Genomic DNA, 113924 nt, shown 5'->3' with positions numbered 1-113924 from the left:
CTGTCAGTTCAATGGATTGGATCCAGATTAGTCAATTTTAGATGAAGCCCAGTGAAATCCCTGGGACTTCTATTCACTACAATTTTAGCTGAGGTCCGACTGATGTCAGTATACCTAGACCTGTTTGTACAGTCAGCCCTCTGTATCCACGGATTCTTTACCTACGGATGCAACCATCCACAACTTGAAAATATTTTACAAAATATATAAATTTAAATCAATGTATATAAATATAAATCAAACCTTGATTTTGCCATTTTATGTAAGGGACACCATTTCATTATACCATTGTATTTAATGGGACTTGAGCATACACAGATTTTGGTATCCACAGGGGGCCCTGGAACCAAACCCCAGCGGATACCAAGGGCCCACAGTATGAATAAATCCAGGTCTGACATAGTATTCTGTTCTAGAACTGGTTGTAATTCTAATCCCTTCCAAGAGTTCTCTTGGTGACAAACACTGGCTGCATCCACACCTCAGAAACAATCCAGTTTGACATTACCTCACCTACATGGCTATGGAATGCTAGGGTTTGTAGTTTTTGTGAGACATTTAGCCTTCTCTCTCAGAGAGTTCTGGTGCCACAAAAACTACAAATCCCAGAATTCCATAGCATCGAGTCATGGCAGTTAAAGTACAGACACAGCCACTGACATTATATGTTTTATGGTGGTAAATGATACACCAGAGGAACATCCCAGCCCTTTTATTGGTGGAGTCTGACACCCACTGACAGCCAATGGTAGAATTGGGTCGCCAAACTAATTCTACTTATTGTACCAGATGATCAAATTCTCCGCTGCTGGCTATATGGGGCCTTTGGACTGGGTTGTATCCCTAAAGAGTGAGGCTGATGGAAGGTGGGCTCCTAAGGGTTGTATAGTGGAGAAGCAAAGAAAATCAAAACACACAAGTATGACCGATCTCCCTTCCCCTTTAGTAACAAACAAGGTCACCAATACAAATGGATTCTTTCTCTACAATGGACAACTGGTAACATTTGGCCACGATGCGAACAAGGACTCTGAAACTCATCTGCCTGTGAACAGAGGCCCAACTCAGAACAGTATGATACATCATACTTTATGTTAGGATATAGTGGAACTCGCATTTCCCCTTTACAGTACTAGCTATAGGGCCACTTAAAAAGTTAAACACCAGTTCATCCTTCTGTTTCTTCCCGATTAAACCTGCACTGCTTAGTTTCTGACAGATGTAAGAGCAAAGACTGAATATTTGAAGATTTATAGAATTTTAAGAATACAGCTGTTCTAGTTTATAAACCATTATTGATCTTTTTGAACACAGTACACTGGTAGAGCTTAACAGACTTCACTGGCAGCCAGTCTGTTTTTATGTATGATTCAAAGCGCTGGTGTTTTCTTTTAAAACATATTTAGCTTGGAGCCCAGGTATCTGAAGGAACATTTTGTTCATGTATCGATGATGTGTTGAGGCTCTCTTTGAAGGGTTTCTTGGCATTTGAGATAAGAAGGGTGGAAACCAAAGAGAGGGGCTGTTCCACTTTGTGGTTCCCTTCCCATTTATGGAATTTCTTCCCCAGATAAGGTTCTTGGTGTCTGCACTTTTGGTGGCAGGGAAAGGCATTGCTATTTTAAAATGCTAGGATTTATCACATGTAATCTTCATTTATTTTATTGTATTTCTGCAAACCCCCATGTAAGCATTACTGAAGGGTGGCATACAGATGTTCTTAAAATAAGCAACTACTACAGGGTGGGGCACAGGGTGCTTTACCATCTTTTATGACAGTAAGTTCATCCAGTTCTATGCCCATTATGAACTAATTCCTTACTCAAGTGTTGAGTTTATATCTTCTGTTTACCTTGGGTGGACTATTACTTTTTAAAGAATTAGATTTCTTCTTGTACTTTAGCTCAGCTCCTCTTCATACTCTAGAGGGTGAGAAACCTAGATGTTGATAGATTTCCAAACCCATGTTTCAGTCAGCATAGCTAATGGTCGGGGATGATGGGACTTGTAGTTTTAGTCTATTAACATCTGGAGCACTGTATGTTCCCCACTACTGTCTCTATTAACTGGATATGATTTGTTCCAACTGCTGTGTTTCTCTCCCAGCAACTGCTATGAGAAGCTGCAGAACATGTCCAGAGCAAGTTAATCACGGGATCTTTGTGAGAACACCTTGAGTTCCAATTTTGGGGGGAAAGTGGGATCGGGATCATCATCATCATCATCATCATCATCATCATCATCATCATCTCAAATTAAAAATCCGGGAGAGGACTGAGGTATAAACACTCCAAAATAAATAAATAAAACTCTCTAACCCAAGTCCATTTATGCCTCAGGTGTCCTAACTGCAAAGGGCACAGTGCCACAAAATGGAGGATGTTCAAGAAAAATGGATGAGGGGGCCAAAGAAAAGCTTAAAAACCCCACAAACCATACTAATGTAAATTCATGCTTTTTGGTTGTTCTTAAAAATGGAACATTTAGAAATTCCTCAATAGAAGGCAGCAATGTAGGATTTGTTCTGAAACAGGAGGACGTCTGATCACTCTGGTCAGTTAGAAATGCCAATAAGGCTGAGTCCACACTGCAGAAATAATCTGGTTTTACATCCCTTTAACGCCTAGGGCTCCAGGCTATGGAATTCTGGGATTTGTAGATCTGTGAGACATTTAGCCTTCTCTGTCAGAGCTCTGCTTTTTTTCCCCATACTGAAGTGGATGTTCCCCTCCCCTCAGAAAATAACAGTAATAATAATAATAATAATAATAATAATGGGAAGATTTGAGGAAGGAAAAATAAGGTAAGATTTTTTTCCCTTTTCCAACCTAAAAATTATAGGAATGGAAGAAAGGAGAGGCTTTGGTTTGGTTTTTTCTTTCTGGATTTCTTTCTCTATTTTTACTCAGTCCCCCCTTCCCTCCCCCTCTCTCTAGTTGTCCTGTTTTCTTTTTAGTGCCTTTGCTCCCTTTCTTTTCTTCCATTTAAACAAGTGAAGGTTTTTATATATATAAATAAATGGTTAAAACAGAATAAATAAATGGTTAGACACAGTAGAAGAAGAAACACAAAGAAGAGAAGAGTGGAAAAATAGAAATGAAGATGGATGAAATGAGATTATAAAGATGAAGAAAATTCTACTAGAAAACATTGTATAGACAAGAAGAAATAGAATGAAATGAATTTACTTGTGATTCAAGTGACAAGTCAGTTTAATCCATCTCTATCATTTCCAATAGTTTAAATAGCTAGCCATCTTATCACTGGCGTTTCGTGACTTTTCCAGTTGCAAAATTGGAAGCAAGTGTTTGTTTTTTAATTTTTATATTTTATTCCATTTCCTCATTACATAAAACATACACTTGTACAGCAGCATACAGGAAAGGTGGCTATTATACATGATAAATATAATAAATATAATATATATATTTCCTCATACATTTAACAGTTTTCCTAGAGCATTTTACCAAAAACATATTCTATTATTAATACATATATATATATATATATATATATATTTCCCCAAACATTTAATCTTTCCCTGCACCTTACGACCATCTTAATTTAACCAAATCCCTTCAACTGGGAAACGTTCTTCTCCTATAGCATATACGTCTTTTGCAGTTCAATTTATCCATCTCTATCACTGCCAATGATTTAAATCATCTTATCACTGGCGTTGCCAATCTCGCAAAATCGGAAGTGGGTGTTTATGTTTTGTTTTGTTAAAAAAGAATTCATATTTCATGCTATTTCATCACTACATAAAACCGTAAAACATATGCTTTTACAGTTATATACAGGAAAGTTGGTTTTATATATACATACATATATATATATATATATATATAACCAATTTTCTTGTTTATATAATATATATTTCCCTATACATTTAATCTTTGTCCGTCTTTAGTCTCTGTCACTAATCGTTAATCTCTATCCCTGCCAATAATATAAACAGCCAATCATCTTATACAAGAAAGTTGGTTTTATATATATATATATATATCAACTTTCTTGTGTATATATGTATATATAAATATAATATGTGTGTGTGTAGATACACACACACTCATCCCTCCATATTTGTGGATTTGATTATTCACGGATTCGATTAACACGTCCTCTCTAGGAACATCTAGGTCCTCCAGTGCAACTCTATGGTCAACTTTAACTAAAAGCTGCACCGAAAGACCTAGAGATTATTCCTAGAGAACACTCCACTAGGCATTTGCAGCTCCTCTAGTGCAACTCTATGATCAATGTCTCACAGACATTGACCACAGAGATGTACTGGAGGACCTAGAGATTCCTAGAGAGGCGTAAAAACAAACATGGCGGTGTTGTTATTTGGGCTTTTCCCACATCCAGGGGGGGGTCTTGTGCCCTTACACCTCGCGAACATGGAGAGACAAGTGTATCTATTTCCCTATACACTTAATCTTTCTCTTTAATCCTTAATGGCCGGCAATGGCTTAAACAGGCAATGGTGCTGTCAATCAATGTCAAAAGTGGAAGCGCAGCGGGCGTTATTGTTGTCGCCGCTGCTGCTGTGTTTTCCCTTTTCCAAGATGGCGGCGCCGGCTTCGCTGCCAGGCGAGGGCTGCTGCTGCGCTGCCGCGGGGCTTCCTATTGGCCTTCAGCCAGGCTTTCCTATACAATAATAACAATAGAACATGTCCGCCGCCGCCGCCGTGGTCGTCGGTGCCTCTTGGCGGCGGGCTTCTCCTCCTCCTCCTCCTCCTTAGCGCCTCCTCTCTATGCAAAGGCCTGTCCCCTCCTTCCTTGCCATTCTCCCTCCCTCCTGAGGGAGGAGGGTCCTCCGTCCTCAGAGCGCGCTGGAGGAGCCTGGCGGCGACCGCCGACACCGCCCTCCTCCTCCGCCCTCTGCGCCTCGGCTTCCTCGGCATGGCTGAGGTGGGCGCGGCGGGGACCGGGAACAACGCCGCCTCAGCCGCCTCCGGAGGGAGCAACGGGGCCACTGCGCCTCCTCCTCAACCTCAGCCTCCTCTTCCTCCTCCTCCTCCTCCTCCTCAGCAAGGCTCCCCGGCGGTCGCCGCTGCCGAGAGCCCTGCAGCCTCAGGAGGAGGAGGAGGAGGAAGCGCCTCGACTCGCTCGGCGGGGAAGAAGGCGCAGCTCCGCTCCGCTCCCCGCGCCCACAAGCTGGAGAAGTTGGGCGTCTACTCCGCCTGCAAGGTAAAGGGCAAAAGGGAAAGGCAGGGAGACGCCGCCGCGTCCGGCCACTAGGGGCGCTCTTGTCCCGGGGCGTCTATAGGGGGCGCCGTGAGGAAGCGCTGCTTTCGTTGGCTCGTTTGAAAACTCCTGGGGGAATGGGCGGGGCTTGAGGGCAGAGTGGAGCAGTGGTTTCAGTGCTGGACTGAGGCTCAGCTCGGCCACTAGGGACCCTTGGGCCAGTCACACTCTCTCAGCCTCCTCGGGGAAGGCAGGGCTTACATACACCTCCCCCAAAATTGAGCCTATGGGATATCCAAATGCATTTAGGTATAAAGAACATTTATCACTTGGATAATAGACTTACTGTTTTTATATTATTATTATTATTATTATTATTGGCTATTTATTATTGTTCTTAAAATAATAATAATAATATTAATAGTTATTATTTAGTAATAATAAGTATCTAAATGCATTTAGGTATAAAGAACATTTATCACTTGGATTTAGACTTACCATTTTTCTGTTATTATTATTATTTTCTATTATTATTTTTATTTTGAGAGCTGGACTACAACTCTATAGACCAGGGTTCGAGGCCCAGTTTGGCCGCTGGAAGCCCACTGGGTGACTTTGGGGAAGTCACACTCTCTCAGCCTCCTCAGGGGAAGGCAATGCTTAACAGACACCTCCCCAAAAAATGAATGTATGAAATATGAATGTATGAAGGACCTGATCCCCTTCTCCTTTTGTGTCGTGTCTTTTTAGATTGTAAGCCTGAGGGCAAGGAACAGACTAATTAAAAACAATAATAATTGTAAGCTGCTCTGAGAGCCTTTAGGGCTGAAGGGCAGGGTATAAATACCGTAAATAAATAAAGAGCATTTATCACTTGGTTTTAAATTTACTATTTTTATATTATAATTATTATTTATTATTATTATTCCCTAATATTATTATTAGGTTTGAGAGCTGGACTACAGCTCTGGAGACCAGGGTTCGAGTCCCAGCTCGGCCATTGGGTGGCCTTGGACAAGTCGCACTTTCTCAGCCGCCTCAGGGGAAGGCAATGCTTAACATACACCTTTGAAAAAAGTAATGTATGAAGTATCCTAATGCTTCGGGTGTGAAGAGCTTTTATCACTTCAATGATTTTAAGATTATTATTATTATTATTATTATTATTATTTTAAACTTGTATACATTTCAGGTTTGAGAGCTGGACTACGATTCTGGAAACTAGAGTTCGATTCCCTGCTTGGCCATGGAAACCCACTGGGTGACCTTGGATAGATCACACTCTCTCAGCCTCCTCTGAAGAAATTTGGCAAGAAGACCCTATGATAGGGTTGCCATAAGGCAAACAATAATACACATGCACACATACACACACACAAACATATTGGATCGAAGGCAGGCAGGCCAGCAGCATAAAACAAGGTATTCTTGTTTGCTCTCCCTCTTTGTATGAGGCTGGCAACAGGTTTCTCACTGATAAAACATTGCATAGTTTATCTTGCTCTGACTTGCTGTTTGCAATTGTTATTTATTTCAGATTAGTTACCCACTTAACTCATTTAAATTTATTCAGAAGGCTATGATGTAGACATCTCCTATTGTGGCATAGTGGTTTGAATGTTGGACTACGACTGAAGACCAGGGTTCGAATCCCCGCTCAGCCATGAAACCCACTGGGAGATCTTGGGCATGTCACACTCTCTTAGCCTCAGGGCAAGGAGTGGCAAACCTCTTAACAAATATTGCCAAGAAAACCCCATGATAGGTTCGCCTTAGGGTCGACATAAGTTGGAAACAACTTCAAGACACACAGCAACAACGTCTTACCATGTGACACAAACACAGGGATTTTCAAATGAAGGTCCACAGAATAAGGTGGATTCTATTTTTTTCCCTCTTATCAAACTAGAGATGGGTGATTAAAATTGGTAATGCTGTGTTCTGAAGTGGTTTATCATATGTGTTAAAAGCATGTTTCGGGAGCCTAAATACCTTGGAAGTGAAACTGTCCTGGAAGCTTTTATCCTTAGGTGCTATCTATGGGGAGAGCCAGTGTGGCGTAGTGGTTTGAGTGTTGGACTAAGACTCTGGAGATCAGGGTTCAATTTCCCACTTGGTCATGAAACCCCATGGATGATCTTTGGCAAGACCTACTCTCTCAGCCTGTGATAGGTTTGCCTTAGGGTCTCTATAGGCATGGTGTCACTAGGGGGGTGCGGACTGCACCAGGTGATTCCCTAAGGATCCCACTTCTTCTCCAGCACCTACCTTTTGGCAGAAATGGGCTATGGCATTCATCTGATTCCATTTAAAATGCTTTAAGAGATGGCAGGAGTGGGGTGAAGCTCAGTGGGAGGAGAAAAGACAGACCCCAGAATTTTTTAAAATTAAAATGTCAAATTTCAAAATTTTATTTTTTTAAAAAAATATTCTTTTTAATATTTTCTTTACAAACATCACATTTTAACCAAATCTTCACTATGTATATGTAAATCCATTTAGATAGTGCGTATGATACTGTAATTTGAAGGTATAATTTTAATTTTGGTAGTTGTTTATGTCACAATTATTAGCATGACATTCAGCAGTATATGGGAATTACGATTTGTGAATAACATTAGTGCAAATAATAATAAAAATAATAATAATAGGTTTTATTTATATCCCGCCTCACCAGAAGGGTCTGTGCGGGTTACAATAAATTGCATAAATAAAATAAACAGTACAGACATAACTAAAAATTTCGTAGTCCCCTAACCTCCACCTTAAAAAAGCATTTGTAGGTCCTCCAACATGATTCTGTGATCAACTTCTGGCGGATGTTGACCATGGAGTTGCACTGGAGGACCTGGAGATTACTAGAGAGGTGTTTTTTTAAGTAGAAACGGTATTATTTTATTTGTGGCTTTTCCACATTCACGGGGGTCCTTCACCCCTAACCCCAGCGAATGTGGTGGGACCACTGTACCTCTTCCTCCTGTGATTGTGGACCTCAAGAATATCCCAGTTTATTCTGTTCTTCCCTTTTGATCCCAAATCCAAGACTTGGATTAAATCCTTCCATTTTCCACCAGTCCGTATGACCTATTTCTGCATGACCTATTTTTTACCATCATGCCCTACCCAGTGACCTTCCAGGGATCCATAATGCCTTCCCACCCAGTTTTGTCTCCTTAATCCTCTGCTCTCTGTAAATTCCCCACAAGGTTCCTTTTCTGAGGCATCACTATCCACTATCTCTACCAGCATCCCAGGGGCCCCAGGCCCACCTTAAGACACGTGTATTCCTCGCCAGTGTTATTTCTAAATGAAGTTCTCAGTGCCAAGGTTGGCACAGAGGTGGAGCAGTTCTGCTTTGTCTTTCTACACAAATAGGAGTGGGAATCATTTTCCAGGCAGTGGCTGCAAAGAGGCCTGAGGCTGAGGCTGTTTGTTACAGAACTGGAACATCAGAGCATCCTTTGGAGAAAAGCGACAGGGAGAAAGAGAACAGGGAGAATATTGCATTTCCCAAAGACAAGAAAAGCCAGGCCCAGCAGGAGATGCCAGCCGCTGTTTTCATTGTGTTATTTGCTTGGTAAAGTGTTGCCACAGCTGCTTGTCATGTAAACACAGGATTGGGGCACCAAGCTCTCCTTCAAGTGCCTGCTGTGTGTGTTAAAAAATAAACAACCCAACCCACCCTCCCCTTTTTTGTTCTTTTTGCAAGAAAGCCATTCCAGCACTCTGTATCCAGTTTTGTGCACTGCCAGCATACTGGGGGAGGGAGGAGAAGGAGAAACTTGGACTGGGGATTCGCAGTGGTAGCTCCTCCTGTTCTCTCTTTCTCCCCCCCCCCCCCTCTCTTGGCAGCCAAGCCTTTGTTTTGACAGGATGACAGCTGAAGGAGGTGGGGATTGTGGCTTGTTCCTTCTGCAGCCTGTGGCTTAAAAAGAAAAAAAGAAAAAAGGATTATCAATCATGTGAGGTCAGATTGCTCAGTAGCCAGGAAATGCATCCCAGATCTCTCTCTTTCTCCCCCTCCCTTCCTCCCCCTTCTGCTAATAAAAAGGAACCAGGTTGCATCAATGAAGCCAGACACAAGTGATTGTATTTTCACCCAACCCCTTCTTCCAAGAACCTCTGCGTGTGGTTCATCCATCTCCTATTTTATCCTTGCAACATTCCTGCGAAGCTGGCTAGCCTGAGAGCTGGTTACTGGTGCAAAATCACCTAGGAAGCTTTTGTGGTTGAGTAGAAATTTCATCTCACGTTTCCTTGTTCTTACTCTGACACTCAGAGGCAGGCAACTTCTTGGAGGTCTGCTTTGTTGCCCCCCATCCCACCTACCCCCCCTTTAGCATTGGCTACCATTTGTTAAAGTTGCCTGTCCAGCAGAGTGCTGTCTTTTCTTCCCGAAGGAATTTTATTTATTTATTTATTTATTTTATAGCTCTCGTTTCTCCCAGCATGGGATTCATCATGAGGAATGGAAGCTAAGAAAAACCTGGGTGCTGTTAACACAATTATATTGCTTTCCCCCCACTTAAAGTCCCATGGTTTGTAGGGTTTGCAGTTTAGGGAGGGCTATATAGAATTCTCAGCCTGAGCTTTCCAGTGTCTTCCAAAACCAGAAACCTCAGGATTCCATCAGTTGGAGCCATGGCAGTTAAAGTGGAATAATAGTGCTATAATTGTGCAGTGTGAATGGTCCCCAGGGCTTTACACTGATGGCACTTTTAATGGTGTGGCTCTTCTGGTAGCAGAGGGAGATCCTGGGCATTTCAGAAATGGCCTTGGGAAACACATTTTGCTGTGAGCCATATATCTTCCCAACAAACACACCTTACTGACATGTAATATGTTTAGTGCTTTGTTGTTGTTGTGTGCCTTCAAGGTGGTTCCAGCAGATGGCAATCCTAAATTTTTCTTGGCAAGATTTGTTAAGAAGAGGTTTGGTATTGTCTTCCCCTGAGGCTCACAGAGTGTGACTTGCCCTAGGTCATCAAATGGGTTTCATGGCTGGGAACTGAACCATGGTCCCCAGAGACATAGTCCAGCTCTCAAACCTGAGTTTTTTATAGGTTTAAAACAACAACAAGTTTAAAAACATTCAAGTGATGAATAGTCTTCACACCTAAAAGTATTAGGCTACTTCATACATTACTTTTTGGGGAGGTGTATGTTACTCAGGAGCAGCTGGAAGTTTCCATGTCGAAGGTATGGTGAATCTGCTTTTCTTGCACTCTATAACAAAATAGGATCATGACTGTGAATAGCTTTTTAACAACTGGAATAAAACCCAGAGAAGATCCACCACACCCTGATATGAATTCACCACCCTCCATTGGTAAGACTGCTTAGGTGTATACTTGATATATAATTTGTGAATGAAACAGACATATCTGGAACTGTGTACGTTCTTATAGGTGTATATATTTAGTGTCTAAGCCTAGTTTACTGCTACACTGTGACTCCAAATTTTAAATCTATGCAATGTGTGCTGTGGAACTGTAAATAAATGTTTGGCCAGAATTGTAAATTTTGCATTGATACATGCATTGTCACCTGCTCGAAGCAGATAGTCTCATCCACATGGGATTTGGCAGCACTGATAATGTCATATACCTCAAATAAGTAACATTATAGAAGACATCTTTAGAAGAAGCAGCTAGCTGCTTGGTTGCTGTCCTCTCTGAAGGACAAAACAAAAATAACTAAACCAGACTGTTTTGGGCAAAGCAGTAATTGCTGGATATACAGTCCGTCCTCGCCTTACGCGGGGGATCCGTTCCGGATCCCTCCGTGTAAGGCGAATTCCGCCTATGCTTGAGCCCCATTGGAAACAATGGGGCTCGTGCGCGGCGGCGCGGGCGCGCACTGGGCACAACGAGCACGCGCGCCCATTTAATTGAATGGGACGTGCCGCCCTTTTGCCCCGTGCACGCGCCGCGGCTTGAGCGCATACGCTCAAGTCAGCATATGGCATGCCCGCGTATGGCGCGGCCGCACTGTATAATGTTGATATCAGGAACTTGTGAAATTTGTAGAACACCACAAATATGACCTTAGTCACTTTTTTTTATGGCATACAAAATTATAGGTTTCTGGCCATATAACTTAAAATTCAACCCAGGAGAATTGAGGGAGGCAGGCAGATGGTGTTCATGTGATCAAATGACATGTTTAGAAAATTGTAATAGTACTAGTGTTCTGGTGAAGCTATACTTTCAGCCTTGGAAGACTAGGAAAACTTACCTTGTTTCCTTCTTAGATAAAGATACAGGCTGCAGCCTACTTCTGTTCATTGTATGCAGGGCAGGGGAGTAATAGTAAGGAATAAGGAGTAAGAGGTTTGTACAGGAGTAGGAATAAGGAGTAACAAAATATATTTGTTACTCCTTATTTGTGTTATATTTTATACATGCAAACACCATTTTTTTTATTGAGGAGTATAGTAGGAGTAACATTAAGAAAAAAATCTTACTCTGGAGTAGGACAAGGAGTAACCCCAAAATCACCACATTCCCCAGCCCTGATTGTATGGAAACTGTTCTAGGAGGATCAAATGCAAATAGGTCACTTTGATGCCCAGCTGCATACACCATTTCTTTTTCCTTTGGAAAGCTCTTTCTTGTAGTTCTCAGACTGCTTTCTAAACTTTGAAGCAAAGCTTGGATGGAAACAGACAGCCCTTGGGCAGACCAATCTGAAATTCCCTATTCAGACCTGCTCTGCCCGTCTCACAGACAAAGATGAAATATTGCAGCAAATGTTGGAGAGTTTTTTCCAAGCTCAATTGCAGGAGGAAAGAGACTTGGGAAAGGAAGCATTAATTAATCTTCACCTCTATACCTCCAGTTTCATTTCTGATTGTTTGTCTGTGAAAGGAGTGTAGATATAGCTTTGTCTGCTTTTGGATTTGGCCTCACCCACATTTGGCTTTGTGTGACCCTGCCTACTGCTGGCATTAGGGATGGAAAAGTGATATTTGGTACTTGTGATGAAAGTTGCCTTTTTGCACTCCTCAAGATCTGTTGGAAGAAGGAATGTCTCAGGAATTTGCCCCTATAAGAAGCTTGCAGGACATTTCTGCAAAGTAAGGTATGCACACAACAGTGACATCTTAAAAAGTGAACAGCTGAAAAATGAATTAAATACTCACATTAACATGTGAATGTTAATGGCATCTTGTCATTGTTGGCATCCTCCTGGTCTCCAGGGTGGACTAATGCAGCTTCCTAGCTTCCCACAGTTGCTTACTCTTATTTTAGGGCAAAGGTGTGGCTCATCTTTCAACCAAGGGGCTAAATTCAATTTCATAGTTGTTGTTTTTTTTTGGTGGGGGAGGTACATATTCATCTGGTACCCAAACTAAGAGAAAGGAAAGGTAAAGGATACTGTTTCTGTTTCTTAAAAACTGGCATGCATTGGTGATATCTGCCAGAGATTCTAAAATGTCAAAACTAACTGAAAATTCCCTTAGTTTGGCTTGCTTTCCTTTTCTGATTGATCTCAAAAGTTCTCAGAATATGATAGTTAGGAGTGAATTATCCATTAAGCATAAATTCTGCTTGAAATAAATTTGTTTATATTTGCTTGTCTTTTCATATATCTGTTGGCCTGCTGTCTATATCTTTCTATTTGTATCTTACAACTTCTGTTATCACAGTCTCTGTCATGTGGCAGGCCTTGGCTGAGTTTGCTTCCGTCTTTATGTTTTCTTCATCTGACAAAAGTCATGGGTTAGAAATTAATCTTTCCAACCATGTTACTTGCCTACACTATTTTGGGACATTAACAAAATGAAAGTCTTAGTGAGGACTGAAAGAGCAGGAAAGCATTGGAAGATCAGGTTGGATTTTCCAGAGTTGGTCAGATGTGTTGGCCTGTTTGGTTTGCTTTAACAAGCCTGCTTCTGCAGGTAAGGTTATGATTTCGGTTTGGTTGTTAACCTCAGTTTTTCAATCCAGTATGGCAAAGCATGTTTAATATAATTGAATGTGAAAGCATTCTATCATCTCCCGATCACGCAGGAGGAGAAAGGGGAGTGAAAGCATAGATCAAAGAATTCCCGCAATTCATTTCTGCTCATTGACATAATCCTACATTATTGTTTAGCACAGCACTCTCCATCTTTATGTCTTCCAGATGTGTTGGACTGCATCTCCATCACTCCAACCATGTATTTTCAGTACTCGGGTATGGAGCTCCCATATATCTGAAAGAAAGTGCAGAAAGAAATGACACTGTTGATCAATAGGAATAGAATAAAGCCAGCAATACTGCTATGGTTCATGGAGTGCTCTACGTGCCTTTCTGTTTACACACACATATAACCTTGCTTGACTTGATGGATCAAAAAATAAATCAAGTTTGGAAAACTTGCATGGAAAAAATTAGTATTCCTCACTCAACATCCATCAGGTTTTTAATACAGATATAGCAGAAATGTTCCTGTACCCACCTTTTGTCCATGTGTTACTGAACAAAGAACTACAAGTACTCTCAGCATCAAATATTTGAATATTTTATACTGACATAGAAATACCCAGATGCTCAGAACTCTTCACATAGACTATTCCAGGACCATCCTCTCACACATTTCATGTCAGCAGACCCACTGAGGCCCCAGTCCAGTCACTCATGGGTTTTCTCAGAACCTTTTACAGGTAATCCATGTGTAGTACTACCAATGAGCTATGTTTTCCCCCTTATTTTGGATTATTAACAGACCATACTTCACCTAATCTAAGTTTCTCAAGTTCAGATGTAACAACAAACTTCAATTAGCTTTAAAACATGAATGTGGAGAACTATGGCTTATCCTAACTCTTAGTTAAAGTTAACCAGGATAAAACCATGGTTTGATTTCCTTGGTTGTTTCCTTTTACCTTTAGCTTTTTTTCCTTATTAAGGTTAAAGTAAATAATAGCTTTCTGTCTTCATTCATAGTAGGTAACCTTCATTTACTCCAATGCTTTTCAAGATATCTGATGTTAGGGACCAACAATTACAGCCTCCACTCCCCAATGAGACAGGGACTTGCACCCAGTAGTTCAGGGACTAACATCAATCCAGAAATCACTGCTTTGAATAGCAATGTTTCGGTCAAAGGTAAAAACAGAAACGTTTACTTTGTTCTTGCATACTTTGGGTGTATCTGCACAATGAAATTAAAGCAACTTGACACCATTTTAACTGCCATTACTCTATCCTACAGAATCCTAGGATTTGTAGTTTGGTGAGGCACCAGAAATCTCTGACAGACTGGGCTGAATACCTCAACAAACTACAAATCCCAGGACCCCACAGGATGGCACCATGACAGTTAAAATTCTGCCGTACTGCTTTAATTCTGCAGTGTGGATACATCCTTAGGAATAGTGAAGAGAAAGCATGTGTGAAAACAAAGTCATTATGGCTTGTTTGTGATCCTTTAACTCCTCTCAGATATGAACCATAGTTATTTATTATTACTGCCTTGTTATTTATGTTTGCATTCCCGTGGAAACTAAAATGTACATAACAACATCTTCAGTACCTGGCAGTTATTCAGGGATAATGATATCCTTTGAGCAAAACTTCTTTGGGCACAATTAACCTTTTAAGGTCATGCCCCCCTCACCTAACAACTGCATTTCATCATCCATTTGTAAACTCCCTGAACTCCCTTATCAAGTAATATATTATTATTTCTGTTTTTAGAACTAGATTCACAGCTCTCTAGGCCATAGCTTTCCTAATTATTAGCCTTTCATTGCTCACCATATTTGACTTTATCTACAGCCCTTTTTTCATATAACTATAAAGTAAGAGGTGGTAAATATTAATCTCAGTGGCTTTACAGAATGACATACGCGTTCTACAATCCATATCTTGTACTAAAGAATAGTATTAGAATAATGTTAATCATAAAACAAATCCATAGCAATTTATTTTCCAGTGCGAGTTAGTCATGAAAGTCTCAACTCTGCATTGATTAGAGTTTCAGTTCAGTGAATGTAATAATACAAAGTGACATAATGATACTGAAGTTAATAGCTTACTATAGAAAACAACATCCACAGTATTGGCTTTTGTTCTGGTTTAGCAAGAAGAATGCTCCTACTTTTACCAAAATGTAATACCCACTAGTCTAGTAAGAACTGATGTGGTATAATGGCTTGTCATAGGACCGTGAAGACGTAGGTTCAAATCTCCTAGTGCCCATCAACTTGCTTAGGAAACTTTTAGCCAATCATTTTTTTCTCACTTACAGATCTGATGTAAGGAATAAAGGGGAGAAAACTCTGGCGGGATACAAACCGCCGCTTTGCAGCGCTTCCCCGCCGGCGCCATTTGCTCCATGCGGGAGCCGCAGCAGCCAAACTGCGCGGCTCCCGTGCGGAGCAAAAAAGAAGCTCCATTTCGGAGCTTCTTCTTGCGGCGCACTGATGACGTCGCGAAGCGCCGCTGGCGCATTCGCGACGTCATAGGCGCCGCAACACGTCTGGACGCTATGCGTCCAGTACGTATAGATGGCGGCGCCCATGTGGAAGGGGCGCCGCCATCTTGTACGTATTGTATACGTACTAGGGTTAGGGGGGTGCGGAAGCACCGCCCCTTCCTAACCCTAGTACGTATACAATATGTACTATATGGCGGTGTGTATCCCGCCAATGCATCTTTCCTTGAGATCCTTGAAAGAAAGACAGGCTATACAGTACATTGAAGAAATGTGATGTCTTTTGTACAGGTTGCTGTTCTTCTAGTGATGCAAATTGCAGTTATTCCACTGCCTTTGTTTTCATAGTTGCTGTGGTCAGTTCATCAGCTGGTGGCCAACTTTCTGATGATCAGCTTCTCTGCACTTAGCTAGACTGGTCCTTGGACAGCAGACACACAGCCTGTCCTAGAGGCCATACTTGAACCCTTGCCAGTGTGTTAGAACCTGCCACAACTTGTAATCCATTGACACAACTGCAAAAGTCCAGGATCACCTCTATGCCACAATGAGATGACAGACAGGACTTTGTGAACCACCTTGGGACCCTTTCCAGGAGAAAGGTGGCATATACAGTAAATAAATTTTGTAGAAGGAGAGCTATATATACACATGCACACACACTACATCACTCTTTCTCAATATTTTTACCCTGGAGGAACCCTTGAAATAAATTTCAGGTCTTGGGGAATCCCTGCATAAAAATGATTTATACCAGTAGCTCAAATAAAAATGTATCTTTTTTTCCAGTCACAATCTCTTGTGGGACCCCTAGCAACCTTTCACAGAACCCCAGGGAATCATGGTTAAGAAACCATACATTAGAGTGAACATAAGCATTCAGTTAATAAGGCTTCTACCTTCCTAAACAGCTTAAAATAAAAGTCAACTTGTAGCCAAAGTAGCTGTTTGGTACATTCTATTGTGTTCTTGCTAGAGCCATCAGCATGTCTCCTATTATAGCTTTCTACCAGCCTCCAAACCTGCGATTGCTGATAAAAGCTGTCAGTCAGCAATCGGAGATCATACGCATGTGATTCCAAGCGTTGCATCACCTGTATGTATCTTAAGAAGACAGTCACTTTTAGGAGCACAATAACTGGCAGGACCTACTGTATTAAACAGAACATCCCCTACCAGTCCTATAATCTTATCTATGTGACTGAATGCAAGTCTACAGCATGCAGCTTGCAGTACATGGGGAAAACAACCACTGCCCTGTGTACACATTTCAGGAACCAAAGGTCTGCAATCCTGACCAGGAAAGTTTGAGCAATCAGTAGCCAGATGTTTAAACTAAGAACATCACAGCCTCTCTGGTTTGTCCATTTGGAATTGAAGTCAAGCCATATCATTCCAGAATTTTAGACGAAGGGGGAAAATTCTGAATTCATAGACTCAAGACTAACACTACATAATGTATCATTCGTTTAAAGAGTATTAACAGTGGAGTGTTCTAAAGTGCCAGTATGTCTACAAGCTTGCATTTATTTTAAGCAACTGTAGAAGGCAGAAAACAAAATGTCTTGCTTATTAATGAAACTAGTAAGCACTGTTTGTTAATCACTCTAACTAATATATGTTTTTAATGACTATCTACTGGATCCTTCTGTGATCCAGAACAAACGTGTGAGAAGTACTGTTTGTTTGCTTTTAAACCGCCTACACACAGATGCAGACACAGACACACACGTAATGACATAAATAACAGAGCCACTCCCCAGTGATATCTATCTGGAAAATTTTGCGGAAATAAAATAGGACATATTGCAAGCCTAATAACTTTAAAATAAATTTCTAATGTCCCTCCAATTGCCGTATGACATTGACAGCAATAATGCATGTGTATCTATGGAAAAAATACTTTTCTGTTGTGCGTTTGTGGGTGCCTTTATGCAGCTAGCTCATTCAGGTTGCAATCCTATACTTATTTACTGAGATGAGACTTTCTTTTAAGAATATTCATGTAGGATTTTAATATTAAGAGATCTTATAGAAGTGGGGTGGGTGTTATGTAGGCCTCCAGATATTGCTGAACTACAATTCCCAGCAGTTTTAGACAATTATAGCCAATGATAAGATATGCTTAATATGAAAGCTAAGGTTATTTTACTGCATCAGCAACATAAAATACTTAATTTACTGTTTAGCACATAAAATTGTATTATTGAACATATTTGTGAAATTAAGAATTTAAAACTAAGTGGCCATAGCTTGTACAGAAGGAAAACTGCAAATACTGTACATATAATATAGAGAGCTGCAGACCATTGTACCCTGTGCTACCTAAGCATGTGCATCTTAACTTTTGCCAACTGAAAAGCTGGGAGAAAAATGAAATCAAAACTCACAAGTTTTAAATAAACAAAATAAAGTGCATTATTAGGACAGATGCAGTCTCATGCATTTATATTCTTAAGACCTCAGCTAGCAGCATATTTGGGTATAAATTTCAATTCAATAAGGGCAACACTGAATTCTTCAATAATGTGTAATCATCATAAACAATGAAAGTCCCTCACTATCCTTCGTTGAAGAAGATTGAAGTGCTCACTAAGTGCAGGAATGCATCTTGAATTTGAAAGTGCAGTAACACCCAAAAGCCACAAAACAGTGATACCTTTATTGGGACAACCAAAATCCAGTAAATACAATTTGCAAGCTTTCAAAGCTTTAATGGCTTCATCATCAGGCAAAGGTGTTAAAAATCATACAGGAGGGGGAAAAATCACAATGTTAATAACAGGCCTGTCAAGATCATCATCATTTTCTTCTTTAAAGTTATCACTGTTTTGTGGGTTTTGAATTTGAGGGTCTGCAGAGTTTGATATGTGTACAGTGTGCAGAAGGAATAATTATTCTCAAATTTTGTAGACTATCTTGCATATACATTGTTATGTTAGGCAATTCCATGTCATTTTGAGTGAGTAAAAGCTCACTCCCCTCCCCCCAAATCATCAGAGTTTTTATTTCAATTCCTCCAAGTTTCCAGTTTTTCCAGTTTGTTATTCCCTCCCCCCTCCACCCCCTTTTCCCCTGTCACCATGCCTTTGCATCTCTAAATGAGAATACAATATTAGAGAATGAATGATAATAGGAGGAGGGAAAAGAGACTTCACCAAGATCATCTGGTAATTAGAGCATGCTTCTGAACTGAGATTTCCTATCTTCACCCCAGTGTTGAATTTATTCTAGGGGTGAGCATAAGAGAAATAAAGCTCTGGATTGTTTTTCAGTATGTTGGCAAGAATTCCTTGACGCCTACTTGTTTAAAAATAGGAGTGAGCACCAAAATTAATGAATAGCTCTTGGGAAGAAACCAGGAATCAGTATGTGTTATATCAGTAAAAGCAGTGAAAATTTAGTTCTGATACTAGAAGAATCTCTGGACTTAACAATATGCCAGAAACACTATTTCTCAAAACTAAGAGCAAGGATATGCTTAGAGAACTGAGCCACTATTTTGTATCTGGCTCTGGTTGGTGGACCTTGGGTTTCTGATTAAAGAATCTGCTTGTCTGAGGTCTGCCCCACCCATGATCTACATTAGAGATAACATTAAACTGTGGTTTCCACTGAGCTGCAGTTTACAAACTAAATTCATAACAGTGTGGGACCACATAAAGGCTTGCAGAAGTGTATGTGTGTTGTGTACCTTCAGGTTGTTTCTTACTTATGGTGGGAAAACCTACATTGGTTTTTCTTGGCAAGATTTATTCAGAGGAGGTGTTGCCTTCCCTGAGGCTGAGAGTATGTGACTTGCCCACACAGTGGGTTTCATGGGTGATCTGGGAATCAAACCCTGGTCTCCTGAGTCATTGTCCAACACTCCAACCACTATGCCATACTGGCTGTCACACACACCTCTTTGATACAGGACTGCAACTGAAAAATGGCATCATTATTATAAGTTTCTTGATCTGCCCTATAACATTTAGGATAATTTAACTTGCATCCTTCTGTTGTCATGTTCTACATTTTATTTCCAGAAGGTGATAAAGTTCATATGCTCAATAACAGCAGAACATCAGTCCACAGTTTGAGGAAGTCGAAGGAATTTGATCCTGGGATACCATTTTCAGCAGCGCTTGTGTATCAATTATTCCAGGCAATCACCCTTAATTTTATCATAGTTGATATCTTGGCTTGTGAAAAAAAAGTATTTCCCATTTCTTTCTAGGCTGTAGGAGCTAACTTGATATGAGCCAATCTTGGATCCCATCCCAGGAGGAAAGGAGGGATATTAAATGAATGAATGAATAAAAACAAAAACTTGGTCTTGAGTAGGGTAGACCCATTGAAGTGAAGGAGATTTCTTAGTCACCACGTATGTAAGACCACTGGTTTCATGGTTCTACTCTAGTTGAGTGTAAAATTGGATTTAGCCCATGTTGTATGATCTATCTTCTTTAAATCATGTTGTATAATGTTTCCTTTTTGAAGAAACTAAATATTGTAGCTTCTCCCGCCACAACCCTCTCTTAAATTCTGAAGTAGACAATTGCATATATGCTTTTCTAATGAGAAAAGCAAAAGTGACAATTTGTTAAGCATGAGAGAGTCTGAGAAAACAGTGCAAAAGCCTCAAAGCAGCTCAACAGGGATGTGATTTAAGCTTCTCAAGAATGTACTCTCACTGTTGAGTGTAAAATGCATTCACTGCTGGGGTCAAGAATGGAAGGCATACACTTCAGCAAGATTGTTGGTTTTGAGCGTTCTTTGCTGCCTTTGAAGATAGTTCGGAAATTCTGATGGGTTCAAAATGTGACTGCTTTCCACTTACTGATGGGGGCACACAGCCAGCTTTGCTGAAAGAGCTCTGCAGGCTTCCAACTTGTTTCCTGGCACAATTCAAAGTGCTTCATTTTAAACCTTAAAATAGGCTGGGCCCAGGAAACATCAAAAATATATGCACCTCCCTGTGCCCTGAGGCTGGGAACATAGTCCTTTTTTATTTTTTAAAGCACAGCTTCCTGAATCCCCAGTGGCCACAATGTCTGCAGATTTTTGGAAATTATTGTTTTAAAATATGCTTCTAACAGGCCCTAAATTGATAAAGAATAAGGAGTCTTTTCGTTTTTTGAACCCAAGATTTATCGCTTAAGAACAATGAACAGCTTAGAAATAATGACAAGAGCAACAACAAATGCCTGCTGTTGTTGTTGTTTTAATCCCTTATTTTTTTCCTGTAGGAGGTTTGGTATTCATTCTTGGCATTTTAGCTCTGCTGACTACAGTACTGGTACAATCTGTTGGTTTGTGTTGCTGAGGCTGATTATTGTACAACACTATATTTTTGTGTTGATATTTAAGGATAATTTGCAAGCCCCAAATAGGGCAGGCCCCTTGAATCAGATGCTGAATAGTAAATTCAACACTTACGCAAATCCTATTGTTTCAGTGGGTCTACTCTGGCTGGGATTAGCAGTGGGATTTAGACTCCAATCTTTATGGAATTTAGGCTCTGAGATAATTAGGATATTATGTGTTTGCTCACATCAGACTGAATCATTATGTTTGTCTTTGGCAGTGGCCTTTTGATACATCTTACTTATAAGAGTGATTGATAGATCTATAAGAGTGAGCCTAATATTTACAGACCTTGACAGCGATTCTCCCCCAAGACCCAGTGTTTTTCTTGCAAACTGGCATACTTTGGAAAAACAAACATTCATGCTGACACATAGCTCACATTGAGGGCGGAGAAATATGTGAACACATTGTGACGTTCCACAAATTTGTCATGGTGTATATGCAAGTGGGGGGAAATATTGAAACCATTATAGGAAGAGCTGCTCTAACACTACATCCTTGGTTCTGTTCTATTCTGGCATATGAAAATTTACAGATTCAAGTTCTCTGGCTGCTAGAATATTCAAATTCCTAGCAGTGGGAGAAAAAAACCCATGGGACTCCCCCAAAACATGAAAGTTTGTTTTCTATGCCTACTGCATAATAGTAGGAAAGCCTTAGTATTCTCTGCTATTTAGGGGTTGTTGGCATACAGCTAATATGTACAACAGTTTATTTCAGTTTGTTCAGTACAGTCTATTTCTATATTAATATCGAACAATATTTTGCAATAGTGTGTTATCAAGACTCTGGTATTGCATGTTATTATATGGGGCCAAACAGAGGCCAAAATAAAGCTGCTTAGAGTCACTTTGGAGGTTTGCTCTTTTAATGACACACACATTTTAAGAGGCCAGAAGCTGTGCCAAAGCTGCGCTCCAGTCCTTAGGATGCATGCACCATTTAAAGAGCATACCTCCAAAGTGACCTGAAGCAGCTTTATTTTGGCCTGTCTGTTTGGGCCCATCTAATATAACATGCAATACCAGAGTCTTAATAACACACTATTGCCAGAGAGAGAGAGAGAGAGAGGTCTAAACTGTTGCCATGTAACATTTAAACCTACAGTTTGGTCTGTGGTGTAATGTTTATTTTATTTGGCAAAGTATCCTTTGATAAACTAGTGTATTTTTTTCAGCTAACATATTTTTGCAGTTAATGTTTATCATGGAAATTGCCTGCTTTATAAATAACTGTTGTTAACTGCTGTCAAGTCAATTTCAGTTTCTGGCAGTCCCGTGAATGAGAGACCTATAAGCTACTTGGTAATCAACTGCCCTGTTCACATCTTGCAGACTCAGGGCTGTGGCTTCCTTGATTGAGTCAATCCACCTTTAATGCAGTCCACCTTTTGCCTTGTCAAGAGTTATTGTCTTTCTTATGAGTCATGAATACAGTATAAGTAGTAACACTCTTTTTTGTGTATACTGTAATCTCTGTACATATCAGTATAAACAATGTATATTTGTGATGATCGGGAGCTTAGAATACTACTGAACTGAAACTGTTGCCTTGACCAGCATAGCCAGTGATGAGGAATGCAAGGAGTTGCAGTTCAACAACAGCTGGAAAGCTGCATGATTCCCATCCAAACTTAGGTCCAAAATACACTGCAGAAATAATCCACTTTGAGACTGCTTTAACTGCCCAGGCTCAATGCCAGGGAATTCTGGGAATTGTAGATTTGAGAGCTCTGATGCCACAATAAACTACAATGCCCAGGATTCCTTAGCACTGAGCCAAGACAGTTAAAGCAGTCTCAAACTGGATTCTTTCTGCAGTGTGTTTTGGACTTTACATGATTCAGAGTGGCCATTCTGCAATCTGGCAGAAGCTCTTGTACATGAACAGTGTCAGGTGGGTGATTTTCATTGATTCTTTCCCCAGTTTCTCATGCCACTTCCCAGAAAGTCTGCTCCCTTTGGAACACATTTTTGTAGGCACGAGACAGCTATAGTGAATACTGGAAAAAATCATTATGCTTTCTTCAGTAAATAAAGACATTCCATAAACAGAATTCCATTCACTGGATTCAGTTTATATGTATATTGTATATCTCATCAGAAAATACTACTTTGTTACTATGGACAGGCCACTTCATTAATATTTGTAATTATTTGCAAAACATGTACAGTATCCAAAACCAAACAGTTTCTGTCTTTGTTTTTCTCCCCCGCTTCCTTTTTAAATTGTAGGCTGAAGAATCCTGTAAGTGTAATGGCTGGAAAAACCCTAACCCACCTCCTACTCCACCCAGGGTAGATCTGCAGCAGGCGGTTGTGGGTCTCACGGAGCCATGTCGTAGCTGTAATCATGCTCTAGGTAGGCTTTGCAGCCTTTACTTTTGAAATTTCTGTATGTTCATTTGAAATTTATAGTCTTCTCAGTTCCAAAGTTTCAGGGAAGGTTAAAAAATCCAACAAACATATCTGTGTTATTAATATTCAAAACATTCATGTGCCTTTTCTTACAATTATTGTATGAAGTGATATATTAGAAAATATTTTACGTCTGAGACCACTGTGAAAACAGAAGACTGAATATTCATTAATTCTTCACAGGCCGAAGACTAATTGGATACAGTTTGTTTATATCAGAACATTTCTGTTCAATTTTTTATTTTATAATATCCCAAATGAGCTCACAATAATTTGATGATTTACAATTTAATTATTAGAAGGCTCTTTCTGATACTTGTGTCTCATCAAAAGGGGTGATTATCTGTATGTTGAAAGTATAAGGTTTTGTTCTCAGAGAAAATTATAACTAAATTCATATTTCTCCTTCCTTTCTATTTTTATTTATTGCTACTATCTAGTGACTACTGTTTGTAAATTTCTGATTAAAAAACTAAGTAACAAAGCAACTAAAAAAAAAACCCTAATAAGTAGCAATTGAGATTAAATTAAAGTATTACAAAATAGGCAAGTACAAATTGCAGGTACAGGAGTATTCCAAGATAGATGCACACAGTAATATAACTGCCTTCAATGAGATATGTGTTATAGCCTACTAGTACTAATATGACAACTAAGAAGGCTTGACTAGCTGGTTCTTTATACTGCTTTCTAAAACACAGATATTTGCTATCTCAGGGGCATTTTCATTGAAGGAATCAGAAGGCTCAAATAATAATTATCAGATCTACATCTGCCATAACAAGAATATTTTAATTGTTCAACAGTATTATTAAAAATGTGGAGATACCTCTATTTTTAGGGATCTAAATACCCTAAAAGTATCAGATCCTGTCTGATCTTAGAAACTAAGCAGGGTCATCCTTGGTTAGTACTTTGATGGGAAATCACCAGTGAATATCAGTTGCTCTAAGCTATACTTCAGAGGAAGGAACTGCCAAACCATCTCTGAGTATTCCTTGCTTTAAAAAACCCTACGAAATTCATGGAGCTGCCATAGGTCAACTTGTGACTTGAAGGCACACACATACACATACACTAGCTCTATTTTATGCAGTTTTTCTGATGAGACCCTCATTATTTTTTAACACTATTGATAAAAGTTCTTTTTATTGAATGTGAGTTTCTGTATCGTGCTGGTGTCAGTTCAGAATCACTGGTTTTATCTCATGATGTTGATATAAGAATGGCTAAACAGTGAACTGTTTCTAACAAACAGAAAGGTTAATTTACACCTGCTCAGATAAATTTTCCTAACTCATTGGGATCATATTTTGTGGAAGAACAAGCAACTGTGTCTTCTACAGCAGAATTCAATTTATTTATTTTAAAAAATGCAAGGTAATGGTGTAACAATAGAAATCCATAGTTTACAGTGGAGATTTCCCAGATGCTATGTATTTTGGAGGGCAGGATGGGGGTTAGAGTAATCATATAATCAAAAAAATTGTTCTCTTCCTTTGATATGGTAGCCTCAGGTTGTGATCTACAAGTGTGATTGTACAGAAGGTCTGAACTGGGATGGTGGAGGTCTAGGAGGCAAAGGGTGATAAGTGTTGAGGGAGATTTTCTAGCATTCCCCAAAACTGATCAGTAGCAGTTTGGAAATGGAGGGTTGGAACTGTACCTCTCAGCCATTCAGCTGATAGGAAGAAACCATTCTGGAGCTAGAAAGAAAACCATTGCAGAAGAATACACTGTATTGTACATATCCTCAAGCAATAGCCTAAAAGAGACTAACCCTTGTATAACCTGTGGTTATGCAAGCATGAATCACACAGAGATTTTGGGCTCAATTTCAGCATTCAGAGGTGCTGTACTGGTTACAGAATTCATATATGAAGAGATCACTCATATATAATCCCCCAAATAGGAATTATTATAAAACCTACCTGTCAGTACAACCTTATTTTTTTTCTTCCTGTGCATGTGTGAACCCTTATTGAGAATCTGTGGTTACATTTATACATTATGGCAAGCCATAAATCCCTGCTTAATAAAACCATGGGCCTAAATGAAATTACAGTACCCTTCTGAAATAGATTAATTAAATGAGTTGGATGTCGTCTTATCCTTCAGCAGAAGATTCAGTGGGTCTGATCTAGTTGGGACTAGAAGGTGGAATTTAGCCATAAAGTGTGTGTACTGCTACAAGCACTCCATTTGCTCCTCCTTTGAACCTCTCTGTGCTGTCAAGGAAACAATCCAGAAGCTAAAATTAAAAGAAATAATAAATTTGTTAAATGTAGCTACTTATAATGTCTGAACAAAGGACTGTACAAATCAGGATTTGGAGGCTAGTTTTAAGGGAAGGATTGTATAATGAAGGTTCATAAGGCAACTTCAGACTCTGATTTAAAGCTGGTTTCTGGTCTGGGGGGTGGGTGGGTGGGTGGGTTGAGGTGGGAGATCAGAAACCATAATCCTAGGTTTGGATTTAGATATCAGTGTAATTGTGCATTGCTAATTTGTTTTCCCAGTTATAGAAAGGGAGGGCAAATCTGGACCAAACAGCATGCTGCTTTTGCATATCATGATTTAATCAGCCAGAATTCATGGCTTGCTAGGATGTACTAATACGGCCAGTGGCACATATGAGACTACTGAAACCATGGATTTGGATATATTTAGTGAAATCTACAGGGACAAAAAGACCTTGAATCTGAACAGGCACGGAAATTGCTTTCTTTTCCCCTTCTCAAAGAAAAGATACATGGTTTTGAATGGGAGCTATGGACAGTTCAAACGATGATGTCATTAAAATGGCAGTGTGGCTAATTTTCCAATTAGCCTCCTGCTGTTAGATGATTATAAACGCCATTTATTAAGCTTTTAAAATACTGAAGCATTTACTTTCCAGAAGTACTCAGGAGCATACTTGTAGGCTAGAAAAGAATTTTGTGGAAAGACGTCCGTATGAGTTATTAATATACTGCACCTGTTCATTTTCAGGTATCCTAAGAAAATGTATTAGTTCTAGGAAGGGACCTTATTAACACCTTACTTAATATGGTTGACAGTTTGGCATTAAAAATAGGTTTTAGGTTACTACAACAAGAGAAAAATCTGAAGTAACTGTTTGTGATGGATGATTTTGTTGCATAGCCTCCAATTTAGAAGAGAATAGTGATTTCCAGACCCTTAGGATTTCTATCCAATTACTTAAAATGTCACCGGGAAAGTAATGAAAAATTATTCTTCATGGGTAGCTTATACAGTGGAACCTTATTATACTCAGGGGATCCGTTCCGGATCCCTCTGCGTATAAAAAAATCCGCCTATGCTCAAGCCCCATTGTTTCCAATGGGGCTCGTGCGCGGCGGCGTGGCGGCGCGCGAGGCGCAACGGGTGCACGCACCCATTCAATTGAATGGGACGCGCCGCCCCTTCCGCCCCACGCGCGCCAGCGGCTTTGAGCGCCTATGCTCAAAGCCGCCTATAAAAAGACCGCGTATGTGGAGGCTCCACTGTATATGCAATACAAATGTAGGAGTAGCTACCTTGACCATAAGAGAAATTCCAAGCTGTGTAGTATGGTGATAGCTTTATTAGGCCAACCTGAAAGACAAAACTTTGAAAGCTTACACAATAAATTTTGTGCCTTTTTGGTTGGCACAATTAAGTTATGGGAGCAAGCTGGCCATTCCTTAGATGAGCCTTTCTGTTAGCTGCTTTGTTTTGCTTGGTTCTTCACTTTAAAGCTTTAGATTTATGTGTTTGTTTTAGCTGCTCACGTTTCGCATTTGGAGAATGTCTCTGAAGAAGAAATGAACCGGCTGTTGGGGATTGTATTGGATATAGAATATCTCTTCACCTGTGTTCACAAAGAAGAAGATGCTGATACCAAGCAAGTCTATTTCTACTTGTTTAAGGCAAGTTGCCCTTTTTTGTTTCCCAAAGTAAATTCCTTGCTGCTTTCCAGCAACAACAATAAGACTCATAATTTAAAACTGCATAGTATTTTACCTAAAATGTGTTCTATTTTGCAATGACTTTTTGCATTTCTATGCCATTAGCTTTCTCAGGCATGGCATAGAGATGTTTTGGATTACAATTGCCAGATCTCCCAATAGCTTGTTTAATGGTAATAGCATATGTGAGACTCTAGTCCAGAAAATTTGGAGGCCCACAGATCCTTAGCCCCTAGAATAGAAATTCTTTTTTCCTTTAATAAGTGTATGTAGGGGAAGAGAGGTAAATGTTTTAGCCCCATAGTGCTTTTATTCCACTAGAAAAAGGATGGTTGAACTGACCATTATTTAGTTGCCTTTGTTTTTCCTATCTGCCAGTAAGCTATATAATAAACAGCGTTCTGGTTAGACTAATGGATAGATTGGGATTCTAATGGCCCTCAACCCTGAAGCTCAATTGGTCAAGTCACTGCCTCTCAGTCTAATTTACTTTAGACACCATACTACTAGCAAAAAACATCACAGACTTGGAATACTTACTGAGGAAGGTCAAAGAAGAAAGTGAAAAGGCAGGCTTAATGCTGAACATAAAGAAAACAAAAATAATAACCATGGAGGAACTACATAAATTCAACCTAGAAAATGAGGAAATCGAAATAATTAAAGAGTTTGCATACATAGGATCAAACATTGAACAGAATGGTGGCTGCAGTCAAGAAATAAGGAGAAGAGTAGGAATGGGAGAGGCAGCTATGAAAGAACTAGACAACATCCTAAAGAGCAAAGAATTACAACCAAGCTCTAAAGTTACACTTATACAAGCCGTCATATTCCCTATCACCATGTATGTATGTGAGAGCTGGATAGCGAAAACAGTGAATAAGAAGAAAATCAACGCATTTGAGATGTGGTGCTGGAGAAGGGTGCTGAGAATACAGTACTGTGGATAGCCAAAAGGACAAACAAATGGGTCCTTGAACAGGTCAGGCCTGAAATCTCCTTGGAAGCCAGGATGATCAAATTGAGGCTTTCATGCTTCCACATCATGAGAAGGCATGACTTATTGGAAAATACAATAATACTAGGAAAGGTGGAGGGTAGCAGAAAGAGAGGAAGACTGCATGCCAGGTCGATAGACTCAGTCAGGGAGATCAGAAGCCTGAATCTGCAGGACTTGACCAGAGCAGTGAAGGATGAGGAGGGGGGGGGGGCTTGGAGGTCGCCATGACTTGAGGCCAACTTGAGGCAGTTAACAACAACAATAGTGAAGATAAAAGAGGAGTGTATGAGTTTTCGGCCCCGCCTTCTTGAAGAAAGATTGAGATAAAAATGACATAAACATATTGATTTATTTGTTTATCACTCTTTACAATTAAAATAATTTATCTTTTTAAAAAAACTCTTTTCAACAGCTTTTGAGGAAGTGTATATTACAGATGGGGAAGCCTGTTGTAGAAGGATCTTTGGAAAGTCCTCCATTTGAGAAGCCTAGCATTGAACAGGTAAAATATCTTCTCAAATGTCTTCTAATAGCATGTTTCTCCTTTTATCTAGGGGGAAAAAAGATTTTGAGACCTCTGACTAATGTTGACCAAATGGAAAACTGAATATTCACATTAGGATAGTTTTATTCTTTTTAAAAATGCTGCCAGCCATTTAAAATCAATTGCATGTATTTCAAAATGCAGTTTGCACTTTCATCTGAATGTGTAATGATTATATTTAGTTTAAGGAGCACTCTTTTTTAATGTATTCTTTTGTACATATCTGCAGAGAGGCCTTTGTTCTTTAGTTCAGTGCCCCTGGAAATTGGATGGAAAAAGCACCTTGTAAATTGGAAAATCCACCATTAGCAATACAAAAGAGGAAGTTTAAAAGGAAGCCGGTAGATGATAGCAATTTGTATCACTACAAGATCCTAGGTAGGTAGCTGATATCTTTAGCAAACAAGATCCTGATTGAGGAAGGTAACTATAATAATTAGCTATCTGGATATATGTTAGCAATTGTTGAAGTATATGAATTGTCTTCTTGGCTTGGGACTACAACAATGCCTATTTTTTTAAAGGAACAATGTCTGTTGTGAAATACAAAGCTATTTAATTTTGAGTAGGTTCTTCATGACTTTTAGAGTGAAACCAAGACCCAATTGATAGATATGGAAGTGGAAAAGTTGGACTTCCAGATGCTGGAATACAAATTCCATCATCCTCAGCCATCATGGCCAATAGTGGGGCTGATGAGAGTTGCAGTTCAGTAACATATCGAAAGCCACACATTTCCCACCCTAGTGATAGACTAGACTGGTGTCAAGTAATTTTGATTGACGTTAGTCAAGCAATAATAATGCTTTCTTGGTATTGATTATGATGGATGAGCATTCATTAAGATGTGTCTGGCAGTGGTTGCCTGGTGGATATATGAGCCTCAAGACAGTGGTCACTGCCTGGGACCCAACCCCCCCCCCCCCCAACCTTCACATATTTATGCAGGGTAACAAGGGGTCAGATATGCTGCTTTGACTGTGCCCTCATCTCTTGGTGAGTTATTTTTAATGTGTGGGATTTGGGTGATGTTTGGAAGGAGGAAGCTTAAAATTTTGTGCACAAGAGAAGCAGCTGCATATGTCTTCTGAACCCCAATATGAGATGAAGAGTGTGGCTTCAGCCTATAATTTTTAGAAATAATTTTAAGAATATTTGAAACACACAACTGAGCACCACTATCTACAAATCTTGGAAAGGGACCATGTTGACTGGAGGACACTGACAGTTTCAGTCCAGAAAAGTAGTTTTTCCAAGCTCCGGCTGTCTGAAAATCCAACTTGGTATTTGGTTTCTAATTTATTCCCTCCAAGAAAGCCAAAGCTAAATGTCATGAGTCTAAAATTCAAATTTAGATTTAGGGTGTCAATAAAAAGATCTGTGACAGCCAATGTCATGTTTTTTAACCAAACTATGTATGTATGTATGCATGTAGGCACACTATATATGAGGTGTCTTTGGTTTGTCTTGACCCATGCTGACATAATTTCTAAGAAACAGTCATGTAGTTGGATTCTCTAGTAGTGGTCATGTCACAAAGATGATGTGTGAATTAAATCTTACCTAATCACTGGAGAGAAAACAGATTTTTTACAGTTGGCTTTCCACATTTGTAGCTTTGACCTATTGCAACTTTGATTATTCACAGATTTAATTAATATGTTCTGTCTAGGAATCTCTGGTTCCTCCAATGAAGCTCTGCCAGAAATTGACTATAGAGTCACACTGGAGGACCTAAAGATTCCTAGAGACAGCACTTCTCTTGGCATTTGTAGGTCCTCCAGTGCAATTCTGTGGTAAACATCTTTAAATTGTTGGCCATAGAATTGCGATGGAGGACCTAGAGATTCTTAGAAAGGTGTTCTCTCAGATAAAAAAAAGAGTAGTTTTTTTTTAATTTCTGGTTTTTTCATGGGGGTTCTGTGTCCCTAAGCTCAGTAAATGTGGAGGGCCCACTGTAAACAGAAAATATGCATTAAGAGCTTAATTTCTTCACAACCAAGGCATCATATTGGCTTGTTGGTTATCTTAATTAACTAGCCTTATTTTTTTTATTCTTTTAAAAGGGAGTTAATAATTTTGTGCAATACAAATTTAGTCACCTTCCATCAAAAGAGAGACAAACAATAATAGAACTGGCTAAAATGTTTCTAAATCGCATCAACTACTGGCACCTGGAGACACCTTCTCAGCGAAGACAAAGGTCACCTAATGATGACATTGCTGGATATAAAGTGAACTACACAAGGTAATAATAATTGTTTCGGGTTTTCACTTTGATCTTAAAGGATAAGGATCTTCATGGCACATTGTCTGGCTCAAATTGCTGTTAAGCTTTATAGCTGCAGAGGTCCCACTCAGAATCCAATCTGGGAGTCTTTGGCCCTAGTCGAGGTATCGTGTCCAGATGACGCATGCCCTGATTCTGACTCCAGGGCACCATGACACCGAGCGCTGCTTCACACAGCGTGCAGTGTCATGACGCTCCTCCGGCGCTGCATCCATACAGCATTGTTTCTGGGACATTATATTTTATTGTATTTTAATGTTTTAATGTTGTTAGCCACCTTGATCTTAATAGAGAGGTGGGGTATAAATATTATACTACTACTACTACTACTACTACTACTACTATCATTATTATGGTGCCCTTTCGGGGGTGCAAAAAGGAGCCGCTTTTTGTGGCTTCTTTTTGTGCCCTCGAAAGACCAGATCGGGGCCACGGCGTGAGGTTGCTGCGGCCCTGATCCAGCTAGGAAAGGGGTGGCGTCCCGCTGCCCCTTCGGGACAGTCTGCCGAGCCCCTTTGTTAAACAGTCTTTTCAAAATACATGTACAGAATTTATTTGTGCTCCCTATTTGGGTTGTTTGCAAGACATGGATTAAACATTTAGGAGGTTCATTAAACAAACTGATGGTTAGATCGTGCAAAAATTTATTCTGTAAAACGAGGAGCTATTAAGTGAGTAGTTAGAAGATTTTTGAATGAGATACTTAATTTATGGATCAGTTCGCTGGGCTGACGTATTAATCTTTCTCCTGCAGGTGGCTTTGCTACTGTAATGTTCCCCAGTTTTGTGATAGTCTACCTCGATATGAAACCACACAGGTTTTTGGGAGGACACTGCTGCGTTCAGTGTTTACCGTCATGAGACGTCAACTTCTAGAACATGCAAGGCAGGAAAAAGACAAACTTCCTCCTGAGAAACGAACGTTAATTCTCACACATTTCCCAAAGTAATTCTTTTCTTCACTTGTAGACTTTATAATTAACCTGAAATCTGTGTCTTTTTCTTTGATTACAGTCACTGCCAGTTTTACAGATTGCCAAAAAAGGGAGCAAAGTGATTCCCTGTTAACTTCTACCTCTCTAGAGGAGTATATCAGAATTATTCAGCTTTATCTTTCAGAAAAATACATTCCAGCAACATTATTTGCCACTTTGTTTGCATAGGAAGAAACGTGAGATACAAATAAACTGAAATCTTAAGTTTTACTATTGATTTTGAAAGGCATACTATATACCCTAAAGGCACCAGATTCCTGGCTGATCTTAGAAGCTAAGCAGGGACAGTCCTGATGTGTACTTAGATGGAAGACTACCAGTGAACACTACGTGCTGTGGGCTGTGTTTTAGAAGAAGGAACTGGCAAAACTACTTCCTTGCCTAAGAATACCCTATGAAATTCTTGGGGTCACCTAAATTGACAGGAGACTTGAAAGGGACATAGACTCATATTTTTAAGTATGACTGAGGCTGGATTAAGTATGATTAAGGGCCAAAAGACATTGTGGAAATAATCCAGTTTGAGATTGCTTTAACTGCCCTGGCTCAATGCTAGCGAATTCTGGGAACTGTAGTTTTGTGAGACATTTAGCCTTCTCTACCAGAAAGCTCTGGTGCTACACTAAACTACAATTTCCAGGATTCCCTCACACTGAACCAGGGCAGTTAAAGCGGTCTCAAACTGGATTATTTCTGCAGTGTATTTTGGCCCTGTGTTAACAGAAGTTTAATCAAGCCAACATGTTAAGTGTTTCATATCACACTTAATGGTGGTGGACACTGCCATGGATCCCAAAGTTTTGCTCTGTAAATAGATCCAGCTTCCACTTATGGAAGAATTTTACCCTTAGAAAGAAAGTACTGCTCAGAGTAGGGGGCCTTTTACCAATAAAAAGTCTTTCCATTCATGAAACATTTAGGTTTTAAGCCAGAGGATTCTGGAGTTGACTTGATGTTAAAACTGATGAACGCTACAAGTCAAGTTTAATGCCTTATGCCTTGACTTACTTAAAGTGATTCATGTACAAAGACAAACAACGTGATCCCAAATTCACTAGCTGAACACATCTAGTAGCCTAGACTTACTTAAATGATTCATGTACAAAGACCAACAATGTGATCCCAAATTCACTAGCTGAACACATCTCGTAGCCTAGAATAGACCCACTGAAATGAATGGGATATGATTGAGCTAAAATTAGATTTAGCTTTTTAGGAAATGAACTTAGACTTTTAACATCACTTAATAGAATGACACCAAGTATATATTTTCTTATCTATTTTAATATATACCCCCCCCCCCCCAAAGACAATACTTATACTGCCATATTACAATGCTTATGAATATATTTCATATTATATTGGCTTATATGCCTGCATAGTATGTTTAAAGGTAGATTTCTTGTAAACTGGTGATTTAAGTTATTTGCTGTTTCCCTTCTGAAGACAGTTTTGCTAATGGACATAAAGTTACTATCTTCCCCTTTTCATAGCAATTCGTTCATATCTGAGTAGCAGTGTACATTAAGCTGCTTGTAGTTGCATGGCTTTCAGTGTGCCTTGATAGTAGAGCCAAGAAAATGTCATTTTACATAATCATTGTTCTATAATGGTTATAATGTATTCATGGATGGCAATGGCAAATGCCATCGGAACAAACTTCCCAAGAAAATCCCCTGACAGGTTTGCCTTAGGGTTGCCATTAAGTCGGAAGCAAGGTGAAGGCACACAGCAACAAGAGCAACAGCAAACACTTGCATGCAGACACATAAGTCAAATAAAAGGGATATAATTCCCCCACCTGCACAACACACAGACACACACCCTACTAGATTAGCAGAGAACAAATTGGTCAGCAGCCAAACATAAGAGATGTTGGTGAAATGGCGATGTGACTTGCTAAATGTTCAAATGTCACAGGCATCTGCATATTCAAACACAGATCTTCAAATAATAAATAAGATACAGTAGATGTCAGTGGCTATCCACCTCAACTTGCTGCTTTCAGAAGATATGGGAGTGCACTATGGAATCAACCCACCCAGTTACAGTTAGTTATGATTTAATTCCCATTTATTGCACTGAGAGAAGTGAGCACACACTTTCATCTTCCCAGCAACTTCCTGGGGAGAAAGGGTTATTTTAGACCATTGCTGTCACAGTACTGAATTTTGGTGGCAAGTCATCATTTTAGGTAGCACCAAACAAGCCACATTTTTCTTTAATAAGAAGGCATGTGGAGAATGTGTGTCTTGTTTTTAAAGAAATATGTGGCTATTTTGCCCCTGCCACTAATGCACAGTAGCATGAAACCAATGTTGGCTGGGCTAGGGCTGTAAAATGGATGGGGTATATATGGTCTATTCCTGATTTAGATTATTAATTAGTTTACTGAGATATTATTTGAGTTACAGCATTGGCTACACTGCCCTTCTGTCAGGGCTGGTAAGATGGCTGTTAAGTTTTTCCTAATGGAAGCGTGTCTTCCACTTTCAGAATCTGCACGTATTCTGTTTGTTCCTTTTCTTGAGCTGACAGTAATACGTAACAAAAGCTATTTATTTCTGTCACAGTGAGATTGCCAATGTAGACACCCTCAATCCTTCCATCTTTCAGCAAAGGTTGGGGGAAGCAAGTGCATATATAGAGTTTACGTGAACCTGTGCATAGTAAAGAAAATAACAAATATTTAAGCATAAATAATAATAAATAAAATAATTTTTTTATTTCTATCCTGCTTTTTGCCAGGCAATCAAAGCGGCGTACAACAGGTTAAAATACATCCATATATACATAACACCCCCCCTTAAAACAAGATTAAACAATGTAAGATTAAAAACTACATATTAAAACCGACTAAGCTAAATAAAAATCATCATAGGCAGAGTTCGCTGGATGGGAAGTCTTATTTGTGGCCGAGCATTTTTATTCCGGGAAGGCTTGCCGGAAGAGATCCGTCTTAATGGCTTTTTAAAAGCTCTCTAGATTGGTAATTTGATGGATCTCATCCGGCAGGCCATTCCATAAATTGGGAGCGGCCCTTCTTATACACGGATTTTTAATACACGGATTCAAGCATACATGGTTTGAAAATGTTCAAAAAATGTATAAATTTCAAATATCAAACCTTGATTTTCCATTTTTTATAAGGGATACCATTTTGCTATGTCATTATATTTAATGGGACTTGAGCATACACAGATTTTGTTATACATGGGGGATCTTGGAACCAAACCCCAGCATATAACAAGGGCCCACTGTACTACAAATCAATCAGAAGGAAAATGTTGTGGTGGTGTTTTAAGCTAGGTAGGTGTATAGTGGGGCATTGATCTTTAAAGTACTCACTTTGCACCAAGGAAAAGATTCATGAAATCCAATGGTGTCACTGTGTTTGGTGTCACCTAGTGTGTGTGTGTGTGTGTGTAGGGGGAGGGGAGATTGCAAATTCAGCTGCATTGGCGTTTTAATCAGGAAACACGAGTCTAATATGCATTGCAGAATTAATGCAGTTTGGGACCTTTTTAACTGCCATGGTTCAATGCTGTGGAATCCTGGGATTTGTAGTTTGTTGTGACATAAGAGCTATCTGAGAGAGAAGGCTAAATATCTCACAAAAATATAAATCTCAGTTTCATAGCATTGAGCCATGGCAGTTAAAGTCAAACTGCGCTGTTTCTGAAGTGCAGATCAGACCGCAATCTCTTTGCCATCAGCTTTCTCCAAAAAGAAGGCTTATATAAGCCAACAGTATGGGCAAAGTTGGAATGAAATCTCAAATGACTTTAATATTATTTATCACTGTGAGTGACAGTTTTCTTTTTGTAATGATTTCCAGTTTATTAAAACTTCCTGTTTACCAAAGCTGGATGTGATGGTGAAACTGCCATTTAGAATTCTGAGTGGGTTATTATTTTTCAAATCAGAGTTCCCAATAGACCACTAAAGAGAGAATTAAGTAATCATGTCTTCTTTTTTAAAAAAGACTGAGGGTATATTACATTATTGTTCCTTTTATGACTTGTTCAGCTTGGTAAATTTTTCACCATTTCAGAGGAAGCTCCATAATTCTGGTGCTCTAAATGTGATCCATTGCCTGATATGATCTGTAATATGTGTATAAATATGTTTGCAGTGTTTGGGTAGGTTTTTTTAGCGATAAAGAAAATGTTGTGTTGCCAGGTCAATAGTAAAGACTTTCCAGTATCTGTTAACATCAGTGTTGTATGGGGATATTGTTTTGTTTGTTTGTTTGACTCATTCAATTTTAGGTTGCAAATATTATGAGCATTATTTTACTGAAAGAAAGTCTTTGTTATTCATTTTTTACTTACATTAACATCCCTCAGGTCTGTTTCCAGTGATGCTTACATTGACTTCTAGGAATGCCTAAATTTTGAAATAATCTGTTTATTCATATAGTGACATGCTTTTCTGCCAAAAATGACAAGGCAGCTAACCACAGCAAAGTTCAAATAAAAAGAAAGACAGTTCAAGCATAAAATCAAATTTATGTGAATTGTGATTTGAATCAATAATAATAAAAAAATAACTGACCCATTAGGAGCCAGAGGCCTGCAATAATAAAATGCTGTCTTTGCCTTTCAGTAAAACAACAGAGGGGAACCTCCCTTGCATAGAGGTGCATCTACACTGTAGAAATAATGCAGTTTGACACTACTTTAAGTGCTGTAGCTCTGTCCTATGGAATCCTGGGATTTGTAGTTTTAAAAGCTCTTGAGCCTTCTCTGCCAAAGAGTCTTGGTGCCTCACAAAATTACAAATCCCAGGATTCCATAGGACAGAGCTACAGCACTTAAAAAAATGTCAAACTGCATTATTTCTACAGTGTAGATGCATCCTGGAAGTAATCTCCAGAAAAGCCCTCTCTCATGTTCCAAACAAGGCTCAAATAGTTGTGGAAGGGAAGAGCTTTCCCCAGCAATCTTAATACTTGGGAAGAACTTTAAGGAAAAAGATGATCCTGATCTTGTTTGCTTGGAGGCTGACTGAAATTTGTTCTTTTAAGGGGTCAGAGAGGGATTGCAGTGTAAAAGTGCACTGTTGCTCAGAAAGGCTTTGTTACTTGTATATTGTATGTAGTTATTGTCTAATGACCTTGGCCTGCCACTTCTAGTGTAGAATGCTCATTAATTTGGTGTTATTATTATTATTATTATTATTAATTATTTCTGTTGTAACAGAGAACTTGTCTAGATACTAGAAAATGTGCTGGAACTAATGTTTGAGCTTCTAAATTTGTTTCTCTAGAAGGGAGAGAGAGAAAAAAAACAAAGGGCCCATACAGACAGGCCAAAATAAAGCTGCTTCGGTCACTTTGGAGGTATGCTGTTTAAATGATGCATGCGTCCTAAGAGTCCAGAAGCCACGCTCCAGTCCTCATTTAAACAGCATACCTCCAAAGTGACCCGAGGCAGCTTTATTTTAGCCTGTCTGTATGGGGCCAAAGATAGGGTTTGTAAAAGCAAATAATACTTATAAGAAAGACTGATTCTAGAAATGTTGCTATACATTTAAGAAGTGCATTAAAACATCTTACTGAATATGATAATAATAGTATGGACTATGTCATATCAATGCTTTATTTAATCTTAGTGCCAGAGCATATGCTTTAAATGTAGAAAAGCCTAAATTCAATCTCCAGCATTTCCAGGTAGAGCTAAGAATTACAGCTGCTGGAAATAATAATATTGTTCTAATGAAACAGTGCAGAGTTGCTGCCAGTCAGTGCAGGCATTATTGAATTAGATGGAACAATATGATGATGTCCAAGACAGATTCCTGTATCTCAGTTTTTCCCCCTCAATTGTTTTTGGTTAAATGGGTGAATTTGTCTCTGTTTCCGATATCTGACTGAAGAGATCATGTAATGGGACAAGTCATGTTTATCTTGGTAGAATAAATTCTGTAAGTTAATATTCCCTCCTCACTTTGTACGTTCAGGTTTTTATCCATGCTGGAGGAAGAGGTCTATAGTCAAGGTTCTCCCATTTGGGATCCAGATTTCATAGCATCATCTTCTCAAAGTGCCCAACTAGGCATCCAGACAGGTAAATGTACATTTAAGGCATGGCAGGATGAAGACCAGTGTATATTTGATGTTAACTGCATGAGTGCATTCAGAGTGTGTATGTGGTTTGTTATGTGAGTAGCAGAAGGACAGGATTCCAGGAAGTGTTGGACTGTGTGGAAAGTAGATGGAGAGATAGGGACCGAACAGAAAGGCCAAAATAAAGCTGCATCGGGTCACTTTGGAGGTATGCTGTTTAAATGACACATGTATCTTAAGAGGCCACTGGAGCATGGCTTTGGCGTGGCTTCTGGCCTCTTCTATTCTTCTATAGTTTCACAAACGCCAGTTCTCTAAAATCACTGCATTTTAAGGGAAGTCTCTATTGTGTCAGCGAGAACTTATCTTTGAATCTAGACAGGGTGGCCAGATATTATAACCACAAAGGAGGATAAGGCACTTCAAAATGTAGGACATTCAATAAAAATATACGATACATTAGAAAATAAAAGCTAAAAACACTAATATAGGTGTACATTCATTTCATATGGTTTATTTAAAGCTGTTACAGCTAGATATTCATTTCAAGAGGATACCTTTATCTTTATGTTTCATATACTATGTTTTATTATATACTCAACTGAATTTTTCTGATGAACTTATCTTCATTAAAATGTCTCTTTGGCTTGCAATCTAGAACTCTAAACAAAACAAATGCTCAAAATTGTACTTTACTACTAACAAACCCTTGACTGAACCTACATTTAAATTAATCCTTTCATTTGCCCATCATGTTGAAATAAAGGGGAAAAAACACTTTCAACATGTACATTGTGTCCTAAGGCAGCCCGTTTTTTGCTCTCCTTTTCCCTTCTGAGAAACAAACACCTTGAGCTTTGAGGGAAAGTCTGCTGCTGCTCCTAAGGTAAAATACTGTAACTTCAGAAGGATCCAGCCTATTCTATTTGCATCAAGAAGAGGCTGTCAAGTAGTTAAATTTCTTGAAGGGGAACAACAGACATTCAATGGGCTTTTTAGTCATGTTCAAAATAAAGAACATTTTGGAATTCCATCTGGACAGAATGTTGAAATATAGGACATGTCTTAGAAAAGGAGGGCATATGGTCACCCTGATTCCAGAGAATAGCTTCTGAGAAGCAATATTTTTTGGTCAACAACTCGAGTCTCTCTCCATTCCTATATTCTGAAGGCTGAAGTCACCCTTTTTAGGGTTGTCAGGTGAAAAAGAAAGAAAAAAGAAAGGGACCCAGTATCTTTAATGATTACATGGAAGAGGGAATTTCAGCTTGTGTAACAAGCAATACCTGCAAATTCCTCTTCTGCAAAATTATTAAAGGTGCAGGATTTTTGTCCCATTTTTCACCTGGCAGCTCTGTACCCTACAGCTGTGATTCACATACCTCCCCCCCAACCCCTCCCATCTATTCTGCTTACATAAGGATTAACATCATATCAGGTTTGGTCTTACCAGGAAAAACAACAGGACAGTTTTGCACCACAGAGAAATGCAATCTCCTAAGTGTAGCCAAATGTTATATATATCCTGGTCATTCAGCAATTATTTTTCTATGTTGCTGTTTTCTTGTTAAAAATGTTTTAGTTAGTATGTTGGTTCTTGTTCATTAACACTCAAATGGAAGAATGTGTAACTAGATTTATATATACAATGTTTGGGTAGAAGCAAAAGAATAAATTCCAGTGAATTTACAAAGTGCAGCTGTCATCCTGACAGACTATACAGGACTGAATTTAGATAAACTAGCAAGCATCTGGTAACATTATTGCTTAATGAAACTTAAAATTGAATGTAACATTTCTCCCCAAGTGCTTGAAGCACACTATTCTTTCACAGATTATGTGTTTGACTATTATGGTTCACTTGCCTACAGCCTGCTAATTTTTATTCAGTTGACTAATTGGATTATGCTTAGGTTTGATCAAAATGAGATGCTTTTTTTCAATAGGGGTGCTTGGCAAAATATTCTTAATATTGTGAGGGTAGAGAAAGCTATAGTACTGCCCACTAAAAGCTGTAGCTCAAAACAGCTAAATGACACCAGATTGGTGCAGGTTGCACTAAAATGTAATTTTTAAGGGCTAGCTATTTGATCCAAAATTTAAGAACTGTTCCAATAGTCCTCTGAGGCCACAATGCTGTTTAGCTCAATTAGACATTTACAATTTATTTCATTTCATTTTTATGCCACATTTCTCCCAAAAAGGGACCCAAGGTGGCTCACAAGATAAAAAACTATTTTAAAAAACAATTAAAATAACCTAGTTAAAACAATATAAAATTAAGATTAAAAACATACAAAAGTTAAAAAAAACCAAAATATAAACATACCCCACGTAAAATGGTTAGCTAGTGAAGCTGTTTCAACAAAGGGGTTAAGTGCTCCCTATAACATATTGAATTTGGCATGGATCAGCTTTGGCCACAAGGCCACTTGACTACTGTTGCCAATCAGATTAGACAGTCTTGAGTTAAATGGATCATTGGTGTGGCTCTACTTAAATCAGCCCTTTTTTGTGGCAATAACACATGCTTAAAGCAAAAGATTTTCCTGGTCAAAAATTTGTGAATCCTGGAAGAATGTTTTTGTCTAAGATCTTACTTGACATGGGTTGCCCTGTACTGGATTAATCAGGCAAATGGTTAAGATGAAGGCATCTCTCATATATATATATATATATATCTTAAACAGTACTGAAGTGGGAAATTGTGTGTGTGTTTCCCACTTCAGTACTGTTTAAGTTGTAAATTCATGTACTGAATCAGCACTGCAGCTTGCTTTAATTCTTTCCTTTCTGTGTATTTACAGTTATTAGCCGTCCTCCTGTGGTGAGGTCTGTTCCATACAGTGCAAGCCCCTCATCTCTGGAACAATCCACTGGGGGAAATATGAGTCCTGCTTGCAAGGCTGCTTCTGGTCTAGACCCAAACTTAGGTAATGTAAAGAGCAATGGATTTTTACCATTCTTGTGCACTTTTGTCAGCACAATCTCAATCCACAGCCAGTTTTTGCTGAGCAAGCCTTATTGAAGTGCATGGAAGACAGGAGTAGGGCTGCTATGAATATGTTGCTTTGTTATGGTTTGGAAACATGTTATGCTATACAAACATTCGTCAGTGGATTGGATCCTACTGATACCAGTGTGTCTTAGGAATTTATCATACTGCTTCCATTCACACTGCTGTTGCAGTAATGAAGGGAAGTACAGTCACCCCTCTGTTTTCGCAGTCATGGGATCCGCGTCCCTCACTAATGTGCGAGTGGCAAATGGAGAGGGACAAAATGGGGTGTACACCTGCGTGTGACCACCACCATTCAAGCCAATGGGGCTTGAATATTGGCGGTTTTCACGGGGTGGGGGTGGGTCCAGAATGGATCCTCCGTGAAAATGGAGGAACGACTGTACCTACATATCGATTTAGGAGCATTACCTACCACATGTCTCTCCATAGGTGTGACTGGGCTGTTGTGAGCTCCTCATGCTCTCTTTCACATTCATCCTCAAGCCACCTTTCTGCCCTATGCCCTACCCATCATGCCTTGTGTTTGTGTGGTGTTTTTTTTAACCTGATTGAGGAGTTGTGTGAATGTGGTTTAAAAACAAAAAAGGGGGATGGTGGAGGGAAAAAAAAAGCAAATAAGGCTGTTCAGGAATGAGGAAGGGCAAGGAAGAGGAGGAGACACTGACACCACATAATTGCACAATCCCAAAACTGCCATGGGAGTAATTCACCACACCTGAGGACTAGCTAAATCAGTGCTATTGGGATCACACTTCAAGGACAAGGCAGCGACGAGAAGGAGACGGCATTGTGCAATAGGTATGGCCAAAGGCACTATTACCCAACTTGTATGGCAGTTTAAAAGCCCCATGTGATCAAGTCCCTAGTTCAGCTAAAGCTGGATCCTACACACTGTTCCTCAGTTAATGCTCCCCACCCCATTATTGTTCTTGCATGGCTTGTGGCTGCTAAGGTTTCTCTTGAAATATTGAGAAACTCTTTTTAAAAAAAAACCTTGGAAAACTTGGGGGAAAAGCTGTCCAAATTACCTGCTAATATTATGTTCTTTAAAATGGCATCCATTTGATAAATACTTGTATTTAAAAGTTTAGATCAGGTGTGGATATTGTGCAGTCCCAGTGACCAAAGCCATTAGCATTCCTCCCACTACCTTTCACTGAATAAATTTGTTTTCCCACTATGCAAGGTTCCCTTCCTTTCTAGAAAACATACAAATGCTTTGAAATGCAGTTTCAGTGGGCTGCTACCCTGAAACAGCAAGACTTCCTTCCAAATACCATCTCCATATGCCCAAAGTAGTGACCATAATGGCATGGCAGAACTCTGCAGGAGGTTTAAGTGTGCTATAGAGTCCTCTGGGCTCTGAAGTGTGTTCTCATCACCAGTTCAGACTGCCTCAGATGGTTATATTCAATCTCACACCTGTTTCGAATTCTGTGCTACCAAGAAGTCATAAGAACTGCAGTGATGGAAGCAAATCAGTTACTCTGGGCTTTAGTGGCTCATCAGACCTGTAGTGAAAAATTATTTAAAGTGATAATAGAGGCAAAACTGAGGAAAGCAGTTTTCCTTTGTTTGATTGTGGTTTGGCATATGTTCTATGTGTTTCAAGTGAGCATTGAACCAAACTAGACATCTATACTTGATGATACCACAAAATCTATATATTTTCATCCTCAGATGCCAAACCACCTTAAGAGAAAACAGAGGCTGAGACAAGGGTCTCTTCCTCCTTTTTTCATACTCAGACCCATGTTACCTTCTCATCCAATTGCCCAAACTCAAGCTACTTTGTAAACTTTGACAAAGCTTTTTCCCTACTTCCCTTTGGGATATTTGTTTCTCCAGTCATTATCACCCATAGCAATTAATGAGGCAAGTCCAAAGATGGTTATTTTTAGTTATCCTGGGCTTGAAATTCTAAGCTGTCTCCCTGTTGCGTTCAGTGCCATATGTGCAAAATGTTCCACAATGAAAGTTTAACTGCCAGACTAGCTGATTCATGTGTTAGAAGAGAAATCACTCTTCTCTGTTCTTAATACAGCCTTACTGCTATCTCATTTCTCCAGCAGTGAGACACACAGTTGGGGGCAAAAGGGAGAAATGAAGAAGCATTTTCAGTGGAAAAATAGTGTTGTGGGATGGAATTAAGGAGCCTTTTTTTTGCCCACAGAAATCTTCCATCTCAGTAGCTGAGCCATAAGATGCTCCCATTCACCCCACAGTTGAGAATTGCAGACTGTGTTGTTAGTTTTTTTAGATGTCATAGAGGAGAAAGGTTGGCTTTGGAGATCTTGGCCATGATCCAACCCTCCAGTTTGGTATCCAGTGTCAACAGACTTGATTTTCAACTTCTTTCCTCTGGTACAGTTCTCCTGGTGCTAAAAATCTGCTGTAGAAAATTTACCAGTAATTCTGCAGGAGGTAGAAAAGGGGAGGCATGATAGCTGATTTTGATGGAGGCAGTGATATATAGTGGAAACAAATCATTGAATCCTGGCCATTTAAGAGCCACTTCTGATAATTTACAACAAATAGGAAGTGCCCACATTGTTAATATATATTACTAGAGTACTTTTGGAGTCTTTTGATGGTTAGCTATTGTCAGTGCTGCCTTTTATCAACACTGTTTTGTGAATGATCACTGTAATTATTTGAGATATGTAGAATGTGGATAATTATCATTAGCTGCATTTCTTGCATTTACAGTTGTCCCTCCAGATTTGCTGACATCCCGTTCGCAGTTTTGAATTTCTGCAGACGGGAAGCCAGGAGAGACAAAATGGTGTGCGCGCGGAGCTGCCTACAGGAACACACGGCCATTAAAAACAGTGGGGCTCTGATATTTGCGTTTTTCCCGATTCGTTGGGGGGGGGGGGTTCTGGAACGGATCCTCTGCAGATTGGAAGGGACAACTATAATTCTCTTTTGGCCTCACATCAAACATTTCCCCCACTTTTTCCTACATCCATGTGTGAAAATACTTGCTAACAGGATAAAGTTGTACACATGGAATGAAACAGTCACCTGCTCTGTGAATGACTAAATTTGTCAGTTGTCAAGGCACCCCAAGATAATTTGTTGTCATTGTTCACAGACAGCTGCTGCTTAGAGTAGGTGTTATTTTTGCTGTTTAGTTTATGTTATATAAGATATGGAGGAGTTTTTCTATATTATGAAAAAAAAGAAAAGAAAAATTATCGTATACAATACCTTTCCTTCTCATGGGACTCTTTATTTTCATGGTTTGGGCTTTTTTGAAAGCTCTTTAGATAAATATTAAAACATTTATACATGATGGATTACAGAGAAATCTTGGCTTTTTGTATTTTAGGGTGCAACCAGAGCTGATTTCTTTCCCATTTGTTTCATTAGTGGCTTCCTGTTTTTACAGCTGAGTACTGTAGTGTCCCCCTAGATATCTGAGACATAGCAATGAGATACTAGCCTCAATCCTCTTATTAGTCTTGAGTAGAGTAGGCCCACTGAATCAATTTGATTTACCTGTGTATTAGCACACTATTCAACTTATTAAGTGGTTTTACTTTAGTTGAGATGAACTCAACAGAATACTGAACATTGTGAGAAAACCTATGCAGATTTCATGACCAGGGCTTTTTTAAACAGTTAATTAGACTGGTGGGAAAGAAGCATGGGTTAATGTTCTATTGTTATATTTAGGCTGTGATGATCAGAAACCTTTGGATACAGCACACCTAATCTGCTGAGTAATAGCCACATGCACGTACCCTGGCAGTATAGCATGATTTAAACATTAATTTCTGTCTCTGTGTGACCCTCCAAATCTTGTTGGAGTGAAAGGTTCCAGAGCACTAGCCAGCATAATTGTTGTGGAGGATGCTGGGGGATGGAATTCAACAACACCTGGGAAGGGCACATGGTTCCTGCTCCTCCTTTAGTTATTTGCTGCCTTCTATTTTATGGCTTGTTGAATACTATTGTTTTTCTAAGAGTCCATATTTTACATTTTGTTGGTATTGAAATGGTGGTTCCATACCTTAGGGTCATTTGTTTACAACATAAAAACTGATTTAAATAGCTGAGCCACGTCTAAGAGAATGTTCATTCTCCATGGCTTGAATCATTCAGACCCTATATGGCATGGGTCTAGGTTATCGGAAAGACCGTCTCTCCCCGTAAACCTCTAAGATCATCCAGAGAGGACTTTCTCTCTGTTCCACCGCCTTTCCAGGCTCATTTGATGGGAGCAAGAGAGAGGACCTTCTTGGTGGTTGCTCCCAGACTTTGGAACTTCCTCCCTAAGGAGGCCAGGATGGCCCTATCCTTGCTTTTCTTCCATCAGCGTCAAAATATTTTTATTTTGTCAGGCTTTTAAAACTGACTGGTTTTAATGCTATGCGGTGCTGCTTTTAAGGTTTGTATATGTTCTTTTAATGAATTTTAATGTTTAATACTTTAACTTTATAAATTGTTCAATCACTTTTAAAACAAATTTTATATTTATACTTTTATTAAAGGACTTTGTATAGTTGGTATAGTTTTTAAATATGTTGTTAGTTGCCTTGCGTCCCATCACTGGTAGAAAGGTGGGACATAAATGAATAAAAGGGAATGAATGAATGAATGAATGAACCTTTATCAATGATGTGCTTTAGTTTTCTTCATATTGTTACCTACTCCTTGCAAGATTACTTGGTAATGGAGACAAATCATGTGTTCAGGACTGATCTGTGATAAAACAGCCACAACTGCCTCTTTAGGTAGTACAGCTGCCACCCATTTGTACCCATATCATAAAAAGCAGGCATTATTTTAAGCCATGGTGTAAGGGGAGTTTTTCACAGCTACAAGTAGTATAAGTTGACATTTTCCTTTCTGATAATGTTGACTCTCTGCCCTGTGATGCAATTTATATGCAGTGATGAAGTCTTTAATTTTTAAACAATTTCATTTGCTGTGGCTTTATTTCCCAGGAGAAAAGAGAAAAATTAATGAGCCTTATTCTGTGGAGGATGCCAAGAAACCAAGAGTTGTAGGAGATATTCCCATTGAGCTGATCAATGAAGTGATGTCAACCATTACAGATCCAGCTGCAATGCTTGGTCCAGAGGTGAGCCATGTTAACTTTGGCATGAGCCAAATTTGTGTAAAATTTGAACATGGCAATTAACGTTATTATTTTTGTTGTTGTTATGCACCATGAAGTCAGCTTTGGTTTATGAGAAATCTCCATGAGCCATTTCTCATGAGGTCTGCTTTGCTGTTGCGAACTCAGGCTGTGGCTTCAATAAACTGTAATGTTATCTCCCCCCTCCTACTTTAATGAGCATTCATATCTTTTCAAGTGGACTGTATTATTTCATGATACATCCAAAGTGCAATTTGTTGTTGTTCGTTAACTGCTGTCAAGTCAATTTTGACTCATGGCGACCCATTGAATGAGAGACCTCCAAGCCTATCATCAACAGAGCTGATGAGGTCTTGCTTCCTTGACTGAGTCTATACATCTGTAATGTAGTCTTCCTCTTTTCCTACTGTCTTACCAAGCATTATTGTCTTTTCTAGTAAGTCCTGTCTACTCATAGTATGGCCATATACAGCAGTCTCTGTTCAGTCATCTTGGTGTTTAGAGAGAGTGTAGGCTTGAGTTGTTCTAGGACCCATTTATTTATCTTTTTAACAGGCCACACTATACGCAGAAATCTTCTCCAGCATCACATTTCAGATGAGTTGATTTTCTTCCTATCAGCTTTCTTTACTGTCCAGCTTTCACAACCATACTTAAAAATGGGAAATATAATGGCATGGACAATCATAACTTTAGTATTTAATGTCTCTTCATTGCTGTCCTTCCAAGGCCTCATCTTCTTCTGGTTTCTCGTCTGCAGTCTCCATTCTGGTTGAAAACTGAGCCAAAGTATGGAAAATATTGAAATATTCACTGGCTGCTTTAAAGTTATGTAAATCATCTGTTATCATTATTTTTGTTTTCTTAATGTTCAACTGTAAACCTGCCTTTGTATTTTGTTCCTTGACTTTCTTCAGTAACTGTTCCAAGTTTTGCTATTTTCTGTTAGTAGGATGATGCCATCCACATATATTAAGTTGTTGGTGTTTCTTCCTCCAGATTTCACGCCTCCTTCATGTGAGTCTAATCCTGCTTTAAGTATGATGTGTTCAGCATATAAATTAAATGGACATGGTGATAAAATGCAGCCTTGCCTGATCCTAACCAACTGGAAACCATTCAGTTTCCCCATCTTCTCTCCTAACAGTAGACTCTTGTCCTGAGTACAGGCTACAGAAATGTTGTGGCACATCCATTTCTTTAAGAGGGATCCATAGTTTTTCATGATCTACACAATCAAAGGCTTTGTTATAATCTACAAAGCACAGGTTAATTTTATTCTGAAATTCTTTGGTGCACTTCATTAGCCAACTTATGTATGTAATATGATACCTAGTGCCTCTTCCTTCCCTGGCCAGCTGGCATTTCTTACTCAATATATGATAAAAATCTTTGTTGTAAAATGTTGATCATTGCTTTACTTGCATGGAAAATTAATGCTATAGTCCTGTGGTTACTGCAATCCCTTTCTCGGGACTGAAATGTATATGGAGTGTTTCCAGTCCTTGGATCATTGTTTTATTTTCCATATTTGTTTTAGTGATTTTAGTGAGAACTCTGTAACTTGAAGCAGCACTATTGGTATGTCATCTGTTCCTGGTGATTTATTTTGTCCGAAGTGCTCTAAGTGCAGTTTCCACTTCACTTTCTAAAATTGAAGGTTTGTCTTCATATGGTTCCTCTTCAAATGAATGTGTCACCCTTTCATCTCTTTTATATAGTTCTTCCATGTATTGATTTCCATTATGTTTTTGTTTCTACTTGGTCATGTAATGTGTTTCTCTCCTGGTTGTATAGCATCCTCTCTCTTGGTTTAAATTTCTTTTTTATTTCTTGGATCTGATGGAAAAGAGGATCTTTTCTTGTCACTTTCTATTTCTAGCTTCTATTGTGACAATGGGATTGATTTGCTCTTGGACCCATTTATTTGTCTTTTTGGCAGTCCATGGTATCCATAAAACTCGCCTCCAGCACCACATATATAAGATTTATTGGCTACAGATAATCAAATAAGTTTATTTCACACCTGGATTCTTTTCAGCTTCAAATGATTTAAGATATGTGGTGTCAAGTTGTTGGAGGTCATCATTCAGTGCACTATTCAAACAGCCTACTAAACAGAATAAGCTGCCATATACAGAATTAGGTCATTGGTCCATCCTTTTCAGTATTTTAACTAGCAACAGTTCACCAGGATGTCAGGCAGAGATCACAGGCTTCCTGATCTGTGTGTGTGTGTGTGTGTGTGTGTGTGAGAGAGAGAGAGAGAGAGAGAGAGAGAGAGGATGCATGGGATTTAAAAACATTTTTGAAATTAAAGCATGTACTGTACCACTGATATAACCTCAACAGTGATGGACCAGTAAGCATCCTGCTTTTGGAGAACAACTATGGAGAACCGGGTTTAAGTCTCCACTCGAGCATAAAAACCCACTGGCTAACCTTGGGCAAGTCACATTCAGCCTGAGATGATGGCAGTGGCAAGATCCCTCTGAAGAAACTTGCCAAGAAAACCTTATGATAGGGTCACCTTAGGGTCGTCATAAATCAGAAACAATTTGGAGGCACACAACAACAACAAAAAACAACTTTGGTAGGCTATCACACCTAAGAAATGCTTTAAACTAAAATTTCTGTTATGAGATAACTGATGTGAAATTACTATGTCTTTAATGATAAAACTTTTTAAGTGTTAAATAGAAATGTCTACATCAGTATGAATTATTAACAGTGCTGCACGTTTCCCACCTAACCTAAACCTAGTGCTAGTCCAAAATAGAGCAGATTCATGGAATCAATTGCTATATGACCAATCAAGACAAATGTAAATCTTGTTCCCTGGTGCACTTACTGTAGCTGGCTAGCAAATTGACTTAACTTATTATGGGTAGCGCTTGAAAAAGTTGTTTTTCTACTCAAAAGTGATCTGAGAGCAGTAGTAGATCTTGAAGGCACTATGTTTTTGGACTACAGCCCCCAGAATGCTCCAGTCAACATGGTCAGAGACCAAGCTACCTGAGGGATTCTGGGTTCCTTATGTAAAAAGAAAGCTTTTCTAGCCGGAGCAATGCAAGAGAGAGGGAAGAAAAGGGAAAGAAGAATTTCTGGTTTTGGTTCTATAGCCTAACAGTCATTAGTTGGTAGCTATGCTTTCGACAAAACAGAATTTAGATTGCACTTCTAGTTCTTCCCATGCCTCGATATTCTATTTGCATCACGTTGTGGTAATCAGCATGCTGTAATTGATAACAAGCAGCCAAAGATTACCATGGAGGTCAGATGCCTGATTTTGAACTGAGCCCTTTTTTTGCTTTCTGAGTACAGTGGGCCCTTGATATTTGCTGGAGCCCCAGTAGATACCAAAATTGATGGATGATCAAGTCCTATTAAATACAGTGACGTAGTAAAATGTTTTCCTTGAGATTAAATGGCAAAAGCACGTATGCTTTTTTGGAATTTTAACAACTATTTTCAAGCTGTGGATTGTTAAATCCATGGATATGAAGGTTCAACTGTATCTTGATTTTGTTCCAGCTAAATGTGGGTACCTTTCATGCTCCGGCTTTTAAAAAGGAAGATGGGTTTTACTGGACCCATAAATATGTTCCTCCCTACAGCAGCTGTTAATAGTGGCTTTTCCTGGTTTCTCAGAATATTTTCTAAGGCACATAGCTTTACTCAGTATCTATCAGGTTTGCTTCCTTTGGTCTGCTGCTCTAACCTCTAGTTCTTTCTAAAAATAGGAAGAAATTTGTGAATATTCGTAGATTCTTAGAAAAAACCCAAATACAAATTCCATAGTATATCAGTATCTCTAGCTGCTATCCTGTTTACACTTTGGGCCCTTTCACACTACATAATACTAGCACTGTAGCTTTATTTTAGCTGCCACGGTTACATCGTATGGAATCCTGAGGTTTGCAGTTTAGGGAAGAGTACCTTATAATTCCCAGCTACAATGCTCTAGAGCCTCACTAAACAACAATTCCCAGTCTTCTTTTAGATGCAACCATGGCAGTTAAACTGGAATCCTAGTGCTGTAATTGTGTGGTGTTAAAGGGTCCTTTAGGATGAGTTCAGAAGAACAGATGGAATGGAAATTCGAGTATGTGTGCTAAGAGTATGTGAAAAAATATGACTTTGAAATGTATACTGAATTTGTCTTCACTCTTTTCTCTAATAAAGCAGACCAACTTTCTGTCGGCACACTCAGCTCGGGATGAAGCAGCGAGACTGGAAGAACGAAGGGGAGTGATTGAATTTCATGTAGTTGGGAATTCCCTAAATCAAAAGCCAAATAAGAAAATTATGATGTGGTTGGTTGGCTTACAGAATGTATTCTCACATCAGCTACCCAGAATGCCAAAAGAATATATTACTCGTCTGGTCTTTGATCCGTGAGTATCTTTCTCCTGCCCGTGGGAACATAAAATAAGAAAGATGATACCTTTTATTGGTTGAACTAGTTTCAAGAAACTTTGAAGCAGTGTTTCAAACTATGCATGGTCTATGGATTCACTATTCAGAGACAAAAATAAGAGAGAAAAAGGAAGATGATGGAAATGTTCAACTTTCAGAGTGTAGTTTTAAGTCTCTGTAGTTTATTTTGATTTATGATAGACTGGAATGCGTAGGAAATGGACAAAAAAGAATTCATATGTCAGTTGTTTGCTACAAACATCAAAAGGTAGCTTCAATAGGCCTGACAAAGCTATGGTTAATTGAACTTTCAAACTAAGCACTAATATTTGTGTGAATTGATTCACTGGCATCAGTCTGTGATGATCTCTTCTAGATAATGCAGGAGTGGGGAAATAGTGGGCTTCATGCAGCCCCCAGCCATATTTTGGCAGCCTCTCAAACCTCCCTCAAGGTCCCACTCCCCCCAATTTGTTTATTTTTTTTTAAAAAAAAAGCTGTTTTCCTTCCAGAAAATGGTCAAAATGTTCCCAAACTGCTCCAGACTGTTTTGTTTGTTCCAGTCTCTAGGCCTTCAACAATCCCAGGGCCGCAAATGAAAATGGTTTGTTGGCAAATACAGTAATGCAGCCTGCCAGGTGAAGTATTGCCCACTTCTGAAATAACAAAGTCTTGCTGATGTTCCTCCATGGATAGAAGGCACTTATCAGTGAAATATGAATGATTTTGCCTCTCTCCCTTGCAGTCTCCTGCTTTCTCTCAAAATCTGCTTTGGAGGTTTGGTGGGCCCTTCAGAACAGTACTGAAATAGAAACAAAGCAAATGTTTGCTTGTAATGACTCAGAAGATTTCACAACTTGTTCAGTTATGACAGCCTACTATAAATTGTTGTTACTTTTTCTCAGGAAAAAGATTGCTCTTTGTGCATCTTAAATGTTAAACTATAAATTAATGCTGGAAATTAATTCCGTAACTGAGGCCCAAGATAGACTGCCCAAAAATGGTGGTCTGCAGCTGCCCGTTTTAACTCTGGAGGGACGCTGCAGCCGCCAAACCGCACAATGTCCCTCTGGAGTGAAAAGAACCCAGTTCTTCCGGGTTCTTTTTGTGGTGCCCAGGTTACGTTGTGAGTGTGCCACTGGCACACTCATGACGTCAACGACATGTGAACGCTGCACATCCCTTACGTCAAGATGGTGGTGCCCGTGTGGATGGGATGCAGCCGTTACACACTAGGATTCTGGACTGTGTGGTTGCCGCACAGTCCGGAACCCTAGTATCGCCACCGCCACGCCGCTTTTGGCCCATCTGTCTGGGGCCTAAGAGAAGTAGGAGCTTTGCTTGGATTGGAGGCCCCTTTGTCTCAAGGACCTCTAGTGGTCTTTCTTATCTACCCCTCCTCTTTTCTTTTTCAATTTGTGTGTATGCGTGTGTGTGTTAGTCTTCCTCTCTGGTCACTCTTCTCCACCCACTGCTGAGAGGAAATTTTTCTCTCTCTGAACTGTTTGAAGTGGCAAAGTGAGTTGGATGGGAAGCTGGCTGTGTAGCTGCCTTGAGCCTCTGTGGAAAAATGAATCTCCTAACCATGCCACACCTTTTAATCTTGATTATATCTTGAAATACATGTATTTATTTTCTATGCAGAACATAAAGTTAGCATCAGATGTACACATAAAATATATTTATGATTTAATACTGTTGTTATTATGGAGATAGTGCTGATTTATATGATGTACATAGAGTAGTTGTGAAACAGAATTGACACAAGGATGTATTACTGCAGGAAACACAAGACTCTTGCATTAATAAAAGATGGGCGGGTAATTGGTGGCATCTGTTTCCGGATGTTCCTGTCTCAAGGATTTACAGAAATCGTCTTCTGTGCTGTGACATCCAATGAACAAGTCAAGGTAAAGACACTTTCCCTAGCAATAGAAGATATTATTTACTGTAAAATATGAAAGTGCATTTGGATTCTGTAAGTCCAGATAGAATCGCAGTGTAAGAAGAGACCACGAGGGCCATTTAGTTCAATCTCCTACTATTCAGTCAACCCACTCCTGACAGATGGCCATCCTGTCTCTGTTTAAAAACCTCCAAAGAAGGAGATTCCACCACAGTGAGGGAATGTGTTCCACTGTCGAACAGCTCTTACGGCCAGGAAGTTCTGCCTAATGTTTAAGTGGGATCTCTTTTCCTGTAGTTTGAATACGTTGCTCTGTGTCCTAGTTTGTGGAGCAGCAGAAAACAAGCTTGCTCCATCCTCAATATTTATTTTATATATTTATGTATTTCAAAGATTTATATCACCTTTCTCCCACAGTGGGATTCAAGGATGATTACAATAATTTAAAAAGACAGAAGTACAAAAGATAAAAAATGATTAAACATTAATATTAAAACATAAGTTAAAAACCCATAGTGTAACTGTAAAAAGCATTTACAGCACACAGCACAACCCAAGTAAAATTCATCCATCAAATGCCTGCCTAAATAAAAATGTCTTCAGCTGCTGGCAAAAAGAGAACAAGGAGGGGACCGATCTAATTTCCTGTAGAAAGGAGTTCCACAGTCTGGGAGCAGCCACGAAGAAGGCTCTCCCGAGCCCTTAGCGACTGCACCTGCGAAGGTGGTGGAACTGATAGAAAGCCCTCTCCTGCCAATCTTAGTGCTGGGATTGGCTTGTAAGGGGAGATACAGTCCTTCAGATAGTCTGTTCCCAAGCCATTTAAGACTTTAAAGGTCAAAACTAGCACCTTGAATTCTGCCCAAAAATAGACCAGCAGCCAGTGCAGCTGTTTCAGCAGGGGAGTCACATGATCCCTGTACCCTGCCTCAGTCAACAGCCTGGCTGCAGCATTTGGACCTGCTGCAGTTTCCGAAACGTTTCCAAGGGCAGCCCCAAGTAAAGTGCATTACAGTAGTCTAGACAGGATGTAATCAAGGCATGGGTCACCTGATCTGACTTTTCAAGGAATGTGGCACACTTGTTTTAACTGTGCAAATTCACCCCTGGCCACAGCCGAAACCTCGGCATCCTCAGGTTGCACAAACTGAAACATATCCAATAACACTGGGCAAGCAGGGGCCATGGTTACATCTATCAGACTTGTATCAACTACATAATCTAAGTCGGAGCAAATCCAAGCGATTTCATCTGCAAAATACTGTGCAAACTCTTCACAATTTAAACATGGCTATTATGTCATCTCTTAACCTTTTCTTCTCCATGCTAAACATACCCAGTTCCCTAAGCTGTTGCTTGTAGGGCATGATTTTCAAATCACACATTATTAAAACACAGCCTTTCTCCTGCGTTTTGTTCAGTCTGTGTTCTACAAACATGCTCAATACTAAAATTATATGCCCCCTTAGTCCAAGGATGAATTCTCGGCTTTTGAAGCTTTAGAAAGATGGTCAGAGAAAAACTACTGATGGTCAAGAAGAGTATTTATTGTATTTTTATCTCAATCACCATGTCATTCTCTTAAAAGGTCTAGTTTCCCGAAAGAGCCAAAACTCCGCAGACACACATGCCTAAAAGGCATAAAGCAAATCACATGGGGGAAATTGGGTTTTCTTTGTCAGTTGCTGGCTAATAACACAGCAGTGGAAATCTTTATTCTGTATCCAGTTTAGTGTTTCTGCAGATTATAGAGGAGACAAAGGGGAGGGGGGACTGTCAGAACAAAAAGTAATAGTGCACTAGTGGGATTATTTTTTATCTTTGCTCATTTTAAACTGTCGTATACCTGGAGTCTATAAATCCTTTAAATAGGACATCTATTGTGGTGAAATGGGGGGGGGGGGGGACATGGGCAGCTTTATAATAGTGTGAGCTGCAAAGCTAGAACATTCCTGACTGAAATCTCCCTTCAGTCGTGAAATCGCTAAGCAGCCTCAGGCAAATCACTTAGCCTCAGCTTCCTCCTCTAATACAGGGATGCTAATACTGTTTCCTCTACCAAGATGGTGACATGATTACTGAAACAATAGAAGTGATGTACTTTCAACACTCTGGAAGTACACTGTATTAAGTCCAGGATTCAGAGACATACTGTATGCACACAGTGGAACTTTTAAAATCTCCACTTCCTCCTGGTTCTGATGTCTCCCTTCAGCCCTAGTTGCTTTATGGCATAGGCAGTGGAGGAGGATACAGAATGGCATGTGCAATTAAAAGGAGACGTTATTGCTTCAGGATTCTTGGGGTCCAGCCTCGTTTTTTAAATTAACCTTATTTTTTTCCTATTTTTTTTTAAAAAAGCAAGTTTTGAGTTGTTATTGCATTGCATTCCTCAGAAGATAAATTGTCCTAATGATTTTTATACAGGGTTACGGAACTCACCTAATGAATCATCTGAAAGAATATCATATTAAGCATAACATTCTCAACTTCCTTACTTATGCAGATGAATATGCCATTGGCTATTTCAAGAAACAAGTGAGTCGTCTCTTGTTTTTAAATTAAACTGTTTTTAAATCTGTAAGCAAATCAGATTGTAATAATGGGTTGGAGACTGGGGAGCAATTTCAGATGGTTGTTCATCAAATGAGGAGAGGGAAAAGGGCAATTTATCACTTGTCTCAGAAAAAGATTCTTTGTCAATCTGTGCTCTTGCTGCTTTCTTGTGGCATCATTTCATTTCTGTACTATTTTCCAGCACAGTTGTCAGGTGATTCCTCTATACTGCATGACATTTTCTCACCAGCCCCATATTTCCAGTATAACATATAGCATTGTGAATGATGAGAAAGCACTGCATTTAGTAGGGAGCTGTCCATATAACTGTAAATTCTTGTATTTCAAGTATTTTCCAACTTCTGGCTATGCTAATGTGAATTTGTCATGGAATTTTCTTTGCAAGATTTGTTCAAAGGGTGTTTACTATGGCCATCCTCTGAGGCTGAGGGAGCCTGACTTGCTCAGGGCCACCCAGTGGGGTTCCATGGGCTAAGTGGGGACTTCAAACCTAGTGTCCTGGAGTTCTATTCCAATACTCATCGTTATACCATGATAGCTGACTGTCCATGTAGATACTCATACAAAAGATCACAGGGGTGGTAATGAAATTCATTACTGTGCTGAATGGATTGGCATTCAGTATAATGGAACTCGTGCTTGAGGCGGGGCGGCGTGTGTGCACCGCAGGCATGCGTGCCATTCATTTAATCACCACATGGCTTCCACATAAACCGGAAGCCATGTATGGTGCGCCTGCATATGGAGCGGGCACACTGTACTTGTAAGTGGGAATGAGGCCATAATTATCACCTGTTTGGAACAGGACCTTTTATGTGGTGGTCCAAGTCTGAAATTTTTTATATCTATACCACTAAGTTACCTGACAATTTTACAATTTATTTATATATCATTTTAAATTTGTTTTTAATACTTTTCACATTTCTTTCATACTTATATTTCTAATGTTTGTCTGTTGTCTCCTGAACACTTTAGTTCTAGAAAATATTGCTAATAAATACATTTTCTTGGAAAAGACAGAAGCAGAACACCATTAATTTTATGCAGTATTATGAAGAAAGTTTGAAAAAGTATTTTAGGCTTAAATCTGAATCCTTTTCATATCTACTTTAGAGTTCAGTGGGAATTCATTCTAGCCCAGTGTATATAGAATTACAAGCTTAGAAAATATACCTAACAGGTAGAAAACCACTAAAATGGGTTAGCAATTTATTGATTTTTAAAAAAATATGGATTTTGGCGGGATATAGACCTTGTTTTGTTACACGAGGGAGCATATGTAAAACAAAGCGGGTTCTTCTTTCACTACCATTATGACGCCGCAGTGTGCCAATGGCGCACTCGCAGCGTCACAATGTCACCAGGACGTGCAGTCACTAGGTGTCCGTCACGTCAAAATGGCGGCACCCGTATGCACAGGGCGCCACCGTTTTGACGCCCTCGTAAGGGGCGAGGGGCATCTGAAAGTGCCGCCCCTTGCACGCCACAACAGCGCCCCAAAAGGCCCGTCTGTGTAGCGCCTTTGATACTCTTTGTGATGGATAACTTGTGCTTTTCTTACTGAAATGGCACTCTTGAAAAAAAGTATGGTGGTAAAATGCTTCTTTTTCTCTAGAAAGAGTGGGTTATATTCTCTATTTCTTGAAAGCTTGAAATTGTAATTTTATGTATGTGCTGTTTTCAAGGAGATAGTTTCAGTTTTCATGAGAGTAGCCCTGCTGAGTCTGTTTCTGCAAAAGCAACAAAAAACCCTTGTGGCACCTTAAAGGCACAAACAAGTTTTATTTTGCCCAACGTTCATGGATACTGCAGCCCAGTAGCATCTGATGGCGTGGGTTGGAGTCCTAGGACATGTATGCTAGATGGTGCTTGTTGGTCTTATCTAGCATTAGCAGCAGCAGCAGTAAGAGCCACCATACTTTGGCGGGTTGAGAGTATTTCTCTTTTAATTTCAGTGGCCTGTTTAACTGTCACAGGTTATTGTTTTTTCTTTTGCATGCTTTTTGAGGTCTCATTGGATGCATCTGCACTGCAGAAATAATGCAGTTTGACACTGCTTTAACTGCCATGGTTCAATCCTGTCAAATCCTGGGATTTTTACTTTGTTGTGGCACCAGAATTCTCTGACAATGAAAGCTAACTGTCTCACAAAACTACAAATCCCAGAATTCCATAGCATGGAGCCATGGTATGGTGTCAAACTGCCTTATTTATGTAGTGCAGATTCAGCCATAGAGGCTTCTAAATTATTTGCAGAATCCTTTATGGCCATTATGTACTAGGTAGCACCGTAACTGTGGTGCTATGTAGTGGATTCTGGCCAGACCTCCCCAAGCCCAACATATCAATAAACAGCCGCTGGGATTAGCAGGGTTCTGTTCCCTTGTCAATTGATATGTGGCTGCCAGACATTCACATCCCCTCCCATGATCTCCAGTGCAACAGAAAGAGGACGTCTGCTCAAATACCTCTCACACCAAAGGTTGCTTGTGTAAGGGGTGGGAACATCAGGCAACTAATTTTTGATCAGCAGGGGAATGCTGCTTAATGGTAAATGGTGTTTGCGGACTTTCAGTCTCTGTGTAACCACCAAACTAAGGGCCGTGTAGGGACTGTGAATATGCAGCTATTATGTAGCTATTTATGTATTTGTAACTGTCCAGCAGGATTCCTGCCCATATTTTTAGAGAGTCCCTGTGTAAAATGCAGGATGACTTGGAGAAAGATGCAGATGTAAGCTGCTTCTGGAGGAGACATTGCAGTGCCTAATCTCAGTTCAGAAATGCATCAGTTGGCAAATTGGGCATTGAGGTGTGCAAGTCTGGCTGTAGAATTTCCACCTCAAAGCATATGAAGGAAAAGTCATTTATGTGCCACCAAATAATCACAGTGGCTTTAGAAGTCTATTGGAAAGCATGTCACCAAAGTATTCTGACTCTTCTTTCCTCAGGGTTTTTCTAAAGATATTAAAGTACCAAAAGCAAAATATGTTGGCTATATCAAGGATTATGAGGGAGCAACTTTAATGGGATGTGAACTAAACCCAAGGATTCCATACACTGAGTTTTCAGTCATCATTAAGAAGCAGAAAGAGGTAATTTTATATATTAATCCACTGTTTATTTTAAAATACCAGTGTGTTAGTACCTGAAATATTACTGACAGATAAGGTTTCTAATTGCTTAGAAATACCCCCATTTTTTTCTTGCAGGTATGCAACACCAGTGAATAAAAGGATAACTATTATGCAGCTATGGAGGGGGCAGGGGCCATGTACCCTTCAGTGTGTCTGCCCCATGGGCTGGCTGCATGGCCTCACTTGACATGAATCGATATGACATGGTGTCACTTTCAGTTTTGTGTGGTGGCTGAAATACGGCCAATTCCTGCAGTCTGGTAATTTGGTGAGAGGCAAAAGGGCCCAAAGCAGCACATTTTTGCTGCAGTTTCTGTGTTTTAGATAAGTTTTTAGACCATTTATCATATTTCCTTTTTCTTTTTTAAAAACATTCTTGAGGGGGCTGAGGACTTTTGGGCTTTCCAGGGATGGCAAATCAAGTCTCCAGTAGCATGTGGCCTATAGGCCATAGTTTCCCTATCTCTGCTTTTGTTGATATGGAAATCTGATATAGCTTCTGAAGTATAAGTTTGTCTGGCCTGTATCCAATGGTCTTGTTGAATTAGTGGATACATACATTTAGAAAGGGCACAATCTGGATGTTTTCACTTGTGGAACTAATAGCAGAGATCTGATGTCTCCTGTCTCTGGCACTACTGTTTGCACCGTGGATTAACGTCACTAGCACTTCACTTTGGATCTAAGGTGCGTTACAGACTGCCGAGAAGCGGCGGTCTGCCGCTGCCACCGGTTGCAGCATCCGGGAACCGCAGCAGCCAAACGGTGCGGTTCCCAGACGCTGCCAAGAAGGAGTGTGAAAATCGCGCTCCTCCTTGCGGCCCGGAAGAGACGCCGTGAGGCGCTAGTCGCGCACTCGCGGTGTCACTTCTGCCATGCGGCATGCGGACGCACAGCATCCGCTACGTCAAAATGGCGGCAGCCGTGTGGAACGGCTGCCGCCATTTGTTACGGACTCTGTCCGTAATAGGAGTAGGGGCGTCTAGAAGAGACGCCCCTTTTTCATACTGGGACGTCCTGAGGACGTCTGAAATGGCGGTCTGTAACCCGCCTATGTTTCTGTTAGAGAAATTCTTGCAGATTGTATTGGAACCCAGACAGTGAATGTTCCACATGATTTTAAAGATCCAGTTGCTTAATCAACAATTTTGGGCTGTTCAGTAGAATTTTTGACAGAGAGAAAAGTTGAGTGGTTTTACTCTCTGTCAATCCAATTCACTACATATCTGTTCAGAAGTAAGTCCCTTCGAGTTCAGTGGGATTCATTTCCAGATTAGTGTATATAAGATTGCAGCTTTAAAAACCAAATCCAGCAGTATCATGCACAGAAGTGCTGGGAAATGTATAGCTCTAGATTTCTTCTGGACTGCAACACTTGTCTTCCCTTACTATTAGCTGAGTGATGGGAGCTATCATCCAACAGTGTCGGGGGGCGCACATATTCCCCACCCTCAATGTAGAAGTACCCCATGTATAGCAAAGTGTTGCCCTTTATATATTGGATACTTGTGGTTTCCAACCATATATTTGTCATGCTTTACAAGGCCCACTATCTTGTTCTTCAAGTAATTTCCAACTTAGTGCAACCCTAAGGCAAACCTATCATGGAGCTTTCCTAGCAATATTTAAGAGGCAATTTTGTCTGAGGCTGAGAGAATGTGAGTTTCCATGGCCAAGCAAGGATTCAAACCTTATTCTCCGGAGTCATAGTCCAGCGCTGAAACCATTACACTGTGCTGGCTGTCTCACTATCTTACCTTTCTTATTTCTAAACATACGTTTATACTTGACTACTCAGGAAATAGATATAGAAATAAGTTGTACAATTCTAATTTTTGTGCTGCTTTTGTTACAGATAATTAAAAAATTGATTGAAAGGAAGCAAGCTCAGATTCGGAAGGTTTACCCTGGTCTTTCTTGCTTCAAAGATGGAGTACGTCAGATTCCTGTAGAAAGTATTCCTGGAATTAGTATGTATCATTTTATCAATTATCTTTTGAGTTACATTTTTTTTAAATTACCTTTTTTGAAAAAAATCATTTATTGGCTTAGTTTAATTTTGAAATTGGATTCTCTTCTGTTGATGCAAGGTGGTTCTATAATTTTTAAATACTTAATAAAAATGCACAAAGCAGTTTAATTACACTAGAATTGTAGAGACTTTGGCATGCATTCTTTAGTCACAGGTAGCTTTTATAACTTACAGTACGCCTGGGTCATATGTGGGCACAACTTACGCAGCTTTCAGCATATGCTGAAAGCTGCTCTGGGAGCATGCTCAGCACACCCCAGAAGAGGTAATGGTGTGCGCGCTGCGCCACAGGCACGAGCCCCATTCTTTTTAATGGGGCTCGAGCATACGTGGAATTCTGGATCCCCCATGTAAGGGAAGGATCCACTGTACTATGTAATCAGCATTTACTCTGACTCATGTTTTGTGCTCTATTGTTGAATACATGTATTTTTTCAGTGTAATCCACAGCATGTTTACTCTAAAGCAAACTGTGTAATATAGTAAAGGTACATAAGATTGTTTCCATTTAGCATGATCCTATTCATATAAGGTGGCATTTCGAATTGTATAAGACATCTGCCCATGCAACATCTCCTCCTCCTCCTCCTCCTCCTCAAGTCAGTCTCATGCCTACCGTCCTTGCAGCTTCTCTTGAAGATTTGGTCAAGATACCACATGGGAGACATGGCTGCAGTGACTTAGCTACAATCTACCTCTCAATCGAACCTCTTCCCTGATCTCAATCGCCTTAAAATACCAGCCAGTCACAGCAACCAAAGGTGTTCTGTGATGTTGGCGAACAGGGTGCTGAAGGATGATACATCCAGTCCCTTCCCACCCATGAGCTGTACTGCAATCAGCAGCAGCAGCAGGGACCCCTGAGGGTCCCAAAGGCTTTAATAAATGGATATATTTTACTTGGCACCTAAATTAAATCAGGTTTGATGCCAGTTGGGTCTTCAACTCACAGTTGGGCTGCCACAACTGAGAAGGCTATCTCCCATACCTTCATACATTTTATTAACCTCACTAGTAGGACACAGAGGAGGGCCCCTACTCAGTCCTCAAATAGACATATATAGAAAGACGCTTCTTGGGAGAAAAGTTCTGAAAATGTGCATAGGAAAAACAGAAGGGGAGGGGAACAAATATGTTCATTTTTGTTCAAATAGCAGAAGTTCATGCCAGTATAACAAAGTATATTTGGAAGTCTTCTTCACTTTGAAGAGTAGCCATGTTGCAGGTGTTGGAGGGAGATGGGAGTACTCCTCCAAACTTCCCCAGCCCAGTGTCCCTCAATTGTATTGGACTACAGCACCCATAAACTCCCAGCCCTGGAATAAAACTGAGGGTGAGGTTCAGGTTCATACTAACTCAGTTCTTTTTTATCTTACCATGTTTCTTATTAAATGCTTTTGTTTGCTGTATAGGAGAGACTGGATGGAAACCAAGCAGCAAAGAGAAAGGGTGAGCATTGTTTGGATAAGAAAATGAAAAGTTTCTAGAATAGAGAATTCACTTGTACCTTTTAAATATTTAAACCTGCATCTGTTGGACAACTGGGATTAACAGAAGAAAAAGTTTTTGTAATGAACCTTTTAAAAATTTTGGCTGAAAGCATTACAGAAATGAATAAAACATACATTTCAATCTTGTCTTCATTTTATTTCAAGTAAAGAACCCAAAGATCCAGATCAGCTCTACAGCACTCTAAAAAACATTCTACAACAGGTCAAGGTAAATATTGGTTTCCTGTAAATGTTTTGAGACTTTTGATTGTGTGGAGCACTGAATCACAATATCATTTTTCTTTTCCAAAGAGCCATCAAAGCGCTTGGCCTTTCATGGAACCAGTGAAGAGAACAGAAGCCCCTGGATATTATGAAGTTATAAGATTCCCCATGGGTAATGCCATTAACCTTTTAAAACTAAGAGACTGAAAGATCCTTAAAGAGCAATATGCTCTTAAATTCAGTATACAGTGGAACCTCGGGATACGAAATACCCGGGTTACGAATTTTTCGGGACCCGAAAAAATCCAATTGGAAATTATTGATCCGGGTTACGAACGTTTTTTCGGGTCCCGAAAAAACTTTTGGTGCTTTTCGCCGCGATTTTGCACCAAATCGCGGCTTTTCCCCATTAGCGGCTATGGGGATTCGGCTTGCGAAAGCCGTTCGGGTTACGAAAGCGGCCGCGGAACGGATTACTTTCGTAACCCGAGGCTCCACTGTATAGGTTTGAACCACAAACTATGTGTGGAAGGAGGAAATGTACTAGCTCTGTTCTGTGAACTGTGCTGGTAGATAACCTCTTGTAGTGAAACTAAAAGTGACAAGATACACATACAAGAGCATATGAACTCACAAGCCACACAATGGTCTTGAAGAGTTTGTGTTCATTCTTCCCTCATGCAGTGATTTTCTAATAGGTCAGAAATTGACTTTTCACAAATAGGGGGGTTACAGACCGTCCTCAAGCGGCCGTTTTCCTGCCGCCGCCATTCGCTGTGGAGGGAAGCCCCAGCGGCCAGACCGCAAGGCTTCCCGGCGCAGCGAAAAAGGAGTGCCGAAATGGCGCTCCTTTTCAAAACACGGAAGTGGCGCCGCGAGGGGCAAAGCGCACCCTCGTGGCGTCACTTCCGCCGCGACACGTCTGGATGCTATGCGTCCAAGACGTCAAAATGGCAGCACCCATGTGGATGGGCGCTGCCATTAAGGACGTGCTCCGCGCATACTAGGAAGAAGGGCCGTGAGGAAGGTAAGACCCTTCCTAACCCTAATACGGCCCTTCCTAACCCTAGTACGTGCAGAGCGTGTACTTTATGGTGGTCTGTAACCCGCCTAGGAATCAGAGGCATAATTGCCTAGAGTAAACATGGTGCAGTGGTTTAAGTGTTGTGACTGTGATTCCAGATGACCATAGAAAAATCAGTGGGTGACTCTGTACATGTCACACCCTCTCAGCCTTAGAGGAAGGCATTTGCAAACCTCTTTGGAATTTGTTGTGCTTTCAAATTGCTTCCAACTAACGCTATCATGGGTTTTCTGTGATTCACCCAAGGTCACTAAGGCCCTGTGCAGACTAGCCTTAAAGGCCAGCTTGGGGTGGAGTCGGGGCGAAGTGTCCACATGATGTACGCCCCAAATCCGCCCCCAGGGTAGCATGACGCTGTACGCTCTACACAGTTCATGGCGTCATGACACCCATCTGGTGCTGCGTCCACACAACCCAGCATCGAAGGAGCGCCATAAAACCACGGAGCTGCTCTATCGCGCCCTTTGCAGGGCACAAAAAGGAACCATTTTTTGTGGCTGTTCTTTGCACCCTGCAAAGGCCAGATCAGGCAGAAATGGAGACTGCTGCAGGCCGCCCCTTAGGGGCAGTTTGCACAGCCCAAGTGGGTTTTCATGGCTGAGCTTGGAATCAAACCCTGATCTCTGGTTGCAGTCGAACACTCAAGCCAATACACCTTGCTGGCAGTGTCAACCCTTTTCTGAATAAGTCCTGCCAAAACAAAACAATAAAACCCTACATAACATAATACCATACAGACCGGTGTCAGAACTTTGGGGAGTTAAAAATAGAAATATTTTAAATAAGACCTTGATAACACCCACCCCCTCCCCTGAAATTTCAGGTTGAGTCTTATTGATATGGTCATGTTTACTAGTGTCCGGTTGGCGACTTAGTTCCAGCATAAGTTACTTTTGGGGGACAGTATGTATTAGTGGCTGGTAGTGAAAACCAAGCTTATCAGTAGATAAAAATGTCCTGTCAGCTCCCAAGCAGGTGGCGATGACCGTTGCCTGTGGCTCTTCTTAAAACAGGGAGTGCAATTTCAGGACGTGTGAAGGCTGGGAGTTTGGCTGGTTTGGGTGGGGCTGAGTTGAAGACACTCACTGTAATGTTGGTTTCCTCCTTGTATTCTGCTACTTAGTATAGCTCTGTGTTTTACCTGCCACCATTGAAAGTGCAAACAGAAAAAAGGAGAAAAGTGTCTGTCTCATTCAGTACCCATGCCCTCCAAAAGCATCTTAGCAGACTGCCCCAGTGTTTTACTTCTGAATGGGTGACTAATAATAAGACTTGATCTTTGCTCTTCTACAGACCTGAAAACCATGAGCGAACGGCTTAAGAACAGATACTATGTGTCTAAGAAGTTATTCATGGCGGATCTGCAGCGAGTCTTCACTAACTGCAGAGAGTACAACCCACCAGAAAGTGAATACTATAAATGTGCCAATATACTGGAGAAATTCTTCTACACAAAAATTAAGGAAGCTGGGTTAATTGACAAATAATAATTGTCTTTCTCATGCAATCAGGATGTCTAATTTAAGAACAGCATATGCAGTTATCTTTCAGTAGGATTGGGACTTGTGTTTTAAATAATTTTGTTTTCTGAACTAGCACTTTTAAAATATGTAAAATAGAAGAGTTTATTTTATTAAAAGTCTTTTTAAATGTATACCTGCATGCTCTTTTGCAGTGTATTTAACTTTTATTAGATGTATTGCACAGACTGTTTGGAGATTTGAAAAGGAGTTTTCCAAGCAGCGAATGTTTAAGCTTAACGTAATGCAGTATCAAATAGAAAAATAGCTTTTTATTTTTTACAGCAAAGATGCTGATGAAGAGGAAAATGAGTTTTATATATATTTTAATTAAAAACTCAACTTAGAAGGTGCTATGAGGGCAAGAAATCACTGCTTTTAGATGAAAATCCCAAAACAGTTGCAAGCTTCCTTTATGAAATTGGTTCTAAATATTTCTCTTCATAAAGAAAATCTGTTAAAAAATGTAGCATCACACTGATGGCTATGTGGGTCATATTCCCCAAATACTACAAATGATACCTTTCCTACAATTCTGCCTTGGGCTTTTTATGCCATAAAAGTGCATTAAAAACCTTTGTCCTCATTCTCCCTACTGCTACTGTGCATGGATGAAAAGAGATCTAAAATTCTGCTTTTCTTATCTGGAACTATATGCCATAAAATATTGACTCACGCTGAAGCATGCGTGTAGATTCTTGTATGGATATAACCAGCACAATTTGAGCAGCAGATACACATTCCTTTGTACAGCTGGTAATATGTGTCTGTGCCTTCCATTCAGTGACAGGTGCTACTGCTTCTGTCCCATAGCTGTTTGCACACACTTAACCAGGCTTAGATCCTACCCACTGAAATCAATAGGACAAGTCATGACTTCACTTATTGATTTTAGCATCTATGGTCAGGATGACTGCATCTTGATCTGATTCAATACATGCATCTTTCTCTGGCTCAGCACCACCGATGACCTTCTCATGAAGGTTCTTAAGAGCAGTTTTGCATATATTCTTGTTTCTCAGTGTTAACATCTGATACCTTCTGTCCTATATATATTGAAACAGATCTAAGTGGGAATTGCATGGCCCTCCAGGTGTTTCTGAACTACAGCTTCCACTATTCTTCACTATTAGTTATGTTGGCCAGAGCCATACGGTTCCACCTGAACTGGTTTTTAAACCTTTCTGTATCAAAACAAATTATCAGATCATTAACCAATCAGCACATCTGAGTGCATTTAAGAAGTTATTTCTTATATTCTACATAGAAGATATGATTCCATTTATGTAACTGGTTGGGATAGGGGTAGGAAGAGATATGCACTAACCATGTAGTTCTGCTAGCATGTTTTACCACACTGGCAGGAGAGGAAGAAAATATCAACATTGTCTCCATCTCCCTAACTTAATTTCAGCAGTGGCACTGGAGAACTTGAGTTTCATGCAGTTCTTGTATGTGTTGGAAGTATTTCACAAGTCAGCCAATCTGCATTACAAAAGGAGTCTCATTGTCCGCAGTAGTGTTTGTTCTAATTCTATGACTAGATGACCCTTGATAGATGGTACAAAAAATAGTCAAAATGGGTAACATAGAAATGCCTTAGTGCTTTATATAAAAATCAGATTTATTTGGCTTTGTATTTAAGGTACAATGATGCAACTGTGTATTAGAGTATTTAAGTAGTAATCTTCAAGTATTTTGTAAACTGGGCCAACAGAATCACCTCTTAAGCTTGATAACCTGTGAAAGTGTTATTTTCAAAGATTCTTATTGTCTTGAAATTAGAGTCTCTTCTATATTGAGAACACTTGGTTTCTAATTTAAAGATTATTTTCATAGATATTGTGCAATAAAGCTATATAAAGTCCAATGTGTTTTAAATGCTTTAACTGAAATTTTACATTTGTAAAATTATTTATTGTACTGGTATAAAACGGATTTAAATTATACATATAAAATTAATCTTGTGTGCTATTTTGTAATTTGCATATAAAAATATCTGAAGTATTCATATTGTCTGTGCAGCCTTCATATTACTTTCAGACATGGTACATACAGAATACGGTAATTATACCATTCTGGCTTTGGCTAGTAAAAACTGGTATCTACCATCCCAAAATAGATAATTTCATACGTTCACTAATTTTCCTGCAGACCATAAAAAAAGACCTGAAATAAAAGGAATATATTGGTGAAGATGTCTAAGAACAGCTTACAGAGATCAGCAAGACTGAGCCCCCAGATTTTCAATTTAAGATACTGAGTAAAAAGATAAGATTGAATTTTTCAAAAGGTTTTTAATAAAACAAGATAAAATGCAGAAATGTGGAGTCAAAGGCTTTCATGGCCAGCATCCATAGTTTTTTTTTTGTGTGTGGGGGGTTTTTGGGCTATTGTGGCCATGTTCTAGAAGAGTTTTCTTCCTTAGTTTCATCAGCATTGGATGCTGGCAAAGCATCAGGAACAAAACTCTTCTAGAACATGTCCACATAGCCCGATAACCGCACAAAAAACTATAGTTAAAGGAAAGCTTTAAAGTTTCTTAGTTCAGCTAATAAATTGGGCCAGCTTGCCACTGCTCCCTCTGCTGTAAACCTAATGTAATAGCTGCTGGCAGGTGACAGTTGGAAGGAGGATCCTGACTCAACTGACATGCATGAACAAAAAGTGCTGGCTTATAATTAGGAGCATTCTAATCTCTATCTCTAATCTAATCTACAAGCCACAGGAAGATGGTATTACAACGGGCTTGCTGTTAAAGCCTATCCACACTGATTTAGGAATACGTTTCACACTGTTCAGTGGCCTAAACCCAAGGGCAAGTTATCTCAATCTGCACAAAGGGATCACCTGAGACATATACTGGACTCTATGGCTTACGGGATTCTTACCACCACCACCCAGAAATTTTCCAGGTGGAGTATTTGTTTTACAATTATACTCAAGCTCAAGCTATTATATCCTTCACAAATGAATATATCGCCCAAAATGTCTGCTCTCACAAGTGTAAGCTTATTTAAATAATAACCTCCCGTTTCTTTGAAAACAGTGTTCCTCCCATTTCACAGGTATACAGCCTGGAACATTGTAGAATATCTTTGTTTTTGTCCTTAAGCAACTATGAACATTCAGAATGGCGAGAGATGTAGATTCTTAAACAGCACTACTAACCTAAGGCAGAATTACCATTTTCAGTTATAAAACATTTTATTAAAAGTTTCAGTACGATTTTAGTTGCCATTAACAGAATGCTCCAAAGAAGTACAATTACATTTGGTACAGAGGCTAAAATGAACTTGAATACTAATTAGTTCATAAAACCTACATTGCAAACTAAAAGTTATTCCTGTCTCCTGTATAAACTTTCCCAAGTTCTATAGATCAGCTACGAAAAGCTACAGTATTTACATTTTCACATTTAATATGTTATTGCTCAAAGCCTTTTCGCATATAACCTGAAAAAGTCAATTCTGAACTTCAATATGTACAAATTATATATTTACATTTTTCCAGATTAATTTTATAACCTCAGAATTCATACACCTGAGGTGAATGAAATCAAAATGCTTGAAAAATGATCTTAAAGGCAGCCAACAAAAGCCTCATTGTATCTTGATAGTGATTTCTTTGCAATAGTCTTTCTGCTCTTTCTGTTTTTAAAAATTGGAGAATTCAGAAAACCGGTATCTGTAAAGGGGTCCCCTCTTCTCAGTTTCCTATCAAAACAAATTAGCAAAAAAATTACACACACAGTAATTAAATATAGACCAAGATCCTATATGCTTTTAGTATAGCATAAATAAGTGCCAGTGCTAGATTCTATACTTGTGCAACTGGCACCAAAGCATGTTCATCCATTCTTCATTAGTTGATGAGCTCCCCCACCCAGTCAAAAGTACGGGCTTTTATGCTCTTCTGAAATGATTGGCTACACGATGGATTGCACTCAACTGCTAGGAAAGGACAGTACTACTGCTTCTGCAATTTATCTCTAGTGTAGTGCTCTGGATTACAGCCATAGTTCTTGCCTCATCAACATAATTAAATTTATGTCAGGAAACGTGAATTTTATCTTCAGAAGAGGCCTCTATATTGAATGTGCAATTTACTTTGGAAAGAAATGGAACACAACTAGAACTAGCAAGATACTAACCCGCTGATGGTTGGTTCCTTATAATTCACAGAAAGTGTACATCTACGTTTATTGCTGGAAGTATATGTTCCTTCAGCACTGAGGAGGGGGTGAGAAGCTCTGGTTTGGCTAGATGACGAAGATGCAAGGTTGGTAATATTGCCAAGATGGAGACGTTCTCGATGAGCTGGAGGTGGTTCATCTGTAAAAAGACTTACTGGTGTCATTTCTGATCTCATCATTTTAATAAGCTTTGTACCCCCATCCCAAGTGTGCAGACTTCAAACAGCACAATTGTTCTGATCATCACACTTTCTACACAATTTCAACAAAAACTTCCAAATATCTGAAGGAGCACCACTCTGTACCCGCCAGCCCAGAAAAAGCAGTGCAGAAGAAGCAAAGCATGATCTGAGACCAAGATAATGAGAGCTGTGGGGGGGAACAGATTCCAGGACCTTCGATGCAAGCAGCAGATGGGCAAGGGAAAATTGTCAGGGCTGTGGATCTGCCTGCTCCGACACGGTAAGAGGGAGCACCAAGGAAGAGAAGCAAAGAAGTCTTGACAGCCAAGCACCAAGCTCAATTTGGATTTAGGGCCAAAACACACTGCAGAAATAATCCAGTTTGAGACAGCATTAACTGCCCTGGTTTAGTGCTAGGGAATCCTGGGAATTGTTTATTGTGGCAGCAGAGCTTTCTGACAGAGAAAGCTAAATGTTTCACAAAACTACCCTTCCCAGAATTCCCTAGCACTGAGCTAGGGCAGTTAAAGCAGTCTCACTCAAACAGCATTACTTCTGCTCTCAACCCCTCCACAGACAGATATCATATTAAAAGAAGCGATAAACAGAACCTACCTAGCACAGTTATCTCGTCTGAAAATTTCTCATCTTGCTTAGCATTGCTGTTTTCCTTGTTAGCATTTTTATCATGGTGCTCATTCATAATCTTGTTCAGTCGTGGTCTTGTGTGTACTGGGCTCACAACACATTCATAGGATTTTCTGGATTTTCCTTTTTCATTGTAAGGAATGTAGAGACTATCATCAGAGTCCTCTTCTGAAACGAATGATTCACTACTACATGTTTCTGTTTCTTTTAAGTCATTTTTACCATCCGTTTTACTTTCATTTTCTTTGTTCTGACGGAAGGGTGTAACATGGACACTCTCCTCACATGTAAAGTCATAAGCATCACTGGAACCAAGTGAAATATCTGTTCTTTCATTAGAAAAGTGCTCTTTGGAATGTCTTCTCTTTTTCTTGAATCTTGACTTGGATACATTCTTCAGCGTTTCTAGTTTTCTCTTCTGTGTTTTAAGATTTCCAGAATTTTTAAATTCAGGATGCTTTGTGGCTGCTGCCATGGTATTTGATTCATTCAGCATATCTGACAGCCCCAGGTTCTGATCAATCTCATTTATATTCTCTTCGCAAACATAGGTTTCTCTGTGTTGTTCATTATCTTCCCTTAAACTTGTCTCAAGTCCTGTCTTACCTTGCTGGCAAGGATCTTTTATGGGATCAGTTATTCTGGTACTGTTATCATCAAATGCAAACTGTTCATTCTGGATAGTAATCCCCAAATTGCGACGCCGGGTCGATACATGTTTTGGTAAGAATTTACCAATTTGCCTATCTTCTTCATTTAAAGAAAAATAGCCGCTTTCAATGTCCAAATGATCTTTAGGAGAACTACTTTGTTGACCTGGTAATTCAAGATAATGTGCATCAATGTTGATTAGTACTTGATCTCAACATAGTTAATTTGACAATTCTATTTGTATGGAAACTTACAAATTTTGGATATTAAGAAATCCACTATCCATTTCCATGTTGATTAATGAGAATTAGTAAAATAGTGTGGAGTAATTAGAAATGAAAAATATGGTTAATTAGGGTTGTAAAATGGTCCACTGAATGGAAGTTTGACTAAGATAATGTTATTGTAACAAATACTGCCTATATATGGAGAATCCCAATACAAATTAGTTGCACCTTGCCCCCCCCCTCCATACTGCCAACACAAACCTAGGCAACACATCCCATCCTTAGGAAAAATAGGAGAATCAATCTGCTGTTCCCATCCAAGTTATTCCTTTCACCCCAATACAAGTTACTTGAGCACAAGGAAGAGGGAAATGGCACAAAACTGACTTCCAGATCTTCTCAACAGCTTAGCACCATTCACTGACTGTGCAAGGTATGAGAGAAGATAACGGCTGTACTGAGCCCTAAGGAAAAATTCTGTGTGAGCTTCTAAGTCTATGTGTACTATTCATATATATTGTACTGCCCCACAAGGGACATGAAAATAACTAATTTACATTAGGCTACTTAAGTGAATAAAAAAAAATCCGAGCAAAACATAATCAGTGGCAGCTAGCAAGAGCAGGAGAAAAATAACTTTGCATATAGAAATTATGAAACTGCTTCAGAAACAAATACAAACAATTTGAGCATGGGGGGAAAATTTAGGACAATTTTAATTATCAATAGGAATACTAGGATGAGACAATGTAAAGCATTTTTTAAAAGCCAGAAATTGATATTTATGAATGCCTAGCTGGGTAGAGGATAAGGCAAAAGAGAAAGACAGTGTGTAACTATTAAAAATGAATGGCCATTCAAATTAATCAAGATATAGATTATGACTATAACTGAAAAAATTACCCTGATCCCTCACCATAAGTCAGCATTAAAAAGAACAGATACTGGAAATTCTGAATATGTCAATTTCTTCCTGGGTATCCTCTTTACAATACCTAAGAAAAGAGCACATTCAGAAATCACACTACCTATTGTTTTAATGCTATTTTATTTCAATACTTGGTTTTGCAATAATATGTAATCCAGATCAATACACACATTACTGATAGATGCCAGCTGAATAAAAAATAGGGCCGGATCGAGAGAAACATTGGGATTAACAATGGACTGAAAGGGATTCCTACCCCTACCCAAGGTGCCAAAGTTCAGGAGGCCCTGCTGAACGGGGTTAAAAAATGCTGGTTTGGAAATCACTGAAAATTAGCCGAAGGAACTTTCCACTGAGATTTGAGTTTACGCCTTACTTCCTATGGCCAAAACCCAAATATGTATTTTACATATGCCCAAGAGTAAATCTGACTTTTCCCTTTCATCAGCAGTTCACTGTGCCATATTCTAATCTATTTTTTTTTTTGAAAAAAATCCCCACGTTTCAAAAGAGGTTTACAGTTTAAAAACAGAAATCAAAACTTTGTAGAGATGCAATCCTATACCCATTTACAGGGGATTTAAGTCTCTGTAGCGGATGTACTTCTTACAAACACTGCACAGAATCAGCTACAACTTTTTGGATTCTCTTTAAATATTCTTCAGCAGCTGAAGCTTCACCTCAGTTTTTAGAACCTTAAATATGGGGCCACTTACCTGTATCTGCCTGAGATGTTATGGTTGCAGATGTATTTTTAACATCTGAATCATTCTTATTAATGTTATCCTGCACTTCGGTTCTAAACGCTTCATCTTCTTCACTTACGTCTGCAGGAAGTACATGTCTTAGAAGTGTCCTAAGAAAGAGAGTTGGAATACACTGAATTAAGACACGTTTTTCACACACTATCAATATTAAAGCACCTTCCAGATTTTTAAAGCATTACTTCCGATATTAAATTTTAATACTCATCTCTATTAATAGTTAATAATATTTATTTATTATTTGTTGCTGTGTCTTTCTAGTTGTTTCTGACTTATGGTGACGTTAAGGTGACCCTATCACTGGGTTTACTAAGCAAGATTTGTCTAAGCCATTGCCTTCCTCTGTGGGTGAGACAGTGTGACCTCCCCAAGGTGGGTTTTCTATGCCGGGTGGGAATTGAACTCTTCAGAGTAGTAGTCCAGAACTCAAACCACTACACCACACTGGCTTTCAGTTTCTTTACAATAAAGAAGTTAGCTACCAAATGGCTTTCTATTTATTTATTGAAGATAAAGAAATAGAAAGTTATTGGTAGCTAACTTCTCAACTTCAATTTACATTTACATTTGGAAGAAAAAAGATCACTAAATTTGATTTTTTATGATTTCGTGCTGCCTAAGAAAATCCTAATTTTAAATGCATCATGGATGATTGTAAAGCATATATGGTTCTCTGGAATCAACCAATGAACCTTCTGCATTACTTAGGGTCGGAACAGACCAGCAAAAAAAGACCAGTAAAAAAAGCCGCATGATGTATGCCCCTAAGTCAGCAGGAAGCTGTCATGAAGCCACCTAGCCATTTACTTGGCGGGAGCTTTATGATGCTCAGGCAGCATGGCGTTTAGATCCTGCATGCCACAGGAACACCGCAAAGCCACAGCGACAGTGGGAAAGCTGGCTTTTTGCCAGCTCAAAAAGGAGCAGCTTTCTGCCACTTCCTTTTGCACCAGCAAATAGCTGGATTGAGGCCACGACGTGCCATTGCCATGGCTCCCCCAATCCAGCTTTTTTGGGTGGTCTGTTTCACCCCTTATTTAGCACAGTCCATTAGGGGTCTTAAAAGACCAAATATCCTCCACTCCACAAATTGTCCAATGACCATAGAGAGAATTTTAATCACATTTTCAGTCCCTCAAGAACATGTTGGGAGAGATTTTTTAAATTATTATTTTAAAGTCAAATTCTACTTTGTTTCATATTTCACAAAAGGCTTATCCTAGACCTGAAACAGCCCAGGGGGACTGAAAACATGGTGAAATTGTCCCTATGCCGCCCTGGGAACATTTAGAGGCAAAACTAGGGGGGTTATGGGTGGGGGGATGTTGCCAGGGCCCTCTGCTGTATTGCTGGCCACATTTTCTCCATTCCTCCTTTAAGGGCCAAAGCAGATGGCTCAGAAGGAGTGATCTCCAGTTGTTCTAGCTACAACTGCTCCGGGACCATGGCAATCACCCCTGTTCCTGAAGTGGGGAGGAAGCACGGTCCCAAACAGGTTGCCGATAGGAGTGGATTAAATCCGCTCTTTTTGCTGGCAGCTTTGGACTGTCCTAGGTAGCTTCTAGCTATTTGGGGGGTGTTCCATCATTGAAATGCCATGTCCCTGAAGCAGCTGGAAGACACTTCTTTAGGCCTGTCTGCTTCGGGCCTAAGAGGATCCATAGTAAACTACTGCTTTCCACTGAATCGCAGTTTCAGAACTACAGGAACATTTTAAAGCTTACCATTGTTGAAATATTTTTTTGTTTTTAGGATTTTTGGAAATAGTGGATCTTGATTCTGATCTTTCTATTTTAATACATATGGGAATCTAAAGAAGGTGTCATCTTTTCGTATTTTAGGTCCAGCACCATCAAAATATTTGGCTCAGTCTTGTAAATCAAAATTTACCATAGACAGTCGAGTTTCATATAAGGGTACACCCTGTTTGATCAGTTTTGGTTGGCTCCTCCTGAAACAAAATTATCTAAACAAACTTGGCTTCTTCTATCTATTGACTATTTAGCATAATTTATTAATATGAACTCCAGTTTGTATCTACTCAAGCAGGAGAAACATAAATCACTCATGATTCTTGTCTATGTTTTTGTCCTGCCAGGGGGAAGACCAGCCCAAGTCCCAGTACACAAACAAAATGCCACATCTACCAGTAAAAAATAAGAGAAAAACATTCTTCAGACTAAATAGTCACCATAAGATTAGTTCAGAATACATTTATTATGTTTTAAAATATATTTTCCTATAGAAGTTTCCCAATACTTTTGAAAGAAGAAGCAACAGCAAAATTTAAACAAATCAGATATACCTACATAGAATCTTGGTTTCTTAAACTACTGGAATCATATTCTTCATGTTCTGAAGGATACAAAGACTGGTTCTGCAAAAATTAAATTATGGAAAGATATTATTGAGTGGAGTATACATTGTGCATGTAAAGAAGTCAGATGTCTTTTTCAATGTGTATTTATTTCCAGTAACCGCTCGGATTCCTAGTGATTGGGCAGTATATAAATAAATCATATTATTATTATTATTATGTCTGAAAATTTAGCAGAAAACTAAGTTCCCTTGGGAGATGACTCAATGGAAGGTAACAGGCTTCTGTTGCCAAACAGTGATCAAGAATGAAGCCAATGCCCTCACTAAAGATTGTTTTGAGGAGGCACCACAGAATCTGGTAGCTCAGCAGTGCTGCAATATACAATTGCTATTACCCTCCATGATACCAACTCATTTTCTGAAGTGTGCAAATAATGTTATAACATTAGACAAAGATATGCAAAATACATCCTCAACAACCAGTATCTGCACTTAGCTATACAATACTGGTTATGTAAATAATAAACATGGTGAAGGCTGAAAAAGAGAAGCCTGGGGAAGAAGTCTGTAAGACAGTTGTCCTCCCTGAATATCAGTATTTAAGCAATTTTAAAGTGAACATAAAATGTAACAAGGAAGGAAGGATGACAAGGAAGACATCTTCTTTGCGTTGGAGAGGTTGTGGGGCAAGAGGTACATATCTACACATGTGATTGGAGTGCTCACATGTTCAACAATTCTGGACACAAATTGTTCAATTGATTTCACACATTACTAAACAAAAGATCTAACCCATCCCAGAGTTACTTCTGTCAATATTCCAATTACAAAGAAACCATAGTTTTTTTAGGTGCTATGGCTAGACTAATAATTGCCAGAAACTGGAAACTAGGTCCATAGCCATAGATCAATGGTGGACAAAGTTTTGGGAAGGATGGTTAATGGATAAGCTTATGAATGATGTCAGGAGAACATCTGGGGGAAGGGACTGTATCCGGTTTGAGGAAATGTGGCTGCCTCTTACAGAATATATAAACCCCAACTCTCTGATGTCCCATCACAGCATCATAGGAGATTTTGGTCTGGAGTTCTGAATGAGACCTGAATTTTGTAAATGTGTGTTTTAGCTTATGTTTTGAAAAGCAGAATGGTGTGTAATTATTTTATACCTTTCATAACCAATAAAAATTTTTAAAAAAATAAAGTGAACTTAGAATGAACAAAACATTTTGTTATTAAGTTTTGGTTAACAACTGTGATCTACAAATATCTACAAATATTTTTAAGGATACAAAATTGACTTTACAGACCTCAATCTATATATAAACAGCAGGAGAGGAAAATAGACTTACAAAATCTGTTGTAGATTGTTCATTTGCAGGACCAAGAAGATTTGCTGCACTGAGTAGGTCTTGAATCACTTTAGGAATAATCTTCTTCAATGCCACTAATCTAGGCTAATCCAGAACAAAAATGCAATTGTTATTGCTGTACAAAGCAATTAAAAAAAACCATTTGTACTCACTTGTGAGATGGTCATTTCCTATGGAAGAAGGAACTGACATCCTCAATGTGGTTTGTCTACCTCCTTCTCCATAGGCAGGAATGAATAAGTTTTTTGAGGGTGGCCAGCAGGCAGCACCCACCCATAAGGCCAGCTGTGTAACAGCTCAATGCTCCAGAGTCAAGAGAAACGAAAAGGGGAAAGTATCTTCTGGCTAAAAAGAAAAACTTTAACACATTTTAAACACATTCCCAAAATTCACTAATTCACATTCATTGGAACAAAGGATATATTGGATAGAGCGCCTATCCACCAAAAGGAAATAGGGGAGATGAATTGAGAGATCAACACAGTAAGTACTTAGCAGGTTGAGTTACAACTAATCCAATGTCTACGCCTCACAGACTATGTCCGAACACCAATCTGTCAAGAGACAGCTCAGTACAGGGTGGAAGGATGTATGTCCCCTCTTCCACAGGAAATGACCATCTCACAGTTGAGTACAAATGGTTTTTTTTCCTATGGAGAGGGGAAGAACATCCTAAATGTGGAATATAACAAAGCTCATCTAGTTTGACTGGGAATGGTGGCGCTTGAATGACGGCTTCTATCCTACTATCTACTGAAGCAGCCGACTGTTGAAGGTACTCTACCGCAAGGCAAAGACACCCAATCAGTAGTGTCTAATGAAGGCAGACGCAGGCTTCCAAGTAGTTGTTTTACTTATATGACAGTGGGACGCTATTTGCAAAAGCAGCTAATGTTGCCACACTCCTTGCAGAATGTGCAAGTATGGGTCCCAGTAGAGGTACCCCCATGGATTTGTAACAGGAGCTGATGCACTCCCAAATCCATCTGTTCAGGCTGGACATGGAAACCATTCTTCCCAATGAGTCTGCCTGTAGGAAACAGGACAGAATTTGGACATATCAAGCCACTCATTCTCAAGATACAACTTGATAGGGCAGCACATAACCAGAGTATGCCAGATCTCCTCCAGAGGCCTGGAGTAAAAGGACAGTAAGATGACCTCTTGATCCATGTAGAATAACAACTTTCCCTTCAGAATAAATGTTGACTGGCTTGGTTCCTTGACAAAAGGCTCCTAACACAGACAGTCTCTGCACTGAAGTAATTTTTTGTTAGAACAGCCTTCCAGGTGATTCAGTGATGGCCTCGAATGGAGGAACTGTAAGAGCCTTGAGGATAATGTGAAGGACTCACGAGCGGAATCTGTAGATCGTTGAGAGGTGAGGAAAGCGCCAATCCCTTAAGAAACCACCGTACATGTGTGAGAGAAGAGAAGATACTTCTATGCCCTCCAATGAAGGCAGAATGGATGGGATAGCAGTGATCAATTTTTTGATGGTATTGGGCCTGAGCCCCTACCCACTCCCTCCTGCAGGAATCCTAGGAGTTGGGGTCTGGAGACCCTAAGTAAATCTTGTTTTTTTTCTTTTGCACCAACACCGGAACATCCAAAAGGTATATTCATATACTCTATTGGTGGATGGTATCCTAGAAGCTAAGATCATCCCTGTTACTCTTGGAGGGTAACTGTGGATACACATGGCACTAGGGATGATCACTATGACAACACAATACATCTCTTATCCATCTCACACACATCCATTGCTTATTATCTCTCCTTCACCTCATGCACTCAGAAGTTGCATGTTAATCACCCAATTATACTTTGTTTTGCTATACAGTCAGCCCTCTATATCCACACATTTGGCATCCATGGATTCAGCAATCCATAGCTTCAAATTATTAAAAAAAACATTTCCAAACAGCAAACCCTGATTTTGCCATTTTAAATAAGTGACATCATTTTACTATGCCAGTGTATATTGTGGGGCTCGAGCATCCATGGATTTTGGTATCCATGGGGGGTCCTGGAACCAAATCCCAGCAGATGCCAAGGGTCTACTGTAAAAATTACAGAAACGTACACTTACAATGCAATCCTCTTAGGCACTGAATCTTACTGATGAGTCTTAACAAAAGCAGACCCATAGAATCACACTATTTCAATGAATCTTCCTTATCTGGAACCAATAATAAGATATCAAATGTCTTCAAATCTTCGTAAAAGTGCTATTCAACACATGATATTAAAAAAAATTCCAAAAACTCTCATGGACTAAATCCAACATCTGTCTCAACTAGATTACAACTGTTGAAATCAAGTTATTTATGACAGACAAGTGTCATTAATTTCAATGGGATGAACCATCATGCAGACAAGCCGAAGTGATTTATCAGATTGATCCCAGCAATCACCTTTCAAGGATGAGAGCAGAATTCAGTAGGGTTGCAAAATATCTTGTATTGTGGTGATATACATTTTATTTTTACCTCACCTTGTATTTTATGCATCTGGATGTTTGGGTGAAATATGCTTTATTCAATAAACCTGAGCTCTATTTGAGTTGTGGGGCAGTTTTCTACCCCACATTATTTTGAAATGTTCCATAACACTAGTAGCAGGGTTTTTTTTTAATGTGACAGAATGAGATTAATGAGAGAGCTCAGCAAAACCAATCTTAATTCTTAAAATCCTACTCTGTGGTTTTTTTCCTGCAATAAAATCTGACTTTTAATAGAACAAATATACATATGAAACGTATTAAAACAAGTACCTGATTGCATTCTTTTTCCTGCAACTCTAGCTTTCTTTGTAAGACAAACACCTGAAATTTCAGGTGCTGATATTCTTTTTGAAAATACAAAGTAGTATCTTCTGCTTCCCTCCTTTTATTCTTCTCCTCTTGTAAAGCCAGGGCTAAGGCACGATTATTTTCTTGTAAGCTATTCATCAGTTGTGCAGAAGAGATGCCTGGAAGAAACTAGTGGCAGTCAGTTCCTGCAGCTTTGTTTTTTTGGAAAACATGATTAAAACATTCAATTTTTTACCTGTAATTTTACCCTTGGCAGTTAAGAACTGCTTTGTTTTGCCCAGCTTTGCCAATTTGTTATTTCTCTTTTCTTTCATTCGTTCCTTTATATCTTCCAAGCTGTCTTTAAATGACTTCTTCAAGCACCTTTCTCTAGTCATACTGCACCTTAGAGAATATAAGAACAGATAGAAATTCAGAGAATAAAAGCCTTTCTTGTTCTCACCACTAATGCTGTTTGTCCCACATTTTATTACAGAATTACCGAAAGCATTTTATCTTTATAGCTGAAAAATATTGTTTAACATCTTGAACTGCTACTAAAAAACACTTTAAAATGTAACAGCAGTGTCTTATTGAGTGAGAATACGAAGGCATACTTACCTTTAATCGAAATGATAGTTTTATACATTTTGCTAACTACAGCTTATTAAAGTTGATGGCCAAAACAAGGTATCTATTTTAAAATGATCAACGTATTATTATAAACCCACTTACAGGTCAACAGGGTTAAATATCATTAGACGAGACACATATCTTACAACCATTAAGCTAATCAATTCAGAGTGGTGAGACTCTGACTTAAATGATATTTTGCACAGCATTGGTCACTGTCATGCCAATTCTATTTCTTAAGTAGAAAGCACCTCCTGGTCAGCACAACTATGTACAGTCAGCCCTTCTTATACATGGATTTTTTATACACGGATTCAAGCATCCACGGTTTGAAAATGTTCCAAAAAAGGATAAATTTCAAATATCAAACCTTGATTTTCCATTTTTACAAGGAACACCATTTTGCTATGTCGTTATATTTAATGGGACTTGAGCATCCATGGATTTTGTTATCCACGGGGGATCTTGGAACCAAACCCCAGCGTATAAGAAGGGTCCACTGAAACTTGCTCATGCACACACAGACTGATGTTTGAAATCTGCCGGGGAAGAGTGGGGCATCACAGCGGTGCTTGTTTCAATATTAGTACCTTTCTAACCAGTATTAGTGTATTGACCCATCCGTAACTTGAGCCAGGATTTTAGGGTCAATGTTGGGGCATAAATTTCTCGACTTATAGTCGAATATATACAATATCTACCTAACCAAGCCCCAAGCTCCTCTTCAAAGGACATATGTGTGCACACCCAATAAAACAAGGCAGGTATCTACAAGGGAGCCTTCCTGTTGGTGGTATCCTTTCTGTTGATTAGCCTTCCCACAGAATCTTTCTTGGTACTAATATTTAATAATAATTATTAAATATTATTATTTACTTATACCCCACTCTTCAGCCAAAAGGTTATCAGAGCGGCTTACAAACTCTCTTTACTGTCCTTCCAGATCACGTAAAGATCTTTTTATTCAGCCAGGATTTTAAAAAAATAGTGTTTTAACCAAAGCAAAAAATAAATCTAAGCTGGCATCTTGTTTATAAATACAATGGCATACATCTGACTCACACCTTGCAATTCACTTCTGTGGTCATTGCTCAGATAAGAAGTCTTGCAATAGCCAAAGGTCTCCCCAAAGCAGTGCAGCCCCAACAGGGGACATAATATGTCTTAATATGGTCAACTACAGAAAACAATTGGAGGAGTCCTCATTCATCCATCCATCACAAAACATGAAGATGGCCATATTGGGAAGGCTGTGTTGCTTACTGGTAATTTTTTTTTTGGGGGGGGGGGAGAGTCAGCCATGTCTATTGATGCAGGATCTCAGCTGTTGACTTTACTTTCTAAACTGTGTGTGCGTCTGGCCTGAAACAGAAATAATCTGGTTTGAGACAGCTTTAACTCTGGTCCAGCAGTGACTCAAATCCTGGTCTCTAAAGCCATAGTCCAACATTCACATCACTACGTCACATTAAGGGATATCAAACAATCATATTTCATATTTAAGAGATATCAAACAATCCTTGGGCTTTTAAATCATAGAATCGTAGAGTTGGAAGAGACCGCAAGGGCCACCCAGTCCAACCCCATTCTGCCATGCAGGAACTCTCCATCAAAGCATCCCCATTGACAGATGGCCATCCAGCCTCTGTTTGAAGACCTCCAAGGAAGGAGACTCCACTACACTCCGGGGGAGTTTGTTCCACTGTCGAACAGCCCTTACTCTCAGGAAGTTCCTCCTAATGTTGAGGTTGGATCTCTTTTCCTGCAGCTTGCATCCATTGTTTTGGGTCCTGTTCTCTGGAGCAGTAGAAAACAAGCTTGCTCCCTCCTCAATGTGACATCCCTTCACCTATATAAACAGGGCTATCATATCACCTCTTATCCTTCTCTTCTCCAAGCTAAACATCCCCAGCTCCCTGAGTCTGTCCTCATAGGGCATGGTTTCCAGACCCTTCCCCATTTTAGTCGCCCTCCTTTGGAGACATGGCTCCAGTTTCTCAATGTCCTTCTTGAATTGTGGTGCCCAGAACTGGACACAATATTCCAGGTGGGGCCTGACCAGAGCAGAATAGAGTGGCACTGTTACTTCCCTTGATCTAGACACGATACAGTACAACTTTGATTAATAGCTGGTATCATGTTGGTCCAAATGCCCCAAAGGCACCAGATAGTGCTTGACCTTGGAAGCTAAGCAGGGCCAGCCCTGGGATAGTCCTTGGATGGGAGACCCAAGATTAATGAACGCCAGATGCTATACGCGGAGGAAGGGGCTGGCAAAAGCCCCTCTGAGTATTCCTTGCCTGAGAAAGCCAGAGACGTAGTTCCCTTGAAAACAGTGTAGCCAAAATCACCTGTTTCGCTGGCTCTGACGTAGCGGCGAAGGAGGCGAGCGTAAAGCCGGCCCAGTGGCACTCTTTGCACTCCAGAGCAGCCGCTCTAGTTCTTTATCCTCCTTCCCTCCCCCCTCCTCAGCTGTTCCTTCTCGCTCGTTCGAAATTCTCCGCTGCGCACCCTGATTGGCTGCCCGCGTCACGTGAGGGTAAAATGCTGACGTCACAGAGCAGGTCACCAACCGAAGACTTCTGACTGCCTCTATTTGCATTTCGGGGTTTGTAGTTCAGTGAGGCCTAAGCGCTCCCTAGCTGAGTAGCCTAAACGCCCCTTTCCTGAACTGCAAATCCCAGGATGCAACAGGAGGCTGCAATAAGGAGCGTTATAAGAATGTAGCGCAACAATCGCTACAGTCTCTGAGTAGTTCCCTCATAACTCCCGCGCTGTCTAAGCCGTCTGCTTTTTTTTGGCCCCTCTGGCTTTCCATCCTCACTCTCCATTTCGGAAGAAAGTGAAAAGGGGCTATTCTTCTTATATATAACCGTACAGGCCTCAAAAGGAGGATCCGATTGAAACGCGTTACGTTTCAAGTACCCGGATGTTGGCCTGCGTGCCCGGCAAAGGGCATGGCTTCAACGACGCTGCTTTTTTAAGGGCGTCACTGAAGTCGCGCCCTTCCCCTGGCAAAGATAGACACAATAAAACGCAATGGCTTTGAGCCAAGAAAGAGGAGCCATAATTTGCCTGTTAGTCTGGAATATCACTCTGCAAAGGGACCTTGTGGCACTTTTGAGATTAATTAATAATTAATTATTAATTACGTAATGGTTATTTATTATTAATCATTTAATTAATAAGTATTTTAAAATTATTTAATTAATAATTATGTAATTAATAATTAATTAATAGTTATTTAAATAATTAATTAATAGATGATTGTTGTTATAAAAGTATAATTATTGTTTTATAATAATATTTATTATTAATAATAATAAGTTAGTAATAATAATGGCATCCACACTGCAGAAATAATCCAGTTTGAGACCATTTTAACTGCCCCAAATGCTAGGGAATTCTGGGAACTGTAGTTTTGTGAGACATTTAGCCCTTCTTCTCTGAGGCTGCATCCACACTGGAGAGATAACCCAGTTTGGCACCGCTTTTAACTCTTTGTCTGCCTGGAGGCTGTGGGATTCTGGGAGTTGGAGCTTGTGGGGCCCAGAGCGGAGTGAGATATAGTGAAACTCTGCTAAGGAAATAGATCTTTGAGCTAGAAATGAAATGTTTATTTCTCCTTTATTTTTAATTATATTATTTTTTCCCCACTGAGTGTGTATCTAAGGTTTCTTTCAATATGCCAAAAAGTTATGCTCTGGAGAACCTTTACGATGAAATACAATCAACGTATCCAGGAAATCCTATTCAATGGTGAGGGTTGAGAAGAAACTAGGAAGCATTTTATGGAGAGACGCCTGTAGGATAAATCTGGTTGATTGCAAAGATGTCACCCTCTCTCCCCATCAATCAATCCAAAGAGTCTTCAGACGTGAAAATAATGATGTATAGTTTCCAGATAAATATTGTTCTGCCAAGGGTATGAGTCAACATTAGTGTGGTTTACAACCATTGCTATAGCAAGTTGCTAAGGTCATTTGGAGCTCATCAAACTATTACATGGCAGACATCATGGGGAGAGTTGGCATGGCTGGGGAAGCAGGACTTGCATAATTCTCATTCTGTTCTACAATGACCTTTTTTTCTGTATGGTAAGCCATAACCATCTTTGACCTTTTATGATTTTGCCCTGTTATTAGACTGGGTTTGTCTCTGAAAGGCTGGCTAATTCAAACCTTATTGTACTCATTCTAAATTGAAGAAAACACAGATATGGGGGACAGGGAGTCCATTGGAATATTACGTAAACTATTGTTGTTTTGTGCCTTCAAGTCCTTTTTGACTTACAGTGATCCTAAAGTGAATCTATCACAGGGTTTTCTGGGGCTGAGAGCGTTTCCCTCGCCCAAGGTCACCCAGTGGGTTTTCATGGCTGAATGGAGAATTGAACCCTGGTTTCCAGGGTTGTAGTCCAGTGCTCTAACCACTATGCCACGTGGCTGTCTATGAAAACTATTCCATACCTTGAAGGAAAATGTTCATGCTCATTGTTTTAAAAACAGATGAAGAACCCTTGTATCCCACGAACCCATGATTTCCAGGCGACGTTTCTCCCAAACATCAAAGTAAAAATGTGTCGTTTTTGTCCACTTTCCATTCACCGTATTTTCGCGTTATTGCTGTTTGGAAGAAACGCGTCTGAAAATAACCCCCCATTTTCAGTTTTTTTCCTACGTTTAAAATCTCATTTCTGAGTGGGATTCGTCTATGTGATGATAAGGCTCTGTGTGTTTTATGTTTGTTTAGCCTGTTCTTTCTTAGGTCACAGGACTACATCACAGCCAGTGTGGTTTCAAATTCATAATGCTTTATGACCAATGGAGTTTGGGGGCGCATGTAATAAATGCATGTATGTTTATGTTTTTCCCTTTCTGGGGCTATATGATGAAATCCCAGTTTGGGCCAACTGGAAAAAAGACAGTTTAAGGCGGTTGAGGGGAAGAAGGCCTGCCTCACTACTTGTAAGGGAAGCCAGGTTTGCAGTATGTTAAGGTTTGGCTGACATGACTGTGTTTTGAAACTGATACTTTTAAGTTTTGTGCCTAGAGGACCAGTTGTCTTCCATGTTTCTTTTCTTTAATGTTTCTTCTTTAAAATAAAACCTTTTTCTTATGTACTCTGCCTCTTCTTAATTCCTTTTAACGGGCCTTAGCTTGGCTAGTGTCTGTCTGATTGTAAATTACTAGTAGAAGACCCAGCGATGTCCCAATGCATTGCTGGGGTGTGACAGGTTAATCATTGGGGGTTGGCAGCAAGTTGTTTTGGGGATTAAGATGGTCTTGTAAGGTGAATCCTGAGACGCTATGAGCAATTCAGTGACTTACAAAAGAGTTCAAACCAAGATTCCCAAGTTCCTTTTAGTTGGGGTCAGACTAGATGCTGTCAAGGTGTGGTTTTCTATAACCAAGACATTTTCACATTTCAGTGCTCGAAGTCAAGGATCACTAGCAAACTAGAGTTCACCCATATTAATGGTGGGGTCAGAATAGTAAGAGTGGGAACTGACCTTGGCCAGCCTGGCTTGTTACAGATACTTTTGTTGCAGCTGCTGGGAAGCTGCTAGAAGCAACTATGGTTCCCTCTGCACATTGTATCATTTACATTTGGGCAACATGGGCTAACTAAGGGAAAATAGATTGAATGCTCTATTGTTGATTGTTAAAACCTAACACCAAGTAGACATCTCTGCATGAAGTCATGGAAATGGCCCTTGTGGTCTCTTCCAACTCTATGATTCTACGAAATCTCAGTAATGTACATGTATGTTGCAGATTTCTTTTTTCCATAAAGAGATCCAGGAGTCAGCTTGAATAGGAAAACATAGTTTACTGAGCTGCAGCATCTCCAGAGGAAATACATCCAAATTACTGGGGCCTTAAATTCTGGGCTACATAGTCTTTTATAGCATTTTAGACAAAGAAAACAAATTACATTCATTGGTTACATATGAATTAAACATATACACCCCCTTTGCACTCATTGGACGTTTATTCATATGTCTGACCTGTATTTCTCTATCCCTTGTGGATAGAATCTATATGTTTCTCTTTACTGTCTCCAAACTGTCTCTGTATTACCTCCTTTTATTTGGGCCAAAGCAGGAACCATTTCAGTGTTGTTGCATTCCAGAGCCAAGGATTTGACATGACTTTATGTCCATCATCCTGGCAACCCTTGCCCTCAATACATGAGCATAGTAAAAATCTCAGTTTTAAGCTACCTTCTTCACATGAATTTTTAGTCATCTGTAATGTCACCTTACAAGCTTATAAATGTTGGAATCTTATCAATTAAGTTGTTCTTTCTTTGCTCCTGTACAGACTGCCGGGCTGCTCTGTTATGGAGGGGAGGTGAACCCCTGATCAAGGATAACAATCTTTCCACACAGATTCAGGATGGACACACTGTCCACATACACCAAGGATGGTCGTAGTGGGAGCGGATATCTCAGTTCTCCCCCCTGCTTATAGTCTCAAGGGGTCCCATCCAGCTCAGCAGGAATGGAGTGGGACCATAGATAGGGTTGCCATAACCCCCTACCTCAAAACCAGGACATTGTGCAGCAAAATGTAGGACATTTTTTAAAAATGGAGGACACACCCAATTAAAGGTAGAACACATAAATAAAAGGCCTAGCACCCACCCCGTCCCCAAGCCCCCTTGCCTTATCTTCTAGGGCCTCTGCCAAGGCCCCAAGCACGATACTTCTTCCAATGCCTCCTCGCTGGTTGAGGCTTCGGCGGAGGTGCTGAGCGCAGCACCGCCTTCAAGGCCTCCCTGGCGCTGGTGGAGACCTTCCTGCCGCTGGCCTCGGCGAGGCCGGAGGAGCCTGCGGCCAGAGCCCTGACCGCGGAACCACCTCAGAGGCCTCGGTGAGGCTGGAGGAGCCCGCGGCCGGAGCTCCGACCGCAGAGCCGCCTCAGAGGCCTCGGTGAGGCCGGGTGGCACTCAGCCGTCCTTCGCTAGCCGCTGCTGCCTCACCGGGCCTGGCCCACGTGCGGACCAGAGGAGGAGTTCCTCCTCTTGAGGCTGACTGGCCAATGGGGGCAGACTGGAGCTACAAAAGCCACGCCCCCTGCCAGCAGCCATTGGCCAGCCAGCCTCAGGAGGAAGAACTCCTGCTTAGCCCTGCGTGCGGCCGAGCAAGAACGCGCAGGGCAAGCAGAAGTGCCGGCGCCAGCAGCAAAGGACGCGGTGCTGGTGGTGGCCACAGTGGCGGCAGCGGGTGGCGCGCAGCGGGTGGTGCACGGCGCAATGGCTGCAGGAGCGGTCATGCGGAACTGCAGCCGCCATAGTTGCCCGCAGCGGCAGCTGACCCAGGGCAAACCCGGGTCAGTGAACGAACCGGGACGGGACGACCCCGCCAGGTTCAAAAGCGGGATTGTCCCGCCCCCAGGCAGGATATAACAACCTTAACCATAGAAAACCTTCCCATGTTGGCATTGGGTTCCTCTGTTTCTGTCTTATTCCTTGGGGGGGGAGGATTTAAGACAAGATAAGAAGCAGATAAAACACCTTCACAGCTTCACATAACAAAAATGAGGGAACTATTGCAACAGAGCCTCCCTGAGAACTTTTAAATACAGATTTTGTTGATAGGAGAATACTGTGTTACAGAGAATGCTTTGTTGGACAAACATAAAATATTTAGTCAGATTTCAGATTAAACCGTACCTTTCTATAGTGTGTAAAATCTATTGAATAAAGACTTTGACTTGAAAATGGAAAAACTGAGTCCACAGTCCAACTCTGTCATGGAAGTGATCTTGAGCTGGTTAGGATTTCTCAGACTTTTATTCTTCTCAACATTGCTCTTGCAAAATAAAAATGGTAAAACCCCTTGAGAATTAAGAAGGGCTAGGGAACATTACAAACAGTAATTATATGATGAGACCAGCTCTTGTCCTTATAATGTGCGGTGTCAACCTGAGCTTTACACAGGGCAGTGTATAAATTGATGTCACCTTCTGTATTAAATTTTTCTCTTTAGAATCTGCAGGAAGCGAATGTGTAAAAGTGATGCAGGGCAAAATGTGTCCATCTTTGAAGCTGAGAGAACACATGCACAATAAGCTTCAGACAAAGGCGACATCTGAGGGAAAGTCTGGTCTATTCAAATCTGCAGCCTTGGTTTAGATAAAAAAAGGTAACGCTGAAGTTCTGTTGCTGCAGTTCGCATCAAAATGTCTGGGTCACAGCTGACTGCTTTTGAAAGGTCTCCTCTCAGTAAGCATGATACAAAGTCAAAAGAGACAATCAGAGGCAGTCTTTTTGTCACTCTCCACAGGAGAATGGTTCAAGTACCTTTTAATAACTTGGGTTTTACCTGATAAAAATTACAGCTAGAGAGTAAGAGATTGCAGGAAAGAAAAAGTAACAAAAGCAAAGTGTTCCCAAATTTCCTGAAGCCTGAGTGAGGCTGCATCTGCACTGCAGAAATAATCTGGTTTGACACCACTTTCAACTGCTATGGCTCAATGCTATGGAATTCTGGGAAGTGTAGTCTGTTGTGGCACCCTAGCCTGTGATCCACCCAGAAAACAAAGGGGAGACAAGTTCCACGTGCTTCAACTGTTTATTCAGTGTTAAAAAAGCCCAATGTGTTTTGGCCACAATGAGAAAGGCCTTCTACAGGAGTCTTCAAAAGAAATCAATGGAGTTGTAAACACTCTCCAAACTACAGAACTATAGGGATTAAAGGCCACAATGAGAAAGGCCATCTATGGGCCTGTAGTTTGGAGAATGTTTACAACTCCATTGATTTCTTTTGAAGACTCCTCACTGCCCAAGTTAGCAGGAGACTTTACTGCCTGGGTGCAAAGCTCCTGACTGTCCTCTTTAGCATCAGTCTCCATTGGCACAGCCGTAGTCAGGCAATGAGGAACTGGGACTAGGCTCAGGGTCAGGTTCCTCCCTCTCTCCGCTTCCAGGTCCTTACCCGGGCATGCCTCCAGGCTGGGCATGACAATGCAGAGCAAAAAGACCCACTGTTTGCTGCTGGGTTTCTAGGAAACTCCACAGCAAAACCTGTCAAAACGGGTGGCCCCCTATGCCCTTACCTTCCTCTGCTATTGCCTCTACTGACAAGAACCCTGTCATGACCATTGATGTGGAAAGAGGGTGCCTGGCCATGTGGGTGTAGTCAGGCATCCTTTTTCACATGTGAGGTCACAAAGGGGATCTTCTCTGTAGAGGCAACAGTGGAGGAAGGTAAGGACTGCATGTTGATATCTGGTCCATGGTGCAGAGGCAAGTGGGCATGTAAACACTTTCCCGTCCCTGTGCTGGGCCAAGGACTGACCCAGATCAGGATAGCATGGCCTTGTCATGTGGTATCCTGGCCTGTTTGTTTAGCCCCTTTTCTGCTCAGCCCCAATTACTTGGGAGTAAGCCACATAAAATTAATTGGAACTCACATCTGAGTAATCTTATACAGGATCGTGCCATAAGTCTTATCAAAGGTAATTCACTTGTCAGTTTGAGTCAGTGCTATGTCAATTTCATGAGAATATTACTTCCTTTTTCTTCATTGTCACTTGGAAATACACTACATCAGACGTCCTGCCAGGTCATTACTGGTGTCACGAAATATAAACTCAAAACAAAATTATGCTCTCCTTTATCTGCTGGTATTGAAAGTTTATCATTTGATTATATTTTTCATTTGATTATATTTTATCGTGCTTTCCCATCTTGTGTTATTTTTATATTGTGGGCTACCTAGAAGATTGAAGTGTACATTTTAATATGAATGGATAAGAATACAAACATGTGCTTATTGCTATATGCTGACAGTAACACAGATGCATTAGGTTTTTTTTAGTCAGAATGCCACATTAACAGCACAATCTTATACATGTCTGCTCAAAAATAAGTCCTGTTGAATTTAGTGGGGTTTACTTGTTAGTAGACAGCTACTGGATTGTGCTGGAAGGCTGATATTCTAAATGTAGTTAAGTGAACTTATGTTTGAGTAATGTGCATAGGCTTGCACTGCACAAAAGTCTTCACAGTTAAAAGAAAAATTAATTTGGGTTATTTGAGAAATAGCATAGGGGTGGGCAGCACACAGCACCTGGACTACATGCAACCTCCACCACATGTTTTTGCAGTTCCCAGAATCTCATCTTTGAATAGACATGTCAACCCATTCTCAACAGCAGCTTACTGAAGGTCCATAAGAAGAGTAACACATCAACAGTAGACTAGGGTTGGATCAGGGGTATAGCTATCAAGGAGAGACAAAATAAGCACATTGACTTCAAATAAGAATTCCACCCCCCAAATTTCCTTCAGTTCCCAGATTTCTAGCATTGCAGAGAGTGAGACATAGGCCGACGGCACTGCTGAAATAATGCAGTTTGACACTATTTTAGCTGCCGTGGCTGAATGCTATGGAAACCTGGGATCTGTATTGTGGCACTAGAGCTGTCTGACACTGAAGGCTAAATCTCCCACAAAACAACAAATCCCAGAATTCCAGAGCATTGAGCCATGGCAGTTACAGTGAAGTCAAAATGCATTTATTCTGGAATGCAGATTCAGCCATTGATAACTGGTCATGCTTAGAACTGACTGGTTTTGAAAGGTCTCCTCAGTAAGCATGGTACAAAGTCAAAAAAGTGAGTCAGAGGCAATGCCATGTTCTCACTTTTTTGTTAATTTTCCCTGCCTTCTATCTTTGGATGAATGGCTTGTATTATCTTGAATGTTCAACTGAAGTTTTAAATTACTGCAATGTGGGAAGTTTGGGGATGGAAAGAAAAATTCATGGAAATGGGGGGAATTGTTATGGGGTGGCAATGCCTTCATTTTGCTCTCCATATCTATACCCCTTCGGTGGGCTCCTGCTGCATGCAGTTCATGCATTGCTCTTTGTCCACCACTGCAGTAGATTGTTTAGAGGTCATCATAGTAACAGTTTGCTACTTCTTCCTCTCATCTTCCCAGGGCTGTTGATTCTTTCAGCTTTCAGAAAGGGAAAAAGAAGACCTCAATCCCACTCTGGTGAAGGTGCATCAGATTCCTTTGGAATTTCCCTTTGACAATTCTTCTTCTCCTGCTCACAGAGCAGTTGGCTAAAAGTTTAGATTGGGTTTCTCATGTTTGTTTAAATTACTATTTAATAAACCCAATTTTTAAAAAGCGCATCCTGTTAATTTTGCATGTTATGCATCCATATTGGTAAAGTTTTTCCTTGAATGCTTACAATCTCCCCCTGTTTTGCAAATTTATTACAATGTTTATTTGATCAAAACAAATATTTTACATCATAAGGTAACAGGAAAGCTTGTATTTTAATTATGACAATAATTACACATCTTTTAGGAATGAAGAAAGAAAAAAGGTTTCCATGTTCAATCAGGTATGTGTTTCTAGGTTTCAAATAAGTTGATTTTAAAAAAAATTATTTCAGTATTTCAAACTCAATTTCACTTGAGCTTCATCTTGGTTACAGAATAGCAATTGTGAAACAGGTCACTTGGTGGTGCTAGATTATTCTTCAAGTGAGGTATGTTTTCACAGCAAAATACCAAAAGACTGTCAGGCTGGTGAGAAGAATTTCACAGCAAAACTGAAGGGTGAAATTCAGAAATAATGTGATGGCTATGGGGTACAGGGTGGCAATGGACCAGATGTTCTTTCCTTTGCCATGGTATTCTTCCACCTCCGATGGGAAGCACACTCATTGGCCAGATTTCTATGGTCTCTTTATAAGTGAAGTTTTCAGTTTGTTGTATTATTGTTATTGTTACTATCATCAGCCTTTTTCCTGGTTTGGGGCTCAAGGCAAACAACAGTTAAAAGAAAACTAGCTAACAATATACCAAATACAAAAGTTTAAAATATTATTAAGCTATTCATAAAATTAAAAATAGTTTTGAAAACATAATTATTAAAAACAATGACAACAAAACACAAATAGATAGAGCAACACAATTCTGCAAGTCCTTGGAGCAGTCACTCTTCCAAGGCCTGCCAAATAATAATAATAATAATAATAATAATAATAATAATAATAATAATTTTAAAAGTCTTAACCTGCCTGTAGAAGGATAGCAAAAAGTTTTATGTGCTTGCATAGAAGATTAAGCAACCCTGAGGTTTTTTTTAAAAAAGTGCATACTCTGACTCTTCAATAAAAGAGCCTGAAAGCAAAATGTAAAGTCAAAAATGAAAAGTACTTTTGAGGCAAATACTTAGAATGTAGAATCTGAATAAATGCTATGAAAAAAACCAGTGTTTGGAGCCAAGATGACGAGATGTTCTTATCGCAAATGAGGATAAGGCACTGCAAAATGTACGATGTTCAAGAAAAACATAGGACATTGCAAAATAAAAGCTAAAACCACTAATTTTAATGTAGATTAATGCTTCTTAGTCATGCTCAAAATAGAGGACCTTTGGAATTCCTTCTGGACAGAAGGCTGAAATGTAGGACATGTCCTGGAAAAGGAGGTTGTCAGGTCATCCTGTTTAAATCATTCCAGCTACCTTGCTCTACACCTTGACCTCCACAAGTTAGCTTAGACTCCTCTAGCCCATTGATAGAAAAATACAGAGTATACACCTGTGGCAATGTGACTGGCGGTGAGTACTTCCTGCCTATGTTTTCTTTTTGTCTGGCACACTATGGTCCATATAATAAATTAGCAAATTTTGCTAAAATTTGCAAATTTTCCTAATTTCTATCATACCATCTAGTTTTGCTTCTGATTGCTTCTTCAGAAAAATATATACTATAGTAGTTCTTCTGCTGAAATGGAAACAATCAAAGAAGAAGGAGACAAAGGACTGAATCCTATTGCTGGTCTCAACAACAGTAGACTCATTGGATCAATTGTTGAATGGTGGGTCAATACTGTAAGTACTTACAATAGGATTCAAGTCCAAGTTGGTTATTCTCTCAGTAAAGTTAGTGGAGTAGCTATGCTTTCCATCTCTTTCTTTGTTGCTCTGATGGAATGGCTGCTACCAGATAATAGTTGATGAAGTTGAAGAGCCTAATAATACCAGCTTCTCGCTAGAAATGATGGACTAGGTCCTCCTATCAATCTCTCCCTCTCCCTATCTCTCTCTGCCTCAAATTGGTAGAATTGCTCAAGCTTATGATTCACATAATTGTTACATCAGTTTCTATTCTTAGTACATCAGTTCTCATGTTAGAGATTTTTCACACAACCCTAATCTCAAGTACAAATTTAGGCACTGTGATGTGAATGACAACAATGCTGGACTCATAGAAGCTCAGCAGGTCTGGGTCTGGTTAGTGCCTGGATGAGAAACCTTAGGAAAACACCTGGGTGCTAACTTCCATAATAGAAGAATATGGAGATATAAAAGTAATACGTAAAGAAATGTTAAAATATATTTCTAATTTGTATTGAAAATGTTCAGATGTGTCAATGGTTAACTAAGGTTTAAAATGGTTCCTGTTGCAGGCCAGAAAGTCTAGGCCTGGAAGAACAAGTCTTCAAGGACATTTGCTGAGACATAATATAAACAAAATGTATTATTGTTATGCTCTTGTGTAGTATGGTGACTTCATGGGAAAGAGGTGTGTCCACTTGGTGGGAAAGTTGTTCTTCTGAGAGAACAAAGACTGATGTCATATTCAAGTTTTTTTTTCCTTGCATGGACTCTGAAAGAGAATAGATGTATAGTAGCTTGCTGTGCATTGTGTAAATAGCAACAAAGTCAATAAACCCTCATTTGAGTGAAAATCTGTGTGGAAGTTACTTTGATATTGAGTAGCTGAGAAAACTGCATCTGTTCCAGTTGGTACCAGTCCAGAACCACCAGTAACAAGAGACATCAACCATCCCAAAGATCTTTTTCTCTAACAAGAAACACGGTATATTCACAATAGTTCATCCTTGTCTTATATCCAGAAGTATATAAATTCCTATCCACCCATTTATTTATTTTCATTATAAAGGGTAAGGCAACTTAATTAATAACTTGTTAATTAACTTTTGGATTGGATATCAGTACTATTCACATAAAAGACTGAATGGACATAAACTATGGAGTTGTCCACATATTGCTGTAGGATGCAAATCTGTATAGATTCTTGCTACCTACTGTATATACTCATGTATATGTGTAAATTTACAGCGCTTTATAAATAAAGGTTAATAATAATAATAATAATAATAATAATAATAATGTATAAGTCCAGAAATTTTAGTCAAAATGTTGACCCAAAAAAACCCTGAGTTGACTTATCCATGCATCAATGTAAATACTGTATTTTTATAAATAAATGAACTGTTCCCTGGTGAAAGGCAAGAGCGTAATCTGTCCTGGAAGCAATGACCTCTCTCTACTTGCTCATCTATCCAGCCTTTACAAACTATTATACCTGCTGGAATTTTGTAACTTTTTTGGCATAATTTTCCTTTGCTTTGTCCTTTAGATCCTTTGTTACATGCCCCTAGGTTTTACCCTCAACTTATCCACAGGTCATATCAAAATTAATAATTGTGGCCCCAAAACCTGCTCTCAACTTATACATGAGATCGATTATAGTTGAGCATATACGGTTATTGTGTTTCATGCCCTAGATTTCCTCAAAATGTATTTTTGATTTGAAGATATCCAGTGACAGTGTGAGTGAGGCTGAGTGGATTTTCTTACTCTTGCAAGAGACAAGAAGAGACACCACTGTTTCCATCAGAATTTTATGGAATTGTTCCATTGTCCTTCCATAGAATCCACTGATAATTTGTAATTAAAATAAGAGCCCATGATGCTGGTGAAGGCAGTATTCCAGTGTAGCATTTAGATTGGATTCAGTGAGAGGACAATGGAACAATTCCTTCTAAGTGGGAACTTCTGGTGGGAGCAGTGGTGCTTCTTATTTGTACGTTGGGAGGAACCTGGAAGCTGATACAATTTTGGGTGAACAGGTTTCTCCCATGTCCCAGAACTGTTTTCTTAAAATATTCTGATTGAATATTTGAAAACAACAGAACTCATTGTGTACTTTGTTATTTATTCTGTATGCTTCCATTTTCATGACTTCCAAATGGACTCTTTAAGCAATGACAAAACAGTTACAGAATTGTGTTTTTCCCCCCAAATATATGAAACTCAGCTCCTATTACTTCTTTGTATATTTAAAATTATTTATATTTATAGTAGCATTTTTTTTAAAAAAAGTGTTATTTGGCTACACTTCATCTCTCCTTGTTTAAAATCTCCTGAACAACTGTGACTACCTGGGTGACAATCAGATTTGATTCTTGTCAGCTGGAGGGCTTGGAAAGTGAACTGGTTTCGTTTATTCTGCTTCTACAAGGAAAAGTTGCATTGCCATAGGAATATTAATGTGGGTTTGTTCCCAGCTCTCTCACTCGCTCAAACTGAATATTTTTTTTTAAAAAAACCACTTTGATTTAATAATAGCAGTCTAATAGGAGTACCTGCAGGCCCTCATTTCATATGACACTTTAATTGACTTGTGAGCATGATGAATTGAATTCTTACTCCCCCTCTTCCCTTTTATGCTGCCCTCCACAGGTTTTTTTTTAATCATACACAAATGTCACCTGTTCATGGATGCCTCTTCGTCCAGGTTAAAAGGCAGAGACAGTTAATCACTCAGCAAATCCCTAGTCTCTGTATATTCAGTCAGCTCCAGATGCAGCTCAATTAAACTTGGCACTTGGGTTGTTCACAAGAGAATCGCCATGCAGGCGGAGATGAATCAGACAAATCCACGTTGAAGGGATTTTTGTAGGCTGCAGTCTCGTGCACACTTTCCTTGAATTCAGAGGGATGTCTTCACAGATTGTCCTAAGACTGTGCTGCCAAGCATATTACAAAACAATTGAGTATAAACAGCAATCAAGTGTGTCAAATAGTTTCTGTCAGCAGCGTATGTGCTTTGATTAAGAATTACTATACAGATGAGACCTGTGTGTTACAGTTTGGCAAGGGTGGGGCACCTCAGGCCCTGGGGTCAGATTAGGCCCTCCTTAAGTCGCAGTCTGGTTCTCAGAAGTTCCCCAGATGATGCAAATTAACTATATTTATATTTGGCCTTTCTCCCAAAACTGGGACTCATGATGGTTTACAATTTAAAACAAGTATAATATCACTAAAAATATCAAAGCTCAACATTAAAACAAAATGTATTACTATTATTATTATTATTATTATTATTATCATTATCATCATCATCATAATTATTAAGCTATTATTATTATTGGCATAGGAAGTGGTTTTTAAGGTTCCAGCCAGTAGACATGGTCTCTTACAGTATACTCCATTAATATCCCTTGATCTTCTAATTTATATATATTTCACTCAATAGATAGCATCCCATGGCCACTGAGCTGCCAGGAGAAGGTGCCCCCTTAATCTCCTCTTAATTTTTTCTTCTTCTCCAAGTATGGTGATACTTTTCTCTCATTTCTCTATGGTTCCAATTTGCTTACAAACCTGTCAGCACACCCCATCTGAATTTGTGGTCAGAGCAACTTTGGTCAAATCTGGCCCTGCAGGTGCAGTTGAACTGCAGCTTCCATCATCACTAACCACTGGCCTTGATGGCCAAGGCTGATGGGGGTTAAAATTCAACAAGAGATCTGCATAATTTCTGTCTCTGAATTAAGGGAGTGCTGAAATATTAGGCTAAGTCACATCATTGGATTTGGCATACAAACAGAAGATAGGTGACCTCTGAAAAGTTTGAGGGCATACATCTAATCAAGCTAGACCTGCTATGAATAATTTCAGAACTAAATGGCTTCTTTCCTTTAAACACAACTGCTCTAACGGTTCCTAGCATGGGATGTTCCCACATATATGACTTGTGCTTGTAGCACATAATCAGGAGTATGGAAATCAGTACCAGGGAAAATTAACCAATGACTAATATTTTTCATTCTCCTTCATATGAGCAGGTGTTTGCTGCCAACATTTATTGCATGTCTTGTGCAGCTTGGATAATCCTGAGCAGGCCGTGCACAGCTGTAGTCGTATTGTCTTTGAGTTTGAAACAGAGCTTGGAAAGTTCCTTCTTAGAAGAATCAATATAATTAAATGGTGAAGCCATCCATAACAGAGCAGTGGTAGGATGATGGTCTGGGCTCCAGTTTGGTTTGATGAGCATAATATATAAGCAGGACCAAGACCAAATTAATAAAAAAGATATATAATAAAATCCTCTGAACAGACGGATTTTTTTTTGAAAAATGTATAGGTTTAAATATCTGCATTTTGTCTGGTGTGTGTTTATATTTTGCCTGAGCTTTCTGTGTTGGTCATCATGTGTAGTTTGTGCATATTTGTAGATCTTTTCTGTGTCTATTTCTCTGGACATCCAGCTAGGTGTTATACAGTTCATGCTATGGGACTATTAGACATGGGGCTGTAGATCTGACCTTGATACAATCCAAATGCCCCACTATATGGTGTCTTGTGATGTTTTAATGTATTTCCAATTTTACTCAGGTTATTGTACTCTAGAAACAACCTGGCAAGTGGATTTGCCTTGGGTCAATTTGATCTATCTTGAGGTATTGAGCTTCTGTCACTATGTTTCGCTATGTTGTGCTGCTGGGAGAGGGGACATGTCTGGTGATGTCTGTGAAGACAATGTGGCTCTGGGCAATTTCCTTCTCCCCATCCTCACCTCTCATTTTGCATCTTGATTTCCAGTGACTCTTCAGGTGTGATCTCCTCTGCCAACAAAGAAATGTCTGTTAATGATGATCATAGCCATTCCCACAATAATTCTTTCAGGGTTGTAACCCTAATTCTTTATGTGACTGTCCCCCATTATGGACAGATTGGATCATATCTCTTTACTTAATGACATAGGAGCTACATATGCATTGACCTTCATGGATTTATTTCCCTTGAGAGGTGGGCTATTCTGTGCTGGCATAGCACTTGACATGTAGCCTTATTTTACCTGCACTCTTTTTGTTGCACTTGAGTATTTCCTTGCCACATAACCACTGTTTTCCCAGCACTTTCTAATTTTAGCCTGTATTCTTTGCCATTTTAGCATTGTACCTTGGTGTGTTTCATTGCAGGAGAGGGCTCTCCTGGAGGCTGCTAACTTCTGTTACATGCAGACTGAGCATTATATTTCTTTTGGGGGAGGTGAAGTCTCTCTTTGATACCTCTGACTTTGTCTTTCCACCTCTTTTCTCCCTCTGACATGTTATTCCATTAGTAGGAAAGATAAAGATAGCATCTTAAAAGTCACCAAGGCACACAGTCCAGGAAGAGGGTGGATTTGTTGTGACAGGGAGGAGCACGGCCCTTTGGCATGTATAATTTGGGACTCATATGACTATTGGGAAATGAAATGTTCTTCCATTTCAACACCATAAATGACTTGAAGCATCTTGGACCACAACAAAAGTCATTTGGGATAAAAGTGAAAAGGAGGTTGGAAAAAAAACCCTACTATCTGGTTTTCTCTTCTGAGCACCACCCATTTGACTTCTGTGAAATAGAATAATAGAACCATAGAATCATGGAGTTGGAAGAGACCACAAGGGCCATCCAGCCCAACCCCCTTGACATGCAGGAACTCACAATCAAAGCATCCCTGACTGATGGCCATCCAGCAACTGCTTAAAACCTCTAAAGAAGGAGATTCCACTACAGGAAAAGAGATTCCACCACTCTCAGAGAGAGTGTGTTCCACTGTCAAATAGCTCTTACTGTCAGGAAATTCCTCCTAATGTTTAGGTTGAATCTCTTTTCCTGTAGTTTGCATCCATTGTTCCGTGTTCTAGTCTCTGGAGCAGTAGAAAAGAAGCTCACTCCAGACTCAATGCGACACCCTTAAACAGGGCTATCATATCACCTCCGAACCATCTCTTTTCCAGGCTAAACATACCCAGCTCCCTAAGTATTTCTTGATAAAGCATGGTTACCAAGCCCTTTACCATTTTGGTGACCCTCCTTTGGACACACTCCTTTTTTAATTGTGGTGCCCAGAACTGGACACAATATTCCAAATGAGGCCTGACCAAAGCACAATAGAGTGGCACTATTACTTCTCTTGATCTAGACACTATACTTCTATTGATGCAGCCTAAACTAGCATTGGCCTTTTTAGTTACCGCATCACACTGTTGACTCATGTTCAACTTGTTGTCTACAAGGACTCCTAGATCCTTTTCACATGTAGTCACTTTAAGCCAGGTGTCCCCCATCTTATATATAATTTGTGTGTGTGTGTTTTATGGGGCAAATGTGCGATTTGAGGATCGGGCCCAAATTCTAACTTGTACTCAAGCTGTTTGTTTTCTGTGAAATGGACAGGAAAAGAGTAGTTTATGCTCTGGAGCTCAGCCCCTACCTCTGGTATTCTTGAATCCAGGTTCTTGGAAAAAATAATTTTCTTTACGTGTCACTGATTTGTCTTTTCAGAAATGCATGTTTTGTGATTGGCCACACCTACTAAGGCAGCCATTTTGTGAGTGCGCTCATAGCACTCTCTCAAAATTCCAGTCATGCTCCTCAGCTCATAAAAGCCTGAAGGCTCCTGCCCTGTGTAGCTTTTTGGAATGTCTATCAATAGTCACTGAAGGTTTTCACATTGTAAGAACAAATCATTGTAAGGACTCTTCACAAAAGTACTTAAAAGTTGCTATACAGTTGGAGCTTTAACTGGACTGGTGCAAAGACAGAAAGGAAAGAATGGAGGAATGTAGGTGTGGGGAGCAAAGAAATTGTCAGATAAAAAAGAAGCTCAGAACTGAAGCTATTACAGCAATTGATGTTCTTTCTTCCCATAACACTTTTTAACAATTACCCTCTAGTTAATAGTTCTTGAGATTCTCTCTCTACCAGTCAAATAACTGCTTATCTGTAAAAGCCCAAAGATGGAGATTTAACTGCCAAGGTCATTAGCTTTCATATCATTGCTTCCCAGATTAGATTTAGAGGCATTGACCATCAAGTCTCAGGAGGTCATGAGTAGATGAGAGTACTTTCAACTCAAATACTGCTACAATTAATTTACTCCCGCAAATCTGTAAGCCAGCTCTAAAGGCCAATAAAGTGTTTCAAGCAACCGTAAGAACATTAGTTAGTCTTAATGAGAACATTATTGACTGCCGACACACTCAGGAATACGTTAAGACTTTGATTTTGTAACAATCATTTGCTTGCAAGGATACTGAAAATGATGCAGATAATGCAAGAGGCCAAGCCCCAACAATCCATTCACAAACTGCTTGCAGACCTCAGAATCTGGGACTACACTCGATTTGCGCCATCAGTTGGACAATGAACTCTATATCGAGTACTATAATCCAAGTGCTTCAGAATGATTCTAGTTGGGGGTCATTTACCTCAGCCTAATTGGCAATTATTAAGATGGCAACTTGCATACTTGGATGAGGACAAAGGCTATTTCAAACCCCTTCTTTTCTGAAACAGAGGTATGTGTGTTTCTCCCTCTCCCTTTTTTGCATGTATAGAATTTTGCCTCATGGTTGTTGAACTGAATGAAGTGTTTCCATGTCTTTCCATAGCATCACAACTTTCCAAATTTTTCACTTTAACCACATGAAGCTATGTACATATAAATACATTAAGGATTTGTGTATGGTATTGTAATTTAAAGGTATAATTTTAATTTTGGGGAACACTGGCCCTGAATCACCGATACTGGCTATGCAGACCTCTACATCTGATTAGCTAGTAGTTGGCCATAAGGTTTTCATGTAGTGGTGTTAGTAGAAATAGGCTCCAAGGCCGCATCTACACTTGCAGAAATTATCTGGTTTGACACCACTTTAACTGCATAGGAGCTCTCAGGCTGAGAATTCGAAATGTCCCTCGCTAAACTGCAAATCCCAGAATGCCACAGGAGGCAGCCAGAGCACTAAAAGTGGGATAGCAGCATATAAGAGTGTAGTGTGGTAATCTCCATACTCTAGTCAAGGTTGATGAAGAAGGATGTTAAAGATCGCTAAAGAATAATGCATTAATTTCAGCAAGAGGATGTAGATTCACAACAAATGTAGTAATAGAAAGCTCCCTACACAGAGGTGTCACTAGGAGGTTGTGGGAGATGTGGGCTGCACCAGGTGACACCCTAAGGAAGGGTGGCACTACTGGTCCCCAAACATCTGTCTTTTGGCAGAGGTAGGCTGTGGCATTTGCCTGCATCCTTTAAAATGCTGAAGAGATGCTGTGAGTGAGTCAAGTTTCAGTGGAAGGAGAAAAGAGGGGCTCCAGATTTTTTAAAAAAATAATAATTTAAATTTAATTTTTTAATTATGTTTTTTGAAAATTGTTTTTAAAGAATATATTTTAAATTGTTTTTAACTTTTCTTTAAAAGCATCACAATTTCTGAATTTTTTCACTTTGCCCACATGAAACTATGAACATATAAATACATTTAAGCTGTGTGTATGACATTGTAATTTAAAGGTATAATTTTAATTTTGCTAGTTGTGTATGTCACAGCTATTACCATTACACTCACTGATATACAAGAACTTCAATTAATGAGTAACATTCATATAAAAAACATTATTAAGCATTCCGTATCATATGAGGAGAGGTCAATGGAGGGGTAACACCATGAGTTAATGCACTGGGTGACACCAACTCTAGTGATGCCTCTGTTCGTACAAAGATCAGTCAATGAATCACTTTCTTCTTCTTTCCTCTTCTTTTTCATTTGCTAAGCACAATCCAAAGTTTTCAATTGTTTCCCAGCTATTCCCCCATATAATCCGCCTCGCACACTCAGAACTTCCGGGACTAAACTGTTGGAGGTCCCTAGGGCTAACCTTACACGGACCTCACAGAGGGCTTTTACTATTGCTGCCCCTTCACTTTGGAATAAGCTCCCTGCAGAGCTTCGCTCCGCTGCCTCATTAGCTGTCTTTAAAAAACAGTTGAAAACATATCTATTTTGGCTGGCTTTCCCACCTTAATTTGTTTGTTTATTTTTCCTGCCCCCTTTTTTTCCCTTTCGACCCTGGATTGATGTAACTTTTTTCTTTCCTTTTTCTTCTGCCCCTGACATGTGTATTTTCCTATTTTACTGTTTTCCTGTTCCTGTTTTTTGTAGTAATGTTTTAACTGTTATACTGAATTTTAATCTTGTATTGAAATGTTTTTTATAAATTTTGTAAGCCGCCCTGATCATATCCATGGAAGGGCGGGGTAGAAATAAAATTTATTATTATTATTATTATTATTATTATTATTATTATTATTCTGTTGGTTTCTAACCTTCTCTTTCTCATCCCTACTCCCAAAGACAACCATGATTTGAGCAAGCAGCTTAGCTATCAACAAAGTCATGAAATACATTTCCTTCAGTCTTAAACCTTCTTTTCCTTAGTCCTAACACTCTTACTGACTGGCTTAAGAACCATCCATCCTTACAAATTCTATCCTTCAAAAAATCATTAATTTATTGAAGTACAACTAGAACATTAATAAAAATAAATAGTGAGTTAGGTGGCTTTAGGAGAAAAATCAAACACGTTCATTGCTCAACAAGTTAATAAAACTAATTATTTCCAAGCTCTTTACTGAGTACAATGTTTTCTTCAGCAACACAGAGTAAGATATTGCTTTCTTTTGTTCACGAATTCTTAATTTTCTTTTATTAAAATTAGCAGTCTATAAACAGTACTTTGATCAAGAAGCCAACTACCAGAAAAAAACAATCTAGTTTGGAGGATTGCTGTGAGCCTTGAGGGAGCTTTGAAGAAAAGTTGTAACTTGTATTTTTAAACCCCCACAGAATGTATGCATTTTTGACTCCAGTATAAAATTAATCACCTAGCCAAACTGCTTAGGGAAGAACCATTTCCCACTTCAAGTTGTCTCTAGTTTTTCTCTTCTTCCTTTGCTCCCATTTTCTGTCCCCTTTCCCTAAAAGTGTTTTGCTTGCTTCTGTTGCATTGCATGTTGTGTCACAGTGCATCCATAAATATTGCTGCCAACTGTTCCAGATACTACAGTAATATCCCTAGTTGTATGAAATAAATTTTGGCAGCAGATGTGCGCACCAATCCTTTTAAAAATTAGCACATTTGCCTGTGGGACCGTTCTATTGCTTTAGTGCTGTAGAAGTGAGAATGGTTTTAAATGATGGTGTTACAGGTTTCTGTAAACAAATGTTTATTTTAAATGCTCATCATGTTAAGGTGGAAATTCTATACATAATGGGGTGTTAAGTCCACTGCATGCCACTTATTCATTGCCAAAAAAGAAGGCACAGATTTGTGTTTGTGTAAAATTGTGCCTGTGCAAAATTATATGTATAGATACAAATTTTGAAACAATCACTGCAATGTAAATTCATATCATCCACCTGACAAGATGTATCCACGCTCCACAATTAGAGCACTTTGATACCACTAAGTTCCACAGTTCCATCCTATTAAATCCTGAGATTTGTAGTTTAGTGAAGTACTTAGAATTCTCCAATGAACTCCCCTAAGCTACAGTATTAGAGATTTCTGCAGGATGGTCTAAGTATCTCATGAAACTACAAATTCTGGGGTACCTGAAGATGGGGCCATGATAATTAAAGACATACCAAACTGCTGCAATTGTGTAGTATAGACATATCCTGGATGAGCTGGCCTGCTGTCTAAGGGGTTAATTGATTATAGAAATTTCAAGGCCTAAAGAAAATCAAATCCAAATTCTCCCTAGAAGCCAAAATGACCAAACTCAGGCTATTGTACTTTGGCCACATTAAGAAATGACATAATTTATCAGGAAAAAAAAGGATAACACATGGTAAACTGGGAGGCAGTGGGTGGAGGGGAAGACCCACCAAGGAAGCCACAACCCTAAGGTTGCACTTCTTATTTGTAGGGTTGCCATAAGTCAAAGCCTTGTTGTTGTAATGGCAATTAACAACACACAAATTTAAAGGCCTTTCTTCTCACTTGTGATGGTCTTTTATCTTCTAAGTGTAGACTGGACAACCCTTCAACTGTTGGGCAGGTACCTAGGCTTATTTCTGAGTAGACATACAATGTCAGGGATAGCAGTGCCAAACCCGCTCTGAAGAAACTTGCCAAGAAAACCCCATAATAGCTTTGCCTTAGGGTTGCCATAAGTTGGAAATGAGAAGGCACACAACAACAACAATAGCAAAACATAGATAAGAATTCACTACAAATGTATTCATCATAGTAAAAACCCTTTAATTCAACAGAATTCTAGTAAACTGAAATGCTGTCCCATTATATTTGAACAATCTTAATTACAGGCAATTCAGTTTCACCCCAATCAAGATTTAATAAGACAAGTGGATCTTTTTTTTTTAAATTGCATGCATATGAACAGTCCTAGAAAATTTGAGAAAGGTGTGGTTTTCATTTTGTATACTGATACCAGCAACTATAGTGGAAGTGTTACTTTAAAAAACTTGTATATAGTACAACTATATTCAAGTGTTTTAGGTAGCTGAACGCTGGCATGAGAGAAGAGCAGAAATTTTAAGCACAGTAGTATTTATCGAAGAAAGTTATGTAATACTAAAAAATGTAAGGGTTGAGTGGGAACAATAATTTTTCTTTCGTGATAATGGCCAGTGTTTGGATTCTAAAGCAGCTTGAACGACGTACTCAAGTGAAAAGTAATAGAGGATTCTGGTTGAAAATTAATAGACTGTCAAGTACTTTTTATGCATGATGAACTGTAATTGCAAGGGAAGGCCCAATGCTAACAGAAAAATGTATCCTAAAAAAAGAAGATTTATACTGCTGTTATTTAATTGGTTATTCAGCTGTCTTCTAAATGGTGAAGAAACTTAGGTGAAAATGTATTAGGTATGGCAACAGCACACAACTCAACACAGTCCTAGCAAACTGAAAATGGCAGGCAGTGTTACATTTGGACAATGGAATAGAAAATGTAAAGAACTTATTTCTGGACTGAATTCAGCCATGCAGCTGTAAGTAGTAATGAAAGAGCCCCATAGCCAAAAGTGTTTCAGTCCTTGTTTTCTTCCTGCCACAAATTCTTCAACTACCTAAGCTTAGGAGAATGTTATTCTTCTGTTTATTGTGTGTATATATATTTGCTCACTATGCAGGTAGGAAAAGAAAAAGCATCTGGAACATTTTAAAGTTTTTTAATTCAAAATTTCTATTTTTAAAAAAATATTAAATTTATTTTAATGTCAAATACAGAGACAAATACGAGTAGTTAACTAACAGATAGGCATTATGGTATGTTACTGTAGAAAAAGTTTTGACTAAGTCTGTAATATTGTATGGTTCGAATCCCAGCTCGGCCACTTTTAACCCACTGGGTGACCTTGGGCAAGCCACACTCTCTCAGCCTCAGAGGATGGCAATGGCAAACCTCTGAAGAAATTTGCCAAGAAAGCCCCATGATAGGTCCGCATTAGGGTCACCATAAGTTGGAAATGCCTTGAAGATACACAAGAACAATAGCAACTGTATAGATACCTCATATCATAGCAAACATATAAAACTATTATGGAGCTGGAATGCTGCAAGCAATTTTTTTGCCTCCTTGGATCATAGAAACCATTTTTCTAATAAACTGTCCCATCTTCACTGGCTAGATTTCCCAAAAAGGAAATATCTAGATGCTTTCATTTTCCTTAAAAAACAAAAAATCTCTTCAAGCTTCCAGACCTCATGCTTGTAGGAAAGTAGACAAAACTTGGTCATGTTTCAGGAAAAATAAAATAGGAGCTGCTGATACATTAGTAGTCTGTACATTCTCTATCCCTCTTCTGCAGTTAATATTCCTGTCTCACAACCTGTCATGTTACCCATTTGACCTCAATTTCCATGTGCCTTTCCTTGCTGTTCTCTTCTTGTAACCCTCTTCTCGCAAAAAGCAGTATTTATTATGCACAAAATACATGCATGTTAATTTATTTCATTTGCATAATTCTGATAGCATAATTTCAGTTGCCTGCAAAATTTCGATTGGGGAAAGGCAGTTCATAGATCTTGGTTCAGCTCCCAAGAGCCCTATGAATGTGGCTGCGATGCTTCCACATGTAAATAGCAGCTCTGCTGATTTGGACTTAATGGAACTAAACACTAGAGGAGATGTTACTCTAGATCTGTCAGAATGCTTTTCAGGAAATTGGAAGGAACAAGGAGAAGAGTGATCAGGAAATTCTAGTGTTCTAGTATACAGATATATGCAAAATAGCCTGCAATTGATCTTTGCTGTTTGAGTTCTCCTTTCATTATAAGCTTGTATGTATAGGAGTCAGCATAGTGTAGTGGTTTGAGCATCCGACTATGACTCTAAATACCAATGTTTGAATTCTGGCTCGGCCATGTAAACCCACTAGATAACCTTGGGCAAGTCACACTCTCTCAGCTTCTGATGATGAATATGGCAAACCCTCTGAAGAAATTTGTCAAGAAATCCCTGTGATTTAGGGTTTTGGGGGATTTAGTCTTAGGGTCACCATAAATTGGAAATGACTTGAAGGCACACAACAACAAAAATCAGATGATGACTCCAAAGTCTAATTTAGCCAGAGTTTGAAATATATGTGTGTGTGTATGCTTTTTGGATTATTTTCCCCAGAATCTTTGGGAGCTGTGGGCAAAAAGAATAATACTTCCAGCTTCTGGGAGTAAATAGCCTTTTTGTTGACAGAAACATTTTTTTAGAAATGCAGGAATATTTAGGGGGATATAAAAGACACTGTTAAACCTGGTAATGTGAGAAATGACTACAATGAATAACAAATTAAATCATCCTGTTAAAAATAGATCTGCTATATGTACAAGTTGGAAACTGACATTTCTCTGATATTTATTTATGCTTGCAAAAATAAAATGTATGTAAAATCTCTTTCATTCTTTTTTAAAAGAACACCTTAAGGTGCAGCATTATTGTATTTTAAATTGCAGTGGGGTTTAATATTTGTGGTTTTACCCTACTAAATGAATCCACTTTCCAATGCAGTTGCTTACTGCTATAGATGTAAGGGTCACACAGGCAAAGATAAAATGACTCGTTCGTCTCTCAAGAAGTTCTCCAAAAATGTTAACTCTGTTTCCCAATGAGTCATGGAAAATGATTAAACTGACTCATGTTTAATAACTAAATTATTACTTATGTTTCTCATTAAAGTTACAAAGTGACTTTCATCTCCATCCATTATCTAACATGAAATTCTTGATGTTTTACATGAAGACGGATCCTGTGTGCGAATGCCCGGCAGTGGAAGATGTACACATTACCGTAGCTAGCTGTCTCATTAGTTAGAAGGATATGGTCTAAGAAAAGGAACTCAGTGGGGGGAGAGGAGAAGAGGGGAGGAATGCTCTCCTTTCTAGTAAAATCAGGCAAAAGCAAACTGCTGCCGACTTTCCTAGCTTATGTGTTCTTCTTCTTTAGTAAATTTAGCCATCTTGATCATACTCTGGTGTTGCTTAGCTGCCTGTGTCCCCATGTTCATCTCTTAAATATAGGAGGACATGTCATTGGCTGCTGGCCCATGGTGAGTATTCAGGAAACAATGCAAATATGATGGTAACATGGCATAAATATACTACTGACATTTTGGGCCTACCGCATTAGATAACTTGAGAAGCATTGCTCTACGGGGCTTATTATTTTCTGCATTTCTGTGCAGGTTTTCTTTTGCCATCCAATACTACTGTTCCTCTTTTTTTGGTGACTTGTTCATTTTGATCAACTTACATTATCCAGTTACTCTGTTCCAATTGTGGTAGTCATCCTATCATATTGGTTATATGTACTGACATATATACTCAGTCATACAGTATATACTTTCCTGTACTAGTGCAAGACCTCTACCTGTTCCTTGAAACGCAAGTCAGTCATGTTTTAAGGCACAACATGCAACAGCTCTCCGAATCCCTTAACATTGGCCATACTGGGTGGGAGTGATGGGAATTGCAAACCAAAACATCTGACAGTGTAAAAGTCATCCCACCAACACACAATTATATCAATAAAAGGCTAGATAGGGACAACAAAGGATTGTACTAAGGACACTTAAATAAGAACTGTCTGTCATCAACACAAACCACTATGCCTTATGAATTTGAAGCCTATGAAAAGTGGCAAATGCTTTAGGACATAGAATTATTTTCTTTATAAAAACTGGGCCCAGGAGGAAATATTGTATGATTTCTTGGAAGCTTTTAACATTTTGTGTGGTGGAAATAATATGTTCCTAGGTGTGAAGCGAGGCTTTTCTAAATCAGAATTGATTTATATGAATGGAGGCTTAATTATTTATTGACATGCACTGTACTTCCCCCTTACTTATGCCAGTAAATTTATTAAATGGTGTTTCTGCATTCTCCAGCATGATTGTAAACCATGGGTTTGACATTATAAAGGTCTATTGAAATGAATCCCCTTCCCCCCTCAGACACCTGAACATTTATGTCAGGAATTGTTTCTGCTTTAGATAATAAAAGAACAAAACAAAACAGAATTTCAGTGACTATTCAAAATAACCCTTTCAAGCTAAAAGCTAGTATTATTTTAATGTGGCACCTATCCTTCGTATGTAATACTTTTATATCTGCAAATTTTAGTAATGCTGCCATTGAATAAAGCTATTCCAGACTTATTTTTATTTATAGAAATGATTTTGTTTTATAAATTTGTGATTTTAAAAATGTTTTCTTCATGATTTCACCAGGGAAAGGGTTAAATCTCTCCATTCCAGTTTCCTGCTCTAAATATACTAGATTGGAAAGCTTCAGATTGTTAAATTCAAAGTGTGTATCTAACTTGGGAGAGGAGAATGACAGAGCACAATTGTGCAGGCTTTATGTGGTGTATCTTCTTTGTGAAACTTTAATATAGTACCTTTCTTTTCAGTAGATGCCGGGTATTATTATGAATCAGACTGTGAGACATTTCACATGATAGCACAGATGAAGCTGCAGGCATGTTGACTGGTCCACTGATAAAATGTGAAGGAATAGCTGTTGACCTGAAAGGCGAAGTTGAAATAAGGTTAAAACTTCACCAGAGTTATGAAATGCCTAATCTGATTAGTCTTTCAGTCTGCCCTGGATGAGATAAAAACATACTTTTTCTCACACATCATACACTGAAACCTATTATCAGCCTTGTGATTATTGAGGTGGCAGCATGTAAATGAATATGAGAATTATATAATAAGATATTGGATGTTTTTAGTCTATGTGAATAATGCCACTCACACATTCTAGTTTTATTGTTCGCACTATTTTTTTTAATCGGATCTGTATCTTTTTGCTCACGCATGTCAGCCCTGCAAATAAAGATGGAGTTGATGATTTGGGTGTATTTGAAACTCATTCAAGACATGCAGAGTTTTATCCTAGTTTATTTCAGGTCTATTTGCATTGGTTATTCACACAAAGTGAATCTTTTAAGAAAATTTGGGGGAAAAACTGAAATCAATTCTCCTGGGTTAAGTAGGGTTTTTTTATCAGCCTGTCCCCAAACTTACTTGGGTGCATTCTTAATGTATGTAAACAATAAAGATTAAACCCACATTCTACCAGGATTGTTTTCACTTTTCTCTCCCCTCAGTGTCACAGAAGAAGGCTGAAGCATGAACTGGACTACTAGTTGGTTATAATAAGATTATTTTACATTTTTGTAAGTTTGGATTCAGTGTAATGCTAACTCTGTTAAGTAGAGGCAAACTTTCCATAGTTAAACCACTGCAACAAATCTCTCTGCAGAATTAAGCACAGTTATTAAAAGAAATGAATTCTAACAATTCCCCTTTCTTTCTTTCTTTCTAGAAAAAAAATCTAAGAGGGATATGGATACATCATCCCAGCAGGATTATAGTTTAACCGGGTGCTACCTGAAAAATAAGGTGGCTATTTATGTAAATTACCCTGACAGCAAGAGTGGGAATTATAAGGTCCTGCAGATGTTGTTGAACTGCAACTTCCTAGGCAGCATAAACAATTATGAGGAATGCTGGGAGCTGCAGTTCAACCAAATCTGGTTGGTCATACTGTTCCTACCTCTGTCTCTGAGATGGAAGCAACTAAAGGTCACTTTCTTCCTTTGGAAGATTTTCAACCCTAAAGTGCTTACAGAATCAGTAGAGCACAAGTCTACCAAAGAAAACTGATTACCAGTTCCTATAGGAATTATCAATACATCTGGGAATAGGGGCATTTAGTCAAATAAGGGATAATTAAGTTATGGAAGATATCATCCAACTGGATTAGGAAATCGTTCTGCAGCTTTTTTGTAAACCATAATATATATATACTGTGTATTTTTTTTAAAAAAAGGAATACTTTATCTGACTTTTAAAAAGGTCTAGATGAAGATATTATCCAAGCTATGGCACGGATGACAATCAAAGTTGGCAGAATCAATGGCTGAAAATCAACAAGACATCCTAAACAGAAAGCCCGTAATGTGACTTCCTGTCCATGAATGTTCAATGGACAATCTGGGCAAGCAGGTCCATTCCAGAGCATGGCAATACTTCACTGCCAGCAGGACGTTCCAAATTGAAATTCTGATAGGTTGTCACAGACATCTCCTGGTTTATGCCCTGACAGTTGTTGATAATCATGAATGACTGGACTATTAAAGACTATTATGGAAAAAAACCATAGTATATGGAATATTTAATGATAATATATCTTCATTATTCATACATTAGATAAATCTCCTACCTTTCTCTCATGAAAAATGGGACTCACTGTGCATCTATTCTACACTATAGAAATAACACCACTTGACGCTACTTTAACTGCTCCATCGTAAGTAATCCTAGGATTTGTAGTTTTGTGATGCATCCACTCTCTATGGCAAAGAAGGCAGAACAGTAAAACTACAAATTCCAGGATTCCATATAATGGAACTACAACACTTAAAGTGGTGTCAAGCTGAATTATTTCTACAGTTTAGATGCACCCTCAGAGTGGTTTCATATAAAATCAAATAAAATAAGCACAATTAAAAAAATAATTTGATTGAAACATGCCACAAACTAAAACATACATACAAAGAAAAGAATGATACTGACACATCTGCAGCCAACCGGGTTGATTGCCAGAGGACTGAATAAAAAGTCATTGCCTATCTGCAGGTTGATAACATATATTCATATATCATGTGAATTTTTAACAGTAAACTGTTGTGTTTTACCATATTGTATAAATATGCATATATATGTTAGATGGATTATGTGATGTGGTTTGTTGGGAGGAGTAAGTGTGAAGGAATGCTGGAGATACTTGGTGATTGGCTGGAAATTTGAAAGCATATTTTGGGAAATCATATTTTTGAAAGCTGGTATGTGATGTCGAGAGAGTCAGTAGGAGTTGGAGGGAAGATGTGGTAGAGTATGGAAATTAGAGTAAGATCAACATTGTTTATTGTTTTGGCTTAGATGGTGAGGGTTGTTTTATGTGACACTGACCACCTTTTCACACTTTATAATCATAGCATTATGATTCCAATTTAATTGTCATGGTACCATGCTATGTCTGACCTACCTATAAGCTCCAGACCCTTCTCACACTACACAATTGTAGTGCTATGATTCCACTTAATTGCCATGAAAACATCCTATGGAATCACGGGGTTTGTAGACTGATGAGGCACTAAAGCTCCCATCTGGGAATGGCAAATTCCAGGATGCCCTATGATGCCACCATGTCAGTTAAAGTGGAACTGTTTGTATAATTAAGGAAACACTGTCAACATAATATAGTCAGCATGCTCTATATACAATAAGTCATTTTGACCTCTGTCAGGCTTAATGTTCTTTCTTTACCTACCAGTGGTAAAGTCAGGGGCTCCTCTTCTACTCTTCTGGATTTCCCTTTCAAATACCACCTTCTTGCTACTTCTGGTTTTACATCTCATATATATTTGCTTTTAGTGATTTCTAACAAAAAACACTATTTGATAGTTGGGGCTGAAGGTCACTACCAAATAGTAACCTAGCCAATGACTGGTCTGAGTTGCTAGGTTTATCTTCTGGCTGTTGCCTTCGACTATAGATGCACTCACTTGAGCCCTTGTTACCTTTAAACAAGACATGCCAACTGAAACTGTGCCAAATCCAAATCCCCATCCATCCTGGGAGTATTGGAAAGTGCTTAGAACTGCCAACACTGTCACTGGATCTGGCATAGCCTGGCTCCCTCTTCACTCAACTGTCTCAAACCTTCCTACCTTTGAGGTCTTCTGCTGACAAATACTAGCTAACAGAGCAATTCTGCTTTCTACGATCAGATCTCCGAGATCAATCAGCAGAAAACTTTTCTGTCTGCAGAAGTAAATTTATGCCGGCAGGTATTCACTCTCATCCTTATGCACATGGTACATCTTTGAGTTCATGTTGTAATGTAAACCTACCAGAAAGAAGGGTATGAAAAAGCAAGTTGAGTGCTTTCCAAGGCTTAGCCATCACATCTTTCATACCAGATAGTAGATTAAAAGCAAACAGCTCCTCTCAGTAATAATGTCTTTCAGAGGTGCCTCCAAGTTTTGCCACCTCACTGTGCATTATAATAGGGCATCAAGGGCTGGATGATTATTAGTATTTTGGTGTATGTGTAATAAAACTCCAGTGTATGATGCTGAAATATCCTTTACTGTATGTCATCTGGTGACATTGTAATATGTTGTCATAAGATATTATGGTAACTTAAGGATATTGCAAAATGGGAGCACAGGTATAGACTCCCCTAGACTCGATTTATCTTGCACTAGATTTGGAATCATTAAAACAAATACTGAGGACTTAATTTGCTGTTGGGTGTGCAATAAAACATGATTAGTGAGGCAGAGTTAAACAACCACTGCCATCTTTTTCTCCCAGTGAGCATAACAATGTTTGGATTAATGGGACCAAGAACCATTGTATTTCAATTGGTTAGGAACACAGAATCCTTAAAGATACCTACAAGAGGAAACCTGCACTTATGAAGTATACATTTGTTCTCCTGAGCTTGTACAATGCAAATAATTAATCAACACATACTTAATGTTTGCACTCCATTAAATGTAGCAAAAGTCAGTGTTTTTGTTTCATGGAAACCCAGACATATCATTTTAGTTGAAGTGTAAAATACCTCTCTATAGAGCTCTTTGCTTTCCCCTTTTCTAATTCTAAGTTGAATTTCAAGTGAACAAATTAGTAAATTTATCATTTTCCCTCTAATGGTGTCATATGGACAGTTTGATGAAATAGCTCATTATGGTCAATGAAGTGAAATATGAGTTCCATCAGCACATTTTCATTAAACAGGGCTATGGGAATTAGTTTGCTGTTATCAAGGACCATGGGATACAAAAATAAAATTAAGCAGGCTATTAGCAGATAAATTTAAAGAATGTCCCAACAGAGTTAGTGTGCAGACTACTAAACTCTACTACTGTTCTAGCCTCTGTTAAATGAATGAAGGTGGCACAGGAATAGTGTTTGGTGGATTGTATCCTCAGTAGACAATTCCTACTATGAAGGGCTACTGGAGATATAATGAACTGGGGAGCAACACTATTAATAGATTATTATAAATAGATTCCATTTAATTCAGATTCTTTAAACCTGTGGATATATTTAAGTTTTGTATCCTTCTTCTGCAAGACAATTTGTCATAAGTAGTTGCAGGAATCCCTGGTAGTTTGGAATAAAAGATATATTCTCTATTTCTATTTCTGGTTTAGCCACTTCATTGGTAAGAGTCCATTGCAACCAGCAAGTTCACTGATAGCAGGAAATTTACCTGCTGATTTCATATAGGCAAAGGAGAGATAGAATATCAAAATAAAACAACATTGGTTCCTTAGAAGAAGAACAGGATAGAAATGTTATTGAAATAAATAACTACAAAGCTGATGTTTTACCTGCAAACTTTGGAAAATTCCTCCTTAAAATTTATAACTCACCTATTTGTTACCTCTGTGTTAGTATTGAATTCCATAATGTCATATTGTTATATATTTATATGATTTCTAAACAGCATTTTCTATTGTTCATTAACAATGCTAACTCTCTGGCTGGTACAGATAAATATTTAAATAATCAGATCTTTAAAAATGAATATGAAATTAAAAACAAAAGTAAAACAGCATTAAAAGAACAATTAATAGCAAAGGTATTTCCCAAAATCTAAACGTCAACAGTGTGATGTGGCAGCTAACAAGGCCAATGCGATTTTAGGCTGCATCAGTAAAAGTATAGTATCTAGATCAAGGGAAGTAATAGTGCCACTCTATTCTGCTTTGGTCAGGCCCCACCTGGAATACTGCATCCAGTTCTGGGCACCACAATTTAAAAAGGATGTTGAAAAACTGGAACGTGTCCAAAGGAGGGCGACTAAAATGGTGAAAGGTCTGGAAACCATGTCCTATGAGGAATATCTTAGGGAGCTGGGGATGTTTAGCTTGGAGAAGAGAAGATTAAGAGGTGATATGATAGCCCTGTTTAAATATTTGAAGGGATGTCA

The 113924-nt window shown here is 39.3% G+C and overlaps 2 protein-coding genes across 4 annotated transcripts; one reads left to right on the top strand and one right to left on the bottom strand.

The window, feature by feature from the left end:
* Window positions 1–4698: 4698 nt before the first annotated feature.
* KAT2B (lysine acetyltransferase 2B) lies at window positions 4699–66767 on the top strand. 3 transcript variants are annotated; one of them, XM_089532950.1, is made up of 18 exons: window positions 4699–5196; window positions 23206–23332; window positions 27154–27299; window positions 28751–28840; window positions 30949–31130; window positions 31927–32118; window positions 38132–38238; window positions 41045–41170; window positions 46215–46351; window positions 50558–50766; window positions 52572–52698; window positions 55122–55232; window positions 58222–58365; window positions 60263–60377; window positions 61852–61888; window positions 62095–62158; window positions 62242–62326; window positions 64532–66767. In XM_089532950.1, the coding sequence occupies exons 1-18, from the start codon at window positions 4909–4911 to the stop codon at window positions 64723–64725; spliced, it is 2481 nt and encodes an 826-aa protein (XP_089389076.1). In that variant the 5' UTR covers window positions 4699–4908; the 3' UTR covers window positions 64726–66767. The 3 variants fall into 3 exon arrangements, with proteins under 3 accessions (XP_089389076.1, XP_089389077.1, XP_089389075.1); XM_089532951.1 differs by having other exon boundaries at window positions 50555–50766; window positions 62100–62158; window positions 64532–64621; XM_089532949.1 differs by having other exon boundaries at window positions 4701–5196; window positions 50555–50766.
* On the bottom strand, window positions 66637–81962 carry SGO1 (shugoshin 1). The gene is made up of 9 exons (XM_089532952.1): window positions 81824–81962; window positions 79096–79244; window positions 78822–79018; window positions 76025–76129; window positions 74663–74730; window positions 72306–72445; window positions 69751–70599; window positions 68912–69092; window positions 66637–68474 (listed from the first exon to the last, which is right to left on the bottom strand). The coding sequence occupies exons 2-9, from the start codon at window positions 79235–79237 to the stop codon at window positions 68339–68341; spliced, it is 1818 nt and encodes a 605-aa protein (XP_089389078.1). The 5' UTR covers window positions 79238–79244; window positions 81824–81962; the 3' UTR covers window positions 66637–68338.
* Between the last annotated feature and the right edge of the window lie 31962 nt (window positions 81963–113924).

The sequence above is a fragment of the Sceloporus occidentalis genome, unplaced genomic scaffold (genome assembly GCF_023333645.1).
Source record: "Sceloporus occidentalis isolate IW3139 unplaced genomic scaffold, rSceOcc1.0.p SCAF_7, whole genome shotgun sequence".
Lineage (NCBI taxonomy): Eukaryota > Metazoa > Chordata > Lepidosauria > Squamata > Phrynosomatidae > Sceloporus > Sceloporus occidentalis.
Note: the sequence above shows the minus strand (reverse complement) of the source record. Positions and strands in the feature narration are given on the sequence as shown.

Bases quoted from the DNA above. Each gene is read 5' to 3' on its own strand.
- KAT2B (XM_089532949.1), top strand. From the start codon at position 4,909: ATGGCTGAGGTGGGCGCGGCGGGGACCGGGAACAACGCCGCCTCAGCC. The intron at 46,352-50,554 runs GTGAGCCATGTT...TCTCTAATAAAG, and splicing joins CTGCAATGCTTGGTCCAGAG to CAGACCAACTTTCTGTCGGC. The intron at 58,366-60,262 runs GTAATTTTATAT...CTTTTGTTACAG, and splicing joins TCATTAAGAAGCAGAAAGAG to ATAATTAAAAAATTGATTGA.
- SGO1 (XM_089532952.1), bottom strand. From the start codon at position 79,237: ATGACTAGAGAAAGGTGCTTGAAGAAGTCATTTAAAGACAGCTTGGAA. The intron at 79,019-79,095 runs GTAAAAAATTGA...AGTTTCTTCCAG, and splicing joins TGCCAAGGGTAAAATTACAG to GCATCTCTTCTGCACAACTG. The intron at 76,130-78,821 runs GTACTTGTTTTA...GTTCTGGATTAG, and splicing joins AGGAAAAAGAATGCAATCAG to CCTAGATTAGTGGCATTGAA.